Here is a 144,179-nt window from a genome sequence, read left to right on the forward strand (position 1 = left end):
TCATGAAGTAGAGAACTGAGTGCAGGGAAATCCTCAGGTACTACCTAAATCATTCGACCCTTCTTCTCGCAGCTTCTGCTCAGTGCTCAAAAATGAGACTTCTGCAAACTCAGTGGGAAAAAGCATTAACACTGGCTTCACTGAGGTCACTGGGAGCTTTAATTAAGATTTCAGCCCAACCACCAGGTTCTCCAGAAAGACCAGTGACAATCAGTACCTGTGCCTATAACTGATATTACAGCATGGTTAGATGTATCCTCTACAGTCATCACATTTTTATTTATTTATTTATTTATTTAAAATTTATGCTGGATTTCTAAAGCACGTCTGGATTTGTAAAAAAGAAATTCCTATTCAGCCCCTACTTAGGCCAGTGCAATGCTAGGTGGCACTGGCAAACCTTGTAGCACATCCGTGTAACCTAGTTAATCTTACAATGTATATCCCCAGATACATCACACACCCTGCCAAAGCCCTGTCTTATTGTTCTGTCTCAGAACTAGTGCTGTTCCATCACTGGTAGGTTGAATGCTCTAGTAAATTTGGCACCAAAGGGTGGCCTTTTTCCCTGACAGATGCAAAACTTGTTGCACGTGTCCGCTCCCCACAAAGCATGGGCTGTCTTACAGATACAAAAGCAAGTAGATTAATTTTATCCCAGGAATTATTATTATTTTTTTTTAATCTCTACAGTCTTTCCTGTCTTGAGCTGCCAGGCTGTAAGGCACAACAAACAGAAAGTTTTATCCTGCAAGCAGAGGAAATGAGCTGCTGCCCTGGTGCTTGACTGGACCCTGGTGGTTTTCAGCACTTTCCTGGTTGCTCTTTCATGCATGTTTTGAGCTGTAAATTCTGATCTGGTGGTTGTATGGGAAGTTTCAGCCTGTCCCCTGAAGATATCGCACCAAAAATCTTTTCATCTTCCTGATTTTCAGAACTGATGTCATCCTGGTCCCTCTTAATTAGTCTGATTGCTCGTGTCGTGCTACCACTTTTGCAGTTATGCCTATAACTGCTATTAGAAGTGTGATGAATCACTTGTCTCTGCCTGGAAATGTACTTGAATCTTCCTCAGACTTGTCTCAAGTCCATCTTCCCCATTCCAGTCCAAAAATCTTCATATGTCTCTGCCATGCTGCTCAGCTGGAAAGCTTTACTGAGTTCAGGACCGAGCTACTCTAAGAACTGTTGTAACAAGATGTTCTTTTGAAAATAATTATTTCCCCCACTTTCTCCAAAAACACATGCAGTGGTCACGAAAAATGTGAGCTCCTTGCTCTGGATGTTCGTGCTGTGGCAGGATATCAACAGTATGGACCCAGGGCCCGTTGCAATAGGTATTGCATGAACATGGCACAGATGGTGCTAATCCAAAGCGCTTACAATTTAATTGCTGTGTCTACATACTCGTTAGCATGTGGGCACTTTTCCCAGTCCGTGGTGTGAGGCTGTATGTGTGTCTGGCCAGCTGATCCCACTTGCACACCGGCACTTATCTGCTCTGCTTGCTCACTGCAACCCCAGCAATCCTGGCCTCAAGCTGCCAGCTTCCAGGGCTGGGTTCACAGCTCCTACATCACCTCCTGACCTGCTTCGAGCATCACCTCCAACGCTGAGACCTCCAAAGCTTCATCCAGATCCCTGCCTTCTTCTGCGTCCCTTGTCAAGTGGCTCCTCCTGGGACCAGTGAGGCAGAAGGCCATGAGGATGGATCCTGCTGCACTTGTTTGACCCTGTTAATAACAGCAGGAGATGCTTGAGCACTTACCTAACGGCATGCAGACGAGCTGGGGAGATGCTCTCTCCTGTTACTGTCCCTAAAAACACACACGTTACTGTCTTATAATCAAACCTCTGTTTACCTAAAAGCAAGTTCTATGCCCATTTGAGGATGAAAATAGATTCCCAAGACATACTTTCCCTCCTTTTGTGGTTTCTTCCTGCTATAAGGGTTGCCCTGTTTATCTCTTGTTTTTCATACTCCTAATTTACTTTCTCTGAAATTTTCTGTGAGTAGTTAAATAGTGCTAATATACCTCCACCAAGGGATGCTGTAAAGTTTTTAAATGGTGATTGGGTGTTTGGCAGGCAAGAGGCGGATTGCTCTGTCTTTCCATGATCTCACACATCACATAAAGGTGAACAAGGGATTTTTCTAAACTGCGAAGTCCCAGTGCTGCTGTCATTTGGCAATGCTGGAAGCCTACAATGAACAGATCCTATTTTTATTGGAAATATTTCACTACAGTAAGAGGGGGTTGCAAAACAAAATACCATCCAGTTTCCCAGCTCTGGAGGTGGTATTCTCCAGGTCAGGGTTGAGCGGCTCTGGAGGATGCTACGGTTGGGGAAGTTTGCATTGCTGCACTGGGTGTTTGAAATTCACCCCTAAATAGAGGATTTATTTAGGATTAACATCTAGGCCTTTTATTTTCCCTTTTTACTGAGCTGAGTTCCACCCTGAAGGGACATAAAATATCATTCTTCAGTGCCTTCACCTAGGTACTTTAAGAAAAAAGATCACATGAATAATATATAGAAATGAACAACCTCTCTGTGTTTCACGCATACCCAGAAATGTGCCTCCATACAGATGGTCATGTCCTCGCTGTAACCTGTGCTACTGAGTATCACATGCACTTAAGCATCCCCAGGGCCAATAAACAGGAAAACATGATCTTTCAGTTGCTTTCTGGTTTTAGCTGTTTCCATGCAGAGTGACTCCTCTTCCTTTTTAACCTATCCTAAAATACGCTAGCGAGGAGCTGGGGTAGAGTGGCTGCATTTCAGTGGTTGTGTCTGGAACAGCTTTATGTTGATGCTGGGCGTATGTTTATGTTAATAATAATGACACATAAGACTCATTCCCACAAAGAAACACATCCAAATTAGCCCGTGCACATAAAGCCAAGGGAATTACTCATTGTGCAGAAGGTTATACGCTCCTGTATCCATGCTGAAAGAGGACCTGCACTTGCAGGCTGCATGGTGAATTGCTGAACCAGTGCATCCCCCACCACCAAGGCCAAAGGAGAGCTTTCTGCTGCTTCCAAAAAGCCCTGCTTGGGGCTTTGGTGCAGCTTGGAACAGCCCTGTTATCCGCAGGAGTTACACCTGCTGCGCACAGCTTCCTGAACGGGAGATGTAGGACTGGCAGCATGGGCTGGGAAGCTGGGAGAGAAACCTTTGCTTGCTGCTGTGGGGAAAGGCTGATCAGATGTTAATGCCCAAGGCTTGCATAAATGTGGTTTCTCAGGAGGGTGGGAAAAAAGGAACTTGTTTTGTCTCTCTTTTTTTTTTTTTTTTTTTTTTTGATGAAATATAATCTCGTACAAAGTGTTCCAAATTATCAGCGTCTCACATTGTGTGTTGCTTCATCCAGTCTAAATATCATCTCTTTCTGCAGTCTGGCTTGACTTATTCCTCTCAGATTATCTCATTTGCCTGTGTACAGATGCATCTGTGGCCTTACCCAAAATTATTAAGGACATACTCATGAAAGCGCACTGTTCAAACCAGAGCAATAAAGTTTCTCCTTGGTGCCTAAAAGCAAATTTCCCCATAAGAATCTTGGTACTAGAGAACCAATCTATTCAAGTTAAATATTAAATGTGGGTCACAATTCATCAAAGCACATTCTCAACTTCAGTGCCTGGCTGTTCCTGTAGATGTCTAGCAGAGTACATCAGGACGTGCTGAAACGCCACTGAAGGCAATTCAAAAGTGCCTTTTGTGCCTTTGCTACTCAGGTCTCTAATAAAGGGAATGTAATTCACAGCTTTTAGCTCTGGAAGTCGGTCGCTGTGCAGGTGCCTTTAGCAGGCAGGGCAGAGGATTTGCTGCACAGTTGCCGTGGGCAGCGGCGGCGGTCGTCCCACACCTTCGATGTGTAGTACCGCTGCCACGTGCTGCCAAGCCCCACGCTGCCGTGTTTCCACGGAGATGTTACATCACGCCCGTGTCTCGTGGGAGTCTGAAACCTGCTCCATCTGACATGTTATTTAATATTTCCATTAATAGAGCTTTGCGAAACAACCAAATCCTGGTCAAACTGCTCTCAAGTCAGAGAGCAATAAGTATCCTTGCACAGAGCTGGGAGCTTTGGTGTTTGTATGTTAAGTGATGTCAAAAATAAAAGAGAAAGTGCAGAAGCATGCTTCAAAGTGGTTTGAGGTTAGAGAAGAAAGATGCAGTGAGAGATTTCAGCTGAATCTGGTTTGTGAGGGACAGGACTGAGATTGGAGATGGTCAGAAAAATCAGTGGCACAAATTTGCTCTCCAAGAACTTGTGTCTGTGAAATGTTCTGTATGAAACTCACGGTTTTTCTTTCTCAATGGTGACATCACATGGAGTAGTGACAAGCACAGAATATACAAGGGACGTTCCCAGGACAGATAGGAGAAGCAAACTCCTCTCTTGAGTCCATGGGAGAGAGACCAGTGGAGAAGACATATTCACCTTCACGCTGAAGGTGCTCATCTGTTTTCCTGCCTGTACTCGTCCTCTACAAAGCATGACAATGTTGACAGCAGTTTCACTAGCAAGACGGTAAGAAGTCTTCATTTTGGCCTGGATTTTGACCTGAAACCGCTAGAAGTTACCCATGAGCACTCAGAAGCCCTCCTACCTGTTGTCCTTTACCTCCTTTGGGAGCAGCCTGGCACAGAAGAGGCGATCAGCTAAATTTGTAGCCAGAGAGATTTCCTTTTAAAACTTCCTAATTATAAGGATAATGAGAAAAGACAAGGTCAAAGAAACATCCATCCAGGATGGTGCGGATGTTGTACAGCCTGTCTTGGCGCAGTTTGGACGGCGTTATCGCCCCAGGTGCTTCCCAGCCCCATGCTTTTAAGCCGTCTGGTTCAGCATGGCTGCTGCTGGCGGCTCAGCTCCGGACACAGCACATGAATCACCAGCAGTGCTCTGTGAGCCTTTGTCTGAAGAGGGAGACAGGAGGCTCTCCAGGTGGTAGAACTTTAAAAGCAAATATAACCTTGCGTCGTAAATGACAGAGCTGAACATCTTCCCATCCGTGCCAGAATCACTCATGTGTCACCCCACTGACTTTAATTTCACTCTCGCTTCATGCTGGAGGAAACAAGGAGCGGGGCTGGGTCATGGACCATGACTTCAGAATTTGGCAGCCTTTAGGAAGGTGCTTGGGCTACATGCTTGTGTCTTCCAGCCCCAGGAGAGGTTATCGTGTGAATTACAGTCGCTCTCCAAGCAGCGATGTAGGTCATACCTGATAAATTTGCTTACCGGATTAGTGGACGGAGGGGAAACGGTAGGCACGGTTCATCCAACTGCCAGGGGTGCATTTAATACCACACTGCACTACAGATTCAACTGCAAGGTCAGAAAGCACGGCATAGAATAAGCAGAAAAATGCTGGAAGGGATTAAAAATGGCTTAAGGGCAGAAAAAAGGCAATGTTATTAACAGGGAAAATTTTAAGCGAGGTATCATTATCGCTGGAGCCCTTGTTCTGCTGCTAACACATTTTGGAAAACAAGAGGGAGGATGGCAAAGGGTGCAAGCCGAGAGCTGAGGTGCCTCCACACAGCTCCCCTCTGTCCTGAGCAACTGGGCACCGGTCTGCATCAGCTGCTGGCTTGGCCCAGAAAGCAGAAGAGGTTTGTGAGCAGAGCAGTTGGTCTGTTTCTGGGGGAACCCGGGCTTCCTGCTTGCGTGCCAGGGGAAAGAGGAGAACTGAGGTTTTCCCCTGAGCTCCCATATCTTCTCTCTTGTGTTCCCTTCTGTTGGAAAAAGATACTTAATCCTTTGGTTTCCACTCACCCAACAAATAATTCTTCCTTACAGGAGGTAGCTTCCTTACACGGGTAGCTTCCCTCTGCTACCTGTATGGTTGAGTAATGCCAGAGACACAGTGCAGGACAGCTTGGGAAGACCCTATGCAATGAACATCAGCGCTCCAACTCCTCTTCTTCATACGAGTCTTTGCAGAAAGGGGTATCACGTACCACTTCAAACATACCCAGGCTGTTGCCCTCTTCAAGAACTTCTGAGACTTTCTTGACTTAAGAAAAAAAAAAAAAAAAAGACAAAAATGTGCAAATGTAGGTTCCCCAGCCCTGCCATCTTGCCTTACAGATACCTTTCCTGACATCACTTTCAGAGAAAGTTGTGCAAGCAGTGATCAGTAGGCTTAATGTGGCTATGGCAATATTGCTTTTGGAAACTTAGGGCTTTTTTTTTTCCTGGTTTTCTTCCTGTTTTTTAGATTTAACACATTTTCATTTTTCAGCTATATGGTAAGTAAAATCAAGCTGCAGTGAGAGAGAGTAATTCAAAAAATAACTTAAAACAGCCAAGGGTTATAAAAATAACAGATCCTGTGGGTAGCATCCAAAAGACTTTCTATCATGATGACTGATTAGAAGACTCGTTTAATTGTCTGTATGCAAATTGTGTGTCACCGATTCCTGGCACTCAGAAATCTTCAGATTTTAAAATTAACTGGTTCACATCACTTAATTTGCCTTTTGGCTGATTTTTGGACCTCCACTCTGCAAGCTCCATTGTTTCTAGGTAAAGATTTTTTTTTTTCTCAAAGCTTGAAGAAAATAAACAGTTTTATTTTTTAAAAGCAAGCTACAAATATCTCATGTTCACTGGATTTCAAGTACTGTGGTCTTAAAATATTGCAAGTACTGGGCATGCCATAAAAGCTAGAAGGAACTTCAGGAGTTCTTTTTTTCTTTTCTTTTCTTTTCTTTTCTTTTCTTTTCTTTTCTTTTCTTTTCTTTTCTTTTCTTTTCTTTTCTTTTCTTCTCTTCTCTTCTCTTCTCTTCTCTTCTCTTCTCTTCTCTTCTCTTCTCTTCTCTTCTCTTCTCTTCTCTTCCCTTCCCTTCCCTTCCCTTCCCTTCCCTTCCCTTCCCTTCCCTTCCCTTCCCTTCCCTTCCCTTCCCTTCCCTTCCCTTCCCTTCCCTTCCCTTCCCTTCCCTTCCCTTCCCTTCCCTTCCCTTCCCTTCCCTTCCCTTCCCTTCCCTTCTCTTCTCTTCTCTTCTCTTCTCTTCTCTTCTCTTCTCTTCTCTTCTCTTCTCTTCTCTTCTCTTCTCTTCTCTTCTCTTCTTCTTTTTTTTCTTTTCTTTTTTTTACAAAGAGAATGCAGACTTTAGTTTCAAAACCTCCCTTTTTCAGTACTAACACATTTCCAGAAGAAATTGGACTCACTGGCTGCTGTTAGGCTTTCACTTGACCAGCAGCGTGAAGCAGACAGAAACTAGTAGGGAAAATAGGCTATGCAATATCATTATTTCCAGGACTGGAAGATTGAAAACCCTTCAGCTGAAGTCTCCTGAAATCATTGGAGAGGCTCTCATTGCTCTTCCCTGGTTTAGTTACGTCCATCACTTCTTGTCTATGGAGGTTCCCTGTTTCCTTACAGCAGACCTTTAGATGCTTAAAAGCACTGCCACCTCCATCGCTGTCCATTTCTGTGCAGAGGGAAGCCAGCTGGGGCTGGACCCAGGAGACGGACCCCATGGAGAGCGTGGCTCTGTGGGACAGCTGGCCTGAGACACACGGCACTGGCAGAGCTGAAAAGTGGGAGCTGGATCCCATTGCAGCCTTGCCCTGGTTGCAGGGGTGGGACGGGATATGCAAGGCCTGCAGGCACCCGCTGATTGTCGCTCCTCACAGCCTGCTCTTCGGTGAAGGTGAGCTGACGTTCCTCTCCATCCCTTGGCTGACTTCTCTTTCACATGCTGCTGCATCCAGGATGTCTGCCAGTGCCTGGCCACACAGAGGTGTGTGAGCCCACAAACATCTCCAAGAAGAGGAAACACCGCTCGCAATTCCACCTCCCAGGGTGATGTGCTGCCTGCTTACAGAGATCTTAATAGCATTTCAAGTTGCGGCCAGGTGGCTTCAGAAAGCCACTGTGGGCTGCTGGGCAGCTGTGTGCTGTCCTTGCCCCAGTGAGCCCCTGGTCCCCAGCCTCAGAAACATGGTGGATGGGAAAGGGAAGCTTTGTGCCCTGTGAAGCCTCATGTTGACACCAGAAGTGGGCTGGATGCGGCCAGGAGCAGGATCTGGGGTGATGCTCTGCCTGGCCTTTGGGAAAAGGGATTGCATGGGTCCTGATGGCACAGAGGGGGCAGAGTACATTTCTGGAGGCCATGCCTGCCCAGGGTAGTGTTAAATGCAACCGATACCTTGGTTGTTCTGTAGAGCTGGGAGCCAAGCACTTTACCTCCCAATTTTTTCCCCATAGCTGAAGACACGTGTGTTAGCCTGTGGTGAAGAGCAATTTACAGAAGCAGTCTTTGGTAGCAGTTAAATTGTCCATGGCCAAACTTTCTTTAAAAGTTTATCACCCTCACTGCAGAAGACTTAAGGCAGGGCCCCATTTGACCAGATAGGCCAACGTCTCAAAGCCTCAGAGCTGTGTAAACGTGATGTAACAGGGATATAGCTGTGCTATCAGTTCTGGTACCAAACACAAATGTGGCTACGAGTTAGTTTTGTGTATACCGTCATTGTTTAAAAACTGTGCTCAGGCCAGGCTCTCCTTGATTAGGAGCAGCCAGATGGACACTATAAATCAGTGTGAAAACCCTGTGCCAAACTCCATGCTTGCACTGATTCATACGGCTCCATTTAATGTCACAAATGGGATTTGTGCAAATGGAACCCAGATCAGAATTTGGCCTTTTATGTTTGTTTAGATTAAGAAATTTGGACAGCAAAAGGCCGCTTATATTCTGGCTATCAGGCTGGGTATTACAGCACTCGAATAGTGGGAAGCCCAGACAGATGGTTACATGAATCACAGCTAGGCAGGTCTGATTATCTTGATATTTTCCATGTGATAAAGCAGAGGGACGGTGTGCCATATGGTGGAATATTGTTGAGGGACCCCAGCAGCTGTGCGGGATGCAAGCACTTCCATGGACATGGGGTGTGCTGCAGCACTTGCTCCTGGGATGAGGGGGGAAGGCGAGCAAGGGGTGGCTTCCTGGCACCACCAGAGGTTTTAATCCACTGTGTGCCCTGAAGGGAGATTAAAACAATGCAGGGATCACCTGCCTTAGCTGTTTGCTAAAGGGTGAAGTACTTAGGGGCTGAAGGAGGGCTAAAAGCCCAGGTAAAAGTCCAGGTGCTGATCAGTAGTGCAAAGTCTAGTTGGAGGACAGTCATTAGCTATGTACCCCAGCATCTAGTCCTTTTTAACATCTTCGTTAATGACCTGGATGATGGGGCAGAGTGTACCCTCAGCAAGTTTGCTGGTGACACAAAGCTGGGGGAAGTGGCTGATACAGCAGGGAGGACCATGCTGCCATCCAGAGGGACGTCAACAGGCTGGGGAAATGGGCTGACAGGAACTCATGAAATTCAGCAAGAAGTGCAATGTCCTAAACCTTGGGAAAACCAAGCCCAGGCACAGGACATGCTGGAAGTCACACAGGTGGAAAACAGTTTTTCAGAAAAGGACATGGGTCCTGCTGACAATACTTTGCCAAATGCAACCCAGGATACCATTAGCCTTCTTTGCAGCAAGAAAACATTGCTGGTTCACATTCAGCTTGGTGTCCACCAGGACCCCCATTTCTCCAGCTCTTGGAGGTCCCTCTGGATGGCAGCATGGTGTATCTGCCACTTTTTCCAGTTTTATGTCATCTGCTCACTTGCTGAGGGTACACTCTGCCCCATCATCCAGGTCACTAATGAATGAACATCGGGATGTGGGGATACATGGAAAGTGAAGGTAAGTGGGTGAGGGTGAAGGAAGGAGGACGAAAGAGCTTTTGTGTGGAGTAGAAGGGAAGCTGGTGGCTTCTGTGGGGCTGAGTGTCTACAGAAAGTGCAAAGGAAGCAGAAGAGCTACATTGCTAATGGAGCAAAGAGAGGTCTGGCCTCTGTTTCCAAAAAGTTGCTGTTGTTTTGCTGGACTTCACAGTTATTCCTTACAGGCTACCCTGAAACAGAAGCAGCCTATGCTTCTCCGTGCTATCCTGAGAGCTGCAGAAAAAGGGAAATTGCATAAAAGAAGCGGATTTCCACAGACATCAAGGAGCTGTTTTTCAAAGTGAACTTGTGCACAGAGATCATTTACAGCCACTTTGCTTTCATAATGTGTTGGCTGGGGTTGCTGGTCTGAGGCTTTCATTCTGTGCATAGCAGATCTATTTGCAGAATATCATGTTTTTAAAAAATATACTACCTAAAAGCATGGAAATTTACCCTCCTAAGGCAATCAAAGGATGCGGTGGTTTTATTCTTTTGAACGCAAGTGATGATAACTGATACAAGAGCTCTCCAGCACCAGTACAAGGGGCTGTGGGTGCTGCTGTGCAAGACCCACCAAGAATTGCTCTGCCCTCCCATTGGCATTGAATCCAGAGCACAGCGCTAAAAAACACATCCAGCAGTTAGAAAAGATTTTAGCAGCAGCTCTTAGGTTAAATGAGGGAGCGAGGGGCCAGCCTCTGGGGCGATGGCAGAGAAATGTGCAGTGCTGCATCGCAGCTTGGCCGGCATTTGCCAGAGAGGATGTTGGTTTTCTTTTGCAGGCACTAGCAGGAAAATCACACGTTTAAATTGGGGAAGTGTTCTAGATGTTTGTGTCTGGTGGCGGGTGAAACAGGGAAATGAGGAATGAGTTTTCTTTTGTTTGGGTTCTGTGGTTTGATTGCTGAAGCCTATGGCTGGCTGTATATTTAGCAGACCTCAAAAATAAGGTTAGATGCATCAGCAGGCAAGCGGAAAAGTACCGGGGAGAAAGTGTGAGAGAGCTGTCTGGATGATCCCACGTGTGCCTGCTGGGCCATGATGCACTGAAGCTGGTGCCCTGCGGTGCTGGATCTGGCTGGTGATGCTGTGTTGGTGGTCCTCCACCACGGGGACCAAAGCTCTGGGGCCACCAGGAGCCAGCCCAGCCTGTCACGACAAACTGGAATGACGACACTGGAAACCACTCTAAAGGGGAAACCATCAGTAACTGGTTCTGTTAGGAAATAGCAAAGTGGGTAACTGTAGCTAGAAGAAACCGAGATGAATATTTTTAAACCAGCTAACTTCACACGGGCATGTAAAGCACTGATAGATGCTCCCATTGACTGATGCCCAGCAGCACAATTCCAGAACAAAGCCATAATTTCCATCCTTTTTGTAATGTAGGCCTCTCTGTAAAAGCAGCTTGGGGTACGGGTGCAGTCACAGCTTTTATATCTTCACAGTGGAGTTACACGTTGCTATTTCCTTAAAAGAACAGGAAAGAACTGCACCCAACTGCAGTAAAGTCAATACCCCATAAAATATCCGACTGTCTTCTGTGTGCTGAGGAAATGGCAAACGTCTTTTTTTGTGACATTAGAAGAGGACAGATTGCACAACAGAGGAACCGGACCCTTTGCATGGAGAAGTCACTGCATGCCATGAGTGACGGCCTTTTGAGCTAGCAGACAGCTTTGTCAAGAAACATGGGATATATTTGCAGAGATGTGGAAGTGCCAGTGCTCAGCTAACCTTTTTTTTGAGGTGGTTAATGGGAGAGGGGTCCAAGGGATGGAAGTGGTGTGGAGCGATCCCATTACGCTCCTGAGCTGTGGCTGCACATCACGGTACGTGGTGTGAAAGGTAAGAATGACAAACCAGTCGAAAAAGCAGGATTTAGAGCGGGAAAACTAAACTGATATAAGATTTATTGTCTGAGGTATCCCACGGAACGGCATTGGAAATTTGTTAGCCAGATTAATAAAAGATTTCTTATGTAGAGAGGAAATGTTCATCCCTGTTCAACTCACCAAGGCATGGATGGGTATTAGCAGTACCAAGGAAAAGGGACAGTTTGCCTCACCTGGCCTCCTTTCGGAAATGTCCTCACCGCTGGTAGTTCGTGGCTTCCATCTTCTCCACATAACCACACCGCTTGGTTGAGACGCATCTCCAGGCAAGCTCGGACCTCAGGGGCCAAACTAGGAGCTCCCGAGCAAGCAGGGACCCGGCACGGGGCAGCGCCGGTGGGGAGGCCCACGCATTCCACCATCTCCAGCAAGGGCGCAGCCAAACTCCTGCAGCCATTTTCTGGTGGCCCTGCCCTGCTGCTCGCACCAGCTGGTGCTGGGCTCCTCTCAGGCCTGGAGGGAGGAAACTACGTGGGCTTGTTCAGCCCCCACCACTTGGACATCTCCTGTCTCCAAGGGCTGGATGTGTGTTCCCCTCACAACTGGCAGGGGACACCAGTTTGGTTCCTGTTATGGCCTCCCATGGTTGCGAGCAGGAGGGGCTGAGGAAGCTTGTAGAGGCAGCTAACCCTCCAGGACACACAGAAGAGATGATAATGCCTCTGATTTATCCTGAAGGAGACCTTCTCTTTACTCCATGGGGAAAAGCAACATGTTTTACGGTGTCTGTCGATCTGCTACCGTAATGAACCAAAAAGCCTGGATTACTATAAAGTGATACTGAGTTTTGTGAGACTGAGGTGAGGAAGACATAAACACAACAAGGTAAGAACCAACCACCCCTGGAAAGGACAAGGGAAGCAACCTCTTCTCCACCTCTTCTTCTTACCTATTCTCGCAGTGGGAAGTTCACTTACAGACAAGTGCCCACAGAGGTGTCATTTGTTATTGCTTTGCCTGTGGATGACAACAACCATAAGCAACTGGAAAATATGTTTTTCTCTTTAGTTCTTTATGTAGCTGAGTTTTTTGAATTAAACTCTATTTTACTAAGTGTCTTAACTGAACTGATCCTCACAATCCAGAAAATCTCAAACCTTGGCTTGCTTGGACTATTTATTTTGTTTTTAATAATGGACTTAGTGAGTTAGATTTCCCTCAGACTCAAATCTGATTCACCTTAATTACATCCCCAACTGCATGCCCCTGGCCATCACCCCTCATTTTCTCTGGGTACCACCGCTTCGCATTCTGCTGCCTCGGACTGCACCACAGTGAGCTGAACTCAGTTATCTGAGCATTTCAATTTCAGAACAGAGAATAGTTCTGAGATAATTTGGTGACTCAGGAGTTTTCCTCAGGATAATTTAATTTAGAGATGTGACCAGAATTCCCAAACCCCACGATACTGGAGCGTTGCAGCCCCTCACAGCTGACTCACTTCACATCTCAGCAAGTCCAAGGTCTGGGCACACAGGGAACAGTGCCTACTGAGGAACTCAGCCCCTGTGCAAGTGGAGCAAGTTCACTTGAATGTTTTTCTGGACAAAACATACAAAGCTGCTGAATTGCACACAGCTGTTGTCCTTGCCTGCAGGAAGACTGATAAAAAAAAATATTGCTTTATCACAGACTTGGTCATAGTGAAAATCCCATGATAAGGAAAGGAGATGAACCATTTCGATCCTGTGTCTGGTGTGACACCTGTGGTGGTGCCATACCACACAGCTCTTGCCTCCTCTTGTCAAGTGGATGCTACAAAATCTAAACCAAGTAATATTATCTCTGACTTCATGGCTATTATGGTACCAGATCAAAAGATTTATATCTTGATCAATGTAAGGTAGTCACAGCCGGTCTCTGCTGAGGAAAAAGTCACAACTGGAATTTGATGTCAGTTTTAAAATTTGTTTTTCCTTAAATCCAAACCTGCTCATTACGGTGATTTAATTCAGCCTATCTCCTTTCCTTACCACCAGCTGCTCAGAGATGCCTACTCAGCTTTCAGTCAGTGAAATAAATCTTTCTAGCAAGTCCCAACAGTGTTTTCATGCTATCAAGGCAAAAATAGAGACCCTATTTGAAGAAATTCAACTTCAGACGTATCAAAAATACGAGCCACCCCCTTCCAAACAACGGGTTCATTTTTATGTTCCGTACTGAATGTACATCCTTCATCTCCTCAATCAAATGTATTTGTAAGATTTCCAAGGACAAAATGTATATGCATGCATACAACCCCCATGCTCACAGATACATGAAAAATGTAATTTATTTACTTGTCCCTGTCAGTTCTCTATTATGTATATATGATTTTATTTCCAAATCCACTCTCCTTGCAGTTAGTAGTAAATTGTGCAGTCACAGAAGTACAGTCATAGAGATAAAAATTCTACCGAGGGAAGAAAAAATAGTGTAGGTAACATATTTAAACCTCAAAAACTTCCATGAATATGCAGACTGCATTTGAAGAAATGTACATATAACTAAAATAGGATTAGACAGGTATAAAACAAACATGTCTGCCCACCTTCACTCCACATTATTGTGACAGTTACCATTGAGAATACATTTGAAAATCTTTTCCTTCAGAATTTTCCAATTTGCCAATGCCCAAACATTTTGTAATGTGAGATCAAACTGACCAACTACATGGGCTATCTTGCTCCTCTGGGGAATCTGAAAGCTGAACAGAAATAACTGTTCCCTAATTGTCACCCGTTTCCTCAATGGTATGCATCTGGAAGAAGAATCTTAAAAATGGAAGTACGTAGAAAAGCTGAAAGAAATCAGTGCAGCAAATCTCTCCCAAATCTTTCCCACCCCCCAATCGCTGTGTTTTCAAATTGGCCGAGGCTTGGCTTACTGATTAAAAACTACAGCTCTATGCTAAATTGTGGTAAGCTGTGGCATGGTGGTAAACCACAGCCCTGCATAAAGAAAGTTCTTGAAACCATTACAGCATTGGCATGGCGAATGCATTTTACAAGTACTAGATCTGCGATGCAAGTTATGAGAGCAATTTTTTTTCTGGTCTGTGAAAGTAAAAAACATCTGGGGGGAAAGGATGACCTTCTTGCTGAGAATTAATGATAGAATACACAAACAGCCTAAACCACATGGAAAAATAGCACGGCTCTCTTGCATGTGTGCTCTGCATTATAGGAAATGTGTACATGCATAAGAAAAGATTGGTCGAGTAAGAAACTAATGCACCCCCCTTCCATCCACACTAATGTAACACTGAGATTGAACATGTAATTAGGAAACATCAAGAGGGCAGCAGAATTATGTGCAATAAGCCCCATGTGTTTCTAAATAAAAAATCTTGCCAGACAGCCTTGATTACATCTATGATGGAGTTTTACCATTACTGGACAAAGGTGATGATGTAAAGGAAATATTCTGGGATTTTAGTAAAGCAAATGATAGGGTATCTAACACCAAAGAATAATAATCAGAATTGGCCTGGAAATGAACATTGTCACATGGACTGAAAACTGGCTGGAAAACTACAAACACAGCGCTATGAAGGATAACAAAACTGCTAGCAGAGAAGCCTCATAGGGGACCAGAGAGACCGGCCTTTGATTCATTCTTACACAACAATAGGGTCTAAAAGACAAGGATGGGGGTAAGGCAATACAAATTGGAGCAATATTGTGCCCAGAATGAAGCCTACAGTCTGCTTTTTGCTGCCAGCTGTCCTCAAAGTCCCCACAGGCACAGGTGGGAAGCAAGCACCACTGAGAGCAGATGACTAATGCCAGCAGATATTCAGATGAACAATTAATAAAATGGGATGAAACAAGGGAAAATACATCTTTTTGCACCTGAGAAAATATTCCTTGCTGTAGGTAGCTGTAGAAGATAAAGAGGAAGACATGACAATGCTGAAAGAAAACCTGAACTTTGAAATCAATCATAATCAAAGTTCTCAGAGGTTTTTGGATATCACTGCTCCCGCTGTCCCTCATACAGGGCAACTAAGATACTTGTGACTTTATATCAGCCACAATTACTCCATTGAGCTACACTTCTATTTTCTTTCTATTTTCATTACCATCCTGTGAAATTTTCTACAATATTGTGAGGATATGACCTTTTACTCCAGTAACTCCTTGGTACCACTCAGAAGCAAACATCGCTACTTTATTGGTCAATATGAGAGCATGCACCACAGCTGATTTAATGCTACGATCTGGCCCTACAGGTCTGTGGTGCCCTACAAAGGGTGCTGAGCGACATCTGAGCCAAGAGAGCTCCTGGGTCGACAGCTCTCACTTGACAACAAAATGATACCTGCTCCGCATCGGTCAATATATAGACCAGGAGTAAAATCAGTTTTATAATGGAAATCCATAGGTATTAATTCAGCACAAGGACACAGTTATTGCCTAACAAAATAGCATTTATTTTACAGCCATGCTTTATAGTATTCAAAGCACAGAGTAAAAGAAGCAGCTTTCTGTAATCAGCCCGCTGCGATTGCTAGCTTTTCAGTGCAACTCTCCGGCAGAGTAAATCATTGTTATCCCCATTGTTATGCACATTATTCATTTGCTAATGCTCACATGCCAATTAGCTATCAATCCCCATGCACCAATTAAGCAATAAAACAATCAAAACCACAGGCTGGCAAGACAGGCTCACCTTGGTTCCCTCAGTCTCCAAGACACAGAGCTAACAGAAGTTCCCTGCTTGGTGTTGGATGAAGGCATGTCCAGGAGCATGCATCCCCCTTGCCAAGGGCAGCTCACTCCGTAGAGCACAGTGACCATGCCATGCAGCCATGCATCCACAGCCTGGTGACCCCGAAACGCAGTGTGGCCACCCCAGAGTAGAAGGGAGGAATGCAGAGGGCTCGAATGGGGGAGAGGCAGGGGGCTGCAATATCCTGGCTTATCTTGGTTAGTTAGCAGGTTAGTGAGTCTGCAAGTAACCTTGATCTGCTGGGGTGTAAAAGCCAGGATTTTAAGTTACAATCAAGAGAAGTGACATTATTCTCCACATCAGGGCTTACGAGGCACAGGATCCTCTCCTGTGCCCTGAGAGCCACCATGCCACCTAGAGAAGTACCCACCAAATTTTCCTGCAAGGCCCCAGCACATCTTTGCATTTGCATTCGGACCCCCTTCCACCTCCCCAGCACCAAAGGGGGCCTTCAATGAAAAGGATCTTTCATTTAATGCAAGGAGCCTTTTACGTTGCTGGAATGGGCCAAGAGAGCCTCGCAGCAAATGGGAAGCAGGCTTTGAACTGGGCAGCAGCAACACCGCTGTGCTTTGGGACCCGCACGCCGCAGCAGTCAGGACTCAGGAATTTGCAATGTAAACTATTCACAAGATGTGATGGGGGATTTTTATTATTCTGCCAATAGAAACTTTTGAACAGAGAAGACTGGGAAAGCTCTGGCACTGATCTAACTCCGAGGGCTTCCACTGATAACACCGGAGGCCTGTGGACATGCACCGGCCCAGCTCCTGGCCCTGTTCCCTTCCCAGAGTCTTCGTTAATGTCAGATCGCAACCCCCCGTTAAAGAAATATGATTTATGAGCATCTTGCATGCTAATGCAGAGGCAGAGGTTTCCTGGAACATTTTTAATGAGTTTGCGTGCAGGTGGAGAAGGAAAGGTAAGCTGGGAGAAGCCTGGGCTGCTGATGACTTAGTACATGAAACAACCTTCGTCTGGCAGCTTTTTACTTTTCCTCATCGATCCAGTGAGGTAACTGTAAAATTATGGCATCCAAATAACATTGCAAAGTATTAAATAAAGCACAAGGCCAGCATATATTTTAGAGTAAGTGGATAATGTGACATCAGTGTCAGTTCAACCTTTTGAAACCAGCAGAAATATTCTGGGGACATAAAAATATGTGTCATTATGTCATACTGTGAGGCATAAAAAAATCCTGCGAAATCCAGACTGTACTTTTATATGCATTTTAATTTCATTTCATTGAAATGGATTTTTTTGCTGCCTTGGTTACCAAAATTGGCCTAGCAACCACATGACTTGGCCAAAACCCATAATTCACGTGTTTTCTTGACAGGCCTCTCAGGATCAACAGTTTCCACTGACCTGTAAGTCCTCAAGCCAGCCGCAAACCTCTTTTGTGCAGCATTAAGCAGCGAAGCCCGAATGGCAGCAGAAGCAACAGGGTAGGCCTATGATTACTAGTTCAGGTTTCTATTTAACAAATGCACAATGATATTTTTGACACTAATTTTAACCTTTTATTTATTTATTTATTTATTTGTGGTCTAGTACACATTCTTACAGCCAGCTATGTTTCAAAGACTGCAAATATGTGAGATTTGAAGCTGGTGGACCTGTGTGCCAACCTGGGAGGATGCCACATGGGGCATCTAATAGTGACCACCCATAAAAGCCATTTGCTTTATTTCTGCTCAGACCTGCCTTTAGCTTACATCTCTAGTGCTCTCTTCAGTCTTTCTAATTACATGGATAGATCCTGATCCTGCTGTATTAATGACTATCCATGCTGCCTCCTGTTTCATTAAAATAATTGGAAGGTGATCTTGTATTCAAGTTGTGCTGCCGTGTATGGTAGCATGCAGTAATGCTGTATTGCTAATGCCATGGACACCCGGCTTTATGGTGCCCAGCTGGCATATCCATATCCCCTGGGCAGATCAGCTTCCCCAGGCACCCCTGCTGGTGTCCTGGCACCAAACAACCAAACCAAGGCCAGTGGTGGTCAGACATGGCTATTCCCTGCCATCCTCTCTTCCCTCCCATAGCACGAGCTGTTTCATGGACCAGCAGCATCGCACTGCCAGCCCTGTGCCTCCTCTCCCCTGCATCTCCCTTCCCACCCCATCCCTTGGCTTCAGTGTTGGGTCGGAGGTTGGACTGGATGATCTTGGAGGTCTCCTCCAACCTAGGTGATTCTATGATTCTATGATTCTGATCAAAAACCTCAGCATTTGCAGCAAATGAACATTTTCACTCTTCCAGAGAAGGGATTTTGTTTTCAAAATAGGTTAATGAAGGTGGTTTTGTTTTGTTTTGTTTTGTTTTTGGATATTTTCTCCCAATGTTGTGATCTATAGGAGTTTAATTTTTAACCAGGTTTATGAAACAGTTTCTGTTTTGAAGCATCTGGGAGTCACTACCATTACAAACCCTTTTTTTCTGAAGCCTGAACACTAAAATACTTCAAGCCCACCATTATCCTACAGTTTAGGTTTCCATCCAAGCTCTTCAGGACTGACCACCTCTCTGCTAATTTAAAAGCAATAACCTCTTAGCCTGAGACAGTGCATTGCTTGATAATCAGGGCCAACATGCTGCTGATACAGTAGGAGAGCTGGGTCACAGCTTTCATGTTAAGAACTAGTGCAGTATGGTTGTCTGCTGGAATCTTATCTAAATTTATACTATCCAAATATTTTAATAGATTTACATATAATTTTTATGGCTTCAACAGTTACAATGACACTTAGGAAACATGAAACTAATACATTTTTCCTTGCTAGGTGGCTTTCTGCATTGTGGGGAACAACTGATATGTGGTAAAATATTAACACTGTGCTGCCAGGCTCCCTGTACACCCTTCTGTGGCTAATAAAAAAGCAGTGAAACAGTTGTTTTGGAGGTGGGGTGTGAAAGGAAGAGAAACACGTGCACGTGGTCCTTGCAAACAATACGTACCGTGCTTTGGAAATTGTGATTTAGAAAGGCTCTGCACCAGATGGAAAGAACTGAGAGAACCAGATTGATCGGAGGTCCAGAAATCATGAACTGCAAGGGGAAGCTGAAGGATTAGGTATTGTTTAGTATAGAAAAGAGGATTGTGGGCAGATACTGTCCAAATACCTAAAAGGTAGCTCTAAGGAGGAAAGAATAAACTCTTTTCATATCCCCTGGGCTTAGGACAAGTTGTAATAGGCTTAGCTGAGGAGAAGGCGATTTCAGCCAGACTTCAGGAAAAATAGCTTCTAATTGCAGGGACAATGCAAAGACAGGCTCAGGAGGGAGCCTGCAAATCCCCACCACTGCAAATTTCGAGGAAGTTATCCAGGCGTCCTTCAGGAAAGACGCAGGTAAAGCTGCTTGACAATGCGGTTACGATATCTTCTGCAGCCCTCCCTAAATCGGCGTCTTACAATTACAGTGTAGGTGTCAGGAAAAGCTTGGATTCACTTTGAAACTGTTGCTTTTTCTTTTAAAACACTGAAATATTGACAGTAGCAAACGGGAAGCAGAGAGGCTGTGGTGGGAGCTGCAGCGCAGCAGCAGTGATGGCTGCCCTAAACGTGTTTCCTGCTGGTGGTGGAGGGAATTAAACCTCTCGGCACTGTGGCAAAAGCCAGACTCCATTTTGGAGTCTTGACAGTCCTCATTGTCCCCATCAGCTAGAAGATCCAGGAGTTTCCATCCTCGTATAATGGGCCGTTTAATTTGTAAACCACAGGCTGTGTGGTTAGAGGCCGAGAGAGGCAGGAGAGCCAAGTCCTTGCTCGATGTAGTGCAGGGAAGTTTGGGCTCCCACCTGGGCTTATAGAAGCTGAAGATATGTCCATCAGGTTATATTGAGTAATTCAACACGTTGTGCAAGAAAAATATAGCTATTTCCTCTTGGAGTCCCAGTCCGCGGGAGGATGTCTAGCTCATTTTTTATTCATCTGAGTCAGTTTTGAAAGCATCCCACTCTTGCAGTGAACGGATTTGAGTGTGTCATGAAAGGACAACTAAAAATCTTGCCCATAATTTTTTAATGTCTGTCATTCACAGCTCGACAGTCCCACAGGTTGTTAGGAAAAGTTGGTGACTGGAAAATAGTAAATCCAGGGAGGGACCAGAAGTGCCAAACAATCCATCAGTGTGTTAAAAACACAAACTGACAAAAAATATGGCCCTCTGGGTTCTTAAACACACTGACAGTAAAATCTGTCTAGGTTGTGAAATAGAGAAACCGATGCCTGCAATGACTCCAGAGCGAGGATGATAATGTGATAACTTTTATGGATGATTGCATGTTATACTCTAAGGGTCCCCCATTCATGGGAGATTCCTTGGCATCTCCTAAAAAGCCAGCGTCAACAGTCTGCTCTCTGTTTCCCATAAACTCAAATCCCATCAGCCATAAAATGAAGATGCTCTATTCTTGACGTGACCCCAATAATTTCCCGTTCTAGTTACTGTAAATGTTCCTGTTATGGATGTATAACCCTCACTGGGCACATATATGCCAACCTTAGTTATGCTATGCAATTTATTACTCCATGCCTCAACCCACTGAGATGGGAATCTGGCTGTCTACATGGCCAGTGCTTTGTGGAGCTCCAGGGAGTCCGTCAGCAACACCTAGCTATAACAGCAGCAACAAAGTACGGGTTATTTATGAGCTGTGCGTAGACAGTCGTGCTTCTCAACAGGAACTTTGGGACTAGCATCTGCTAACACAGTCTCGTCAGATTTCAGGTGATAGGTTGTCTTCCCTCAAGAATATGTCGACGAATAGAAACCAGCCCCGTTGCTGAGCATCACCGCCCGTGCTTCTCAAGGAGCCACGTAGTGTGGTGGGTACACAGTGAGGTCTATGAAAGCTCAAGCTCATTCTGAAGAGATGTGTCCTGCACATATCTGACTATTTCGTAGGCAGCCAACCTCCCTTCTTCTAATGGCACCTGCGTGTTGTGCTCAGGATCACCTTGCAGGTTCAGCTCTGGGTATTTCCATCGCTGCCCACCTAGCTGAGAGCAGAAGCTAAACAGCTCCAAGAGCAAGTGTTCAGATTCAGTTCGGAAATGTTGCCCACAAAGGGAAGAGATTAGGCCTTATCTTAAATGAAATGCTGTCCTTTCATGTCTAATACTTTGCTCCTGAGCGAGGCCTCTCCAGTCAGTGACTTTTAATTTTGCCTCGCAATTTGCAATTGAAAGGCTGAGCTCTGGAAAATGACCAAAAGGAAACCTTCAATGCGGAGAAACAAAATATAAACAATCTATGAGACTATAAATGCAAATGAAGGAAATAAAGCATAAAAATCAGAAGTAAGATACGGGAAAAATAGGGACAGGATGAATGGTAGGAAAATCCAGTGTCACTCACTGATGGGTGGTGTTGACATGAGGCCGTACGCACGCCGAGGAGCTTGTGCCAGCCGTATTTGCTCACAAGAATTGCACCAGTTCAACTACGCCGATTACAAAATCAAGCTTAATTAAATCAGAGCTGCATTTGCATGCAGGAAACATGCAGCCCTTCAAAGGCAGACTTCTCTTTGATGCGCTGGGCTGAGTTTCACACGGCATGTGTAATAAGGCTGAAGTGGATATTAAAAGCCAGCAGGATGGGCGGTGGGTTCCTGCGCGAGGCCAGGCTGTGACAGCCCTTCCTCGTGTCTGGGCAGCAGCTGCGGCCATGGGAGGATGGCTCGAGCTGGCCACTGGTCCTGAAATCAAAGCCCGAAACTGGAAAGTCTCTGCAACCTCGGGAAGGGACAGAACGGGGTATTTTCTGTTAATGTCAACCGACGTGCACAAAGCGTTAATAACTGCCATGGCTTGAATCCCAGGACATTTGTGAATAGCACTTTGCAATTACTCACATAGTATTTAATGATTTTATTAGCAAGCTACTATCAAAAGGGAAGGACAGGGCTTGGTTCCTGGGCTTTCTTCTGTCCAGACCCTCAGGGACCATGGAGCGTGGAGGATGCTCTTCGCTTACCACAACCTCTTTGGCGTGGAGCAGCAGCAAATCCCGTGAAGATGAGCAGTGAAGGCTTCCCACCTGCCCCCAAAGCTGCTGTGCTGAATTCCAGAAAAAGAAGGCAATGCCTTCTAGCCAGTGTTCCCAAGGGATGTTCTAATTTACACCAGGAACCAGCTGGACTGCTCCGAGTTGAGGATGATGTGAAGCTGTTAAGCCACCCATCCTGTTCTCCTCCAGCTTTTTCTTTCTGCTCAGGTTTTCTCCCTCAGCGTGGCTCCTGCCTGTCCAGGATACAGCCCTATTTTTAGCTGCTCATAATACACGAGCAGCATTGGGTTCGAGGTATTAGGTTATCAGAACAGAAAGTTGTTGCATCTGATCTCACTGTACATGTAATTGCCTCTGGAGTTTCCAGTTCTGCTCTGCTGCGTGGCTTTAATTGCACGAGGCGCTTGTGGGTTTCATAAAATTAGTATTCACGAAAATATATCCTTCTGGGGCAGATTTGGGGGAATTGTATTTATCCAGTGCAAGTTAAGTACAGCTCGCTTGCTCCTCGCCTACCGCGGCTCCTCGGATGCCGTGATTTTCTTGGAAGGGAACCTCTGCTGGTGCTAACGTGCGTGGAAAGCTCATAAAACCTGGAGGCAGCAGCAGTCCCCGCACCCAGCGTTTGCTAACAGCTCGCTGCGGTTTTCCCTAACGTGGCAGATTTACAGGGCTTGCATTTCCATCTGGATGGGCTTGCCCTCGAGTAATTCTCCCGTGTCTCGTGCACAAACGCGATTTCCCTACTACACCCATATATTTCTCCGTCCCAATCCCCCCTTTATCCCCACAGTGTTTTGCTTCTAATACTGTGGCCAAGGCAACAGAAAGAAAATCTCTCTACGGGCATGCATGTTATTTTCTGAGCCTTGCACATCTTGGGGCAGGGCTCCCGCAGACTTTTGGCTGGTGCTGATGGCAGTCGGTGCAGTTTAAGGATGGTTTGGTGCAATTACACATCCGAGCGCTGCTGCAGGCGAGCAGGGACGAAGAGTTTCGGCTCTGCACCCGCAGGTGTTGCTGCATCCCCACGGCATCATCCACAGCCCCGACAAGCAGCAAGGGGGAGCCAGGGCTTTTCCCACCCGTCCTCTGCACAGAGAGATGGATGAAGGTTCCCGGGCACTTCCCTGGCACAGCAAATTAACTGAAGGTGTGCAAAAGTTAGCACGTGGCAAATGCTACGTTACGGCTGTATGTCTGCATTCACGGTGCACAGAGAAGCTTCTTCTCTGATCTTGCTTAACCAAACGGCAGGATTTTAATCTATTTATCTCGGTGAGCAGGTGAAAGAGTCGGCGTTCAACAAACATCGTAGGAAATGCGCTTGCGGGATTAGATAAAAGAACACCTCAAAAGCACGTGCGAGCGTTTAGGAAAGCTTATGTAACATTTCCTTTGCAAAATAAATATATACTCACAGCCTAATTTCCAAACCATCACCGAGAATATCATCACTTGCAAACGTTTCTGGGGAGCAGGGTGCCAAATCGCTAAATGCATCCTGGGCTTGGAATAGACGTAGCACACAGCTTCCTCCCTCCCCTGACAAATCTTTCCTCAGCCCTCTCGCAGCCACGCCGGGACCTGCCCCGGCATCGGATGTGTCAGGCTGGGTGCCGCCAAGGTTTTGTCACGTCGGATGAAAGAGCATACAAATTCAACGAGCGGGAAATGGCTCAACTACATACATGGTGCACACACACCTCTGCCCTAGCTGTCTACTTCTCCTCCATCAGGACATTCGGGGCAGCCCCGGGGGCTTTCTGAGCCCCGACACACCACCATGGTGTCACCCAAGAGCTATCACCGAGCAGCCAAGTGCTCATAAACATCTACGGCTCTATTTTTTTTTTTTTTTTTTTTAAAAGGGTGGTGAGGAACAGCAAAGAGCTGGATGTGGGAAAGCCCAGTGCTTCTGCAGAGGAGGCAGCAGCACTCAGGCTGCATCCCAGGCGTTAATATTTCATCTTCCCTTCGCTTTCCATTACACGATTCCCCTGACTTGCAGAGAGCAGGGTGCAAGCAGAGGGCAGGTGCCCACATCGATCTCAGTGATGGGAGCACTGAAGCGCTGTCCCGTGGAGCTGCTGGGCCTACACAACCTGCCAAGGTGGCCACGCGAGGTGACACCAAACATCGCCATTCCCCGCTGTTTCAGGCGTACATGGCAAGAGTGGCCGCTGCCATGAGCATTTGTGCATCCAGGAGAACCTGGCGGGAGCTGATCCAGAGGAGAAGTGACCTTACAGAGCTGGACCAAGTCCCGGTACAGAAGGAAGGCGGGAGATGGGAACAGCTGCACATGAGATGGCAGGGCGTCTCTTTTTCTGCCTTTTTTTGGTGTTCAGCACAGGCGGAAACGCTCGCAGAGCCTGTACCCACCACAAAGGCAGGAGATAAAATTCCACCTCCCAACGTGGAGAAAGGCAGGATGCGAAAGAGCTCCTCCACGGCCTCACCGCCCCTACCACCAGCATGCCTCCTCCCAGTTTCCAGACGGGGTTTACTCAGAGCCTACTCCCACATGGCTGCCCTTGGGCCAGTGCCATCCACTTGCTTCCAACAGGTTGCTGGTGGCCTTCTGGAGCATGACAGCACCTCTCAGCAACCCCCAGGATCACCTCAGCACCCCCTAGCACCCCTCAGCACTACCTAGGCATCCCCTCAGCACCCACTAGCACCCCTCAGAATCCCCTAGCACCCCCCAGCACCCACTCAGCCCCTCTTAGCACCCCTCAGCACTACCTAGGCATCCCCTCAGCACCTCTTAGCACCCCTCAGTACCCCTTAGCACCTCCTCAACACCCTCTAGCACCCCTCAGCACTCCCCAGGACCCCTCAGCACCCCTTAGCAGCCCCCCCCACCCTCTAAGCACCCCCTCGAACCCCTCAGCACCCACCCAGCACCCCTCAGCACCCCCTCAGCACCTCCTAGGCATCCCCTCAGCACCCCCTAGCACCCCTCAGGACACCTCAGCACCCCCTAGCACCCCTCAGCACCCCCTAAATACCCCCAGCACCCCTCAGCACCCCCCAGGACACCTCAGCACCCCCCAGTACCCCCTCAGCACCCCTCAGCCCCCCAGGGCAGTACCCCAGCCCCCCCCCGCCTCCTGCCCCTCCAGCGGGGACACCCCCACGCCATGTCTCTGGAGGGTCCCTGCCTTGTGCAGGGCGCCTGGAGCCGGGAGGGGTTGATCCGGGGTCCCCACAGCCCCCCCCCAAATCCCCCCTCCCCAATTCGCCTCAGCCCCACACCGCGCACGCGCATGACGAGTACACTCCCCCCCTCCCCTTCCCCGCTTCCCAGCGGGGCGCATGCGCCTCAAACCCCCCCCTCAGTGGGGGGGGGGGAGCGACGGAGGGCGTGGCTTTGTGTGGGCGTGGTCAGAGGGGGCGTGGCCTGCCGGGGGGGCGTGTCCCGTGGTGGCGCGCCCTGTCCATGGTGCGGGCGGTGGCGGCGGCGGGGCGGGGGCGGCGGCGGGGGGCCGCATGGCCGCGATGTCCCCCCAGCAGGAGCACCTCGGGCCGGCCCGCTCGGCCTCGGTGAGCGGCGAGGGCAGGGGCTTCGCCGCCGCCGACAGCAAGAAGGTGAGGCCGGTGGTGGTGCCTGCCTCGCCCCCGCGGTGCCGGTGCCCCACCGGGGACCCTCGGCGGGCAGCTGGGGGGGGGGGGCGTCGGGGGAGGTGGGGATGGGGATGGGGATGGGGTGTCCCCAGGAGAGCTCGCTGCAGGAGGATCCCGGCGGTGCTGGGAGCTCCTGGGGAGCTGGGGGGCTCCTCCGGGTGGGCAGCCCCAGGGGGGGCTTGGGGGGGCTGGGGAAGGGGTTGTGGGGTGACCGGGGTGCAGCCCGAGGCGAGCCGGGGGGGGTTTGGTGCAGGGCTGGGCTGGGGAAGGGGGCTCTGCGGGGTGCAGGTGTTGCGGTGGGGATGCGTGGCAGGAATGGGGTTTGTGTGGTGGTCTTCCAGGGGAGCCCCGGGGGGTGATGATGGAATGTCCCGGGGGGCTGGGGAAGGGTTTGGCTGGAGCTGGGGGGTTGCTGGGTGCTCCCACACGTGCTTTTGGGGAGAGAAATGGACGAGTGGCTTCCCTGAGAAGCGCCCGATCGAAAACGAGCGCTGTCCCAAATCCGAAGCTGGTTGTAAAATCTGCGTGATGGGTGGCGTGGCGGCATCCGACACGGCCAAGTGCAAAACGCTCGCTCCTGCACGCAGCCGGGTGCTTGCTTGTGCCGCGCACGCTGTGGGAAGGAGCGAGCTGTAACAAGCACATTCTTCCCACTGTGTCGAACAGGAACTCTTTTTTCCCCTTGGTTTATAGCGAGTGCTGTAGTGTTTTTCTACCCGAGGTGGAGCCGGGTGCCTTCCCACACCAATTGTGCCGTTTAATTCCAGGCACTGTCTGTCTTTAGGGGAGTACGGTGCCGCTGGCTGCCGAATATGCTGGCAGGATTAGAACGAGTGGCCAGGTGACAGTGTCCTTTCTTAAATCCCTCCACCTGATGGCATGAAGTTAGGATGTGTGGCAGCAGAGGCTGAGCTTGTGTCCAGCCCTGCTGCCGAGCGGTGCCCGGGGCTTGGCTGGCTGGGGTGCTGCGGTGCCCGGAGGGGTCCCGGTCCCTCTCCTCCTCCTCCAGAGCATCAGTTTGGGCTGGGAAGCGACGCTGTGAATTTCCTTGGGATGTGTCTGTGCGTGCCGTGTCCCACCAAGGCACGCGGCGTCCAACCTGCCCAGGGCAGAGATCGCTGTGAAGTGTTTTCCTGGACAGCGAAGGCTCGTGCCACGCGGTGCCGCGGTTCGTACCCGATAGGTTTCTGAAGAGGGAGCACAGTGCACCTGCACAAAGTGGTGGAGTGTCTTCTGCTGCCTGGCTGGATGAAATGATGGAGAGGATGCTCACCCTCTCTGATCCTGCAGTCTAATTTGAGACAGCTACACGCGTGGCTTTGATTTTCCTTCTTCCACTTCTTTGATTTTTGCTGAAGACCGAGTGCCATGTACCTTGCTGCCCCGATGCCAGACACCACCTGGAACGAGAAGGGATGCTCGAGTGCTGTGAAGAAGAAATTGCTTTCCTACGAGGTCTGCTTTGGGATCCGGCGTTGAGGACAAGTACTGATGGCAGCACTCGAGCTTCCTGTTCCTGCTCCCGCCGAAGGAACGCAGACCTTGTTTTCGCCAGCGCTGACAGGGGAGCGGGGATGTTACTTTTTACGGATCTTGGCAGCCCTCTTGGAATTCCTCAGCGTGCAGGCAGAGGCGGCGGGGGGACGTTTGGAAACCTTCCTGCCCAGCAGCGTGCAGCCAGCCCAGCCCAGCGCCCCGATGCTCCCCCACGGTCCTGGTGCTCCCGTGAGCATCCCAGCAAACCACCTTTCTGTGCCTCACTGGGGTGGAAGCTTCCTGCCTTTTTGCTTGTTCAACGTTGGGCGTGAAGCTGGATCTCAATGGCAGTTTGAGTATTTTTTTCTTTACTGAGGCCCCCAAGTCTCTCTGAATACCTCTGTTTTGACTCCCGCACAGTGCCAAGGCACCACACTTTTTGACAATCCTGCAAGTCTTTGTTATGGCAGGAGAGATTGCACTGCTGGTGTGGGTCCGTGCAGTTGTACGGAGGAACGTGTTGGCAAGAGATCAGCTTTGATCCTGGTGACACAGCGTGGCAAGGTGAAAGATACTGTTGAAAATATGTGTTTAACGCTGTTTTGCGTTCTGACACAAACGCCCCCAAATACAGCACGGTGAGCGACCACCAAACCTTTCTCCCTTTTTATTATTGCGGCTATACCTTTGCCAAATTAAATTTCTTTCGCTGAGGTTTGCTGCGTTGTTCTGTGGTCGTCTGAATTCCTATTTTATCTTCCACTTGGCTGTCAAAACAAAGCTGAAGGATCACATGCTTGATCACATCATAAGACCAAGAGATAGGAATTGTCTAGGACTCACTTCATGTATTTTGTGTGCCTGGTTAGACTATTTTTTGGGGGAACACTTCCTCTCCTTTCTGTGCAGAGCAGTCTGCACTGCTAGCATGCCTCACGCACGCTGGGAGGTTCTCCCTATTAAACGCTTGTAAGGCATTCGAGACACCCTGCTGAAACGTGACATTGAAGTCCAATGTCTTAGTGAATGCTTTTGGAAAATTCTCAGCCAGATTCCCCCCTTTACTGGACTTACTGGGGTTGCTGGACAGTGCTCGGTTGGCCCACAGAGAAGTTTTGTACTGGCTGTTTGGTTTAGTAACCAGTACCAGTAAATTGATGCAACTGTGAAGTGGGCTGAAGTAACGTGAGTAAGAGTGATTTTACTGATAGAGCTTATTTCTACAGATTTATCAAAACAAACTATTCAGCATGTCTTTTATGCCAGTATATCTGTGTCAGCAGTAACAGCTGTGGTCATTTAACTGTATTTATAAGTTTCTGGTGTTTCACTTCTCCCTTCGCAGAGGGGTTAGATTCCATCCAATGCCGCATATTTTACACAAGACAATATTTGTTAACATAAGCAATCGCTCTTAGGATTTTTTGCTGCCTCCTTGAAAATTTCAAGTGACTACTTATAATTTTTGTGAGGCTCGGCAGTTCTTTGTATTTACTTATACAATGTGTACAAAAAGTTAACCATTTTGTGCAACAGTATTTGTTGTTTGAGACTTAAAATGTGGTTCTATTACCATAAAAGTATTTTTCTTTGTGATCCTGGTCACACATAGGGCAGCAGTTTGCTGTCAGGAAAAGGAAACTTGTTTTCCTGATGGTGTACTAAATGGATAAAATTCAAGCAAATTGAATTGGAAGAGAAAAGGCAATCATACATAATCTTCATCCTCTTCTTTGTCTTAGCCTGTGAAGATGAATCAAGTATGTATTTGCCATTATGCTTGATGACACCTGGCTGTCATGCCCTTATATATATATGTTTTTGATGTAAAGCTCCTTAAGGCTGAGATTGCTCCTTCCTGTGAGCATCTGTCCTCTCTGCTCTGCTCCTGGCCAAGGATTTGGGGGGCTGTTGTCAAAATCACACCATGCAGTGCCAGAATTCTCAGCTCTCCAGGATCAATTCTGTGATGTGTTGGACATTGGATGATTCCTGTCATCCTGCGGACATACCTTGTAGCATCTCTGATGAGGACAGAAAACCCCCATTTTAATGAATTCATCCATGTAAGGTCCTTAGGATGGAATGACCTCGGCAGGCTGTGCTGTCTTGTGATAGCTTTCTGTGATGTGCCTGGTGCTGCTGATTCAGTTTTCAGTTCAGAACTTGAAATAGCCATCCCTCCTCTGTCTGTCCACGAGAGAAATTGAAGGTAATGCACAAAACAATGTGTTCTAGCTTTTATGTTTCTTGGTCTTGGTTTTCTGTTTTTTGTTTTAGTCCCACTTGATGGCAGTAGGAAGGAGAGGGACTCAGCATGCCTTGTAGAAGCCAGCACCCAAGAACTGCCTGTAGCACATTGTTGTCTCTTTACTTCTTTACTTAACGCTGCTTGAAGTATCCATGTGTAGTGGGGGGAATCTGCTCCCTCTGTCACCTGTCGCTGCTCCAAAGAAAGCCTTGCTGCACAGAAACCGGGGCCGAATCGTGTCTCTGTGTTAACGCTCCTGCTTTGTGGGGCTCGGAAGGAAAACCTGGGCTCCATCACAGCCACCACAGGCAAAGTCTCAGGTCTGAGCAGCGGGCGCAGTGCAGCTGCCAGCAGGACCCCCAGGCTAAATGCTCAGCACTGCCTTCATCCACGTTCGTAGTTACCTTCCACATCTCCAGCCCTTAATGTAAATGGCTGAGATCCTTCCAACACATCTACATCCAGGCTTCCAAGGTTTAGCATCCTTTGTGAGATGTTTTTTTTCTTTTACTCGCAGGTTCTTTCATCAGGTTTTTCTTTCCACCTTTGGTCTCCATCTGCCCCATGCTTTCCAGCAGCTGCTGGTCCGTGATCAGCGGCGTTTTCTTCCCCTCTCTTGGTAGCTATTTCCTCCCTGCCATCATTTTCTCCATCCAGAATGGCTTTCTTTTTAGGAAACTCCTTGTAAGTAGAAGTATCCTGCCAGCATAAACACAAGCACATAGTTTTGTCACCTGCTCTGTGGTGATGGTAAATGGGCTCCCCGCGGGACCTGGCCGTCTCTCGGGCACACAGGCACACGTTCGGCCGCCCGAGCCAGCAGTGCACACACAGCCATCTTCTCACCCTGTTTATAAGGGCTCAGGAATGTTACAGGTCACTGTAGGGCCATTTCTTGCTCTGCCCAAGAATAAGAGATTCTTGTTATTTCTGGTATTTTTAGGCAGCCGTACACCATGAGTCTAACAACCACTGGATTATGGCGTGGAGGAAGAAGGGATTTATTGCCTCTTGTAAGAAGCCCAGCGATACAGGGGAGAGAGTGATGCCCACTTGTCTTGGAAAATTACCTCCCGGCTGATGAGGATTGTGTTGATTTTTTCAATGTTTGTCAAGCAGTGAGCTGAACTTTGTTGTGCGGGTTTCTGTAAAGGTTTGTGTTCTGCGCTTTGGTTCCTGTCTAGCTGAACCAGAAACGTGTCTCACGGATATGTTTTGTTGCTCAGACAACAAGAACAGAGTTTGCATGGGTGAAATCCCTCATGGTTATTAACTTAGATAGTTTTATAGAGCAGGCTTTGTTAAAATCGGACTTCTTTTTATTAGAAAAATAAAGCAGCGGGAGGGAGAGCTTAGCCACTTGAGCGCAATCCTGAGTACATCTGGGTGCTGTCCCTGTCACCCAGTGAAATGACCCAGGCACATGGCCCAGCCTTGACCCACTTCTGGAGCAAGCCTGTAAATCAGGAGCCTGAAATCCTTTCATCTCTGGGGAGGCTTTTAGCAAGGGTGTCTGCAAACTGCTGAGGAGGCATTTCTGCTGCGTCCACCTGTCAGTTAGGAGACGAATGCCTTCTTCAACTATTTCATGTATGAATCTCTTACATATCATACAGGTAAAACCATTTCTTCATCCTTAACTCAAGCCCTTCACTAAGAGGACAATTGTTCTGTATGGTGTTAAGCTCACAAATTCTTCTGCTCCCTGTCCTTTACTCAGATAGCAAAGAGAGGATTGAGCTGATTAATTCAGCCCCGTTGGTCGCCTTAGTTTTCTTTTGCAGTGGGTGGAGGAAATCGGCACTTCTAGGTCAAGACTCGTTTCATCTTAACGAACAAAGCAGGACAGGTGAACTGCACGCTGAATGTGTCCTTTTCTCTCTGGGGACAAGAAAAGGAGCACGGAGCAGGTGGCTCAGGTGTGCAAGGCTGAAGTTGGGTGGGGGGAATCCTCCTGCGTGTTGGCCATGTGCAGCAACCCGGCAGGATGGGTGCTGTGCTGCTGGGGAAGCCCAGCACAGCACAGCACAGCAGCACCGTGTTCTCCTGCTCATGCCTACCTCCTACCTCCTACACCTCTGCAGTAGGTGCAGCAGGGTGGCTGCACAGAGTTTTGCTGCTCTGGATACTTGCAAAATGTTATAAATGCTCCGTATCTGGTTCCTAAGTTGTTTTTCACCACAAAAGAAATAGTAAGTGCCACGCAGTTTTTTCATGCGTTCTTTATTTTATTTATGTTCTGCCATTCTCTTTCTAAGCTTAACGTGGTTAAGTGATGTACACAAATCACAAGAGAGTGCTTTATCTTCGGTTTGATGCTTTTTTAAAGGCAGCACGCAGATGCTGCTGCTTCCTTTTTTTGTGGAGTGGGGATTAATATCCCACCTCAGATATATTCATTTACATAAATTCCATACAATATCAGTATCCACTTCAGCTGCTAGCCAAATTAGCTGGATATAGGCAGTCAGAAGTAGATTATTCCTGCAGCCACCGACTTGTGAGATACTTGTGGAAGTTCTGCTTTAACCCTGCTCCCCAGAAGGGCTCTGATTCATGAGCAGAGACAGCATGGTTTCCAGTCATGGTTTGCGAGGTTACTGTCCTCAGCACGGTGGGCCGATCTGCTCATAAACCACCTACCACCAGAGTTTACAAAATAGTGGTTCAGAGCATAGGTCTGATCGTTATCTGGTGTAAGCTCATTCTTTTGAAATCTATAGCCTTACATCTGTTTACACCAGACGAGAAACTAGCCAAACGGTGAAGCGTACCCCCAGTCCTACAACCACAAAAGCAAACCCTTTTGTTTCAGTTAAAAAAGGAATCGAGGCAACCACCAGCAGAAATGCAGAAAGTATGAAGTTAAACCTGAACTTGAGGGGAGAGGGGAGAGAACTGAAGCTTTTGAAAGTGAGGAAGGCAAAGATAACTCTGGTTTGCCCCGGCTGATACAAGATTATCATCTTTGCATCTGGCACACTGTAAACATTCATTATGGATCCTGATTTTATGATACATTTCACATGGCTGTGACTCAGCCAGCAAGTATGAGGATTTCTCCCCGTGTTGGCCTTTCTAATATTTACATGAAAAAATGGGAGGTTATGATGTGGGACACGTTGTGAAATGCTTTTCCATGTCCCATGCTTCGATACTTGGTCATTGCATCTCCTTTTGCTCCCAAACATCTGCTCTCACTGCAGCTGTCCAGGATGTGTCTGCTCCTCTCCACATTGCCAGGGGGACATCCTTGCACATGTAGCAGCAGGGAAACGAAGGGGAGCAGACATGTGGGTCCAACCTAGCCAAAAATGAATTTGTCCTATTCCTTCTCAAAATAAAATCAAGTCAAGTCATCAAGATGGACTCTTATTTTCACCCCGCAGACTCTGTACATGGCAAAACAAGAACAAAACAACCCCTAATTAAAGAGGTTATAAACAATCTCTGTAGTTAATGTCTCTGGGTAACGTTTTTATTTGCATACAGCTGACCTGACTCACTTCATTTTTGCTGTGAAAATTTTCCTTTTCCAGATCTCATCAGTGATCTTTTTCATGTTTTCAGGCTCTTTTTTTTTTTTTTTTTTTTTTTAAAGTTTTGCTTAACAGCTTCGGTCTGTACTAAGAGGCTGCCCAGAAAGGCTGTGGAATCTCCTGCTTGGAGGTAACACAGACCTTGCTGGACCACAGACCTCTTGGGATCCCCTCCTGCCTTGGGTCTGTCTGTGGCTGTGCCGGTCATATCAGCTGTTGTCAAACTTGTGGTAGTCCTAAGCTTTACCTTAGTCCTCAGATATTTAAGTCAAGGCTGGAATTTCACAGGTGCTATGCGGCACTGCTAGCCCAGCCATGAAAAAGATTGCCATAATTGAGAGAGATTTATGAAACATCCCAGGGATGTGAGGATACGGCCTCAAGTTGTGTTAGGGGAGGTTTAGAATTGATATCAGGAAAGATTTCTTCATGGAAAGAGTGTTTAGGAGCTGGAATGGTCTGCCCAGGGAAATGGTGGAGTCGCCATCCCTGGAAGTATTTAGGAGATGTGTGGATGAGGCGCTTAGGGACAGGGTTTAAGTGGTGGACTTGGTGTTAGCTGATGGTTGGACTTGATGATCTGAAGGGACTTTTCCAGCCTAAGTGATTCTATGATTTCAAAATGCTGCATTTTTTTTGAGTGGCTTTCTTTTCAGACCTGAGCAGTCAAAGTAGGTAAGATCTCTGGAAATAATCGCCAAGCCCCACTGTGTTTACAGGAGCTGAGATGCTCCAGTTTGAACCACCCCCTGAAAGCCACCTGCCCGAAAATGAGACTTGCAGTGAATTTCTGATTGGGAGTTGATGCTTTGTATGAACTCCTACAAAAACTGATGGTTAGGTGAAATCTTTCATTTGGATGGAAGACATCTAACGGGTCCCAGACCAGACCTAATTTATCGGTCTTGAGAAGGTTATTTCTTGATGACAGAAATGGGTAGGAGGGGATCATTTTTAAGGGTGAACTAAAATTACAGTTGAGTTTATGCAACTGAATATCTAAAAAAATAAACAAGTGTGCTCTACATAAATAAAGGGGAACAAAAAAACCCAAACAACACTAACAAATGCATTACAATGAGTAAAAGAAATACACTTGTCCAAAGCAAAACACGAATTGCTGTAGAATTTCTTTCCTCAGAGTGAAGCTTACTGTGCACCTGCCCAAATAAAATGCGTGCCACGTCCAGAGCATAAATGGGCAGAAATCAGTTGTTCCCTAATGTATTGCATTGGGCATCTTGGCATTCAGTGGTTAAATTTATTGTAAAGGGAGAAAATCTTGCTTTGCGATTAGCCGCGAGCAGTGAGTTTGTGACTGTCAGAGGCGTGTTTGTTTGTGTGCTCCCGGCGGTGCCCAGCCTGGTGCGGAGGACAGCACAGGACACCGGTCTGTCTGGGTCTCGGAAGGTGCTCAGCCTCATTCCTCTTGTTCACCGGTTTACTATGAAAAATATTTGAGCTAAATAAGGTAACAAGCATCCTCCTGGTGGAGAGGCTGTGAGGGAAGAGGTCACGCACCTCAGCAGCAGGAGGCTGCACCACCGCTTCCTAGAGCAGCTCCAGGGTTTGGGCCAGGACTCCTCAGTCCTATTTCTGGCTGCAGAAGGGGAAAAAATACGGTGGTGAATATATTTGTGCTCAGGGCAATGTGTGTTTCTGTCTTCAGCACATGCTTTTGAAAATTTCTGCCTCTGGGGAAAACAGCATTGTTTATTTGCTCGGTATTTTTATTGCGGTATTCAACTTCACTCAATGGGAATCCATACTCCCTTGATAGCTACTGATATTTTCATCTCTTACCTGTGCTTTGTTTTTTTTTTATTTTTTTTTTTTTTCCTGCTGCATTCCGTCTTTGAGTGCTTCCTTTTGCCTATTCCCTCCTATTTTTCTGTGCCTTCTGAGAACTGCCCAGCCTCTCACTTCCCTATTTTGTCCCATACGTGATCAGGAATGAAAAAAATGTCATTAATGACTACCGAGAGACGAGAGGTAGTGCTCCAGTTAGATTAATAGGGAATAAAACTGTTCATACCTCTTTAGAGTTCTAAAGATTTGGAAGAAACTTTTAGCCCTGTGTAGCAGGTAGTCTTAGGGGGGTAGAATTCAGACCTTAATTTACGGTATATGTCAGGCCAGGCACAGAAATGTATCAAGCATTTGAAATTTGAATCACCATCTGGATTCCTGATACACTTGAAGTACAATAGATTCTTAAGGGTCAAACGGTGTTTTAGGAAATGCTCTAGATGTTTATTTCATGCATGCAATACCTCAAGCATCTCTGTATGGACACTAATGATCAACTTTTCTGTATCATGGGCTTCCTGGCCATGCTCCTATTTTTCTCAATACGTGATATTTTGCAAGCATTTTCCTCTCCCAAATTTTCTGATGGCAGTAACTTATCCTTTTTTCCCATGGCCTGAAATTGGAGTCTGTTTGCGACAAGTCCATATGCATACACTAATGGTTCCCAATCTCACCTATGATTTCATTTTGTCTCTCTTTCCAAACAGAAAATGAAGAGCTTGGCCCAAAGACGCCAGTCTGCACCATCTTTGATCTTTGTCAAAGCTCTTAACAGATCTAGATCCGTCTCAAGGTGAGTCAGTGAGTTTTGCTGGCTGTACATGCAGTACTAGGCATATCTCGGGCATGGTTATTGTGGGATCGTACCATTTAATTGGAGCTTAGTTCCTGCCATGGATCTGCTGCATGATACAGTCTCTCCAGAGCTCTGGAAGCCCAGGCTGGTTTAGGACAATGCTGTGGGCCAGGGTCTGGTGGTCACCACCTACTCCCATCCTCCCATAGGAGCTTCTAGGACTGAGTGTGTGGGTGTGTGCAAGTGTGAAGCATTCAGCACATCATGTCTTCTGCCAGGATCAGCCATTTCTTCTCCCTTCCTATCCCAATGTAAAGCTACCACAGAAATGGGAGCTTCTGTGGAGCTCTTCCACTGTCTGCCTGTGGCCCCTGACCTGCCATTTGGACCACTCTGCATACATAATTTTATCTTCCTGCACCTACAGTTCATTAGACTTTAAACTCACAAAACATAAGTGTTTATCGAGAAGTGAACCATCTGGTAGGCTGTTAATGCTTCCAGCTGTGTAGAGCTCTTTACTAAGAAACATTATTGAGGGAAATTAAAGTATGGCTTTGTAAGGAATATTTTTTCCTACACTGTGGTGTGTTAAGTAATCAGTATGTGAGCTTTGGAAAGTTTTCTGTGTTTGATCTAACTAATACCTGGTTTCATATTTGTCATCACACAGAATTCCACAGTATTTCAGAAACCTGTGAAAGTATTCTGTGAAAACATCGGAGTTGCAAAATAGGGAAGGAAAATGAGTTGAAACTACTTGCAGGTCTTTTTACTGGCTATGACATGAAAGAGAAAACTTAGAAATGAATTCCTAAAGGCGTTTGCACCTTTTTGTGTAGTCTAGTGGCCTGAGCATAGGACCGAGAGCCAGCAACGTGTGTTCTGGTTCTGGCTGTAAAATTTCTTCCGTGGCCTCTCTCCGACTTTGTTTCCAAGTCTTTAAAATAAGTTGAATAGGTATTTTGTAACCCCTTCATGGGAATATTGAAATGTTTTGTTTGTCTGTACTACCATACTTATTTTCCATTTACTACAATTTCTTCACTGTATTTGTAATGTGCATAGTTGTGATACCACCTTTTGGGCATAGATCACACATTCATAACTGAGGTTCTGAAATTAGAGATGGACTCTTACTGTAGGGAGCAGCAATACCTGAAGGGTACAGAGGACAAGAGATTGGATCCCTCAGCCCTTGGACTTCAGGGTTTCCTGCCATTTATACGCCTGTGTCTGCACAGAGAGTCACAGAATCACAGAATGGTTTGGGGTGGAAGGGACGTTAAAGACCGCCTCGTTCCAACCCCCTGCCATGGGCAGGGACACCTCCCAACAGATCACATTGCTCAAAGCCCCATCCAGCCTGGCCTTGAACACTTCCAGGGATGGGGCAAATGTCTTCCCTTCAGGCTGTTAATACATTCTTGAAGGGAGGACATTCCCTTCAAGACAGTCGCCAATACTAAAAAAAAAAATTAACTATATTCAGAATTCATATTTCAGAACTTCGTCATTTGCCTGCTGGGGTTCAGACATAAACATTTCTCTTCAGTTTTGCTTTTTTTGTCGTTGTTTTATTGCTTGGTCCACAAGTATCAGAAATTGGCCATAGCTGGAGAGCCTCTAAGTGAGATAATACTCTGCATGTAAATTTGCACCTAAGAATTTTACACTGTTTCTTAAGTGTAAGTATGTCTTGCTTATATAGTCCAGGTCAAAATTCTTTCCAGATCTGGTGTGCAGAAGGATTTTTTTTTCTTTTTTATGTAAGACCAGTTGGCAGAAACTTTGTGGTGTAGAGGATTGGAGAATGGGAAATGTTGCCTTGTTCTGCAGGAAGGGCAATGCTTTGCCTGACAGACCCTGCCACTTCCAGAGCTGTTGGATTCTGCCTCAGCCCTGCCTGTCCTCTGCCTGTGGCGTGCCACAGTTTAGCTGCTCCTGTTGTTTTGAACTGAAGTCTGTGACCTTAGTGAGAGGTGTCTGGTGAAGTCTGAGGACCCTGGAGGCCAGAGCAGGTGATTTTGTGGCTTTGAAGTCTATCAGTGAGAGACTAACATGTTGGATGATGTAGTGTTTATTATTGTTCGCAGGAGCAATAATTCTCACCTATGCCTGACTTCCTTGTTTGGCTGTGCAAAACACATTCCTCTTCATCACTAAACTGATGGATGAGCTTGAACTTTCTCCTCAGTTTGTTGTGTAAATGCTTAACTCCTGTGAAGTCCTTTCTCTTAAGGCAAGCTAGAGAGCAACAAAATGACTTCCCGTGTTTTCTAATCTCCTCCAAATGTTTTATCTCAGAACTGTCTCAGCTCATAGTTCCCTTTCTTGTAGACACAGCCAGCCTGCAAAATCCATTATTCTCCTCTGGCAATGAACCTTAATAGCGGGACTCCATAACACTTACTTGTTAATGGTTGATTAATGACTTGTAGATAATAAAGTTCCTATCTGAAGTTAGCAAACATCTTTGAGGGATTTATATGAATCCTCTCACCTCAGCAGCTGGCTCACCTCAACATTTGTTGAAATTAATGAACAAGTGCAAAGTTTAAAAGGGCAGGAAATACTTAGAAGCACAAGTCAGCTTGTATTTTTATGCCATTTTATATGTCAGGTGCCCTTGGATTATATACAGGGCATTTTCATAAAACGTGGTGGCAGCCATTCGAGACCTACCTTTGGGCAGTTTAAAGTTTATTAATGGTGTTTGTTCAAAGAAACCATTGTGACATCTGGAGATGGCTATTTCAGCATTCGGAGGACTGAGGTTTTTTAATGGTAGTATTGCTGTAGCTGTGACAGCAGGAGGATGCAGGTGAGACAAGATCTAGCTGGAAAAAGCAGACAGTGTTTTGTTCCGCTGCGCTCTTCAGTCCTGAAAGAGAAGCTAATTGGAAAGTCTTGTGTGCTTAAAAGCTTGTCTTCTTTTTCCCCTGCTATACCATTTGGTTTAATGAAAGTTAGACCTTCTTTACAGATCTTGCCTTGCCACATCAGCCATATAGAAGGAGCTACACGATAACTTGGCCTGTGGAGGAATTCTGAGATGACTTTGAATGTTATGGTCTTGTACAGATGTGCAACCATGCAATCCCCATCTCACTCGATTGTAACTGTAGGCAGCAGGGGAACATAGTAAATAGTATAGGTATTATACTGGAATTCAGGCCCTTACTACCAACAGATAAAAATATGCAGACTATTCATTGCCTCCTGGTTTTGCTCCTTTTTTTTTTGTACAGTTTATCTTTCCTCGCAAAGTAGTGATGAATAGGCATGCAAAGACTGTTTCACATCATCCCATGTCTTCTTTGGAAGCACTTTGAACAAAGTTATTCTAGAAATATACCAAAAAAGTAAGCTTTTGATATTTTTCTGGGCTGATACTCAGATGCAGAAAAAAAGTCTGATTTTTAACGCCATTAATATGTATGAAATCAGTAAAGGATTTGGGTTAGTTATATTTGGCCCTAGACCTGTTGCACAGTTGTAATTTTCCTCTTAATTTTCCTTTTTTCTTGGTGTTCTTTAATGAAAACTGCACAACTTAATGATATACTTCAGTGCAACACAAATTATGGGTTTGAAACAGAAATGTCTGAGGCCTTGATTTTTAAGCGTTAGGTCTTGTCTTCTCAAAATAATTGACATTAATAATAAAGACTTATTTCAAACCAAATTTTCAGCCTTTATTCTGCTGTCCCTCAAAACAATTTTCACGTGTGACAGCCCAAGCTACTAAGTTTCTGTTCTGTGTTGGCGGACCTCTGTTCATGTGGAGGATACTTGACAGGGACAGCCAAATTCTGTGTTGCTGTTGCTAGCAGCTTCCTTTTTGCTAATGCATGCCTCACAAGATCTTCCAAAGTGATATTTTTACGTGCTTAATAATATAATTATTTATATGCCTTAGTAATGTAATTTTACATATCTGAGTCTTCATAACCATTTATAGATATGTTCCTCTGCATGCTAAAGACATTAAAAAATCAATAATGAAACTACTCTTTATTACAGAGTTAAGCATCTTTATGATATTATTTTGGTGTAAGCTGGAAGCAAGACTGGTTTTAAAATAAAATTAGGTATCATTTTTAAAAGGTTTTATGAACAAACCTTTGCAGAACCTGAAAAGGAAATACCTAAAAAGCCAGCCCTCCCCAATTTTATTATTCGTGTTTTACAGTCAAAGAAGTTAAAGGTATAGACTGGGGATTTCAGAAATCTCTGAGGTGTTTTTTTCTGTTCTGTAGGTAGAAGCAGGGTCGTGCTGCTCATGGAGAGGCTACTCTTTCTTCTCCCAGTGCACAGTAGATGACTCTGGCATGTTATCTTCCAGGGGCCAGTGCCAAATGCTAAATATCCCAGATAACGAAGATCATATGTGTAATCTAGTAATGCGTTCCACTTGGCTCTAGTCAAATACAAAGTGTTCCCGAAGTCTTGGACATTGTGTTTTCAGGGTTTTAGTCAGAAGATATGTGGATGATCCAAGCTATGTGACTAGATGAAGACAAAAATAGAGACTTCTAATAAATATAAATTGCCAGAAGGCCTTAACTGTCTCTTTTTCACAGGAAAGATGAGTATTCGGTGTTTCAGACAAATCTGATTTTGGAGAGGAATGGAATAAAAGTTCAGTGTGAATAACTAACTTGTTAAATAGGTATTCCAGTTGTAATCATTTTGCTCATTCTTCACTCGTTTCCATGGTAGCAATTAATTTTGCCTCTGCAACATAATCTTTGCAAGACACCATGGGTTGGTGAGGCTCAGCACCTCTCCGCTTCATTCACGGGCTGTCACAAGAAAAGACTGCAAGCAGACGCCATGCCTTTGGCCATCGTGGCTGTCACTCCCATGTCACCCCCAGCCACCATGACAGCGCTGTAGGTGAGGAGTGGGGACAATATGGCACCCGCTGGGCTGAGTGCTGCCCTGCTGCAGGGTACAGCCCAGCAGTGGCATGAGACAAATGGTGCCTGGTGGCTATACCTGAGCGGCTTTGCAGAACAAAGGCTGCCATATTGTGTGTGTGCCTGCTTCTGTGTGTGCCTGTGAGTGTTACACCTGTAATCAGTGTGGGTTTTTACCACTGAACCCGTTATACAGCACTAGTAGTGGTGTGGGGAGAGGGGCTCAAAACCAGGACAGGAGGAATAATATACTGTCAGATACTGTCCCAGCCTTTTCCCATTTTAAATGAAGGCATTGCATTTGGGGCATGTCTTTGAAGGCTGCAAAATGGCGGTGAGGGGAGAGGATGGCAGGGTGACAAATCACTTCAAACCCAGCACTTTGAGAGGTGGTGGAAGATTTATGGCTGCTCAGGCAGCAGTGGCTGTAGGGTGAGTCAAGGCCATGGTTTGTAACTTGGGTAATGCGGGGTCCGGGGATGGCGGTGGGTTGAAATCAGACATCACTGAAGCAGCTGGTGTGGTAAAGCACTGGGCGTACAAGATCTGTACTGGCTCAAATAAGAGATCAAATATGTGGCAGTGCTCTTGTCCATGGGGGATTGCTTCACCTCGCTGCCCAGGACCACTGCTGCTGCTGCAGGCTGTTGTTGGGTTAATGAGCAGTAGGCACGCACACAAACAACTGAAATAAAACCTCTCCTTTGCCCTTGGGCACCCAAATGGCCTGGTCATAAGTGACAAGGGCTCTTCAATGCCTCAGTTCACCTGCAGGAAGATGCGTGCTGTGGAGGAGAGCCCTTGCAGGCCCTCTCTGAAACCTCAGGGCTTGTTTTTTTTTGTTTTTGTTTTTGTTTTTTTTTTTTTGTGAGAAGCTGCCATTATGGCAAAAGTTTCATTAGAAATTAAGTTTCTAGTCATCAAGATGGAGCAAAAATCCTGTTCCTAAAGATGCAGCCAAGAATGCAAATGAAGGGTCCTTCACTTCTGGATTTAATTTGTAGATTTAATTCGACCTTGACATTTCGGACCAGGATTTTTTCAGAAATTTTCTGTTTCGTGAAGAGTTTTGATGCTTTAACATTTTATCCTTAACCTGAATGGGCATAAATCTCTGAAAGAGAATTTCCCCAGAGTTCTCCCCTCAGTATATCATGTTTCTATAAGCAAGGCGAGGAAACATGAATTTGTATAAAAATAGTGAAAAGTTTAAGAAAGACAAATCTATTTTGCATCAAATTGTTCTTCCTTTTTAAATGAATTGCACATAATTAAAATAACATGATGATATTGTTCTAGTTGTCATTTTTATAGAATTTCTAATTCGCTCTTGATTTAAGCTAATTATGACACTGGAGTATTGTTTCCTTACACCATGTGCTTGAATGCAAAAGTTATTTTTATGTAGTAATAGCTGGGGATAAAATTTTATTAACTGTTAACAAGGAACAAAGTGAACTTTCTGAGGCCTCAAATGGCCTTTTAACTGCAAGACTGGCATTCCTGTCCCCCTGCTGGTTTCTTTCTGTTTTGTTTTGTGTGTGAGCATGTGTGTATATGTGTGCATATCTTTGTTTTTGATAAAACACATTGGTTCTTCATTTATTATATACAAAGTGGTTTATAGCAATGTTTGTACATCTGGAGATTGAAATGAGCTGAGGCTCTCAGAGATATGCTGCCCTTTTATTAAAAGAAAAGAACCGAAGGTAAAAAGAACGCGGGCTTGGAAGCAGGGTTTTGGAGGGATTGGAGTTTAAATGGGGGATTAATTTTACAATAAATAACTAATAGTTTAACACTAGTGCTTTAAGCCAATTCCCCTTTGGATAGAGTTGTGACAGTTGGAAGCAAAGGCCGTAAGGGGCACTACTCATCAGGATGAGTGCCGGGTTCAGCTCATCCAGATGTCTCGCTGCCCACATGTGCTTTTGGATTCAGCCATTTGGGGTATTTTTGGATTAAGCCTTGAGTCCTGGCAAAATACAGCCCTTGTCCAGCCATTGTGTATCCCTGGTTTTAGACAATAAAATCTCTGCCAAATGACAGTCTGGCCAAGCAGTTTGGGCAGCAGCATACCTGAGGAAATCATAGGACTGACTCGCTCAGACTTCTTTGTGGTCATTTATCTTGTGTAAACAAGCAGAAAGCCTCTAATGATGTGCAGGCTGATGTGCAGCTTCTGCTGCTCCCACCTCCGACAAGGGCCAGCATTAAATACACATTGAGCTCTCCCGGCTGATACAGCATCACTTCTCCTCTTCCAGTTGCTTTCTCATGGTCTACAAAACTGCTGGTGGGAAGTTTGTAATCACACTACGGAAATAACAGTCTGCCTTTGGATTTCTTCTGTGGCCCTCACAGAAGCAGCTGCAAACATTGCTGTCTTTTAAACCTCTGGCTGAGTCCACTTTTCCTGGAGCACTGTTTTTTTCAGTGATTGTTTAGGGCAGCAGTCTGAACATGCAGTATCAGGGCTGAGGTGTGAAGGAGTCTGGCTCATCAGGTATTTTGGTGGGCGGAGACCACGGTCAGCGTTGCAACAAGGGTTTGTGCCATCTAGCAAGCTTGGTGTAAGCTATGCTAGGCATCTCTAGCTTGTTCCCCAGGCAGGTCCCCACAGACCAGCATTGTTTTTGGTGAAGCTGCTGGCCACAATGGTGTTCTTTCAGTGGAAATGAGTCACCCAGGTTCAGTTCTCTACATCCTCAAGTGACTTATCTTCCACTTCCAAAAGACTGATGCAACTACTATGTCTGTTCCCAGCATATTTTTTTTTTGCATGTTACCCACTGACACATCCAGGTTCAACCTTTCACATCCCATAGCTCCAAGTGGTTGTAAGCACTACAGTGAGCACTACACTTTCTGGCTCAGAAAATGTAGAAACGTCTTTTTCTATCCCTCATGGTAAAGATCCTCACCTGAAGGAATAAACAGAGCTGAGGTGTTTTCATCCACCTTCCTTCCCTCTCTTCCTTCTGCATGTTGTTCTGGTAGTAAACCTGTCTCCCAGACTGCTCAGACCATCTCATTTCTTGGAGCTCATCTTGGAGACATGGTTGGTTGCCAAACCCCTCAACTATGAGCGACCTCACGCTCAGTGTGGCTGTCCAGGAGTGGGACAGGTTTGCTGATTTACATTGCATTTTTACTACTAGGTTACTCATCAGACACAAGCAAGCTCTTCTGGTAAACCAAAGGCTCAAAGAAATGTGGGGGAAAACGTCATCATGTAAAAGGCTCTTGTGTTTCCCCCTGCTCTGTGCTGCTGCTGTTTGCCACTAGCTTGCCTGTGCCCGCTTCTCACTTGTATAATTACCAGTTACCATCAGGTGCAGGGATGTGGGGAACCCTCTAACAGCTTTTTTTCCCCCAGCTCAGGCCACTGCTGGAGTAAAAGCCTCTGACTAACCTGCCTGAGTCACTCTGAAAAACTCCTCGAATGTGTAGGCATTAGTTATAAGGGAGTAAACAGGTGCCTGTAGCTGCCACTAATTTGTCTGCTGGCTGTTCATAAGGAATCTGGGTCATTACACATGTGAGAGCTGGCAGCGGCAGTCATATCAAGTAATCTCTTCAGTGTAATAGGATAATTCCCGCGCTGTAGTACGAGTATCAAAATATGGTTTAAAGCCCTTGAAGCAAACCAAAGCCAGATTTGTTCCTGTTACAGCGGGGACAGGTGCAGTGAAGTGACAATCCCGCTTGACACAGGCACCCGTATTGGTTGTCCCTCTTAGGGAATCGGTCCCAAAAAGCTTGTGCCAAGACAGGGGCTGGGCAGATCCTCGCTTCAGGTCTTTGCTGGAGTCCTGTGGAGCTCACCCCACGGCTGTGGGGACAGAGGCAAGGCCGGGTGGCAGCGGGTCCAAAGAGTGCTGCAGCTTGCGGGAGGATAAAGTGTGGTGCCGGGGCTTATCTTTTAAAGGCGGCACTTGCAGCTATTTATAGGTTGCTTTGGATGTGATTACTTTGTTTAGAATCAGCAGGTTTTCCCCTGAAAAAGGGCAGCCGGGGAACAGCCGCTGGCGGATTCTACCTTTGCTTTACCTGGCCGCATTTTTTGAAGTCTTGTAATGTTTTGAACGCATTTGCTTTTCCTCAAACTCGTTGCCGCCCAACTGCAGACTACCCATGTGGCAGAAGCCGAGGAGAAGAGCCTAGGTAAACCAATTCTTGAAGAATGGGAAAATCAGAGACTAAAGGGGAATGAGCGCTGAGCCCCAGGACTTTGAAAAACCCTGAGCAGACGCCCTGGTATTACCTGGTAATTGCATGAGGTGACTGGAAGGCAATAAACCTTTGAGCAGTCACCTAGAAACTGCTGTGCTTCCCTGTTAAAAGGACACAGTCCCACAAGTGCCTTATTCTGGCTCATTTACAGCCTGTGTACCAGGTAGCTGCTGACAGTGGGGTGTGCAGATGCTTACAGGCTCACTGACAGCCATAAATGATGGGCCAGAAGGGATTCCTAGAGATGCTCACACCAGGCTTTTCACACGTGCACCTTAGCTTGACAAGACCTGTTTCTGCTGAGCTCTGCAGCATGCCCTGGCTATTCCTGGTAGCCCAGAGTGCCTGGCTATTGCATGACCTGCACTGAACTCTTGTGATATATTTTGCAAGAAGACACTTGAAACTCCCACTTGGAGGAAGGGTTAATTTCATCCCTGAGGTAACTCACAAACAGCTGAGTTGAGCTACGCCTTCAAATGTCCCTGTCGTGATTAAGTGGGATTTAAATGTCCCAATTATGATTGCTGCTTCACAAAAAAATGTTAAGGTAGGACAGAAACCATATCCCTTCAGGCTACTAAAATAATACTGGACCCTTCTAGGGGGACACAGATGAAGCTGGCATCCCGGAGCACTCCCCTGTATCCCACCTTGGAAGGGGTAGGATGGAGCCAGGCTGGAAGAGGCAAAGGCGGCCTGTGCTTCCTGGCCTCTTGTAGGCCACGAGAAGCTCCAAATTAAATGGGAACTGCACTGAGGAACAGAGGATGCATTCTTCCCGAGGACAAAACAGGTTTTATTGACTTCTGCAGGGGAATATATCCTCCCCTCAACTTCTCCCCCTGCCAGGGAGAGTCAGACCAAAATCCCTTGGACTTGGTGGTCACCAGTTGAGCTGTATGGCAGGACTGGAGGACTCCCACACCATACGAGCTTTTCAATAGGGCTTAAATAACTTGCACTAAATTCTTTTCTGGTGGAAACAGGCAAAATATGACCGAAACGTGCGGTGCTAATTTATACTGATAGAGAATCAGATACTAAATTTTCAGTGTAAACACCTTGCAGCTGTTTGTTAAAATAAAATATATATATTAAAAAAAGCTTGGAAGTAAACCAAACCACAAGCATGTTTCCTGTCTCCAGCCACCACGCTGTAGTACATATTTGCTCTGCAGAAAATATTGTCCTTTTGGCTATGTAAAAATTACTTAAGTGCAGTTTGTTTGCTGTTAAGCTGCCAAGCTTCCATTCTGAAATATGTGAGGATTTTTCTTAAAGATACTTTTTACCCTAAAGCTATATGTTGTTTTACTGCAGTCTTAATCATTTTTAATCATTTACTCATTTGTGGAAGACTGCAGAAAAAAATACACACTTTGGCACCTTGAACGTATAGTGTAAACCATGTTCATTCACTGTAATCATTTTTTTTTTCATTTTTAACAAGATTTTGACATCATGAGAGTATGATTTCAAATGCAAAACAACTTTCATAATTCTAAAATAATATAATTTGGAATAATTTCTCAATGTGTTTTGAATTAAAATGTATACGCAGAGTTTTAGAAGCAGTACCTGATGACCTAAATGGAAGTGGTAGCCTTGATTTCAGCCCTAAAACGTAAAATTATCTATTTATCTGGGCAAAACTTGCTCCCAAGCTCTATTAATATTAATCTTTCATTAGGTTCTTGCCCTGCCTGTGCTGGAGGTGGGGTTGAAGGCTCTGTGATCCCGTTGGGGCTCCCTGCTTTATCTGGGGTGCAGCATTTGCTGCTGCGGCTGGCTTGGGGCCCGGGCTGGGATAGGTAGAGTGAGGACAGGCCTGTGCCAGGGGCTGCCAGCTGGGGCCCATCTTTCGGTGAGATTCACAGACATAGCCCCTAAAGGAGAACACGGCAGTGCGAGGAGTGCCTCTGGTTTGTTCAAATTTGATATTTGTAAAAAAAAAAGAAAGACATTGCAGCCACTAAGGCACCCTTACTCAAGTAAGAGTGTATATTTTAGTACTTAGAAAATAAATAATGCTGTTTAAAAAACTGAGCAGATCTCATGTGTTTCGTTTCACAAAAGCTACTGTACATGATAGTGATGGCCTAGGAGACTTGAACAGAGTGCTGCAGAAAATAGACTTGCTATTTCTGGAATGCTGTGCTGTTTTCACAGAGTGCTGCTTTAACTGTGTAAGATTTACCATAGATAACAAAAAGCAAACGTGCCCAGCATCCTCAGAAAGAAGCTCCCTTAGCAGAACAGGAATCAAGTTGACAGCAGATTTTCAGAAACAGGTTGGTAGTCCATGTGATTAAGAGTTTTATGCTTGTCTATCCAAGTCCCTTCTATAAATAGTCAGTTTGAGATTACAACAGCATACCAACTTTCTGTCAGCTCATACCTTACCTACCACCTTCCTGGAAAGCACTCCTACCCTCCAGGCTGATCCTTTTTGTGCTTACTTTCACCCTCCAGGTATAATTATTATTTATTATAATAAAGTGCTGCATAAGCTTAGATGAAATGCATATTCCAAATCATGAGAAGCTGAAGTGGGAGGACACATGAAAGATCCTGAGCACGTGGGTGGCTTCCCAGTGCATCAGTCGTGGCTGCAAGGCAGTGGCAGTAGCGAGTGGTTAGCACCTTTGCAAATGCAAAGGATTATTATTACTTTTATTTATTTACTTATTTTAAATCTGCCTGTCTAAATAGGTCTCTGAACCTGCAGATCGCTCTGTGTGGGTGAGCCGTGTCTGCGTGGAGCCTCTTTCATGGCAAGAGGAGCTGCGAGTTGCTCAGCCCTGAAGCCAGCAGGTCTTGGCATGGCTGTGCCAAAGAGCTGGTGGGGACAAGGCAGGCAGGCAGAGCTGTGGGCATCCTCATCATCAACATCTTACTCCATCCATAAAATGGTTTGTGAGTTTGTGCCAAGCCAGAAGCTGTGTTGCAAGGACATCTCCAGCTAGCTAGTGTTAACACACAGCCATTTGCCAGTTTCTGACTTTTTCCATCTATAGCTGGATTTGAGCATATGAAAAAAAAAAAAAAAAACCTACGTAGGACTTTGATTGTCCCACAACTGTTCTTCAAAGACAAAGTCCCTTGCTGATGAATTTCAGAAGACCTGCTGTGTGTAAAGTGGTTGCAACCCCTTTTTCCTCCCCCAGCCTTTCTAGTATGGGCAGGGATTCTTTTCAAGCCATGCACCTTAATGAGCTACCAGTATGACAGAGGCTAAATTCATCAAGAGCATATGCAGGACCATTTCTGTTGCCTTGCCTTCAGTCCCAAGCATAGCCCTTTGGTTTCAGTGTACTAGAGAAGCTCTTCTTTCACTGTGTTTTTTTTTGCTTTTTTCTTTTCACACACAGAACGTGATGATCCGTTATCATGATGCTGCCAGGTTGGCCAGGATGTGGTATGAGACACATCCAAAACATCATTTATGGTGAAATTAGATAGGTGTTGAAGTCCTGAAATGTTAGCGCTGCACTTGAGTGCACTCTGAGCAGCCCTGGGATGCGGATCAGTGCTCACTGCTGTGTAACAGGTTTGGTTTTTCTTCTGCCTTATCTCAGGGGAGACAGGGTGGCACACTACATCGGAGCTGTTTTCTTTTGGTTGCTTAAAGAACAGTTCTCAGTACCTTAATGAGTTAGTTATCTCGGATGCAAAATACTGTCTAACCACACAATGGGGGTAATATGCCTTACGTGTTAAATGATTTCCAACAGCAAACAACCTTGGCTTCAGAGCTCCGGCTAAGAAAGCCTGCCTCATCAGCAAAAATATGAAGCGAGCATCTACCAAGCTGACATTGAAGTTTCTTCTGACAGGAAGTTTTAGGAGCCTAAGTGCCTGAGAAGGAGACACAGAAAGAAAGCGCAAACGTTGTTACCTGATTTCCAGTATAAGCTCTTTTAGGAAAATGACAGGAATTTGACAGAACTCCTTTTGGGAATATCTCTGCTAGTCCCAAATCACATGTCATCCCTGACTGATCTATCCATTTTGGCAAAAGTCCGTAATGTGGGCTGGACTGCAGACGTTTCTTACTGTGCAGATAGCTGCTGTTTTCACTAGCCTCCAGCGGGTGTGAATAGCTCCTGCTTCTCTCAGTGGGTTGCTCTAGCCCAATGCTGTGACTCAGTGATGAGAAAGTAAAGGCAGAAGTTGAAAATTCCTGCGCTGTATTTTTCCTAAAGATAAATTGTGGGTTCTTTAGGTGCATCCAGAACTGGATTTTGAGGTATACAGAATAATCCTGTGGTCTCCGAGCACCACGAGGAGGTTTGGCATGAGGTTAACTTCAGAGGTTAAAGAGCAGAGTGTTGTTTTATTTCTATAGGTATCAGCCATGGAGAGAGCATCAGGGCTGTATTCTTAGCTGCAGAAGTTATCATCACAGGACGGAAGTTCTGGCATAGGACAGTAGCCAAAACAACGGAGTGAGACTGAGGATGGAGCATGAGCAGTGTGCAAGAGGGATGTCATACAGCTGAGATACCTGCAATAGCTCATTCCAGCTTAAGTACCTTGGAGAACAGATTGTTCCCGTGAGGCATTTTACAGCTTAATCTAAATCATAGATAGAGTGAGGTCATCATCCACTGAAATCAAGGGGGGAAGCTTCCCGTTGGCATAAATGACATTTGGATCGTGGATTTCATAACAGCTTAACATAGGCTGTTAAACTCTCCTTGGAAAAATGTAACTTCTTCCGTTGTTTTCACTACAAATAGATGGTAAAGCTGACATCTCCATTGCACTAAGAATTAAAATAAATACCTTGGGGATCATACTGTTCAGATATGTTTTACTGAGGAAACCCCAAGGAAGCTCCATAGGGGGAAGAACAAGTATTCCTTGTGCTTTTGTGGCTTCTGGTAAATACAGCATTGGTGAAGTGAGCACTGTATGTGTTTGCTTTCATGCTGAATGCCGTGGGGATGTATTTTCAGTGTTTGGCTGACTACTGATAGCTTTCGGCTTCATACGTTACACCCACAAAATTGAAGTGTTCTTTTAAATCGCTGCGTATTTTAAAAAGGCACAAAATGCCTATTTTGGTTAATATGAAAAATAATAGGTGTAAAATCTAGGCCCTGGAAATGCCAGGAGAAAAGTCTTCAATTATCTTTCCACTAATTTCAGGCAGTACAACGATTTTAATCTATTCCTGAATAACACTGTAGATATCCTCAAATTCTTGGTTAAACCCATGCATGGAAATCTCAGACCCCAAAATAGTATGTTTATGCAGAAATACCCACTTGAGACTAGACAAATACAATGGCAATGCCATCTAAATTTCAGTATTGGCCTGGCTCCTACACAAAGTGGAACGTGACTGATTGCTGACTTTGCAGGATAACCCCATCTTTCAGAAATTAGTTCACAGCTCATTCTTAACAAATTCAGAATTCAGAAAAGGCCCCACATCACTGACTTTTACTTTATTAATGACATCAGAAGTCACATTGGCTTAAGGACTGATTTTTGCATAATTGTGTTAGAAGGAATTTTCAAGAGTGCTTAGCACTTTTTAAAAATTAGATTGATTTAATGGCCTGAAAAATCAGCGAGCTATTACAAACTGAACTCCAAAATCACTTCTCTTATATAAATCCCCACGCCTGAGGGTATAGCTGATCTGCATTTTCCTCATTGTAACAAAACTTGTGTTTCGTCCATGACATGTAACAAAGGAACATCAATTGAGAGGATCAAAAGCATGCTTTCTGAAATCCATTTTTGTCACTGCTGGTGAATTTCCCCCCGTGTTCCTTAGTCAATGGGCTTTAGAAGGCCTGGTTGAATTAATAATGGCTTTGATTTTTTTCCACTTTGTTTCAAAGAAAAAAATATTTTCACTTTTTTGTTAAAAGGCTTGTCGGGTAAACTCTATTAAACTCTTATTAGAGTTCACATGCAAGAGATATATGGAATGAATTGGGTCCAAAAGCCAGATTTCACTAAGATGACCGATTTATGACATTGCATTTCCCTTTTACAAAAACTGAGTTCAATTTGCTCGACCCCTGGTGGCATCAGTAAACCCACTGCACGTTCCTTTGCTCATCTGCATGACAGATATTTTGCTTAGTTTAACGTGGGAAGTTCCTGGGATTACAAATCAGGATGATGAAAATAGGCAAAGAGGAACGATCAAATTCAGTAGTCTGTATGAAGATGTATGAGAGTGAGCCTATGGGAGCGTTGGGAGGGGCAGGCACTTCAGCATGATTTTATGAACGTTTCTGCTGATTTGGTTACAGCAGTGAAACATGAAAGGTTTTGTTCTGACTATTGTTGTTACTGGATTGAAATATAAGTGAGTATTTTGCTGCTTAACCTTTGAGGTAAAGGCCACGCATGGCGTTTACACAGGTGGGCTGGTCATCGTTCCTGATTTCTGCCGGAGTTTCTGGGCCAGGTGCTGCTAGGAAGTTTATGAAAGTGAGTCCCAGTAACCAGTCATGGATGAACTGGTGAATTGGTGAAATCCCGGTCACACAAAAGTGGCCGGGTAGGAAAGGTGCTTGCTGTTCCTCCCGCTCATGTCGCTGGCCACACATACCAATAAACACCCAACGTGTCCGACCAAAGCTCCTCTCTCTGCCTTAATCTCCACACTCCTGAACATCCCTTCTGTGTAGGAACAATCAAATAACTTTAAGTTTGCATTATTCATTCTGCAAGCTATTCCCCTCCTTTCTTTTTTTTCCCCTGAAGGAGTAGGTAATTAAAGACAAGAGAAAAACTGTCAATTAAGTTGAGGAATTCTTTCAAAAAAAAATCAGGCTCCCAACCAGAAGGTGGAAACCAAGGAAACCAAGATCCTCACCAGCTCCTTACAGATCAGTGAAAGCATGTCCTTCTAATGTAGGCCAATCTCAGAGCTTATCCTTTCTCTCCCTGCTGTCAGGATTTCCTAAATAATTTCCTGAGTAATCCAGCCACAGGCATCAAGGAGAGAAGGGTGGGAAATCAGCCAGGCTCTAAGAGAGGTGCTAGGAGGTTTGTAATCTTCAAAGAAGATTACAGTTTTCTCTGCTCACTCTTGTTTTCTTTCATATCCCTCCCATGTGTTTTGAGACTTTCACTTTGTAATGTCCATTTCTTATAAAGCCCCAGCAAAATCAGTAAGTGTTTGTCTTTCTTTCCAGTGGGGACAGGAATAAGCTGTAGTCTCAAAGCTGCTCACTTCAGCCTTTCCTTGCCAAGATGATCCAACCACGTTTTAGCTTATTTTTTCTTTCTTTTATTTTCTTTCTAACAAGAAAAAATAAGTAAATACATTTGAAAAAAACCAGAACTGTTGCATTCAACCAAAAGGAAGTGTTTCATTTGGAGGCACCTCTAGGGAAATCAAATGATTGAAAAGGTGCATTTACAAAATCTGGGGAAAAGATGCCGATGGGTCCTGATTTTAAGCTGGAGGTTCCTTTGGCAAGGCACAGGTACAGAAGACCCAGGTTCAGTTCTCTCATCTGCCTGGGAGAACTGGGAGCCACATCACTGGCTTTCCAGGGCAGAGCCTGAGCTGCAATCAGATCCTGAAGAGCCCTAGAGGAGGAGAGTGTTCCCCTCAGCCCCTCACATTGATGCAGTTCAGCTTTGAATAAACAGACATCTGCTAGAGCAAGGTTCAAAAAGTAAGGATATGCTGTCTGGGTGAGTGAGCTGACCGTCATGATAGAGAAACTGCTATTTCTGCTTCAATAACTAATGAGCTACTTTATATCAGGCTGAACAGTTAGATCAGGACCGAGGGAACCCTGTCACTACTATCAGTGAAGTCTGACTGCAACCTACTCGATACCTCCTTGGAAAAGATCAGCATCTTCCACCAGGGAGCCTGAACGGTACCACTGCCTCCCCTAGACCCGGGTTTGGGTTATCCAGCACAGCGCAGCCACCGACCAGCACAGCCCTGCTCCAGGCACACAACCAAACCCTGCAACAGGAGCTTGCTTCAGTGCCTGTGGGTCGTGTGCTGAGGGAGGGAGGCTGAGCAGCCCCTTCTCGTGTTGCGTCTAGCAGGTGGCCCATCTCCAGCAAGGTTCAGTTGCACCTCATGTTTGCCCTCGGTTCTGAATAATTTCTATAAATTGCTCTTAAACCTGAATACGGGTCCCCTTCTGACTAAGGAGGGGTTGAGGATATCCCTTCATCATGCTAATGCCTCCTCTCTCTTTGGGGAGCCTGCAGAAGCTGCAGTATTTCCTCTAAGGATGCAAACAAAGGGAGACAAATAGAAATAGGCAAAATGGAGAAGGCTGCATTTTAATTATTGTCATTGCTACCCATGTGCTTGTGCTGTAAGAGATTCACTAAGGACACTTCCTAGCATGTTTTGCATAAGAATCAGATGGATGAGGTGTCATTAGTGTCTTTCTAACCCTTCACTGAAATGTGCTCAAATAAATTGCCTTTTGGCGGCAGGTGTAGGATGTCACTGCCTGGTCCTCACTCGTGTTCCTTTATCCTCTCTGCTTCCTTTCTCAGGGAAGGCTGCTTCTCCCCCATCAGCCCCGAGGCATGTCCCCTTGTGCAGTCGTTCATGTGCCACAACAGGACGTTCCTCCTCGACGGCCACGTGCAGCTGAAGACGGGCCTGCAGACCCAGGAGCGACACCTTTTCCTCTTCACAGACCTTCTGGTTGTTGCCAAGTCCAAGTGAGTATGGCACTTCGGGCAGTGCCCCTACAGAGCAGCCCTTTTTTCTCAGCAAAGCATAACATGGATTTCCTTAATGCTTTTTTTTTTGGTAGTAAATCTTCCCTAAATCATACAGCAGCTTTTTATTTGGTCAGTAGGAGTTAGGTGTCTGACCTCTCTAGGCCCTTCTGAAAACCCCATAACCCAGAGAGGAAGTCCAGGCCACAGCATTTTAGAGGAGTAGCAGATGTCTGAATACACTGCTTGTGTTGTATGATGTTCCCTGCTTTGGGGACACAGTGCGACAGAAAAGTCTCACCAGAGCTCAGCTGTGTCCATGGGGCTGCCTTGAACTGACAGCTGTGCTTTAGACAGGCCATCTTCAGCCCTGTGGGGAGGCTGTGTCACAGAGAGGTTACAGGCCTTAACACTTAACCAGGGAGCTGCTCCGACACACTCCAGTGATGGGCAGCTGTATAAAACCAGGGACTGCAGGCGGTACCGCAGTGTTGGTCTTGTGCTGTGCCAGGAGGAGCATGGGGACAGGGAACAGGACGGGAAGCAGTGCAGAGCAGTCTGGGTTGTGTGCATGTGCAGTCAGGCTTGCTGCTGAGCTCTGATTATTCACTCTACCATTCACAATTAAATCGGATTTACAAGCTGCATCTAGCATGCCAGCTTCATGCAGCATTTGTGGTTTAAGGCAATTTTAGAGGGTGCTTTCACTTGTTGTTACGGGGAAAGAACCATAAAGGATTCTGATGCAGCTTCGTTCTCTGTTAGGCACTGTTTGTGGTTTCACAGGGTGGGTAATCTGGATGTGAATCCTCGGCTTTTGCAATCTGTCTTGACGCTTAAGCAGTTGTTTCAGTGACTGCTGGGAAAAGCCAGAATAAATCTGCATTTGCTGTAGAAATCTGAACTGTGTCAATTTGAATCACATGTAGTAAACGTAACCCCCCTCGCTGAACTCCTTAACCTTATGTGGTGTGACAACATGGAGAATATAGTACCCAAAACATGCTTTGCAATGGGTGAGTGGTGAATGTAAAGATATTTATGGGAAATCTTGCTATTCTACCAGCAGTAGCAGTAATATTGTTACTGCATTTATTTGTGTTTGTGTCGTGTTTAGGATGGGGTTCACCCCACCTAATTTAGGCTTTCAAATGTTACGAACTTGTAACTCACTTAGGCTTCTAGGCTCCTTTTGTGTCACGGGGAGAAAACCAGCACCTCCCTGTGGCAAACTCACACTTTTAGGAAAGTGTTGACGGTGTTGAAGGCAGTCACACTGCTGGGGGGCTCTCCCTGGCTGTTCAGTGGGCATAGTCCCACTTCCTGAGGTGTAAGCTCCTAAACTGCAGAGGACTGAAGCCAGGTGAGATGAATCCCTCCCAGCCTGGTCAACGTGCTGAGCAGAAGTGATGTTACAGCCCCAGGCTGGGCTGTGCAGCACTGCGGGTTTGACTGGGTCCCAGTGGGACTGTTTGCATAGGAAAGCCCTACTCCGTGTAACCACTCTGAAATACGGCTCCTGGGGAGTAATAATGGCTCTTACAGTACTTGATTTGATGTGGTGAGGAGTCTGCAATATTTGAAGAAGGTGAAAGAGAACAAATTGTGCTTTTGTGTGTGAAAAAATGGGGAGAAAAAAAAAAGCACGTCTTTGCTAGAAATGGTAAAAATAGTATTCTGAGTGATATTACTTCATGTATTTTAAAGAACTCATCGGGATGTTCTCTCTGTGGCTGCCCTGTCAGCAATTAAAGCATCAGAGCTGTCACTAATGAATACTGTTTTAAAAACAGCATTTTTAAAGATACAGCATACTAAAATACCATTACTGATAGAAGGAAAACTTGGCTGGTATGTATGGCTATGCAGCCGTAGCAATGATTGCTAATGACTTTACTAGGGGATGCAAAGTCAGGACACCATGTCACCAGGATAATATCTAGACAGAGTTAATGACACAGTTGAATATGATTTAATTTCAGAATTATTCCATGTGCAGGTGCTAAGGATTTGTAATATTCTTTTGTGTTGGGTAGTTTTTCAGCTTGGGGCATATACACACCTAAGAGAGAGCCTAGGTACGGCTCAGTGCTCTAGCAGTGTTGTCTCAGCTGGAGGCAGCCACTCACTGCACAAAGGGAGCTCACGTGTAATGAGACTTTGTGATTTGCTGTATGATCAGCAAATGTGTACAAGAATTTTTCTGAAGAGAGCACCAAGTATCTTGTGGCTCATGAGCTGGCTGAGTAAACTCCTGTACAGCACTGAGCTCCTGCTTAAAGGCAAGGAATCGGCATTGCTCCCATGGAAATTTGTGGAGGGTGAGCCCTCTCCACAGCTGGTCTGCATGTGACTTTGGACAAGGTGCCTGTAGGTTTGTTTTCTGATACTTTCTAATCATTTTTGAAATGTAGAAATCTTTTCAGTTCATCCATTAACTAGCTTATGAACAATTAAGACTAATACTTGCTCTGTGCTTGTCTCTCTGCTGCCCCTTCCTTTACTTAACTTCATGTGAAGGCTGTCATAAATTATTTGAGTGAAAGAGTTTTTCTCACTAAACCAATATTAGGAATGTAAAATTTTATACTGTTCTCTATTTACTGATTAAATTTCTTGCAGAGAGTATGTGTTTTAATTTGGCAGAGTAGGTATTTCAAGGGCCTTTCAGTTCATTGATCAAGGTTCTCATGTAAGGTTTTGTATGGGAAGCACAGAGAAAGGGTTTCCTCTTTCTCCTTCATAACACATGCATGTATATATACTCATACATTTTAATGTTATTTTCTCAGCGTGGCTGGATATACACATTAGTGGTTGAGTAAATACATGGAATTATGGTAACAATCTCCCAGTAGCTCCATTAATGCTTTTGTCAGATGATTCTATGAAGGAGATTAGCAAATCTAGTGAGAAGTTAATCTTCCATCTGTTAACAGCCGCAAGGTATCCAGTTGCCACTTAGAGAAAGCAAAAGGAACTGAATTTGCTCTGTGGAGGTAAAACAACTTGGGGTGTATCGATACCTACACCACCGATGTTCATGAATTTTCTCTTGATTTCACTGCGGTCTGGATCTATCTGATATTTACAGGACTTTCTTAAAAAATCCTCTTAGGTAAAAATTGTCTTTAAAAAATAGATTGTTATTCTTTCAGTTTTTCAAATGTTCAGTCGTGCTGCTGCCTTAGTCAGTGAAGATTTATTCATTTCTAGAGGTAATGCTTTGGCACTTAAATGGAAGGCCCGCATTTCCCAAATGCTGAGAACCCATGGACTGCATAAAGGACGTGGCAGATAGAGATAAAATTATACTTCAGGCTCTTTAGATGTTAATGGAGGCTACTGTTTCAGCGCCTCTGGAAACCAGGCCACTTGAATACTGATAATAGCTGAGAGCTGTGACTAGGCATGGCAAATAGGGTAAGAATATACATCAGGCGTGATTGGGAGACCATCTTTGTGCTTCTGCCAACACCCTGCCAACACCCGCTACTGGCACTATAGGGGTCTGGCTTTATGAACTGTAAATGCTGAAAAAGTGAAACAGCATGTAGAGAGCTCACTGTACTGGGTATTTGAAAAAAGAAATTGGGGGGAAAGGGAAGCTCAACAAAGTGATTCCCGGTGTAACACAGTCTTGTTGGTAGAGTTGGACCAGGCATCCATATATTAACGTTTGTGTCAGAATTCATGTCTGTATTCTTTTGTAAATATACATTTTTACAGTTCATTCTGTGGTCAGTCTGTTACAGCCATTTCTATATTCATCTTACCTGTTAGATCACAAATTGATTTGCTGGTGTGCGTATTGAAATATTCCCCTATATTTTAAGCTTCTTTTGAGTGGGGTAACAAAGTGTAATAGATTAAAGAGAAGTGAAATGTACAGCTGACAGGAAACACAAGTGTAGTTTAAAAAATACATGAACTTGGGATGGTGTTTTACAGTATTCTGTAGTGCACCTTTTTGCCAGTTGTGATATGCACTCATGGTCCTTTCTTACCGACCACTGTAAATGTTGCTGGGTTTTTGTCCATGCTCCCTCCAGAGACACCTGTTAGCACAACATCGCTGGAAACCTCAGACCAGTCAGGGTGGTGCAAGTTCATCTAAGCCACAAGCTTCAAGTACTTTCGTGTTGCAGACTGTATTAGTTCAGTCTGTCCTAAATCAAATACCTTGTAAATGAGACTAATCTCCGAGAAGGTAGTCCATGTGTACCAGAGCTGTAAGAAACTGCTTACCTGGCATATTTATTTATAGAGCACTAATCACCGTGGTGCCTGGCACCGTCCCCATCCACATTTGCAACACTGTGATGAGCTGACATGCTCTTGTTAGCGGTCCTTAAGTTAGAAGGGCAGAGCATTTTCAGGGAAGGGCCATTTTCTCTCCAGCTTTTCCCTGCTGGCCCAGCAGGCTCATAGCTTTACTGTACTTGAACGTTCAGTAGGATAAAATACAAGGAAGGACAAATTTAAAAAGTTTGGGGAAATCATGTAAAGTATCTTTTTTTTTTTTGCAAATGAGTAGATACTTTGAGAACACACGAAGCGTTCTCACAGGAGCACAGCTTTGCAGAAAAGGACGAGGAGGTCCTGGGAGTCAACAAGTTTAACAAGAGCCAGCAATGTGCCCTTGCCACAAAGAAGGCGAGCGGTATTCCTGGCTGCATTACGCAGAGTATTGCCAGCAGGTCAAGGGAGGTGATCCTTCCCCTCTACTCAGCACTGGTGAGGCCACACGTGGAGTGCTGGGTCCAGTTCTGGGCTCCTCAGTATCAGAAAGACCTGCACATACTGGAGAGAGTCAATGTAGGGCAACCAAAATGGCGCAGGCTGCCCAGAGAGGCTGTGGGGTCTCCTCCTTGGGGATCTCCAAAAGCCGCCTGGACGTGGTCCTGGGCAGCCTGCTCTGGGTGTCCCTGCTTGAGCAGGGGTGGCACCAGATCACTTCCAGAGGTCTCTTCCAACCTCAACAGTTCTGTGATTCAGAGAAGTCCTGGCTCATTCTCTGAGTGATGTAGGCCAAAAGCTACCATGCAGCTAGTTCATGGAGGCCAGACGTGACCTGTGCTGCGGTGAGCACAAGTGGCAGTTTTGTGTTTGTTCTTCAGGACTGCTACATTCAGTCTGGCCTTGTTGTTGCTACTCAAAGTCTCCATAGTTGTTGACCTCGGAGCTAAGCAATCATACTATACTATAAACACCTCAATGACATTGAAGTCACTTAAAGATGAGTCCGTTGCAAGTGGAGATGATTTGGAGGGGAGCTCCAGTCATGGGCAGAAGTTTCCCCACAGGAAAGGATATGTCTAGGGATGGCACAAGTAACCCGTTTATTCCCCATATAAAATATCTGTTGATCCCATTTAGATCAGAAATTGCTATATTTTTACACGCAACCCAAATAAGACATTGTTTTCATTGACTAAAGCCAAAGTGCTTCTTCCATCAACTCCTTTCAGATGTTCCCAAAGGAAAAAGAACAACTGGGTTGTTTAACCTGTCTTGCTGTGTTTTCATGTGTGTGACATACCTGTGAATTTCTGCCGGCAGGTCACACTCTCATTTCAAACTAAAGTGCCAAGCACGTCTCTGTGAGATGTGGACAGCATTTTGTACAGAAGAAGTCTGCGAAGGCAGCACAGACCCAGAAAGGTCCTTTGTTTTGGGCTGGCCCACCACTAACTGTGTGGCAAATTTCAGGTAAGAAATATGTTTTATTTACCAAGTTACTGAAACATTTTTAGGCTGACAGGTAGAGACTCTCACAGATTCATTTCAGCACCATTGAATAGGAAACAAGAATGTATTGATTCCTAAACTAGTTCCTTCTACTGCTTGAGCAAGTCACCCTTTATGTCTCATTTTCTTTCTCTCTCTGCAAATGTGGCAGTGTTACTCCCTTATCACTTAAACATTTGTGAGAAATATGATTTGGCAGAGCATACTCTGTGCTGCAAGCTTGCTCAGTTGGAATTTTCTTTTTTTGGATATAATTTGACAAACGCTTTGGTTAATTAATAAAATGAACAAGCTGTAGTAAACAGTCAGGCTAATGAAAGGATCAAAGAGACCCTCACATGACAATTTTAAGCAGAAAAGCTTGTATTGGAAGTAGCAGGAAACATAGAGTGAAATACTGACCTTGTCCTATTTCTCTTTTTAATTAAATTGTGCCGGAGAAAATGTCAAAATTCCTCCTAAAGCAGAATATCAAAGATTTTTGGTCCATCTTTGCAGCATTGGCTGTAGGACACATAAAGACTATAGAGGTAATTTCAATGATTAGGCTAATTTTACTCTCAGCAGGAGGGCTCTGTCGTCACTGTGGGTAAGGGAGGGCACCGTCCCACTTAAATCCCAGCTGGTTAGCCAAAGTGATTTGGCTGGGTCTTGGAAAATGCATTTTCCTCTTTACCAACAGAGAGCAAAAGCTGACGCATGCAGCTTAATTTGTATGTCACATTGTCCATATCCAAAGAAAATGCTGTGCGCAAACTGCTCATTGTTAAGCTGTCTGTGCTATTTATGATTTTTTTCGCTTAATAATCCTGAAACAAAGCTGAAATTTCCTATTGATTTTCAGTTGAACTCCTGCCAATAAACACGAGCTTTGATCTAGAGACAGTACGTGATCCTTTATAGCTATTAGAAAGTAGGTGAGTATGAAAGCAATAGCGTCAATCAGAACAGAGTCAGAGATTTTATAGAAGTGAAATTATTGTATGTCTGGAAGTACACAGAAAGTCTGAAACACCGTGCATGAGTATGTAGGTAGCATATCCTGCAGAACTGAAGCATCCAAAGTATCACAGTTTTAGTGTTTATGAAGTGCACGCCCCTGAAGCAGCATCATTCAGTAGGTTTGTAGTTCCCTAAATTCTTGCTCTGAAAATGTGAAGAACTTGATTTGCATAAGCAGCAGTGGGAATAGCAATTACTCCATCTGGGGCAGGATTTAGATCAAGAAAGTTGACACAAAATTAGGTTAAATTCCTTGCACTGTCCTATTATTAGCTACATTTCACTGGATAGGTTTGTATCCTTGAAAGTGTGTAAATGAGATAAGCCTTAAAAAGTCCGAAGTTAAACATTTCTAAGTAAAATGGGACCTTTTTATTGTGGTTTATATGTACTTTTTAATGTGGTGGTAAACCAAGTATTAAATAAGAAGAGAAATAAAATAGTGGAAGAAGTCTATACACCTGAGGAAATACCTCTAAACTTTTGAATTAAGCTTTTATTTTAAAGTGGTCTGCTTCTCTATTTGCACATCAGTTTCTTACTGAATTTACTGGTAAAGCTTTGATTTTTGTGATAAAGATGATATCTGGGGCTTTTGATCTCCATGGGAGGCTTCTCGGTTCATTTTGCAGGGAAACAGTTTTTTCATTCAAATCTTCCCCCAGAATTATTCTTTGTATGTATTTATGGAAATTGCAACCAAGAAGCAGTCCTTTTCACTGTGGGCTGTACAAGGGCTGTTTTGGTATTGGAATGACGTCTGATTTGTCCCTTTTTCTGTAACTCTTGCAGGTCGGCAGAACAAAAGGAAACATGGCTCTCTTTTTTGCAAAGGTACTCTATTATTGAGTCTTTGAAGACATTGCAAAGAGTCCCAGTCATCTAGACCAGTGATCCCCGAGCTGTCATACTATGCCATACTGATAGATAAAAGCTCTTTCAAAGAGATGTTGAGAAAAAAGTCATCCCACACCTTCTCTCTGGAGAAGACTGTATGCACCCTTCATGCAACGATCACTGCCCGAGGAGGAGAACTTTTCCCCATGACTGAAAGTGGCTCAACACAAAACCAGAGGAATTAGTGATGTATTTTCTGCCCTACACTTTTGTAGGAGGCACTGCCACCATCGCTCTATTTGAGCCTGGGGCTTTTTCAACACTGATGGCGTCTAATCAAGCTGAGCTCAGGAACCTCTGCTCTAAGCTATCTGCTGCTCATGACTGGCTGTATCCTATCTGAATGGAGAGCAGTGGGGCTAACTTTGGTCTTATAAAACGTACGCCAAGCTAGAGGGTATTACAAGAGTTTTTGATTAAATAGGACTGTCTCAGACAGCATTTTGGACAGAATATTACTATAGGTGGTTTTGTTTTCTCTACACCTAGATCTTCTGGTTGAGATTTGTATCTTTATCTGCTTCTTTACAGTTCACAGGGTTGTTTAAATCATTTTTACTGGGGATGATTTCTAATTCACTGTTCTCCTGTTCAGTCATTTTCTATGTTCTGGACAATGGGCTGTAACTGATTTCAGTAGAAGCTGATAGTGCAGCCTAAGGCATCACAGTGATCAGTAGGTTTTGATCTTTTTTGGGGGGTTAAAAGTGTCCTGTTTCTGCTGCAGCCCATTCTTCATAGTTAGGCCTTGTTGTAGAGTCCCTCCTGTGCAACTCCTCTCCTCTGGATTTTACGTCCTTCATAAGTAATTGTCATGGTCTCAAATAGTCACTGAATTACCCGATAATTACGGTATAAATCCAAATCTAGGATGTGGATTGTCTGTTTTGGTGAGTCTTCTCAGGGCTGGTGTAAAAGTGAAGCATAAGATTCCTGGGCACAACTTTGGCTCATAAGCTCTCAGGTCTTCAGAGAGCACCCAGTATGATCTGAGCTGTGAGAACCAGGGCAGCAGGAGCCAGGCTTGTGTGGGCTTCCCAGGACACAGATTCTAGGGAACAAGTCCTCTTATTAAAGGAGAGTGATGCCGTGTTGATGGACTCTTTAAAATTAAAATTGCAGGGAAGTCCACATGTAGATTTTAAGATTGGTTTCTTTGCAGCTTACTCTGATTCCTGTAATGTATCAATTTTGATACAACAGGGTGTTAGTGGGGGGCATGGTCATCATCCCTTCCAGATAATGCTGGAGGCTCTCCTTTCGTCAGAGATCTTTCTACTGTACTACATCTGGAAATGATTTGCTTCTTGTCCAGTTACTGCTTGATCACTCTTAAAATCTCAGTCTGATGTTTTCAGTATTAACAAATTACTTTTTTTGTACTTGTTTTTTCAGTCGAATAAGAGAAGAGAAGGAAAAAGACTATCCTAAAAGCATTCCTCTGAAGATAATTGCAAAGGACGTTGGAACCTGTGCATATGTAAGTGCTCTCGAGCTAATCTGGGGATCTAAATTCACATCACCTATGAATGCTATTCATCTGTAAATCCTATGGATATTGGGATGAGGGGTGGACACCTTCTTTTGGGTTGCTATCTCTTTTGAGAATCTAGCCCCCTCTAGAAGACTCAGCATATGCAGCCCTGAAATGTGTTTCCTGTCTCTAATATATGAGTTCCTTTTTAAAGACAGCATTCCTGGTGAGAAATACTGGATCCAGCACACAAGCCAGACTGCATGAATTAAAGCCCCAAGAAACACATCTAGAGGAACTTATGCACAAGCATTTTAAGAAATACCAGTACAATGTTCCTTTTTTTTTTTCCTTTTAAAACTGATTTAAACCCACAGCTGCCTTCATTCAATTCTGCAAAGTTGCAATGTGTTGTTTTATTGTTTAGAATGATTGTAAATCAGTAAAGCTATGTATGTGAGCACTCTGAAATTGCCTTAAACGTGGTTTTCATCAGCTCAGTGGTGTTGGTACGTTGTAGGCGCAAAGTAAATTGGTAAAGAAAGATTGTCCACAGGGTGATTTGCACGTTTTTTACTAAGCCATTTTTGACCAATTTAAAGGAAATTCTTGAAGGTAGGCAGTTCCCTAGGGATACCCTAACATTTAGTGATAATCCATCCATTCTTCTCTGCTTCTTAGACATTTGTCCTTTCTTTCAAACTGAGTTTTTAAGATCTACATTTCATGTTCAGAAGCCTAAAGAGCATTTGCAAGAACATGAGAAGTTTTCACAGAAGTTAGACTTTGTTGGAGATCTTTGTCCAACAGTGAATCTCTGCTTAGAATCCTGTACTTGCACAGAAAGAAGCGTAAAAAAAGCTGCCTTTTTTCAGAAAAGCATTATTAAGGTGAATTATAATAGAATTGCTGGGTTGCTAAGAGAAATGTTAATGAGCAATAATAATCGTTGTGATAGTTCAAAGGAAGGACTGTAGATCAAGGTGTGCATGTACTCAAAGTTCATGTTGAACTTTCTTGTTTTTTGTGTGATTTTTTTTTTGTAGGCCTTTTCTCCTTAGCTATAATTAGCTTATGTGCCAAATATGTTTTTTTCTGATCCTGATAGTCCTAGAAACGACATGCTGTAGTCTAGCTATTATCGGTAATAAAGCAGTGGAGGAGCAGATGGAAACTTTGTAATGCAAATAGTTCTTATGGCGCTGTGTTCCCTGTGCTACAGCAGCTGGAGATGCCCAAGAATTATTTCAGTTTTGGAGGACAGGGAATGGTGAATGCAAGGCACAAACCATTTTATCATATTCTAGCCCAGAGCAAAACTTATGCAAATATGCTGACCTACTCCTGAGAGCCAGATGTCATTGCTTTGGGCAAATGTTAAATTTTTTATGGTATGAGCGTTCAGATATGTCCTCAAGCAAGATATACAGTACTCTCACTACTTTCCTTTGATTGCCATGGCAGCTTGCTACCATCAGGGACTTACACACAAGTACAGCTCAGATTTTTCTTAAACGCAGAATGTCAGGGGGTCGATTCACCTGAACATCCTGTGGCCAGTATAAAACTGATACAAATACGCAGAGCAGCAGGGTATAGCAAACCGTCCTGGGACTGGCAATGAATATTTACATCCTGGCTCTACCACCCTCCTTCCTTTAGGCCGTTTAGGTGGCTTATTGCAAGCGGGCACGCATTTGTTCTGCCAGGGCTTTACGCTGGCCACGACCCAGCTCCCATCCAGCAGCTGTGTAGTCTCGTTAGCAGAGCCAAACTTGCCTGTGTATCAGGAGGGCTTCGTAACTTATGCCTGAGGCCAGGGTAGCTGTGATGATGCCAGCAGAAGGCACGCCGAACGTGCCCTCCCCGCTTACTTTTGCCTCTGCAAGGTGATGGCGGGTGGTACTGCCACATCCTGGCGGGGCTGGGGATGGAGGCATTAATCCTGGTGTGCTTGAGATGCCCAGCCCTGCGGAGGAGCACGACGCAGCGTGAAGGTAGGGAGCGGTGTCCCGCTGCACGGGAATAAGCCTGGTGCCAGGCAGCAGGTGCTGCAGTCTCACTCTGGGAAAGCTGCCTTGCAGAAAGCCCTGCTTCCTCCAACACAAAGCCCAGCCCTTCGTGCTGGGCGCCGTAGCTGCTTAGAAAGAGGGGCTTTATGCCGACCCATGCTTTTCTGATCTGCCGGTCAGCAGAGTCAGGAGGATGCTAGTGAGGCAGTGTTTTTAACAGGAGGACAGATTACCAAGAGGAAGTGTTCCTGGTATTAAGCCAAAATCTAGCTTTGAGAATTCTATATAGAAAGTGGCAAAGGATATAGAGATGAACAGCCTATGTACAGTGTTTTCTTACCAGGGAGATCTTCAATAGAAAAGGAAGGAAGTGATTAACATTTGATATGAGAACCTCTTTTTTCACTAAAAAAAAATCACTGAAATGTTTCTTTTTTTTTTTTTTTTTCCAAAGGCAACTTGCATACATCTTGTCCCGACTAATCATGGCACTCTGCCTGTTTGATGGAGCTCTTGGGGAAGCAGGGAGCAAATACAGAAAGTGTACGATGAGGCAGAGGAATCAAAGCTCTGTCTCAGGCAGCTGGGTCTTTCTCTGTGGTGTAACTTACTTATGAAGCAAAATTTTAACTCTCTGTTTTTTTTCAGCAATGAATTATGCAGAGTTATTGGACTTCAGATATTCTTTGCAAATCCAAATCTTTAATACCACTTTCTCCTTTTTTCTGTTCACAGTCAAAAACCCTAACTGTAACCAATGTTGATACAGCAAATGATGTAATTCTCATGGCCCTGCAGCAGCTGGGAATTTCTGTAAGTACTTGCACCGGTTTTAATGAGTCTTTTTGTAGTCACTTTTAATAATCAAATCTCCTCTTGCACCTTTTCCAAGTTTTAGGATATTAATATTATTTAAAACCTTTATCATAGCAATTCAGTGTTGTTGAAATGAAGCAAAAGGGCCTTGTTAATATATAGACCTCCAGAGATAATCAAATGCCTTAAAAGTGTTGAATAAGACTCCCATCCCTGTATGGAATCAGTCATACTTGAAGTTGCTTTTAAATCTATTTTGCTGATGCATGAGAGGAGGTATTGAGACACAAAAACTGAGAATGTGATGCAGCTCCTTTTGCATACTTCAGTGTGAACAGAAAAGCTACTGACCTGCTTGTTTGTTAGTTTCCAAATACGCAAACACGCGTGGTCAGCTGTGTCCTCAGATTACAAATACAAGCGCTGCTCTCAAGTGTCCAGATCAGACACTGTAAATATCCGTGGATCTTCAGTGTCATGTGAGATACGAATGTAACCGAGTGATCGCACAGAATCTGAATGCACCCAATTTAAGCAATGGCCTGAAACTATGTGGAAAGAGGTCTTCCCAGGATACCTAAGATACCTCAGAATAGTGCTCTGAGTAGATGCAGCTATTCCCAGTAGATCCAGTAGTGTCTAAACTAGCTCCCTTTTCTCTAAACCAGAAAAGGAAGTGCCTCAGGTGTTAGCAGGAATCAGTGCCAGAGACAAGAACTCTGACTCCCTTAGTCCTTTTCTCCCATCGTTTCACAATGTGACTCTAACCAATGCTGATGGACATAGAAGCTCCTGGATGACAGGTTTTTAACTGGCCTGTCAGTCTGCTCTTTGGGTAACAAGGTATTTTTAAATGTGTCAGTCTGGATGCATATGTTCATCTAGATACAAGGATTCTGACAAGTCTGACCCAGTGCCACACTTGTGCTTCCCTGAGGCTTCCAAGGACCCCTAGCCAAAGTTAGAGTAGTCTCAGAATTTACCTTCCCTAGCATTCATTATCCCTAATTTATACAGGTTTTAGTGCATCCAGGGGCTTATTGTTCTAGCTTGGTGTTTCCTGGGCACAGCAATTTCTATCCCATCTTTTTATGGCTCCAACATCCGATTTACACTAGGGCTGTGGCCCCAGCTCAAGATCCTGTAGTCTGTCTGGTTAAGGTAGCTCTGGAGGTGATAGAGGCGAAGAGAACATGATGTGAGTTAAAATCAAGCCCATTGTCTCCCCCAGTGTGCAACCAAAATCAAGAGACTGTGCTATGTTAAAACTGCAAGTCTTTATTAGGATGTTTCATTTTTACCTGTTTTACAGGTATCGTTTGCACTTCCTCATTTCATGTCCAGAAAAATCAGGAAAATGGTAATATCAAAAAGGAATATTTTGTTTGAGGTGAGCTGGAGGAGGAGCTGGTTCGGTTTCAGCTTTGTGTTCTCTTGTATGCAGCACAGTCAAGCCTTTCCTCCTTTTTACATTTTTTATTTAGAGCAGGAAAAAAATGAAAGCCATCTGAAAGATGTAAAATCTTGCCCACTGAATTATGTGCCCAAGTAACATACTACATTTTTTCACTGCATCTTCACAGCATAAAGCCTTTTTCATTAGAGACAGATCACAAGATTAGCAGTAGAGTCAGACAAGCTAAATAAATTAAGCTGTAGCCTGTATATCAATCAAACACCCAGCCCCCTCCAAGGATTGCTTTAACTGTGAGGGAGCTTTTCCTTAGGCACCGTCTCAAGGGTTTTTTTTATGTCCAGAGAGAACCACTTGAAAGGAGCTCTATGACTCTTCGATGGCAATTATAAAAACTACATTTCACATGTTGGGTGATTAATGGGGCTGTTACTTTTGCTGAGTTCACTCTGTTTTAATGCGTCAGGGTTTTTCCCTCTGTGGTTTCTCTGGTAAAATGACAACTAGTTCTTGCAAAATGGCATGGAGCCTCTCTTCCAAATGATCAAGAGGAGCAGAAAGAAGGGCCTTCGGTTTCCCAGCTCCGTACTTGCATATTCTCCATACAATCCACTTGCTGATTTTTCTGGGACCGCCACGTTTATACTGACAATTGGCCTCACAAAGCCCATAAAGGACAACATTTGCAGCTGGGAGTTGAGCAGTCTGCCTCCTGAAACTGCACTGCCTAGCTCTTCACCTTCCCCTGCCTCCCCTTCACAGCCACTAACCCTTCCATATATACATTTAAAGGGAAAAGTAAATACCTTTTCTTGTGCTCCTCAGCTGTATTTATTTGCTCCTGGCGGCTTGCCCTGAGGCTCCAGAGATGTCTCTAAAGCCTATTTATTTTCCTTTTGCCTCCTGCCAGCTAACTTAACAGCAGTGCTAATATGGCCCAGAAAGCTCTGTCAGTCAGTGAGCGAACTGCAAAGGCTTTATTTTAGAGGGCGTATCGGCATTACACCAGGTGCGTGCACCAAGCAGAGCCTCAAGAGCTTTGGGGACACTGGGTAAAGGGCCAGACAATGCAAGATCGTAGGCAAATCTGTTTAAAAGGAGGTAGGGTTTAATTTTAGAGCTAAATAAATGCCAGCGCTAGGTATTTATCACCTTTTGTAGCCAGAAAAATTTAGACTTTAATTACCCTGATTTAGCAGTGTTACTGAAAAGGGATTTAAGGTGTAAGAGATCACTTTTCATGTGTGTATTTATCCACATGCTGTTACTCTTTGTCCTGAGAGGGGTTTATATTAAATGTCATTCTTTCTAGCTCTGTTGCCTCATTGTCATATCTGAAATAATGCGCCATTCTCCTCCTTCAGTTAAACTGTAACATTGTCTTGTCTGTTTGTGCTAAAGGCAGTATTTAGAATTTGCTTTCAAATCAGCAGTTTTTCAGGGCTTTTCCCAAAGTTGTTCACATTCTCCGATCCTCTGGAAATTGTCTCCTTTGATGTAGGATTGATTTATCCTCTCCACAGTGAATTTTAAAAGAGGGTTCAGCAGCCTTAAAGCACCACCCAACACTCTCAAGTCCTTGAACACAAAACATATGCATCAAAGGGCCAGCAAGGCTGTTTTGGGACAGCGTTGAGTTACAGGAATCCCTTGGATGCCATCCTTGCCTTGGCCCCTGTGGTAGGTGCTTGATTGCAGGTGAAAGGGCTCCTGCCCTGTCCCATTCTCCCACGTGCAGCATGGGATGCTCTTCACTGGTGAGGCTGAACTTGTCCTGCTTGCAGGGGACGTAGAGAAGCTGGGACAGTGGTGGAGCTGAGGTCTCAGGTGAGAGGCTGGTGGCACCTGTGTGCCAGGACACATCCCAAAGGATGTGATTGCCCTGATCCGTAGGATAGAGGTGAAGGGTCATCTTAGCTCACACGAGTGGCCCACTGTACTCCACACAGAATCACAGAATCATTAAGGCTGGAAAAGCCCTCCAAGATCACCTGGTCCAACCGTCCCCCTACCACCAATGTCACCCACTAAACCATGTCCCTAAGCACCACGTCCAACCTCTCCTTGAACACCCCCAGGGACGGTGACTCCACCACCTCCGTGGGCAACCCGTCCCAATGCCTGACTGCTCTTTCTGAGAAGAAAAGTCTCCTCATTTCCAACCTAAATGCTGTGCTCTGCAACAGGCCTCCGCCTTGTCCTGCTTATCCGTAACCCCGTGGGGCCGTCAGAGCTGTCTCTCCTCCGGGATGGAGGTTGCCTCATCTCCAGCCTCCTGGGAGCAGGGAGGCACGTGGGACAGGGACTGACTCACCAACAGCATGGCTTACACCTTGGTGAGACCTCAAAAGCAATCCTGAGTCCTGGCAGGCTGCGACCTCAACCCCTCTGCATCCAGGAGCAGTGCCAAGAACTGGGGCAGATCACCCCCTTTTCCTACCAAGAGATAACCCCCTTAGAAAGCTGCGCAGTGTTTACAGAAAGGATGGGTTCTGGCCACTCTCACAGCTCAGAGATGGACCAGGGCTGCTCAAACTGCATTGCAAGTGACAGAATTCAGAAACTTGGATGGTGGCAAATTTGGGCACCGTGAAAGTAAGCAGGGCTCTGTTGATGCCAGTGGCAGGGTGCAGGGTAGGTGTTGTGTTGTGAGAAACCTCACACAAAGCTATTCGTAATGGCTGAGAAACTTATTCTTAATTTTGGTTTCATAGGGCTCTGAAAAAGACTACAAGCTGTGGGTGATTTCAGGAAGAGAAGATGCTCCATACCCTCTCATTGGTAAGCTGTTGGCATGATTTTATTTTTCAGCATTCACCCATTAGGTTTTAGTGCTGAAGGAAGCAAGAAACGCAGAGAATACTGACGTGAAGCTTCCTCTATTTATTTCCCCCGTTTTTCCTCTTACTTCCCCATCATGCAAGTTTGCCTGTTTGGGGAGCTAGTCAGATGCTGATCTTTTGTTTTGAAGAGCGATTGTGTCTGGTTGTGTCATATCCACTGGAAAAAGTTCATTTATTCCTGCACCGTTTTTGCTGTTTTCAGCTGCGTGAGCCTCAGTCTTTGTACAGATCCAGCCTCTCCGCTCCCCCTCCTCCTTCCTTGGAGCTGGTCCAGCTCTACCGTATTTCTTCCTCCATTTCCATAGCATTGTTTACTCTGCCCCCCTCCTCAGCACAACTCGGCAGAGTTTTGAGAAACATTCCCTACTTCCACAACTCAAGAAGCACTTTCCAGTCCTGTATTTCTCTTCCTGGCTGACAGCTCCCCTCTGACTAGGAGCAAACTGTTGCTTGTTCGCTTTCTCAAATGCTTTTGAAAACATTCCCTCGCCAGGAATCAACTCAAAGCTGAGAAGTGGTGGGATGGGGTGATTTAATTTTGGCCCGTGGTTCACCGAGAATAAATCCCTTCCCATTATTAAGAACCCTTCCCCATAGAAGCCCGCATTACTTGTGCTATGTAAGAGTTCACAGACGATTAGAATGAGAAAAATATGTGGATTTTCTGTTTTCCTCCTGCAAATCTAACTCTGGTAAATCTTAGCATTCCTTCTCAAAGCAGCCTCAACTACAAATGCTTTGCTGGAGTCGGACAACATTAATATTTATAAAATGTCTAACCTGTGTACCTTATAGACACTGCAGGCTGTTTTGTCTTTGAAACGTACCAGGTTTTGACTTTTAGACCGTTATGTGTAGCTTAGTCAGATAAAATCACAGCTGTGATTATAAATGTAGAACCAGAGGTCAGAGATGGGGAAGACCTTTTTAACTGACTGACCCTCTTTCCCTGCAAATTCAATGTACAGTCTGTGGAAAAGAAGAACCTGACAGTAAACTGATGCCGCTCGTGATATTTACACAAAGGTTTATCAAACGAGGCCGGCTTTTTTTCTGCACATCAGAAGCAGAATTCAACTGTGCTTCAGTTTCACTCCATCTGTAATGTCAAACATTGTTTCTTCTGCTAGCAGCATTCAAGTCCAAGTGCAAGCTAACAAAAACTTCCTAGCTTCAGATCTAATACATTTCAATTGCCACGTCTTTGGACAAGTCCAAAAAACTATCTTTCTGGTGGCATTTTTTGAAAGCTCCCCCCGAAATGAATCGCCTCTGTGTAGTCCCTGAAGATGCTGGGTAGTGCAGCCCGCGGCTCATCTGCATCAGCCCCGTAATTAACGCTTCCTTCCTGTCCCAGCCTCAGACAGGAACCGCGATTGTGTCTCTTTTGGCTGCGCCGAAGGTGGTTGCACTTACCACAGAGAGGCAGGGAGATCACTTTCACACTGGATTTCTTTGGTTTTGCGTGCTCAGCAAAAATCTGACAGGCGACTGCTCCCAAAATCGCATTTCTTGCCAGAAGCGTGTGAGAAGCGAGTACCTAAACTTGGAGCAGCGCGAGTAAAGCGGTAGAATGAATGAACGCTGGTTGCAGAAATATTCACTTGTATTTTTCTGACAGGCTTTTATGTGATACAACTGTAATAGATCTGATTCTCCTTTTACATCTGTGTAGCTACACTGAACACAGTAACTCCGTATCAGTCAGCATATGATTTGTGCCAGTGTAAATATGCAGAAAAGTGTCAGTTCTGAGGTTACCAAGAAATTGCTGCTGGCCAGCTTGCAAAATCTGCTTTCCCTCTGAGATAGATGGGAGTTTTGCAAGTCTCCGGCCAATCCAACCCAGACGATGACAATTTCTCTTTGCACAGGCCACGAATATCCCTTTGGAATTAAGATCAGCCACATCCGCGACGCGATGCCCCACGGGTCGAAGCACTGTGCCTGCCCCCGGCAGCTTCAGGGATCCTTCCTGACGGAGCAGCTGCCCCAGGAGCTGCAGTGCCAGTTTGTGCTGAAGCCCAGCCGCCTGGCCGAGTGCCCGCCGCTGCACGGTACGTCGCCCTGCTTGCCAGCCTCCTTCCTCCAGAGCCTGCCCACGTCCTGGCTCTGCTGCGGGAAGCCAATGCGCTGGGACAGGGGGTGGGAAGCGAAGAGGAGCGGACAGATGTTCGCTCCAGCTGCACGGGGATTTTGCTGTGTAGTTCTCCTTGATTTGAGCGTGCTGTTGCATGTGTGCCGTTTTTTGTTAAGGTACATTTTGACAAGCTGCCTGTCAAGGGGTTGCTCTAAAACCAGCAAAAGAAAGACAAGATCTCTCCCCTGTTTTTTCTGAGTCTGTTAGCAGAGCTTCTCCCTGCAGCCCTCGCTGTGCTCTACAGCAAGGCAGGGTGGTTTTGTGGTTCACAGTCAAGGCTTCACTTTGGCACAGAATTCCCATACAATACTTGGCAACATCTTTTATCTGACCAAGGTGCTAAACAAGTACCCATCTCCCTCAGCAGGATCCCTCACATGGCACAGCCTGGGCATGAATTTGGGCATGAATCTGGGTTTGAGAACCTAGATGAAGTGAGTGAATACAACTTCTTTATTTCATTTCTCTCATCGAAATGAAGATAGTAATATTTTCTCCTTCCTTTGGCCTTGATCCTGCAAAAATATGAGCACCTGCTCTCTGTTTTGCACTCTGTTGTCAATGACACAGTGACTGCTCACTGCTTGTGAGTAAAACATGAGCTCTCCATCTTATAAAAAAAGATGGAGAGCAACTTTTTGCTCGGGCAGTCAATGACAAGACAAGGGGGAATGGTTTTAAACTAAAAGAGGGGAGATTTAGTTTAGGTATAAGGAGGAAATTCTTCCCTCAGAGGGTGATGAGGCCCTGGCACAGGCTGTCCAGAGAAGCTGTGGATGCCCCATCCCTGGAGGTGTTCAAGGCCAGGCTGGATGGGGCTTTGGGCAACCTGGTCTGGTGGGAGGTGTCCCTGCCCATGGCCGGGCTTTGGAACTGGATGGGCTTTAAGGTCTCTTCCAACCCAAATCATTCTGTGATTCTATGAAAACAAATGAGTAGATCTTGACAGGACTGGGGCATTAGACTACAAATGCTGTATGATAAGGATGCATCCCACAATGTGTTTTTATTGTGCTTAACACACTATCACACTAAGCTTAATTAGGAGCTCTGCCCTAGCTCACCATTAATGACTGTATACTAATAAAAAGCACACTTCATTATCCTGTGCAAGCCCCAATAGCCAAGATCTCCCACAACGTATGAGTAGAATCCATTTGTAATGTTTTTAGAAATTAAATATAGCAAGGTTATATCAGTGCCTATTACAAATTATTCTGGAAATTGATTGCATTTTATATAAATTAATTTCCTTTCCACGCTCCTTCATCCCCCCACCCCCGGTAATTTGTATCATATATTACTTCACGGCATATTTCAAGAGTGAGGCAATCTAGCAAAGGGGTGTAATTAGGTTTACAGGCCCCGCTTGGCAGCTGACATTGACTGGCAAGAGAAAATAGGAATGCAAATCAGCCCCGTAAAGCCCCAGCGCAGATGTGTTGTCAGCAGCACGGTGCGAGCCACGGGAGGGGAGGCCAGGCTGGCGCTGGGGCAGCAGACGCCCGGGGCAGGCTGCGAGTCGTGCTCAGGGATGGGATACACAGGAGGAGGAGAGGCTTTTTCTGCTTTCATCCTTGGCTAGCAGAACCTTTCCAAGTGATGCATAGGTCTGGCTGCTTGCAAACCAGATTATCGTGCTGCTCGGTGTGCTCTTCCCGCCTCCTCCTCACCTGTTTTGGTTTTGGAAAATGGAAAATGGTACCTGTGTGCAAGCCAAGGCTGTGATCTGGTTTGGGGCTTGTCTTCTGATCAGAGAGCCAGGAGCTGTGGTGTTGTGGGGGACCGCCAGGCACAACACCACGTGCAGGGCAATTCACAGGGAGAAGGGTCTGGGAGCCCACGCTTCGCTGCCCACGTGCCGTGTAACCCTCCCTCCACCCCTTCCTCCGTCCTTCCCTCAAGAGAAATCCATCCCAGACTGGGACAAGAGGCCTTACCTCCTCCTCAAGAAGTGATTGCTATTCTGGGATTTACCTGAGCGCTGAGATTATTCTGTTTATTTTTCCTTTAAATGCAATAAAATCAGCAACTTGGAAACCGAGTTTGAGCAGCACCTCCAGCAAGGCTCTCAGCTGACACCTGCAGCCATCTCACTGTAACCCTCATGCAGACACGGCACGTGCCCTTGGAAAGCTCAGAGGCATAAGATTTTTAACCAAATGTCACCTGGCCAAGGGTGACATTTACCCTGTGGTGGTGGTACTGCTGGGCTGGACGCCCGGCCCTCGGGGCAGCAGGGGGAAGCCGCCCGGTTGTACCAACATACCCCACGTTAGCCAGCCGTATCTTATGAACATATGTCTAAAAATATTGTAAATATTGATTTGCCTGAAGTTTAACTTGAAAGAACTGACTGCTGTCAGTGGCTCATCTGTCGTCCAGATTATTATTTAATCATCTGTGAAAGAGAAAGCAAAATGTAAGCAAGTTGGTCTCAATACGGGAAGGAGATCTTCGAAAACTGTTTGAAAGGGATTTGGTCAGAACGGCTGCTAGGTTTTTAACTAGGTCTGAGGCTTTACTGGGAAGTTTCTGGTTAGTCTATGGGAAGAGGAAATGGCACTTGGGTGGCTGAGCCACTACCAATGAATGGACTAAATTCCCTGCATATAAAGTATGCGTAGAATTGATCCCTAGGCAGATGGCTGCTGTTGTGAGCTCTGAGCAAGATCTGCAACCAAAATAGTGTTGCTTTATTCTGATTCTGGGCTTAGAATTATCCCCCATAACAAGGCCTGGGGTGCAGTGCTGGTGTTTCCCTGTGCAAGTTGTGCATCTGTCTTGGCTGAGAGGAGGCTGGGCACCCAATGCAACTTTGCACAGATTCAAGAGAAGAAAGTTCTCGTCCTCCCTTTCTCATCTGCTCTTTACCCTGACGCTTCTGAGTCCCCTTCGAAACAGGGATAGGAAACACATGAGTTCTGTTACTGGTGAGTGTTGATTTTGTAAGCGAGGTGGCATTTCACTGCTGTGCATTAGTTGTTGGTTTCCGTCCTGGTATGTTGAAGAACACCACTTAAGATTTTCCTCCTGCCCCAGGAGAGCTGCATTTAAGTAGAATTTCCATTCGGTCACCTTGTCCATTTGGGCTTTGGCTTTCAGGAGTGGAGCAAACAGTGAGAGACTTAAGAAAAGTTCTTTCTTTTAAGGTCTTCATTTTAAGACCCTTTTTTTTTTCTTTTTTCATTTCTGCTATTCCTGTGTCTCCAAAACAGGACCTCTCCTTAATTTTTACTCCTGCCAGATCTACAGGGCTACCAGAAAAAAACCAAAACAAACAAAAAAAACCACCAAAATGTATTAGTGACTGGGTGACTAGAACTGCAAGAGAGGCAAACCACAGTCACATGCTCATGTCCTGCTCATCCGAAAGAAAAAACGTTGTTTTGAAAGTTTTTCTTAGTTATCTTCTCCCAAAACATGATGTGTCAAGTAAAGCCTTAGACATTGCCAAGCTCATATTTCATGAAGCTTTGGACTGCTTAAAATGTATATCCTCGTTATTTTTTATGAAAAGAATTTTTCATCGGGCTTTAGCATTCATATGCTCACATTTTGAGTAAAACTGTAACTTTTCATCCTGTAAGCCTCTAATGAAAAGACTTCCACCCATTCCCGAAGGGAGCATGATCTTCCAGAATGGAATGATGTATAACAGAAAATCACTATTGGGGCTAAAAAATGGATGTAATGAAGTACAGGAGAAAAAAAATGTGGTATTATACTGCGATCCATGCTTCTGCAAGCCTTGCTTCTACCCTCTGCCCTCCACAACAGCAGAAAGCTGAATGTTTGACCAGGTGAAAGAACCAGCTAATAGAAAGGTGCATAAGGTAGGTGAGCTACTAAATCAAAGCTGAGTGGCTTTGAAGACTTCAGAAAAGGAAAAATATGTTGGAATGAGTTTTTCCCAGTTAGCACTTCCATCGTAAATGGTGTCAACTCACCTTTAACAGTAGCCCATGCTTTTAAGAAGCATTCAACTCACTGATGTTGAGAGAGGTTATGTTAGAAAACTCCTTGTGTCTTAACATCAGTATTTCCTTCTTCATGCACTGCAAACAAGGGCTTCAATTAGCGGTGCTCTTTAGCTGTCTAATGAAATACATTAAAATAAATGAAGACAAATGGAGCCCATCAGTGTGCTGGCAGCGTGCTGAAATGCCATCTGGAAAGCGTTGATCAAAGGGCAGGCACCATCCCTGCGTCGTGGTCAGTAAGGACACGCTAGTTCTGCGGAGAGGAGAGCAAAGGTGGCGGCTTCTCCTAGCCTGACAACGTCTCACCCAGTCGATGAGGGGGAATGGGCTAAAGTTGTGCCAGGGGAGGTTTAGGTTGGATATTAGGAAGAACTTCTTTACTGAAAGGGTTGTTAGGCATTGGGAAATGGTTGAGTCACCATCCCTGGAGGTCTTTAAAAGACGTTTAGATGTAGAGCTTAGTGATATGGTTTAGTGGAGGACTTGTTAGTGTTAGGTCAGAGGTTGGACTCGGTGATCTTGGAGGTCTCTTCCAACCTAGAGGATTCTGTGATTCTGCGATTTTCTGGTGTTACTTGTGGAGAGAGTGGAGCTAGGATGCCTCCGGACGGTCAGCCAAGGTGAGGGCAGTGGTGTTTATTTACCTATTTTTTCCGGAGAAGGTCTGTGGTTCGCACCTGTGGGTAGGAAACGAGTCACTGGGCACAGGCCAGCTCCATGGGAAGCCGCTGGGCTGAGGTTCACCATCCTGCACTGAGGGGTAGGCGCTGGTGCTGTGCTCTAGCCGTGCAGTGCAGGTCTTGGTGAGCCTCTCAAGATTGTGGGTAGGGCAGCGCAGTCTCCACACACACACACAGGTATGCACGTGGTGGATTAGGCTGAGCTGGGTGCCAAGGAGTTGGTTTGGTTCGTGTCATTTTTTCCTTTGAAACCATAGTAGCCACCACAAAACAAATACTGGAATTAGAATTGAAATGCATTTCTTCTAATAAACACCTCTCTCTTTTCCCAGACTTAAGCCAGAAGTCGTTTAAAAGGAAAAGATCTATCATAAACTGGGCTTTTTGGCGTGGCACAGGCACTCACTTGGACAATGTGCCCCTCTCCTCAACATCTGCTGCTCCTGGGAAGCTCTTTGGCCTCTTGCTAACAGCCATCTGTGAGGATGACAACCTGCCCAAACCTCTCTTGGTGAGTCCCAGGCTCGGGGCTGGCTCTTACAGTGGTGGAATTTCTTTGAGAACATGGGGATGCGGTGTAAATGGGATGCTGAAACTACTCGAGCAGAGCAAACAGAAGGAAGCCTCATTTATGCTTCCCAGCAAGAACTCTGGTTTTTAACATATGCTGTGATCAGGCCTGGTCAGTACCAGACAGCCTGAGAAGTGTGTGGTGGGTCGACTGCTCCGGGCTGTTGCTTCCTTACAGCCCATGCTGTACGGCTGGCTCCCTAATCCTCACTCACACGGTGTAAATACACACCATGTTCACGCACACTTCTTAAACCACTCCCAAGGTCTCAGTAAAACCCCCGACTCCAGTCAGGTTGTGCCTGCTGTCCAATGCAGGCAGCCCATGCTTGCATAGAAATGCCTCCTGTCCTTAAGCAGACAATTTCAGAGCCTTTCTTGAAGGCATCCCAGCACTCTGGGTCCTCACTTTTGATCTGGCATTGCCACTGCAAAAATGGTTGGGATGGCTGGAGGCTTCAGGAACACCTCAGCATCTTTTCACCTTGTGTCAAGCAAGTGCTTGTGCTGTGGGTGCTCAAAACTCCCTCCCCACCCAGTCCAGGGACATCAGAAACATCCTGGAGCCCATCCTAGGCACAATTAAGATAGATGTGTAGCATTTTTTGGTCGGGAGGGTGTCCTGAGGACTGCCCTGTTATTAATGCAGCAATTGAAACGTTTGTGGAGGGGGAGGGAAGAGCGCCCACCATGATCCCTGCAGGATTGGGCCCTTCCTCTTAGCAGACTGCCTTCCATCTGGCACAACTCACCAGAACCCCACTGAAATCAGTGGGGTTATATCAGTTTATAGTAACAGATGGTTTGTCTCCAAAGCTTGTGCTTGATGTGCTGCTTTAGCATTGCCTGAATAGTGAATCATACCAGGACTTTTTGAGTCTTGTAATAGTGTTGGTTTTTAGTTCCTTTTGAGGGGGAATTGTACATTTTTATCAGTTAGGTTATTTAAGTAAGCCTGCCAGAGATGGACTCCGTAAGAATATGGTCTCTCTTTTTCCCCATCTAAGAGAGGAGCCAGTGCTGCATTTTGGAAATTTTTCCAAAACATAAATATTCAGAAATTCATATCTAAGTTACATCTAGCATATCTAAGTTACTAAGTATAGCATCGGAGCTTGGTAGACTTTGTGGTTTGAATCTTAAAACACCGTGTTTATGCCCAAAATATAACTCGCTTTTGATTTCTCATGCGTCTCTGGAGAATGGAAAACTGCTTCTGAGGTACTCTGTGGGATACACCTGCAAGAGAAGGGAAACATCAGGCATGAATGGTGCAGGCATGTTTGATAGCCCTGCTGCAAAGCTCTACGCTTGCTTTTCACAGCTGAAGGGCTCTCTTTTAGGCACTGTTACACCGAATTGTCGTACACCAGTAGCTTCATTCATGTGATTCTTTTGGATTTACTACTGTAAGGGGGCCTTCCCCGTTTTATTTTGTGGGTATTTTATTCAAAATATATTTTAAAAGTGTTTGTTCAGGCACTGGAGCTCAGTCTGTTTTGACAGCAGTAAGTCCCAGCAAGGAAAATGGAAATGCTGCCACGAGTCCTGCTGCCACGAAAGGTGCTGCTCTGACGTGTCTGCGCAGCCGCGAGTGGCTTTCCACTTCTGCAGAGTGAGAGGAAGCATTAAGAAAGTAAAGATTAGGAAAATAGTTTTCCTGACGGATATCTGCATTGCTGTGTGTCAGGAAGACTGACCTTACAGCCCAGACTCTGAAAGAAGCCACAAGCTGCTGCTTAGCCATTAGAGTAACTTGGTTTAATGATGACAGGTTCTCCCCCACCATCCCTTCTGATAAGTTGGTCCTCAGACCACCGTCTGCCTGCACGTAATTCAGAGACTGTCTACATGCATTTCCCCTCAAAAGAGACAGACATGACAAATCCCACATTGCTCAGAACACGGCTGCGGAGAAGTGTCTGAGAGGCACCCCAAACGAGACTGCAGAGAATTAAACAGCTGGGGAAAACTGTGTCATCTTATCTTGGGAGAAGTCTTTGATTTGAGCATTTCTGCTCATTTTCCTCTTTTATTTAGCAGAAGAAATCAGGCCCTCATGTTATTTTAGAAGCTGGGCAGAAATCTACTTGTTTCCTTTGAGCTGCTTGCAGGGTGCAATGCCACTCACAAGACGCAGAAGGGAGTAAAATCCAGCTCTGATGTGGAAGTGCAGATGGATATTAACAAAGGAAGCACTTTCCAGCTTGGATAACATCTCCTTTTTTCAGACCTCAGTCTGATAAGTTGCAGCAGAAGTCTTCCTCTCTGGTCGGTGCTAATATCAAACACACTGATGAGTGGGGAGGATTTTATGTCTTCCTGCAAAGGGCGCTGCACTAGGCACACGGTAGCCTTTTCCCATACCACAGTGTTTATTTATTTCAATGACTTGGCTAAAACTTGTACAGATCCTGGAAGAGATCACGCACGAGGTTCGTGCTCTGCAGTGGTGGCACCGTGTTTTTGAAGGGACGTTTTCCAAAATCAGTTCCCTGGACCATAGCTTTGCTGTGCAGTTTGGCATGGCCTGGAGGGAGCCTTGACTTGCGTTTAACTTGTGAGCTTTTTGGGGACTCAGAGGTTCTTGCCTGTGACAGAAGTGGTAAAACCACACTTCAGTGGTAGTGGACAATAAAATATGTCTCTGAGAAAGCCTCTCTGCCTTTTGATTTTGTTTAGGACATGCTTTCCCTCCTTTACCAAGAAGGTCCTTCTACTGAGGGTATTTTCAGACGCTCTGGAAGTGCAAAAACCTGCAAAGAGCTCAAGGAGAAGCTTGATTCAGGCGCCGAAGTGGACTTAGCCTGTGAATCCATATTTGTGACAGCATCTTTGTTTAAGGTATGTGAAGAATGTTCCTTTCTCCCTTTTTGTGTGAGAGCAGCACAGATCTTGGGCACAAACAAGTCGGGCTTTTCACCAGGGACAAGCCCAGAGGGGAGTTGCTAGGCTGAATTAAGAATGGGCTGGCACATTAACGTGAGGGTCACCAAAGGAAGCTACCACTGGATTAGGATGGGGAAGAGGACTGGTCAGCTTGTTTTGCTGCCAGCTTTCCTGAGGTCTCAGTTACATCCTGGTCCTGCAACTCTCTTAATCTCTCCTTAAAGTCAATGAAATACTAGAAAGGCGAATTTGCAGACCTGTTTCTTTATTCATCAGTAATATCTTACACCACAGACCCTTGCAAACATATAGTGTTGCCTGAAATATTGGGGTTAATTTTCCGATGGATTATCTTTCCTTACAAACTCGTATGTTAAAAGCAACGTTGCTTGTGCAAAAAGCATCGCACACCTTCAGCAGAACACCAGTCACAAGGAGCGTATCTCTCTTCATATTTTATTACAGTACATCTGTTTATGTATAGCTTTTAGCTTAAAAGAAATTGTAATACCCATTCTCCAGCAAGCATTGCTTTGGGGGAATAGTTTTACCACAGAAAACCATTCTTGCTGCCACATCAGAGGTTTTCATGGGTGAGACTTACACTGTTACGTGTCTGCTGGTGGTTTTAGGGCACACCTATAAGAGCATGGGGGCAGTCACCACATAAGAGCAAATGTGTTATTCATGTGCACCATAGCTTCTCTTACCCTAACGTGTTTGGGAAGCTGGGATTTGGGCTTCTTCCCAAGCTTCAACAGTTCGCCTGCCAGTAGTTGAGGTATTTGGAGACAGGAGCAGGAAGACTATCCCGGACTGGTACAAATACTCCATATCAAAAAGGACAAGGCAGGCAGAGATGCCTTGGAGTTCTTGTGGTCTGGTGGGGTTGAAGGTTGTCATCTGAGGAGGATAAACAGGGGCTACAGATGGACTCAGGTGATAAGTAAAGGCAGACAAACAGTATCAAAATAACTGGCCCCAATGCAGGTGGGTTTTTTTTTTAGTTCAACAATAGCAGATGAAGCATCCAAATACCTCTATTTTGATAGGAAAGGGTGAGGACAAGTCAGGAAAATTTTCACTTCTAGCATAATCCAAAGAACGTCTTTATCTCAGATGATTTTCTGATTTTTTTTTGTGGATCAAGACACTTGTCAGCTAGTGCTGTCCTACTGATCCATCTTCTTGTATCTGCGTAGATTATTCCTGTTTCCTCCCACGCTCCAGAATAGCTGTTCACATTTTCTTCTTCTTTTCTCTGGATAAGGATTTTCTTCGCAACATCCCAGGCAGCATTTTGTCATCCCAGCTCTGTGATAAGTGGGTCTCTGTGATGGATCAAGGAAATAATGAAGAGAAGATAAAAAGCATCCAAAGGTAGAGTTACTTAAATTCTCTGTATTCTCTTCCTTTAAAATTATATCCCAGAATGCAGAATCCCAAACATTCAATTTACAACCTGCAATTAAAAAACCACAACTTTAAATAGATGCTAAAAATATCTTTGCATATAATGGAGCATTTAAACATACATTTATATTTAAGGGAGAGCCTGTATGGGGCAAATTTATGACTCTTTTGTCACACTTTTCTGCCTTTTGTGGATGCCAGTAAATAAATGAAATATCTTTTTATGAAAAAAAATATTTATAATATTTATAAATATGCTATCCAAGATCTGGATTTCTGCCTGGTACCAAAGCCAGAGTCATCCACAGGGAACCTGTGCATGCTGGGTGACAGAGCAGCTGAAATCAGTTCCTCATATTTCCCCCTCATTCATCTCAAATTTTAGTGACCGTTTTGAAGCCAAGATGGAATTGTAAATAAAACACTGGAGCATAGTGAGAAGGGAATCCTACACACTGGAAGGTGATATAAAACAGAAAGTGGGCAAAGTTTCTGTCATGGGAAGCAGAGCTTTGTACACTAGCTGACCTCGTGCATACTTCTGTACGTGTATACATGCCTATGGCAACTTGATGGCAGGTAGTGACAACGGATAGTTCACATTGAATAGTGAACTATCAGGCAACTTCGGTGAAACACAGTTTTGTGTCATACTTTGCATGTGGTTCGTTAGTCTGACAGACTGTAATTTTAATTATCTGTTAGGGTATTTCGTGGCATCCCAGGAAACTGTTTAGAGATGTGCTATAATGAGGGCAAGCAGCTGAGCAAGAACGCCCCATCAACACACTGCCTGCTTCAATTAGTGGACCATCTTACCCTGTTCTTGTATTTTCATTGTCTTGACTTCTGTATATCTATGGAAAATGGTATCTTCAAAGCTTTGGTATTTTCCAGTCACTAATTTGAAGACTTACATTTGTATATGCTTTCAGGTTAATAGAGCAACTCCCCAGAGCTAACGTTGTTCTCTTACGTTACATCTTTGGCGTACTACATGGTATAGAAATGCGATCTGAAGAGAACCAGATGAACGCATTTAATCTAGCTATCTGCATTGCACCTAGCCTGCTCTGGCCTCCTGTTTCCTCCACTCCTGATATGGAAAGTGAATTCACAAAAAAGGTGGGAGACTGCAGTGTACTAAACAAAAATAACCACAAATGTGAAAATAGTTAGTACCTCTTCAGATCCCTGTCCTTTTATCAGGGCTACAGAAACATTCATAGATTCATTCTCATAATCTGCCTGGGAGAAGTGCATTAGCAGAGGAATTCTGTCACCAAAAAGATCTCCAGTTGTTGTAGCCTTGAACAGGACAGAGCAAAAATGGCAAATCTGTATGCAAGAAGGACAGGCGTATTTGGACCCTATTCCAGGGTAGAAAGGGACATGGTTGGGGGAGAGGATTGCAAAAGGTAGCAGGGAAGGAGACAGTGGGGAATGAATGTCATCTGCCTTTACTGAAGAAGATGGAGTTTGATGTTATGTGGCAAACATTTGGTAAAAACAACTCTAGAGACAGGGAATAACAGGAAAGATGGGATGATGCCTCAGAAGATGCTGCCTTGCTCTCCCTGGCTCCCACTGTTCGCCCCGTGGAGCCACATCCCTTCGTGCCCTGGCTCAGTGTGCTGGGAGAGCTCACGGGGATCGCTCATGGCAAGAGCCCCAGGCTGGCCCACCATGGGGAGGCCTGCTGCAGGTCGTCTGGGGTAAGCCTCTGCACTGAGACTGTTTTACAGAGAGCACTTCATGGATGGCAGTTGCTCGTGTTCTTCCTCTGCACGGTGTGTTTGCCCTGAATGTGATAATGCAAGATGTGACAGGACATCTCTCTGCCATTGCTTTGTTGCAGATTTCTAGTCTGGTGCAGTTCCTCACTGAGAATTGCTGCAGGATTTTTGGAGAGGAGATTAACTCCCTCTTTGGAGAAATACTGATGACATGCAAGAGAGAAAATGGCTCAGGTAATGCAGATGATGTTTTGATCCTATCAGCTAAACACAGCCAGACAGAAGATTGACTCACATGTCTTTCCCAGATACTGCTGTTGTCTCTGTCACCTTACCCAAAGTATTGGTGATAGTCAGTGATTCAGTTTACCACAGAGCTAGAGCACCTCTAAGTGCTGTCCCAAATAATCCCTTGTTCCTATTCCAGTCATCTGAGCTACTATGTTTAAAAAATGGGGGGTGTTAGGGAGAAAGGAAGAAAAGATGTAAAGAAAGAAGAAAGGAAGAAAGGAGGGAAGGAAGAAAGGAAGGAAAGAAGAAAGAAATCTGGAGAGGGTTTCATCTCAAATATATAATTTGTGTCCCAGCATATGTCTTCTCAGAATATCAGAAAGCCAATGATCAACAATGGTTATAATACAGTTGTCACATCATTATATGAGTGCTGAAAGCATTATTTATTATCAAAAGAGAGAGATTCTCCAGATTTTTAATGGGACAGGCAGATTTTGCTCCTAGCACAGAAAAGTCATGGAACTGGGGACTGAAAATGTCCAACAGAGTAGTTGACTGGTATGCAGCATGTTCCAGAATATCATTAATATTCTTTTCTCTAGCACTGTGATAGCATTGATTTTGACTGGAAGTTCAGGTCTCCCCTTAATATATTTCTAAAGCTGCATTTCTACTTCTACTCTTAATGCGTTTCTACTCCCTAAGAGTAGAAGAACGTGGAATCGGGCTGAACAGCCAGGTTGCATTCCAGTTATCAATGGAGCACCCCAGGAGTCAATACTGGGTCCAGCCTTGTATAACATCTTCATTAGTGATCTGGACAATAGGGTAGAGTGCACCCTCAGTAAATTTGTGGATGACATGAAACTGAGGGGAGTGGCTGACTCACCAGAGGGCCTTGCTGCCATCCAGAGGGACCTTGACAGGCTGGAGAGGTGGGCTTACAAGAACCTTGTGAAGTTCAACAAGGAGAAGCGTGGAGTCCTGCACCTGGAGAGGAACAACCCCAGGCACCAGTATGTGCTGGGGGCCACCGAGCTGGAAAGCAGCTCTGCAGAAAAGGCCTTGGGGGTCCTGATGGACACCAAGCTGAACATGAGCCAGCAGTGTGCCCTTGCTGCTAAGAAGGCTAATGGTATTCTTGGCTGTGTCGGGCAAAATATCACCAGCAGGTGAAGGGAGGTGATCTTTCCCTTCTCAGCACTGGTGAGGCCACGCCTGCAGTGCTGGGTCCAGTTCCTGGCTTCCCAGTACCTGAGGGAGCTGGGCATACTGGAGAGAGCCCAACGCAGGGTCACCAGGATGATGAAGGCACTGGAGCATCTCTGCTGTGAGGAGAGGCTGGGAGAGCTGGGGCTGCTCAGCCTGGAGAAGAGGAGGCTCAGGGGGGTCTCATCCGTGTCCCTAAATCCCTGAAGGGAGGGTGCAGAGAGGCCGGAGCCAGGCTCTGCTCAGCGGTGCCCAGTGCCAGGACAGGAGGCCATGGGCACAGCCGGGCACCCAGGAGGCTCCCTCTGAGCACCAGGCAGCACTTCTGTGCTGGGCGGGTGACGGAGCCCTGGCACAGGCTGCCCAGAGAGGCTGTGGGGTCTCCTCCTTGGGGTTCTCCAAACGCCTCCTGGACGTGGTCCTGGGCAGCCTGCTCTGGGTGTCCCTGCTTGAGCAGGGGTTGAAGCAGATTGCCAGCTGACCTCTGACAGTCCCTCCAACCTCAGTCATTCTGTAATTCTCTGATCTTGCTGTGCTGGGACTGAGAGCTCAGACCCATGGTGGGTTATGGCAGCTGAGCAAGTTTTCAGGCAGGCACTGAGGCACGGGAACTGCCCATGCGTGAGCTCTGCTGCAGTGTGAGATAAGTCCGCTTAGCATAGCCCTGAGCAAAAGAGATTTAATGCGACGCCAATTACCGCATATATGGAGCAGGGTGCAGGTGTGCACAGCTCAGTTGAAATGTGGTGACTGTTTAAACAGAGACTGGAACTTTCTTCATAGTGTTGTTCTTAAAAATGTAATTTCTGGAAGACCGTAGAAGCATGAAGTATGCCCTGTTTTCTTCATCTTCCTAGAAGAGGGAAAGAAAGGTTAAATGATGTTTTCACTAACAAAAAGAAACATTCAATAAATTGCTGATTTAATACTCTGTATATAAATTAATGTTCGCAGCTGGATTATTTACTGCTGAAGTACTCAAAAAAAAAAAAAGGAGACTTCACCCCTATTTGTCCTATTATCCTGTGTTTCTTGACTGAACTGCTACTTAGCACTCATTCAGTTTTTCCTTTCCAAATTTAGACAGTATTTATTTCTGAAATTACTGACGTTTCTCTTTGAAGAGACTTTAAATGACAAATGCTCCTAAAAGTAAAAGCAAAAAAAAAAAAAATGCAGCTGCCTGTCAGCAGGGTGGTTTGGTCACTGCCATGCTGATGCTTGGTTTATCCTTGCAGATGTGGCTTCCCTCCATCTGAACGACTCTTCCTACGACAGCCTGGAAAATGAGGCGAACGATGAGGCCGACTCCTCTTCCAGCGACTGGATTAAGAACCGAGATCAGGATAACAGGAGCAGGGAGTCTGTCTTCACCCTGAGCGACGGCGATTCGGAGCAGACAGAGGTGGATGAAATCCAAAGTAAAACCAAATCGAAACAGTTGACGATTTCTGTTGATGTACACCGTAAGTTTTCCTCGCAAGAAAACTCAGAGAAGGAGTCTCTCTGCTCCAGTGCATTGGGCTTCTCTTCAGCAGCTACCTCAGGTGTCCTCAAAGCCTTGAGGAGACACAGGCGCTCCTCAGAGCCTGCAATCGGCCTCCTTGCCCCCAGCTTCACCCACAGTGGCAACAGTCATGAGAAGGCAGCGCGCAAAGCCAGCTGTGACGTTGTCCTGTCTCACGAAGATGAAGACTATCTCCGTCAGCTTCGGTCATTGCAGATGGAAGGGCAAAAGCTTATCAATCAGAGCCTGATTATAGGGATTAACATTGGTAAAAGTGACAACACAAACCAAAATGTTGAAAAGAAAGACTTGTCCCATTGCCTCCTGCCTCCAACGCCTGAGGGATTAAATATTTGCTCAGGATTTAGCTCTTCTAGCCTGTCTTCTCCTGGGACATCTCCGTCTGTGTCGTCAATGAGCTCCCTGGACAGTGCTTTCTCTCAGTTTTCAGACCAATCTGTGTTTACCCCAACCGAAACCTCCTCCCCTTTTGATATCAGCACTTTTCAGTCAGTAAAGAAACACGAAGAGACTGCCGCTGACGTGGCTGATGACTATTTGGTCACACCCACCAGGGTGCCACCATCTCCACAACCTACCGAGGCGCTGGCTGAGGGGGGCTTGGTGGAGCCCAACAGCAGGCCAGCACCCCTGAAACCTACTGAAGGAGTCGACGGCTATTTGATTAAGCCTGACATTCAGCCATTACCTCTGAAAGTCGCAGGAAAAGAGAGACTTCATGATCCAAGATCAAAGAGGAGGTCTAGGAGAGCATTACAGCAATCCAAAGTTTGAAGAGACTGACCAAAGCTTTTTTGCGGAGGAATCTTAATGCTTAAAATAAACACCATAAAGAAAATGCCTTTGGTGTTAGTGTGTGTTCATTTTAAGTTTAATATCCAGGCTGTTCAAATTTAATTGAGCAGTCCCTGAATTCGTGAGTTTTCTTTCTCTAGGAAACTGTTAATGTTCCCACATAAAGCTTTGCAAGAATATTGTAAGAATAATAAAAATTGCTAAAAGCAAGCAAACAGAAACCTCCTGAAAAATCTGATGAGGTCCCAGGAACTAAGAGGAGGGACCTGTTCTGTGAGCCTCTCGAGGCAGCAGGGTTCCTGCTGGGACTCTCCCCTTGACCACTTGTGTGTTGAGCCTTGCGGATGTGGGTCCCGGTCCTTTGTGGTTTTGATGTAGCGTGCAAAGTCAGTGTAGAATCCATAACTGTGGTATTATACTACTGTTCTGAAACTGATAGGTATTACCTTCACTGTCCTCCAAGGAATAAGTGTATTGTTTTCTGTACGTTTCTGAGGTATGTTCAATAGGTGTAGTTATTTCTTTCACACTGCGAAAGAAAGAAAAAAAAATAAGCTCAAAAATATGTAAAGATAAATGCCGAAGCTTGTAACTAACACCTCCCAACTCTGTGTTTCATTTATTGTGCTTCGTTGGCTGTTCTGTTCATGTTTAAGTTGTGAATAGTTTAACATTGCTGTAAATGGCATTATATATTATTGCAAGCAGAACACATGTAATTTTATTATGCAGCATCTAAAACATCATATAATATATTAAAAGTAATGCATTATCTAAATGCTTTGAGTTTGTATAATATATCCTGATAAATTTTGCTATTATATATGTTCTGAAAAAATGTGTATTTTTGTACTTGCAAAAACTGCTGCTAATTTTATGAGTTCTGTTTTGTTGTTACAGCACTGGTACTGATGTGTATGCATTCAATGCTATATATTAAATATTATTTGTTAAGTCATAAATTCAGTTTATATTCTTTGTAATGTTTTTTAGGTGTTTTTTATAGTTCTACAAGCTATCGCTGAAGCAGAAGTCCCAGTGATGCCACTGTAAATCTTGCCTGGGGAAGGACTGCAGGATTTTTCCTCCCCTTTGGGTGGCATCATTCATACCATGTGTATCATCAATGCTGTTAACTTTTGTAAATTTTGGTAATTTTCAAGCAAGAATTCCTACCCTTTTGATTTTCACCTGGAGGCTGGGTAGTGTTTTCAGCTGAGGGGATGATGTGAACAATATTGAGGTGCAGAGAGAGATTTTCAGGTAACAGCTATTAGGGTGGGGAGCAAGTAAGAGAGGGGAGCAAGATTTATTCTTTAACATCAGCAGGATTATCGAGAAGGCAAGAGGGAATAGCAGTGCTAAACTAAGCATCTGTGCATGTGTGCATGCATACAGTGCATCTGAAATTGCATAAATTCATTAATTAGCTTTCCGTTTTCATCCCCCACTCCAGTTAATTCTGGCCAATGGTGGAGTTTCAGATCCTGGTCTATTCAACTGCACTCTGGTAAAGGTGCTTCTGCTCCTAAATCGTTCAGTATTTCTGAAAAAAATACAAACATTGTCCAGTGCTCTAAGCTATTTCCAGGTATTATCAGTGTAAAAAGATTTCTAGCTCTGTATCAGACAGAATGGATTATCTCCAACAGATTCAGGGTGGGAGTTAACTTGAAAATACAGAATCAGAGACTTACTATTTTGGGCTCTAATCCTGCAAATGGTTATATCAGTGAACAGAAGGGCATTTGTAGAGACCTACATAATGCAATAAAATATCATGCGCTTGGTAGTATACCAGCATGTATAATTGTTTACAAGCTCAATTTTTTTTTACTGGAAATTCTCCTTTTTGCATTTTTCATATTTAGCTATTTTAATAAAAATGGTAATATGCAAAATCTGATCTGTAATAGTCACCTTCCAAAGGTGAAAACCCTTTGTGTGTATCCTGAGACCTGTCATGTAATAGGTCTACATGTGCACCTCCTTTAAAAGAAAAAAAATGATGGTATTTTGAAATAAAACAGCTACTCTGCACTTCTTTTCGAAATGGCAAAAAGCATGTTGCCATGCTGCCAAGATTACATCAAGTAGCAAATGCTGATTCATTGCAGCAATAATAAAGCCTTAGAAAAATCTCTAGTCTCTACAATATAAATGTTCTGTCCTACAAATGATATCTTCCAGCAAGTCGTTTATCTCTGCTAGTCTGAAGTAAAAGCATATCCAAGAGTGCCTCGATGTGAAACAAATTATGTGTCTGCTTTTGAGCTGTAGCTAAAGCTAGAGTGCTTTCAAATTTAAACATATGGTGAACAAGCTGGATGTGGACCCAGTACGATTTAAAATGCACTCCCGTCTTGAAAGACATACACCCTGCTGCTGTGTGAGGCTTGTTCTGTGACAGGCACAGAAACGAGTGCTAATGGAGAAGATCACTGTCTGCGGTGCTTTCTAAAGGAATTAAATGCTGTTAAGATCCGAAATGGATTGTACTGAACCTTTGCAGAGTGTCAGATGCACCCTTGAGGACTCCAATATGCAGTGGCTCCAGGTGTGCTCTTGCTGGGGAGACATCAATGTATCAGGGATGTCCCTGCTGCTCCTTCCCCTGAGCACCCCAGAGGGCTGGGTTTGGGGGAATATTAAAAATAAAATGTTGAAAAACTGAAAACTTTTTAAATGACACTGCTTACATGTGACCATGAAAGACTGGCTAAGGTTTGCCCCTCAGCCCTGAGGAGTGACAATAGTCCATGCCCAGGACCCTGCCCCGTCTCTGCAGGAGGCTTCAAGGAGTCTTCCCAAGCCACCAGCCTCCAGCTGGCAGTATAGGGGGGCTGCTTTGGGGGAGATGCCTGAGTTTTAGTGCCAAGTGGTCAGAGAGACGTTTCCACAATGTTTTCCTTCCTGGAGCAGCAATGCCTCATGGAAAAATAAATAAACAAATGAAAAGTAATTGACTTAGGGAAGAAACAGCGGCAATGACTCCCCACTCACGGCAGTCAAGAACAAAATGAAGCAAACTGACAAATGGCCTCTCTCGCCTGGACTTTCTGTCCCACAGGGGTTCTTGAGCTTGTAAAGGATGAGCATCCTAGCTGTTTCACAAGCACTATCCACCTTGCCTTTTGGGTCATTTCAGAGACTAATGTAGTATAAATTTAGGGCAATTTGTTCTTGACCTGCATTAAAAAAATTTGACTTTGTTTTTAGCCCTAGTAAAGGATCCACGTGCCTGAATTTTCATGGTATTTTTTGGTAAGGGCTCTTTCAAATCTGTTTGTCAGTCTCATAAATGATATTGCTTCTTCCCTGCAAGCTTTATCTCTCAAGTACAGCCCAGTTCAGGAAGAGGGAAGATGTAACATCCATTCTCTGCTTAAACCAGTTTATAGAGTTCAACTAGAATAGACTACAGATCTCGGGGCTGAAGCGTGGCCTTTAAACTGAAGGTGTCCCTTTATCCCTGCCTCCAATCACCAGGTTTCTGTTAATACCTGCTGGTCCAACTCCTTCCTTGTTGAAGAGATGTAATGTTGCTTCAGGGTCTGGTGGTCTACAATTCATTTCCAGCTTTGCTCCCATTCCACTCTGTGACATTTGGCAGACTTATTTGCCTCCTCTATTCCCTGTTTCTATTTGCATGATTAGTCTTAGAATCAGAGAATCATCTAGGTTGGAAAAGACCTTCAAGAACATCAAGTACAACCATCAGCCTGACCTGCGAAGTCCCATCACTAATCTGTGGCCCTGTGTCTATGTGGAGCTATGTCCACACATCTCTTTAACAACTCCAGGGATGGGAACTCCAACACTGCCCTGGGCAGCCCATTCCAATGCTTAACCACCCTCTCCATCAAGAAGTTCTTCCTGATGTCCAGTCCAGACCGCCCCTCACCCTAAGCAGGACACAGCAGTTTGTGCACAATGATGGCTGTTCCCATTGCTGTTCCCCAGACCCAGAGTCTGATAGAGCCAGACACACTCATATTAATCCATAAAAACGTAGGGGCACTGATAATTCAGGCTGGAAGGGAACTCAGGAGGTCTCTGACCCAAACTCCTGACAAGGGCTTGCAACTCCACCTAGCTCATGTCTGTAGCAAAGATAGCAATACCTCAGCAGGTCACTGCTAGTCATCAGGATGGGAAATTGAGGAGAAGGTAGCTGGCTCAGACACCTAAATAAAACCTTTTGTAACAGACAATGCTGATGTTTTTTAAATAACTTCAAAAATTTATAAAAAATGAGGAAAAGCTGTAGTCTTATGTACAATATTCAGGTTGTCTTTATACGATGACTGGATGTCTATGATACATGCTTTCCCTCAATATTTAACATCTCCCTTTATCCCAGACTCAAAATACCAGAATAAAATAGGGAGATAACCTCAGTGACACCTCAGGGCAACCTGATGTGCTCACAGCGTTTGAGGAATCACCTAGAGGAGGACCCAACCTCCCTCAGCAAGGGCTGATGTGGGAAGAGGGGGGAGCGAGCGCCCACGCTAGGCCTCGTCTTTGGTATTTGTGCAAGGCCACATCCCCATGGAGGAGGCCTCCGCTCCTGCCAACTGCAGAAGGTGGTGGAGCAGGACGTCTGCTGGCCAAACCGAGCCCTAAGTAACACCTAAGGGCACCCAGGCAGCTTTCTGTCATTCATGGAATGATTTCCCTTACTCTCAATAGCTAACAACATCTCTGTATGGAGGCGGCTGTGGAGACAAACTAATTGATCCACCAGGGTCCAAAGGGGAATGCTTTTTGGTTAAAGGTGCTGAGCATTCCTGTTAAGGCATGGCTGCCGCACTGAGGGCCTAAAGGTTTTGGTCATCACTTGTGTTTTATAAATATGTACAATGCACTCTGTAGTGTTTTCTTTTTTCTTAATAGTAAGTTTGCTCCAGGCCTTATTTTGTCGAGGTTTCTTAATGGCTTCACTGCAAATGTCAGCAGTTCCTCGAGGACAAGTAGTGTGGTAACTACTGCCAACTGTATTAAGTTAAATATTTCAGAATTTAGCCATTCAGTGACCCTGTGTAAGAGAGGTGTTTTCAATGCAGAAATTATTTCTCTGCACTTGATTCTCTTGTCACAAACTGTTCCTGTCAAACTGCTACAAAACCACTCTCAAAGGCAGCTGTAATTCTGATATTACCCGTGAAAGAAGAGGGAAGGCTCCCCACCACCGCCTCCTCCTCCTCCTCCTCCTCCTCCTCCTCCTCCTCCTCCTCCTCCTCCTCTTCCTCCTCAGACTGAGCAGCTAATGCCAGCCACTGGAGAGACCCATTTTCCATGTGTGAGCACAAACTTCACCAGCAGAGAGGAGCAGTACCAGCTGCTGGTGATGTTCACTGTGTGTGTCTACCCTAGTCGTAGTCAGCAAATGGGCTGAACAAGAAGGAATTGTTTTAATTGTCAAGTGTCCCATGGACAATTTTCACAGAAGATGGGGTATAAATTGTTCCCAAAGAGCTTAAGGTGGGGCAGAGAAGATCTCCTCCAGATCCAGCTGGATCCACCAAGAGATCACTCGTTATTTGCTACTGGGAGCCCTTCATGCGAACCCCTGGCCTCAGAATAAGCAATAGCAGCTTTGTAAATGCAAGTTACCTACTGCAAGTGTTTTACCTGAACAAACCAGCTTTGTCTGAAACACCCCTGAAAGCACCGAGACGGGCTGTCCCCTCGCAGAGCTGGGGGAGCCAGCTTGGTGGGGTGGCAGGAAGGAGGCAGGGATGTGGTCGCGTGCTTTATTGGCACAGCTGCTTATGAAACGCATGTCCGACACCACCGTCCCTTTTCCAGAAACACCTTTGACTCAAGGAACCTAAGATGAGCAAGCAGCCAAAGAATTCCATGCCCCAAAGCCTCCTTTTCAAGCAGAACTTGGTCTCCATGGATCAGAGCAGTTGAGGCCAGAGGGAACTGAAGGATTTTGGTAAGTTTTCATTGCCCACTGGAAAACGGTCTGTGTACGAGCATCCAAATGATGTTGTACTTCTCCATGTAGCGATAAAATAAGGAGCCTGCAAGGTGAACCTCAGCAACATGCCTGGGCTTGGGCTTGGCTTAAATGTGTAAATAGTCCCAGAGAAGTCCAATAAGGTTGTTTATGTGATTATATTTCTTGCTAGACTGGACGTGGTCACATGCCTATTTTCTAAATAAATCAGAAACCATACCAGCTACTCTTGTGTTGCTGGAAAAAATTACTCCCTATCAAGTTTCCATTTCCAATTTTAATTTCTGTTACAGAGATCTATCTATTATTTTGAAAAGTAGAGCCTTTGAAAATATTTTTTCAGTGTGGTAAGGTCTAAAAAAAAGTATTCAGTACTTCTGCGTCCTGTCTAGATTTAAAAAATGAAGAATTTGTCCAATAAACTGTTTAGCAAAGCCAAAGTCTGAATTTTTTGCATTTTTTACCTTGGGATATGACTTTACAGTATAGTTGTCTGAGGTGTGTAAATTCAACAGCACAGTAATGAGTTTATTACGCAGAAACTGTAGGCTCTGACTTTGCCAGGAATTTTTACTGTGCGAATTCTTCACTTTTCTCACCTTCAAAAAGGCTGTAAAAGCCACAAGTCTGCAAACAGGTCCCTGGGAACAAACTCCCACCCCGCCACGTGGTCAGGAGACCCACACGACGTGGGTGCACAACAGTTCCCCTTGTAAAATGAGCTGTTAGCCCGGGCCCATCACTCCAAAATATTTATAGCTTTAATACACTCCGCATATGAATTTACTTAGCTTTCTGTTAGGAATTCATAGCCTCTCATAAAGTGATGAATGCTCTCAAATCTGATTTTCTTCCACGGCTGGCACAGAATCAGGCCCTGAAATATAGCAGAGCCGGCCAAAGCATGGGGTTTAATGCAACAACTCTGTGCAAGGAACTGAACAAATAACTTCTGCCTCCGGCACAGCAGTGCCAGAGATGGGCGGTGTGCGTGCGGGGCTGGAAGGTGCCCTGGGCAGGGCAGGTCCTTGCCCATGCTCCCTGTGTCCATGCGGGGAGAAGAGGCTGAGGCCATACCGTGGTGGGAGAGAGGAGGTCAGGCAGGAGGTGGCGTAAACCCACCTGTAGCCCAAGGTTAGCCTGGGAGGCTGCTATGGGTAATAGTACCCCCAAAATTATGTTTGGGAGATGGTGACCTCCAGTGACATGGTGGTGGTCAACACTTAACTTCACAAGCCTGCTTCACGTGCAGTTATTAAAAAAAATAAACCTCCTTAACTTATAAAGAAAACGTGATTTGTCTTGATTTCTAAGTATGAGGTGCATTCTCCCTTCTTTACTTAGTGTTTTAATGAACTTTTTTGTAGCTGTCTGGTACTTGGGTGTCCATGCCATTTTGCTGCCACTGGAAATCTGGGCTGACATTGTCCCTGCTGTGGACACCAATTATGTGAAACCACCATTTCACATGATGACTGAGTTTTCATTTGCTGGTGTTTCACCCAGCTCAGCTTGTCTCATCCCAGCCCACAGGTACTGCCCTGTCCTTCCTGACCCAGGATTGTTTTACAGGCTCTGTTGCATTTTGTGTTTCATCCACACACCCTAGCAGATCCACAGCCTACAAATCATCCACCAGGATAATGAGGGCACTGGAGCATCTCTGCTGTGAGGAGAGGCTGGGAAAGCTGGGGCTGCTCAGCCTGGAGAAGAGGAGGCTCAGGGGGGTCTCATCCGTGTCCCTCAATCCCTGAAGGGAGGGTGCAGAGAGGCCGGAGCCAGGCTCTGCTCAGCGGTGCCCAGTGCCAGGACAGGAGGCCATGGGCACAGCCGGGCACCCAGGAGGCTCCCTCTGAGCACCAGGCAGCACTTCTGTGCTGGGCGGGTGACGGAGCCCTGGCACAGGCTGCCCAGAGAGGCTGTGGGGTCTCCTCCTTGGGGATCTCCAAACGCCTCCTGGACGTGGTCCTGGGCAGCCTGCTCTGGGTGTCCCTGCTTGAGCAGGGGTGGCACCAGATGACTTCAAGAGCTTTCTTCCTACCTGAACCATTCTGTAATGTAATTCTGTGACCCCCACAGGCCTGGCCCTATGACTGCTGGCAGTTCCAGCTGAGGTTGCAAAGAAAAGGAGACATGGAACTGGCTCCAGAGTTCCCATACATGGGGCTGGCGCCTCTCTGCTCCTCAGGTCTGGGCTGTGAAACACTGCCCACAGATGACAGGGAGAGGACATGCTTCCTGAGCAGGTCAGAGATGTAAGGGGAACATTTTATACCCTGGGCAGTCACTGCTCATGTACATTTCCAGTATTAATGCAGCATTCCCCTCGGGAAAGTGCCTGCAATTCCAGTGTAGTCAGCAGGAAGAAGCAGATGCCCTACAGGGAGTCCATAGGGAGATCCTCTCTGCCTATATTTAGACACCTAAATTCAGTAGACACGCTCTCCCTGAATAGCTCCACAGACACTTTCTTCTCTCCATGCGTGTATCGGCAATGCAGGCGCTGGCTACAGGAGGAATGATTCATTACTGTCCTAAAATCATGAATAAAGAATATACCCAATCTGTGGGAGAAAATTGATCCCACCTTTTGTTTTTTAGGGAGAAACTGTCTCATGGAGTGTGGATCATTTGTCTCCTAGGGGACAGTGTCTATCGTACCTGGAGTTATCAGTGACAGTGGTGTAAACCACCACAGCAGTAAGCCTTCAGCCCCCAACACTTCTTGCTTTTCCAGAGACAAAGTAGTTCAGACACCACACGTGTCATCTTCTCTGAAAGAATTCACAGTCCTTTGTTATTAAAAGCCCCCTGCTATTTTATTTCTGTCCGTGTCCACTTCTTCCATCTTCTACCCAGGTGACACCAGAAGAGCTCAGCTCCACGACGTGGCTGCGTGTGCCATACACAGTGGTTCAGGGTTCGGTTTCAGCAGGCAGATCCACTGGGAGAAGCACACCCATTTTACCATGAATCTCCATACATTTGCAAGTCAAACCAAAATTAAAACATCTCACATCCTACACAGGTCCATTGAAGGAACCTCAGGAAGGAGCAGGTTTAGGAGACTTATTCCCAGGATAGAGAAACTCAGTTCTCAGCATCTCCTGAGCATCACGTCCCCGTGCATCATGTCCCCAGCTCTTACATCTCCTGAAAATCATGTCCCCACTGACAGCAGGACCCTAGCCAAGGCATCTGAGTGCTGTCCTCACACGGTGCTTGGAGGGCATTGGTATGAACACCCAACCAACCCAAGGTAATGCATCAGGTTCGGGTCGGGAGACTGGATTGCTTTGATTCATTTTCCCCTTAGCAAATGTGACTACTAAATAGGTCAGCACAAATGTGACAGATTCAGCCTGTTCCCTTGCTGATGCTTAATTTCAGCTCTTTTTAAGTGGGTGTTATTGATTACAAGGAACAGCTGAAAACATGCATCTAAGGTTTCTTTTTCTGTCAACTTAGCTATTTCCAAAGGAAAAAAAAATAGACTGATATTTTTAAACAGAAAAATGCTTCCTTTTTATAAAGGTGCCCTTATTCTTTAAAATAAATAGACAAAACGACAAAAATCAGCAAGCAGAACTTTTGTGTGGAAAGCTTGGAAAACTCATGATTTTCTGTCGTGCATTCATTTTCCATAAGACTCAAACTTGAGATTTAATAACATATTGCCACATGCCCAGTGCTGCTAGCGGGGGAATTTCCATGTTCAGTGCAGCTCCGATGGGCCCCATGTGGAGCCACTCTAGAGAGGCTGCCCCGTGCCACCAGACTTGGGGGCTCCATTGCCAGAAACATCAAGTGCTGATGAAATTAAAGCTTTTTGGCAAAATTCCCAGGAGTAGCAACTCTTTCTAGAGGTGGGAACCAGGAACATGACAACAGGGCTGCCCACTTGGTGGGAGCATCCATGGGACATCCATGGGAGCCTTGGGGCTGGAGATGACACCAGCTCTGCCTCCCTCCTTGGGGACAGCCTGGGGACATCCCTCTGCTTTTCAGCACGGAGTTTTTACTGGCCGTGGCTGTGTACAAGAAGATTTTATTTGTCTGAATATGGAGTAGATGGGTTTTATAGGTAACATTGAGCACCTAAATCAGCCCCAAAGGGTGTCATCTGCATCCCTTCTGTGTAGACTCACCGTGGGATTTACTGGGAACCTGTGCCCTCTGAACAGCAGTGCGTATGAAAAGCTAGACACGCATGTGCACACGTGTGTACTCTGTATATTCATAGGTGAAGAACATGCTCAGCATTACTTATTGCCATCTCTCCCGCTCACAGCTTTGCTCATCCCGTTAGCAAGACAAAGAGGCCGTCACCCTCCTCCTGCCCCCCCGGCACATGCAGGCACGCACTCACAATTAACAAAAGCCGTGCGCTGAGTGTCGGCTGCCCAAATTGCTGAAGAGACACTGCTGGCTGCGGAAAAGGGCATCAAAGGAAGCAGGCTGGGCTGGCAAATGGCAAAAAAGGGCTGTATTCTTCAGATAATTTACTTGCAATGAATTATTCAGTGCGCTTCTGCTGCGAAGCTGAGTTAAATACAAAGCGTTATCACACAGCGATGTCCAAATAGAGGGCACTATTCACTCCTAGCACAAAGAAATATTATTTACTATCATTCATTAACTTCCACAGAAAAGCCACAGCTAGCTCCGTAAGTTCTGAGGAAGAGTCAGCTGCGAGTGTGAGCACAGAGCTGCTCCTGCTCCCCTCAGGTTTCCTCTCGGTCTCTGCAGACACGGGCTGAGCCTGGCTCACTGCATCGGTTTTGCCAGCACGGAGTCTGCATGGGCAGGCACTGGTGTGGTTATGGGGATGTGCCACCACCCCATAACGCAGCGTCTGGGCCCCCCAGCACACAGGCAAAATCTGGTCGATGGTATGAACTGCGTTCCCAAGTGGATTCAAGTATTCAGATCGCTCTGGGTAAAGCTTAAAGAGGCAGAGATGCATTTGCCTTTGGGAAATGGGTTAACAGCCTGGATGCTCCGTCTACCTAGAGCGTTTTTTTTAGCATTTAATCAGCCCGTGTGCTAATTAGCTCCGTGAAGTCTCTCATTTGAAATGCCAAGCTTTAAGATAACCAGAAATGCAAATTCTTGGTGGTATTGGCAATTATTACTGCCGCAGGAGTGACTAGAGAGCAGATTTTTGCACAAAAAAGGGAGGCACGAGGCTTGCGTCCGGCGGTTGCACAGCTTGCCTTCACACTGTGCTCTTTGCAGGTGATGCTGTGGGTCACAAACAAAACTGGGTGGAGATCTGTGGCCAAAATGGGTTTCTCTAGGAAGATGAGTGTTAAATCAAAACATTTCATAAGTGCACATCAATTTTGCTCAGTTGATCTCTTGTTATTACTCCAGTATTGTCGGTATACGTCTGCATACACCCCTAAACCTTGGTGGCATCCAAATGCCTGCATCCAGCCCAGATCCCAGCCTGCCATCCCTTTCACCTTGGCGTTGTCTGCAAAAGCATCTTCTCAGCTCCATCCTCCAAATGGTCTGGAGGTGAACGGGGAAGGAGAGAGCCCCACAGAGCTGCTTCCAGAGCAGACAGCCACGGGGGTCTCATCTGTTGGTGACCACCCTTTGAGTGCAACTTTTTTTCCATGGCATATTTTGTGTCTCCTGTAAGCCTGCTGTGTTATTTGGCATCAGAAGTCCAGACACAGAGCATCCTCTGCCTCCTCAACCTCCTACTATCCAGGTGACTCCGAAAGTAAGGAATTAAGGGAAGGAAACTACTCATAGGACAGGCAGAAGCAACAGACAAGAAACATTTTTAATAATAGATTATTCTCAATTAAATACTTTTTTTCTCCCCGAATTTCTGTCTATATTTGAAGTGGACAGGTTCTGAGCAGGAGAGAGGAAGGCTCCCACCAGAATGTGTGCAGGAGAGCTCAGGTGGGCTGGGCTGGGGACACCCGCTCTGCTCCCCAAACCATCATTGCTCTCCTCTTCACAGATGTTCTGGGCAACTTTTCACCAGAGCAGAGGCTCAGGCTTTATTAATTATTTGTCTAATCAAGTGAGCTCTTCATTTTTAATTAGGCCATCGAGGAAATTCTTCAGCAATGAACATCAGTCTCTGCCCTCGGCAGCTGGTGATGCACCAAAGAGAACCTAATAGGGGGAAAAGTTGGAGTATCTCCACGGCAGAGAAATTAGCTCAGACGAGGAGCAGAGCAAGCTGATCTTGCAATGCATGTAAACGTGAAGGCCAGAGCTCTCCATTCAGCAGCATGCATTAGGGGCAGTACTTGGAGGAGTCCTTCTCATTAACTGCGAGGGACAGACGACCCAAGCCCAGCTCAGGACTGTGCTCAGACATCGGTAGAGGGGCACTGATGCTCTCATGCAGCAGAAGTAGGGACCTTGTCTCTTAATACTCCTTTCTGAGTTGAAGCTCTCTTTCTCTTTTCTATTCCAGAATTCCTTTGCTTAGATGTCGTCAAAGGGCAGGGTGTCAGGAAAGACTCTTCCATTGCAGGCTTTACTGCTCAGCAGATCCCCACCCAGGATTGTGTGCCCCTAGGGAAGGGGAAGGGGAAAGGGAAGGGGAAGAGGAAGAAGGGAAAGGGGAAGGGGAAGTGGAAGGGGAAAGGTAAGGAGAAGGAGAAGGGGAAGGAAAGCAGCTGATGTGGTGTCATTGTGCCAGAGTGAGCAGCCAGCAGTGGAGATGCAGCCACTTACTCTTTGTCTGTCAGTCTTGTAATTGCCCAAAGTCTTTTTCTTCTAAAAGATAACTCCAGGGAAAGCATCAAATGATTCCGTAACATGCCCTTGACTAACCGCATCAATCCAATTTATTTGTATTTCTCAGATCCTTTCCTTCTCTTCAGAAACCCTGCAATGACTCTGGCTGCAGAATTAACCAAGCGAATCTCTGGCTTTATCTCTCCCCATCGCAGGCTAATGAGCGAGCCACAGTGCGATGCTTCCAGCCCATCTCCTCATTAAGCCCAGAGCAGGTTTCACTCTCTCAGGGTGGCTCTGGGGCTGTCTGCGGCCAGAACTGCTCCTGTGCTCATTAATGTCCAGGAATGCCATTCAGCAGCACAGGAGCAGAGAGCAAGGTGAGCCAGTGCCCCTTCCCCAGCTCCGACAACAGCCCACCGATTTTATTTTCATCCCCTTTAGTTTGAACCTGGACTGAAGCCAGTCAGGCACCACGTGCACGACAGAGGTGATGTTCACCTGCCTAGCGGGAAGGTCTTTCCTAACATGATTCATGAATGGCGGAGACTAGACATCTACAAAAGGGAAGAGACCTCACTGACAGTGCTTGTATGTAGGACAAGGAAATGAGGCAGAATGGAGCAGAGAGCAGCGAGAGAGATTCCAGGTTTCGGTACAGGGTGTGTGTGATAATTGAGAGGGCACAAACTGCAACACAAATGAGCCAAGGTTGCTGAAGGCACCATGCACTAGAGCTAATGAGGACTGGGGAATAACATGTCCATCTGTAATTTCCACATTTTTCAGGCCATTTGGTCATGGCCACCTCAGATTTTCTTCTGAGTCACCCTGCACCCTTTTTAATGAAAATGCTGCCTAAGGAAGAGCTGCAAACCAAGGTCCTGCCATGCACAACAGCCTCAGGTACCAGGGTATGGAGACAGGACATTCATGACTGCCTGGGAACTGCCCTGAATGGTACAGGAGGCTCCCTGTCCCAAGTGATCACTCACAAGTCCATAATGATTACTAATTTAGTATAGGACAATCACACAGGCAGTCTCAAACAAGAGCTAGTTAAAGACTTAGTGCTTAACCATTAAGCATGCAAAAATGTGTTTTCTTTATTTGTGCCCCCATAAGAGAAAAAAGAGGCTCATTGCAGGGAGTTTCCAAATGCAGCTGCTGCTTTCTTCTCCCTGCAGAGCCAGGTGGTTTACACCCCGACTGGGCGTCTGCCTTAAGCCTGCTTGTGTCTGAGTTTTAGGCTGCTAACAGAAGGAAAAGGGGATGGCCCGCTCCCCTAAAGCCTGGGTGAGGTTTCAGCCATCGGAGAAGCAGTGTGAGATCAGTGCTGGGTTTCTTTATATCTGAAGAACTGTTCAGAAGTGCTTCCTGCCCCCCAGGTTATTCTTCATGGTGAAACGGGTGCTTCCTCCTCCACCCCTAAAAAGGAGCCTTGACCACAGATTTAGTCCCACCGTCAGGTGGATGGAGGTACGTCAGAAGGTAGCTCCAAGTACAGCCAAGTGGTACCAGGACACCAAGGCTCCCACACAGTCAGTGGGGACCCAGTTTCCAGAGTCTAATCCAGGCCACAAGGAGTTAATCCTCTGCTGCCCTCTGTTCACCATTCACTGAGCTCAGGTGCCTCCAGAGGGCAATTTAGACCAGCCACATTAGGTGCTGCCCCTTCTCTTTCACTGTGCAGGGAACCAATGGAAGAAACACTTGTTGGAATTCACTCCTTACCCCTCCAGGGAAATCGCTGACTTCTGTTAAAAAGGTGATAGCAACTCCTATCCATTCCCATGCCATATTCTGGTTCCTGCTTTTCTCTCACCTATTTAGCCCCATGACCCTTGCGTTTATGACTTCCCAGGACCACACTAGGAATGGTGAAGCACACTTTTCCCTTGACCGGCGGTTGGGGCTGAGAGCTGTCAGATTTCTTCATGTTAAAGAGTCCTGGAGCAGAGGTCTCCCACCTTGCAACCAGGATCTAACCCATAGGGCATGATGTTCGGGGGAGATGGTGGTGTCAGCTCCATATGAAGAGACATTACACTTAGGTGGCAGTTTTTTAGGCTTTTCAGCATTAGAGGCATCCCCCTGAACCTCTCTAAAGCTTGAGTTAGAGAGGAACAGCTGGAGCAGGATGCTCCAAGCATTCTCCCACTCCTGACTTTAGGCACAAGGAAAGTGAAGTTCTAGCAAGGAGACATCATCTGAACTAGGTGCCATCATGACGAATGGAAGTAGGCAGAAAGCTAACTGGATTTAAGTGGAATTCAAGTGACCTTAGGTGAAATTTAGGTAAAATACCATTTTAAGTTGGATTTAGAAGGACTGGCTCCAGCCATCGTTACTTCTGTTTCAGCTGTATGAAGTGCACTGAAGGGCACTCACAAACACTTTAGAAGTGACCTGTGCTTAGTGGGGTGAAGTAGGAGGGGTTTTGTGCCTTGCACACCCCAGAGGCTCTTTGCCAGCAGCAGGCTGCAGCCCACCCCTTGGCAGCAGCAGCTACAAACGACCACGTAAACCCTGTTTTGAACTACTGAGGTGGCTCCTGCATGTGTGTAGGTGTCCTGGGAACCCCGCAAGCTGCCTAGGGGTGACCTTCTCTTGGTCTAACAGAGGAAAGAGCAAAGAGTGAGTGGGCTGGTGGAATTTATCAGGGAGAAAGCTGGCATGGGAGCAAGCGTCAGGTCTTCTCATGTTCAGCCTTTCTGGCCCCATACAAAGGCTCCATCATCCCACTGAGCTCCCAAGACAGGGAACAAGCTGTGATTTTTAAGAGTAATTGCCTTCAGGAGCCATTAATTTTATTTTCATCTTTCCCTGTAACAAAAGGTTCCCAATAATGTCATCACTACCCAGCAGCAACACCCACTAAATACATTTAAATAACTCAATTAATGTGCCACCCTTCTTACTCCCTGTTTGCCATTTGATGTTTGGCCCAAGAAGGGAAGGTCACATTTCTATGTCCAACTCTACCTTATTTATATGCTCTCAGGACATCTTCCAAAGATCATTTCCCAAGACAGAAAGAGTCTCTGCTGTTAGGGGGGTTGTCATAATCTGGAAAACATGAAAACATCACACACACACTGACCTCACAAGCCAATTATAAATGTATACTCTACAAAACAAGAGACCATGGGTCAGTTTGGGTGGATTTTCACATATCATTCAAAGGACAAAGAATGAGCAGAGAAGACATATTAATACACCTGGTTGTATTAGTCCCTGATAGAGATGGCATTAGTAAATATTTTCACCTCAGAGATACATCAAAAGTAAGATGTAAAACCACCCTAAACCACAGCCAGGCACAGCAAACCCCAAAGGAGCAGAAAAATATGTTGTGAAGCTGTACCTAAAACAAAGTAAGAAAAAACAAGGCTGACACTAGAGATGACAGGGAAAGAAATGAACCATAAAGACTCCCCAGATCAGTTCTCACCCTGCATTGCCATTATGGACATAGCCAGATGAAGGTGCTGGAGGGACATATGCAGCACACTATACCCTACATAAGGGCCTTAATTATAACAAGGCTGTCAGCGTGCCCACGGACTGTCCCTGAGCTGCAGCATCCCCCTAGGGGCAGGCAGGCAGGGGTTGCACAGCCCAGAGCAGAGTTGCACAGTACCAACCTCTCTACATGCAGACAACTAAAACAACCCAAGATCCTAAACTGAAGAGATTAAGAGTCAACCCCTCAACTGCAGCAAGCAGATCTGGCCACAGCCATGGGGTTTGCACCGTTTGAAGCTCAGCGGAGAAGTTCCTTGTGATCTTGGAGCTTCTCTATGGAGGTGGTGGTGAAAAGCATATTTGTCTTCATCATGGAAAAAATCCTTGGATGCAGAGCCAGAGGTAATTAAAAATTTCTCTAATCCTCCCACTCTAATTTCCTTAATTTGATATGATGAAACGATAGTATCTGAGTATTTATGTACTTCGTGCAGACTGACAGGAAAAAAAAAAAAAGCTTCCCACCCAAGATCATAAGATTTCTCCTCCTTCTGAAAATATCTTGGAAAATGCTGGATAATTACAACCTAGTTGAAAGATCAGACCTTGAAATAACTTTTCTTAGAACTACCTTTTTTTACCCACAACCTCTCTAGCCCTCCACCCACCTCCCACCCATACCAATCCCAATACCAGAAGCAAGATACCTCTTGTCTGACAAACACCACATGGAGATGGATCTTGCCAGAGCAAGACAATACAGCTCCAGGATTCAGCCTTACAATAGAAACACCAAAAACACCATGGGTGACTGTCATGCTCAACCAAAACGATTTCATGGAAAGGGATAAAACCAGCCTCACCAGTGATAAGCTACGGAACAGCACACCAAAATTTGAGGGACTGAATGCTATTGAGATCCTTCAGCCTGCTCCATGAGGTGCTGGGTACAATGAGGTACATTTGATGACACCAACAAATTGTTCTTTAAGGAACTAAGAGATACCTCTAGATCAACTTGCCAGATGTTAACTGGGAATATCACACAGCTGATACAAACAGGTCCAGGAGACTCCAGAAGCACCTTGATGATAACTGCTTGGTACAGATACTAAGGGAAAGGTGCCCTCCTAGATCTGTTGCTTGTAAATAGAGAGGGTCTCATGGGTGACGTGATGATTGGTGGCTGTCTTCACCATAGTGACCAAGAAGAGTTGAGTTTTACATTTTTGGTGATAGGAGGAAAACTGCCACCAAAACTTCAAGCCTGGATAAGAGGAGAGGAGACTTCAGGCTGCTGAGGGAACTAGTTAGTAAGGTCCCCTGGAAAACTGCTTTTAAAGACATGGGGGTCCATCAGTGCTGGTCACTTTATAAGAACCACCTTTTAGGAGCCCAGGAACAGGCAATTGCAAAATGTTGGAAGCCAAGCAGGTGGGGCAGAAGGTCAGAGTGGCTAAGCAGGGATCTTCTAGTGCTTAGGCAGAAAAAAATGTATATGGCCACAGGAAGTGAGTTCGAGCAACGCAGGAGGACTACCAGGGATGCTGTTTGCCACTGGAGGGAGAAAATTTATGTGGCCAAACTCAATTAGAGTTGAAGCTGGCCAGTACTGTGGGGGACAACAAAAAGGGTTTTTTTAAAATATGTTAACAGCAACAGGAGGGCCAGAGAAAACATTGGTCCACAGGTTGATGACTATGGTGAGCTCACAAATAGGGGCATAGACAAAGCAAAGACATTTAATGCCTTCTTTGTCTCTGTCTTCAACACCGATGATGGTGTTGGAGGACCAAGATTGCTGTAATAATAAACTCCCAGCTGAACACAACCTTTTTGTATTTCATGAAAGCTTTCAGCACTGTTTCTCACAGTATCCTTCTGGATAAAATATCCAGCATTCAGATAGACATAATGAGATGGGTTAACAGTTGGCTGATGGGCTGGGATCAAAGGGTTATAGTAAATGGGATTACATCAGGCTGGTGGCAAGTCACTAGTGGGGTTCCCGAGGGCTTCATTTTAGGGCCAGTTCTCTTCAATGTTTTCATAAATGACTTGTAGGTAGAACTTGAAAGTGTTTTGAGTAAGTTTGTAGATGATAGTAAACTGGGAGGAGCTGATGTCTCCATTGAGTGTAGAGAGGCCTTGCAGAGGGATCTTGACAAATTAGAAGGCTGAGCAATCACCAACAGTATGAAATTTATGAATACCAAGTGCCAGATTCTGCACCTGGGAATGCATAACCTGGATATACTTACAGACTGGGGGACAAGAGGCTGGAGAGCACAGAAAGGGATCTGGGGATTCTGGTCAACGACAAGTTGAATGTGAGTCAACAGTGTGCCCTGGCAGCCAAAAGGGCCAACCATATCTTGGGGTGCATCAGGCACAGCAAAGCTAGCCAGTCAAGGGAAGGGATTGTCCCGCTCTGCTCTGTACTGGTGCGGCCTCACCCTGAAGTACTGCGTGCTGTTTTGGGCACTACAATATAAGAAGGACATAAAACTATTAGAGAGCATACAAAGGAAGACTACAAAGATGGTGAAGGGTCCAGAGACGTATGAGGAGTGGCTGAGGTCCCTTGGTTTGTTCAGCCCAGAGCAGAGCAGGCTGAGGGGAGGCCTCATGGCGGCCTGCAGCTCCCTCACGAGGGGAGCGGAGGGGCAGGCGCTGAGCTCTGCTCTCTGGGGACAGCGACAGGACCCGAGGGAACGGCATGGAGCTGGGACAGGGGAGGGTCAGGCTGGGTGTTAGGGAAAGGTTCTGCACCCAGAGAGTGGTCGGGCACTGGGACAGGCTCCCCAGGGCAGTGGTCACTGCACCAAGCCTGCTGGAGTTCAAGAAGCTTTTGGACAACACTCTCAGACATGGGGTCCAATTTTTGGGTGGTGCTGTGTGGAGCCAGGATTTGGACTTGATGACCTTTGTGGATCCCTTCCAACTGAAGGTGCTCTATGATACTGTGAAATCATTCAAACACAAATACAGGTTGGGTTGAGAGTGGATTGAGAGCAGCCCTGAGGAGAAGGACCTGGGGGTGTTGGTTGATGAGAGGCTCGACAGGAACTGGCAAATGTGCACTTGCAGCCCAGAAAGCCACCCGTATCTTAGGCTGCATCAGAAGCAGTGAGGCCAGTAGGGCGAGGGAGGGGGTTGTCCCCCTCTGCTCTGCTCTCGTGAGACCCCACTTGAAGCCCTGCGTTCAGCTCTGGGGCCTCCAGCACAAGCACAGGGACCTGTTGGAGTGAGTCCAGAGCAGGGCCATGAGGATGATCAAAGGGCTGGAGCAGCTCTCCTACGAAGACAGACTGAGGGAGTTGGGGTTGTTCAGCCTGGAGAAGAGAAGGCTCCGGGGAGACCTTACAGCAGCCTTCCAGTACCTAAAGGGGCCTACAGGAAAGCTGGGGAAGGATTCTTTGTCAGGGAGTGGAGTGATAGGACAAGGGGTAATGGCTTTAAACTAAAAGAGGGTAGGTTTAGGTTAGTTATTAGGAAGAATTTATTTATTCAGAGGGTGGTGAGGCACTGGACCAGTTTGCCCAGGGAAGCTGTGGATGCCCCATCCCTGGAAGGCCAGGCTGGATGGGGCTTTGGGCAGCCTGGTGTGATGGGAGGTGTCCCTGCCCGTGGCAGGGGGGGTGGAATGAGATGATCAGTCCCTTCCAACCCAAACCATGCTATGATTCTGTGATTTGGGTGAAAACTAAATGATCATTAGTCACCAGAAGTGACTAAGCTGGAGACCTCACTGAAGACCCAGAAGCACCCAGTTACCAGCCAGAGAGATATGTTCACAGCACTTATTTTCTGACTCTTTTCTGATTCTCAAGGGTGGCTTACAAACACCTTCAAAAGGTGAAACTTGGAAGCGAAATTCATAGTTACTTCAGACACTAAATATCATGTTTTTATTAGAAACACAGGCTGCATGGCACATTAAGATTGTCTCCTATCAACTGCCTTCTGCGTTTTGGTGCACAGATGTTAATTACCTGCTCCTCAGCTGGCCAGCATCTGATCAACTCTGTGCATCTGGATCTTCTTCAAGGTCCAACAGATTTCAACTAGTCTTGCTGTTTCAAGCTGCCCAACTGAGTAACACCCTTAGTTTGGAGCAAAGCCATTGCTCTGATCAAGCTTTAGTGTGCAACTTTCTGCTTTGATCCAAGGGAAGAACTGGGTCTCTATAAACATGGTGATTTTCCAACTAGGTGGTCTGCTAACAAGTATTATTTCTCCTTCTCAGCCTTGATCTCTGAAGAGATTTTTTAGATTTTTTTTTCTTTCTTTCCTTGGGACACAAGTTTTGCTCCTTAAGTAACATGTTCCTGTAGCAGCCACACAGCTCATATCAGGCTAGGACATGTTGGATCACACCCATCACACCAGAAGCGCTATACTGAAAGCAAACCTTGAACCAACTCTTCAAGTAAATCCCTGCTTGTGGAAACTCCATTTAAAACAACAACAACAACGTTTTCACAGCCCCAAATCTTCCAAATTTACCAACCACCTGGGGACAAAATTACCGACTATAGCTTAGGATAAATTTTAGATTTCTTAACATGCAATTTCCTTATGAACAAATGCTGTTGAGAAGCAGCAATCTGATACATGCTTCTGTGAACTTTTTCTATACAAATTGCCTCAATGTCCACTGACTTACTTACACTGTGAGATTTCAGACCTACAGCTCCCTCCTTTAAACTAATTGTTCCTGTTTTCATTTCACCCAGACAGCCTCCATGTGTTTCTTAGCTTGCTTGGAGATCTCCAAGGAGGGAGACTCCTCTGTATTGAAAAATTCCAAAAATAAGGAGTATATTATGTATGATGCCTGTGAAAGCACACCAAATTTCAATAAATTCAACTTTATCAAAAAATTTTACACAATAAGCTTATCAGATACACAGAGTTTATGCAGTTGCCTAACCAAGTATGCTGTTCTCTGGCCAAAAATCTTGTTTTTATTGGCTTGTGTTGGTCATTTTGGAAAAAAATTATAGTGTTAAAAAAGATCTTTCAGAGCCAGTAGTATAGAGACATTGCAAGACAATTTCAGTGACTATCAGATTTTGAAAATATTATGAACAAGCTTACCAGAATTAAGAAGTATCATGAACAAATTAACAGAATCAGCCTCAGCATTTTTTTAAGTGTTCTGTTAAATGATCGGCTTTCATGGTATGAGGAGCAATACAAAAAGAAAAATACATTTTATGCTTTTCAAGAAAAAAATACACAGAGGTTTATTGCACATTTTCCATGGGGAAAAAAAAAAAAAGTGATAATTTTGAAAATACCTTAGTCTGTAATTTCCTATACAGTTTGGAAGTCAAATAGTTCCCAGCCAGTGTGCTGAGAAATTATCTGCAATTTGTTGTTGTTGTTGTTTTCTGTTAAAAAAAAAAAGGCACTAATATCAAGGCTATGAAATTAGAAAAAGCGCACACTGACATAACAGATAGCATAAGAGCAGCAGATAACCAAGCAGAAAATGGAGGAATCGGGCTCGAGATGTCTGCTGCTTCATTTCTTCAGAAGTAATTATAATATTTTTTTTTTAAAGGAAGCTATCAAAGGTAATAGCAACTGAAGAGCAAGCGGTGTCTGACAGAGACAACATACGAAGGTTACAGCGCTGTGTGAAGCTGTTCAGACATTAGGTTTCCAAGTAGTCACTAATTAAATTGTCTCTTGCTCTAAGTTCAGGCATCCAACACATTTCCAGCACTTTGCGGAATGAGCTTGGTGAAGGTCACTGAGCAGAAACACAAGGCTTTCTGGCACTGCAGAGCTCTGAAAATGCGTGGTGTGCTCCGTGCATGCAGGCAGGGGCAGCACCTGGTTTCTAGTAGACCCTGCAATGCGGGTAAAGCCCTGGGAAGTGGAAAATGTGGCTATGACTTGGTGTGCTGGCCCTGGCAGTGGTGCTTCTCTTTTCGGGTGCACAACTGACTTGGGAGCCCGCGCCCTTTTCACAAAGGTGGCAAATGGTACTTTGGGCAAAGAGTTTGTGTTAGGCAAGGTGTTGCCAGGAGGTCAAGGGAGGTGATCCTTCCTTCTCCTCATCATTGGTGGGGCCACATCTGGAGTGCTGGGTCCAGTTCTGGGCTCCCCAGTACCAGAGGGACCTGGGCATACTGGAGAGAGCCCAACGCGGGGCCACCAGGATGATGAAGGCACTGGAGCATCTCTGCTGTGAGCAGAGGCTGGGAGAGCTGGGGCTGCTCAGCCTGGAGAAGAGGAGGCTCAGGGGGATCTCATCCGTGTCCCTCAATCCCTGAAGGGAGGGTGCAGAGAGGCCGGAGCCAGGCTCTGCTCAGCGGTGCCCAGTGCCAGGACAGGAGGCCATGGGCACAGCCGGGCACCCAGGAGGCTCCCTCTGAACTACTTCCTTTAAAGCTTGTACAGCCTCAAACAGACATAAGAGGGGCCAAAGCCAGAAAAATGAGCATGACAACGTAGCACTGAAGTCTTGAGCTGTTCCTACTCCCTTTTCCCATTGTCTGTCAACCTGGTTTCATGGGAAGTCCTTTCGGGGGGAGCCATTGGATGCCCACAGCAACCCTCCTCCCCAAAAGCTGCAGTGACCTGTCCCCTCTCTGTCCTGACTGCCTGGTGCTCTGTTTGTTTTATTTCTGTCACCAGCTGAGCCGCTGGGATGCCAGGCATCACGGCTACTCGCAACACAGGAGAAAACTGAAGAATTTAGCAATTAACCAAAAGTAGCAGAGTTTGCATTTAATACAAATATTGACTTGTTTAATAAAAAGGAAAATTTTGCAGGATATCCAGTGTCTCTCTGATGAAGAAATACAGCAAGTACATAAACCAAGCAGGAAAAAAGAGCAAAGTGGATGTATTCACTGGGCACGTGTAAGTTGTGGGATCTGAGTAAGGAGGTGGAGAAGATGAGGCAGGAGCTGCATAGGATTTATGAGAGGAGAGGTCTGGGAGCTCAGTGCGTGGACCAGCAGGACCTGGCTGGGCGGTTTGTTTTTATATGTAAAGAATCAGCGTGCTTTGGAAGGAATATTGCAGCTTTCACTTCTGAAATAGCACTGTGACTTATATCAAATGTAATTTGTTTCAACATTTTTGCTAAGCCAAAACATAGTGGTCTGTTTGTTTTGGAGAGGTGGGAAGCAAGCCGCGAGGACAGTCTGAAGGCTCTTTTTCTTCCCTTGTTGGATTTGGGTCAAGTGTTTACAGATTCAGGTCAACTCTCAGAGGAGCAGCCACCGAAATTTGCTCCCAGGAATGAACTCCTTAAATAACACGGGTCTCCTTCCAGGCTTGGAGGTGATCACAATTTTTCAGCTCTTTCCTGTGTGTTTCTGAATGCACTCTGTATTTGAAGGAGAAGAAAAAGCTGCAGGATTCTGGTAAATAATGCCTCATTTGGGGAGCTGTTAGCCAGCGGCTGCAGGATGCAGTGTGACAGCACAGGGCAGGTACACGAGCAACAAGAGCACCACAGGGCTTGGAGCTGGCGTTCGTCTTTCACTTGCTAGCGAAACACTGGGGGAATTATTTTGCCAGAGAGTAGGAATTTCTGGCACCTGACTCTTGGAGGAAGGCTAACGTTACAAAATTCTGGGATCTAGCGCCTGGAGCTTCAGCTGGAAGGAAGCAGAAATGTATTAAATCCGTTATTTATGGTGAACGCAGTGCTTTATGGTAAGCCAGAAGCGGTCCAGAGCTGGTCAGTTGACAGCACTGAGTAACCACTTACATAAGCTGTGAAATGCCGCAGCAAATACCCTGCGGTCGCTCCGTACTTTTATTCTAAGAATTAATTTCCCTTGCCGGGTAATTTGTTTTCCCTCTTTGTTTCTGTGTGCCTCTGCAAAGGTCTCCGGTGTCTTGTGCCTCCTTTCAGTACCTCTGAAAATAAGTACTCTAGCAGGCAGAACGGGATGGAAACTCTCCACATCCTGCTTACCGGGGGTAAATACTTAACTAGACGCAATGTGGTGGAGCACAAAGACCGGCGGTGGGGCTGCAGATCAGCTCACGCTGCCCAGGAGCCCGCAGTCTGTTTCCCGAAGGACTTTGAGCACCAGTGCTCTGGCAGGCTGACCTGAAATCCAGCTGGGATGGGAAGGGCACGCAGCCCTCTTACCCCCCGTGGCACCAGCTGAGGCTGCCAGCCCAGAAGCCTCGTCTGTCTGTCCTGCCACAGCCATGCCTGCACGTCCCCCACCAGGGACATGGGCAGGTAGGAATCTGTTGCATTCTCCAGGAACTCCTTGATCCTTTGAATTTCAGCAGGATTACTTGGATTTTTAAAATTAAAAAACATTTTGTTTTTGTATTTTTTCCTCCATGAGAGCCTCCCAAGCAATGCCCAAATGGGGGCTGCTTGGATTGGAATTATACTCGTGCACAGCACTCATACGTTTTGCCTAATTTTCTGACAAAAATCCAGTGACTGAGATGATCATAACAACTCAATTAGGCCAGAAGAAGACAAAAAAAGTGCTGAAATCTGAAGCAGAAATGCTCCTGCTCCAGCCCTCCCCGCTGAGCTCCGCTCCTGACAGACATCAGGCCCCTGGCACCAAACCACAACCTGAGTGAGCCTTCCCCCTCGCTCCCAGCTCCCATATGCCTGGTCTCTATGACACCATTTGTTTTCTTTTACAGCTCTTTTCCTCTGTTGTTCAACATTCCTCCGAGATGAGACCTTCTACCTTCATCCCTGGCCAAGCCCCACCGCCAGCTCCCTGGGTGGTGCGTGGCTGCTCGCCCCTAGATCCAAGAGGCCGCAGCTGCAGCGCGTGGTGAGCCCGCGTCGGCGCTCCTGCCCTTCCTCCCCGCCTGTCAGAGCTTTCTAGGAAGGCAACGTCCTTCTCCCAGGTGGTCACCAGCAAACCCCACGAGCACTCACCCGACCAAGAGCAAGCCCTAGCCTGCTGTGAAGCTCTGCGGAGCTCGGGGGTTGGTCTCCTCTCGCAGATAACTAGTGATAGGACTAGAGGGAATGGCCTCAAGTTGCACCAGGGGAGGGTCAGGCTGGAAACGAGGAGACATTTCTTCTCAGAAAGAGCAGTCAGGCATTGGGACGGGTTGCCCAGGGAGGTGGTGGAGTCACCGTCCCTGGGGGTGTTCAAGGAAAGGTTGGACGTGGTGCTTAGGGACATGGTTTAGTGGGTGACATCGGTGTTAGGGGGATGGTTGGACCAGATGATCTTGGAGGTCTTTTCCAGCCTTAATGATCCTATGAAGGCTCCTCCTTATGACCACACAGGAGCAGAGGCACAGTAGCCTCACCAGAAACACCACAGACACATCTATGGTGGCTACAGGCATCCGAGCTGGCACCACCACAACCAGCACGCACCCGAAAGCTGCAGCTGTGCTGGGCTCACAGGCACGCCTGCCCCGACACCTGACTGGTAGCTCGGTGCTGCTCCCATTCACCACCTGGGGTCAGCACCAGCTGTGGGAATTTCAGACCTGTTTTCAGGACAGACACGCTCCAAGAGCACCAGAAACAAAAAGGTAAATGTCAGGAAGGTTGTACCAAGCGTGTGTTCAAAACCCTTGATCCTTCTCATCTCTAGCAGATGCGAGATGCATCCCACTGCCTGCCTGGGCTTTGTGCTTTGGGAGGCTTGAGGAACACGAGGGATCACAGCACTGGCAGTACTGAAGCATGTGGGCAGCGTTAGGTAACACTCAAAATCACTTCGCTGCTGCTGGGCTGAGGTCAAGGGAGCTTCCAGAGCTGTGGAAGGGCCCCCCTGCGATGCTTCTCCACGCACAACGAGGCCACTGCTTTAGATAAAGTTTGCCCCAGTTGCAAATGCTACATCAGCGGTGGTCAGAAATTACTTCTAACAAGACCTTTATAATTGGGACTGGTCCACATCAAAAAACACACATTTAACTTCATTTAAAAAGGTGGTGGTATCCAGTAGGCTAGAAAATAAATCTCAAAAGTTCCTTTTACTGCCTGTTACTTACACACAGCGTGCACTTCTTGCTGCTCTGCTGGCAGCACGGGGGAGAGAGGAGAGCCGAGGCATTCCCGGCTGGATACGAGGCCACCCACAGAGACAACAGCCCCGCTCCGTGTCTTTGCACGATGCAGGAAATCCCCGTTCCCCCTTCGTATCTTTTCGGATCATTTGAGGAGAAACTGTTATGAGTCATCTGCAGCAGCTGCAGCTTCTTCCTAATGTTTTCTGCTGTTTGATGCCTTCACGACTCAGCTCAAGTTTCTCTTCTTCCCCCTCCTCAAGATTTACTTCTCCTTTTTCCTCCCAAGGGATGAGGATTTCTTGGTCTATTTTCATACCCCGCACTGTCCTTTCCATGGGCAAAACCAACTCAGGCTGTAGGGTCTCCTCCTCACCCTAGCTTAGACAAGCACGTGGGGGAAGCACTGCCCCTTTCACTGCTGCCTTTTTGGACCTGGTCTTTTCAACTTGCCCCCAACGTGAAGTGAGTATGGATGTAGCTGCCTTAAATTTTTTGAAGCCCTGTAGCCAAATTGGTGAACTTACGGTTTAGGAGTTTTTCTTACTGAAAAGAGTAACAAACTTACCCGTAGGATTTGCTTTTTCCTTTGGTGGTGACAGCCTGCAGTCCACACAACGACAACTTCCCCTGGCAGGACTGAGCAGTGGTGTAAAACTGCAAGAAACCTCCTTCCCCTGAGGCACGGTGCTGAGCACTACCACGAACAGAACCCCACAAGCACACAAAGTGTCTCAGAAATGGGGAGAGGGGACTGCCGCAGCCAGCTTCTCTGTCCACAACAGAAGCCGGTAGGACTCCCAGCCTGGCCGGGCTGTGAGGGGCTGGAGGGGAAGGGACACTATCTCCAGAATCACAGAATTGTAGGGGTTGGAAGGGACATCCAGAGATCATCCGGTCCCCTGCCAAAAGCAGGTTCCCTAGAGCAGGCTGCCCAGGTAGGCGTCCAGACGGGCCTTGAATATCTCCAGAGGAGACTCGGCCCCAGACAAGCTCCCCAGTCTAGCTCAGGAGGGCAGCAGGGATTACTGGACCATTCCTTTTGGCTGAGGATGGATTTGGCCCGGCTTCCTCTCAGAAGCAAGCAAACACAAAGGGCCTTCTATTTCGAGACACCAAACAGAAGCTGCAGGAATCAGAAGGCAGTTTCCCCACTGCCACGATATGTTTCTACCCCAGACCGTAGGCACATGCTGAAGCACATAAGGAAGCTTAGAAACAGAGGGAGCAAAGTCAGTTCTGATTTTCTCCTCATTTTTGAGGGGACTAGAGACAGGAGAGACCCATTGAGTCAATGTTTTAACACAAAGTGTGTGTGTTTAGCAAGCCAGTTACCTGTCATCCTTATTTGGACAAGGAAGTAAACAATAAACGTAGTTAACTAGCTTTGATGCTTTAATTGCCTGTCATTGAGCAGTAATTCATATTTATCTGTGAATGTGCACCATTAACTGTGAAGTTCCATTTTACACCCAGAAATGCATTCAAAGGGATGAAAAAAATCAATACAAACAAGGTGTGTCAAAGTAGTATAAAATAAGATTTATTTGCAAATCATTTTGACAATAAGGAAACAAGTATATCCTGGATGTGCATCTTGGGGATTACGTGACGGCTCTTTTGCCTTCTGAGATTTCCATTTATGTGCACTACGGGACACCTCTAGAATTCAAAATGAGCTTTGAAGTGTCCTTTTTTTTTTTTTTTTTGCCTTGCTGTACTAAATAATTCCTTCCACAAGCACACTATGGGAGACTCACGAAGTCTTTTAACCAGAAGCCATCACACGAAACACACAATGAAACCACCGTGGTTTACAAGGAAAACTTGCATGACAGCTGTTCCACATTTGTTTAACACCGTGTTAAGCACTTCAAGATTCCCACAAGGAAAAGTGCCGTGTGCTGTAAGTTTAAAAACAAACCAAAACAACAACAAAAAAGCCACACAACCAAACACACCCCACCCCAAATGCCAGAGCTATACTGAAACCTCAGATTTATTTTCTTTCCTATGTAAGGACGTACAGTACATCTGGTTATGACCTGAGTTCTCTCTTGGAAGCTAAGGATCTGTGTCTCATGTAAAAAAAATAAATCAAAAATTCATTATTTAGTAAGAACTGCTGTATGTAAATGAACTCAGAATAAAGGCAACACAAACTGAGAGCTGATTTACCTTATGTGATGGCGGGAGGGGTAACTTCTAAACTAAGGTTACTCACAGCAGTTACAAAGGAAGCAGCAGTATCTTCAGAACACTTCTTCCATTTATTTCCACCTTTTACCCAACCTTGTTCTCTTCATCTTTTGAAAAGTCAAGATATTTAAACTCTTAAGTCATATTTTTAATTAGATGAGATACCAAGTTGAGTTTTGAAACCCCTAACGATTAAGTTCTCTGAGCAGACCGCATTAAGCATGCCTTGCTTTAGGGGGAGGTCCCAAGTGATCACCACAAAACAAAGAAATACCTGCTCAGAGAGGAAATCAAGGATTCCAAACTACATCTATTATTTTCAATATAGTTCTAGAAAATATTTCTTTTTGTAAGAGGGACTTTTTTTGCTTTATGAAGCTCAAAATAATTCCAATATTCAACACTGGATAGTATTTTTCCCCCTCTCCCATAAATATAATAATGCAAGAAAAGATGTCTAGGTGTCATTGTCATCAGTTCAAATAAAGCATTAATGAATACAATAGATCATTCAAATGTGAATAAACATGATCTAGACATAAGAATATGCCCAAAATCATAACAGTAACAACTACAATCTTCTATGATCTTCTATTGTATCAGTGACAGCCATTTCATTTAATTATTTTGGCCAAAGGGGGAAAAAAAAAAAAAAAAGAGAGAAACTAATAGAGTCTTAGAGACGTCGTTTCATTTTGCCCTACTTTAGAATGACAAAACCCAGACCCAACTGAAGGCTCTCGATCATCACTCCATGTGATATCCCACCACAGGGATCTCCTTACCCCTTCTGGGAAACCTGGTGCGTCCTTATGGAAAAAATGTACCTAGTCATTTCACATCAATCACTGAAATGATTCTGGGAGCAAGGCACAGAATCCAGGACTCTCTTCACGCTGAATGCCTTAGCTAACATCAGACTGCCTCCTGAACAAGCTCAAAACAGGAAAAGCAAGAGACAATGATTCAGAACAAACATCATGTTGACAAACCCTGCTTTCTTCAACCCCAGCTCGGCCATCCAAGCTTCAGAGAACGGCAAGAATTTGCATTCACCTCCTCTGGTTGTGCTCTCCCGTTAGACAGCTCCAAGCCTTTACTCTAAGCCATGTGGACCTCCACATCTGTGGCGTACCGCAGGGGTTAATCTGCAGGTGCCCTCATTCTTTACTGGCCCCTAGATTTTATGATTTTAACAGTATTTCTGAGAGACAGAATTTGTCACATCTCTAAGGAGTTCCTAAAGTTTGTAAAATCCCTACCCTGAAAATCCACTATTTGCTAAGGAAGTATCATAATTACTGAAAAAGTGAGTTAGTTCTGAGCACACCATCTTTAATGGCATCACTTAAAAAGACCCCGTGCAGTCTTACAGGTTGTGCTCTCTAACAGATCTAGGCCTGAAACCCAGCAATGCCCAGGGGTTTTAGAGGTCTTGTAAAAGTGATTCAGTTTTCAAACATCATTAAAGGATTTGACAGATTAGTATTATACGAAATCTGTAATACACTTGCTAACATTTATAGTCCAATGATCAGTTAGAAGTATTATTGCATCTTAAGCGTAAAAATATAGGAGGTTCTATACAGAAAATTAAAATAGCATTAATCTAGTATTGATAGTCATATAAAATAACTCACAATTATGTAAGTTTCCATATTTAATTATACATTTAAAAATAAGTTATAAAAATAATTAAGCTCCTTTAAAACTCCTACGGTATCTTCTTTTAGGAGTTTTTACTCATATCTACTGATTGTCTAGCATCAGCAACAGCTTCTGGTACTCGAACAGTCATATCCTCCATTGATTTCTTCAAGCAGATCTGGCAGCCTAGACGTGATCTGTAAGGAAATAACATTGCCTTGAGCTCCAGCCAGTCATACATCTCACAGTACTTACAGCCAGCCCTGCTTCCCGGACATTCAGCCATCCCAAACACTTTGTGATCCAGAAACAGTCCCCTCGTGCACGGTCTTAATCAAGACCAGTAGTAAACTGCTTGCATCAATGCAAAGATATGTGGCATTAGTCACGGTCACTGATTGACATTCTTAGGTTACAGGCTTCAGCACGTTGGAAGTGGAACACCAAGTGCTTCACACTTGCTGATGCGACACAGTGATGGTGACCCTTCCTTTTTCAGTGGTTCACAGTCAAGGGTAGGGACAGACACTTGATCTCCCAAGGGAATTCAGCATCTCTGAAGAGACAAAGGCAATTAATCTGAAGGATAACCTCAGTAAAAGCACAGCCTAACCCACCCAGGGTCTGAAGACAGCCTGAGAAAACTGAACGTGCACTTGAACAATGCACCTGACAGCTTAGGTTAGCTGCATTTTTACAGCTTGTCAAAAAGCTACATACAACCTGACTGAGAAGAGATTAGGAACTTCTTTCTAAAAGTTCTCGTCCAAGTCAAACCTCCCCCACCAACTTTTACCTGGAGTTCTAGACTTTTTTTCCTAATTATTTACAAGACAAAATTCCCATTTACCTCCTCTTAACATAGCTGCTGCCTAAGCAGGTATGTAAGAAGCAGCATCTTCCTATGACTAACATTGTTAAAAAAAATAAAAAGCTCTGTGATAAGGTAATGGAGAGTACACGTGAACCACATGGGACATATTAACTACCTTATTACATGTACAAACGATAGCTACAGGGTCTTTAAAAAGTCTAAAATTTGATCTCTTCAGAACTCACTCCTTGCAGGCTTAACACAGTGTTTGCCAGAAATTACATGTATTAAAGAAGCCTGCCAACTTTTTACCAGTTCATAAACAAAGAAGCAAACTACAGCTGAGGATAACTGGGTCAGGTTTTTAGCATGACCAAGTGGATGATAACACACTGCGGAAACAGGAATATATCCTGACAAGCATGTTTATGATCCTACAAATTCACCGACCCAATCAAAACATTATGTTCACAGAAAGAAGTGAATTAATGCAGTCTGTGTGTTGGGTAAGACAGATATAAGGAACTTTAACAATATATTTAATCTCAATAATCACTACATTATCACACAATGAATCCTCTCTTCCAGTTTTGCTTCTTTAGTCCAGCAACATGCAGTGTCTTTCTTAGCTGTTTTAACATCGGAGTCTAAGGCTTACTCCCAGCTTTTTAAAGGAACTCAGCTAATTTAACATATACGCGTTCATTTTTAGGAATACCTAAGTGTTAGCAAGGATGTACAATATTCCATGTCACCAGCTGAATAATAATTTAATCAGGAATGTAGTCAGAGAGATCACAAAAAAGATACCACATTAATATGTGCACAGAACTCTTTCAAGCACGTCGAGAGCAACTGTTAAAGATCCTGGCTGAGTGCTACACCTGAAAGCAGTGTAAGTGTCTGTATGCATCAGCTTCAAATCATTGTGATATATGCATAAATATATATTTTAGCAGAAGACTTCAACTTGTGAATATGCAAGCATAAAAATATCTTTAAAAATTAATTCGCTAGAGAGATGCAATTTACGATACTTGTTTGTAAGGCTTAATTTGACTGAAGTTCTGTTCTTCAGTTAGAACCAAAGCTAACTGCATATGTACACTGCAGTGTTGACTACAGAGTTAACTTAATTTGAAATAACACTCTTTTTTTGAGCCTGCTACGGGATAAAACAAAGCACTAGGTAGAGCTAAATAACACTGTGACAAACAAACTACCTTCATCCACAGCATTTGCAATTTGACAGAGCTTTAACCAGATTCCCCCCTTCCCTGACAGCCTAAGAAGTTGATTCCTGCAGGAAAGCCATTCACCCTTAACCACTTCAACAGCCCTTCCCTTCACTTCTTCTATTTTTTTTTCTTTAAAGAGGCAGGAAGTCAGAGTTGTACAAATACAAAGATACACTTAATCCCTATTTTGTCATATAATAGCATTTTCTGGTTTTCTACCTGGTCCTACCTCATATTGCTGATCCACTTACTTTTTTTAAAAAACAAACAAACCAACAAACAAAAAACTTTAAACCAACATTCCTGGAAAGGCTTAGCTAGCTGCCATCCCGTTTCAAGTATGCAGTTACCACTGTTCCACCTGCCTCTCCATATGTATTAATCTGCACCTATTAACACCAAATTTTGTTTCCCATCACTCAACCACGTAAGATCCTTCTAGGTGCTGTCACAGCCAGTCTCTGACTTTACTGAAGAGTAACACAATACTGTACACAAGCTTCGTCATCTTACTCTTCATCTCTTCTCTCGAGTCATTCACAAACATGATCACTACATAAAATCTAGCACAGATGACTGAGATCACACTGGTGATTTAGGTGTTTTAAGCCAACTAACTAAACCTCACAGGCAGTAGCTCAGCAGTGTCTTACTGAGTTCCTTTAGAACTCCTGGGTGAATACCACCTAGCCCTTCCCATTTGTTCCTACATCTTTATTTGCTGTAGTACTTCTTCCATGGACACATCAGCAGTTAGACACAGATCTTCCAGGAAGTCCCCTGAAAAGTAAGCTTCCAGTGCACAGACATCCTGTAACATTTCCAGGAAAAAACCATGGAAAAAAGAACACACCTTTGCTTTTATATATCTATTTATAAGTGCACCTTCTACATCACCTATTAGCTCTTCATGAGGACAAGCTTCCTGCTTCTGGTAAGCTGAAATAGCTTGCTAAAAAGTAGAAAAATATTCTTTTTTCTCATCTTTTTTTTTCTTCAGTATTCTTTTTAAACATTTAGTTTGCCAAGGTTTACTTTCCCCCCCTCCCCTCTCATCTTACTACTTTCAGGAACCTCCATTATATTGCAGTTATTCCAAACAATTTTGTTTTAGCCTTTCTAATCATTCCCTCATTTTATGAGGCATTAACTTTCACAGCAGCTGCTAGTTGAAACCTTTCCAGTTCCACAGAGTCACTGACAAGAAAAAAACTTTCATCCTCAGACTTATGACAGAGCATGGCAGCACATCTCCATTGCAAAGCTTTGTATCAGCACGAGACCAGGCAAGCTATGGCAAACAGGAGAATCACTTAAAGCACTCTCTTCCAGAAAAGTCTTCCTCTCACACACATGAAAGATCCCTCGCCACAAGGAAGAACACATGATGTTAGGAAAACATGACACAAGTAGCATGTGCCTTCAGAGGGTCTAAAACTTAACTTAGTCTGAAGAAATTTGAGAGAAAATAAGTGTTTAAACAGAGAGCTCTGGCTTTCCAGTGTTTTTCAGTTCTTCAATAAGACACCCTTACTTTAAACCTTTAACTAAAAGATAGACACAGACACAGATTTCTAGGTTGGAAGAGACCTCAAGATCATCGAGTCCAACCTCCGACCTAACACTAAGTACTCCACTAAACCATATCGCTAAGCTCTACATCTAAACGTCTTTTAAAGACCTCCAGGGATGGTGACTTCACCACCTCCCTGGGCAGCCCGTTCCAATGCTTAATAACCCTTTCGGTAAAGACGTTCTTCCTAACATCCAACCTAAAACTCCCCTGTCGCAACTTTCGCCCATTCCCCCTCGTCCTGTCACCAGGCACGTGGGAGAACAGACCAACCCCCACCTCTCTACAGCCTCCTTTAAGGTAACTGTAGAGAGCGATAAGGTCGCCCCTGAGCCTCCTCTTCTCCAGGCTGAACAAGCCCAGCTCCCTCAGCCGCTCCTCGTAAGACTTGTTCTCCAGACCCCTCACCAGCTTGGTCGCCCTTCTCTGGACTCGCTCGAGCACGTCCATGTCCTTCCTGTAGCGAGGGGCCCAAAACTGAACACAGTACTCAAGGTGCGGCCTCACCAGAGCCGAGTACAGCGGGACAATCACCTCCCTAGACCTGCTGGCCACACTGCTTCTTATACAGGCCAGGATGCTGTTGGCCTTCTTGGCCACCTGAGCACACTGCTGGCTCATATTCAGCCGACTATCAACCACTACTCCCAGGTCCTTCTCGGCCAGGCAGCTTTCCAGCCACTCATCTCCCAGCCTGTAGCTCTGCTTGGGGTTGTTGCGCCCCAGGTGCAGGACCCGGCACTTGGCCTTGTTGAACTTCATACAGTTGACCTCAGCCCATCGCTCCAGCCTATCCAGATCCTCCTGCAGAGCCTTCCTGCCCTCGAGCAGATCGACACACGCACTTAGCTTGGTGTCATCTGCAAACTTACTGAGGGTGCACTGGACGCCCTCATCCAGATCATCGATAAAGATATTAAAGAGGACCGGCCCCAGTACCGAGCCCTGGGGGACACCACTTGTGACCAGCCTCCAACCAGATTTGACTCCATTCACCACAACTCTCTGGGCCCGGCTATCCAGCCAGTTTCTAACCCAGCGAAGCGTACGCCAGTCCAAGCCCTGAGCAGCCAGTTTCTTGAGGAGAATGTTGTGGGGAACGGTGTCAAAAGCCTTACTGAGGTCAAGGTAAACCACATCCACAGCCCTTCCCTCATCCACCAAGCGCGTCACTGTCATAGAAGGAGATCAGGTTCGTCAAGCAGGACCTGCCTTTCATAAACCCATGCTGACTGGGCCTGATCGCCTGCTCGCCCTGCAAGTGCCGCGTGATGACCCTCAAGATAATCTGCTCCATGAGCTTTCCTGGCACTGAGGTCAAACCGACAGGCCTATAGTTCCCCGGGTCTGCCCTCCGGCCCTTCTTATAGATGGGCGTCACATTGGCTAGCCGCCAGTCAACTGGGACCTCCCCCGATAGCCAGGACTGCCGATAAATGATGGAAAGCGGCTCGGCCAGCTCCTCCGCCAGTTCTTTCAGTACCCTCGGGTGCATCCCATCCGGCCCCATCGACTTGCGCACATCCAAGCTCCTTAGCAGGTCGCCAACCATTTCCTCATGAATAGCGAAGGCCACATCCTGCTCCCCATCCCCTTCCACCAGCTCAGGGCACTGGGTATCCAGAGAACAACCGGTATTGCCGCTAAAGACTGAGGCAAAGGCGGCATTAAGCACCTCAGCCTTTTCCTCATCCTTAGTAACTAGGTTTCCCCTCGCATCCAGTAAAGGATGGAGATTCTCCTTAGTCCTCCGTTTCGCATTGATATATTTGTAAAAGGATTTTTTGTTGTCTTTAACGGCAGTAGCCAGGTTGAGCTCCAGATGAGCTTTGGCCTTTCTAATTTTCTCCCTGCACAGCCTCGCTACATCCTTGTAGTCCTCCTCAGCGGCCCGCCCTTTTTTCCAAAGATTATAAACCCTCTTTTTTCTGCTAAGCACAAGCCGCAACTCTCTGTTGAGCCAGGCCGGTCTTCTTCCACGCCGGCTCGTCTTTGGGCACATGGGGACGGACCGCTCCTGTGCCGTTAAGATTTCATTCTTGAGGAGCGCCCAGCCTTCCTGGACTCCTCTGCCCTTCAGAACCGCCTCCCAAGGGACTCGGCCAACCAGCGTCCTGAGCAGCTCAAAGTCAGCCCTCCGGAAGTCCAAGACAGCAGTTTTACTGGTCCCCTTCCTGGCCTCGCCAAGAATAGAGAACTCTACCATTTCGTGGTCACTCTGTCCAAGACAGTTTCCGACCACCACATCTCCCACCAGTCCTTCTCTGTTTGTGAAGAGAAGGTCTAGCGGGGCACCACCCCTGGTAGGTTCACTGACCAGCTGCGTCAGGAAGCTATCTCCCACGCTCTCCAGAAACCTCCTAGACTGCTTTCTCCGTGCCGTGTTGTGTTTCCAGGATATATCCGGGAAGTTGAAGTCCCCCACGAGGACAAGCGCCGACGATTTTGCAACTTCTGTCAGTTGCCTATAAAACTCCTCATCCGTCTCCTCATCCTGGTTCGGCGGTCTATAACAGACCCCGACCAGGACGCTAGCCTTGCCGGCCTTCCCGCGGATCCTAACCCACAGGGATTCAACCTTATCATTCCCAGCCTGGAGTTCCACAACATCAAAAGATTCTCTAATGTAGGGAGCCACGCCACCACCCCCTCTGTGCTGCCTGTCCCTCCTGAAGAGCCGATAGCCAGGCATTGCAGCACTCCAGTCGTGGGAGCGGTCCCACCACGTCTCCGTGATGGCAACCAAGTCGTAGCCTTCCTGCTGCACGATGGCTTCCAGCTCCTCCTGTTTGTTACCCATGCTGCGTGCATTAGTGTAGATGCACTTCAGCTGGGCCATCGCCTTCTTCCCCAGCCTAGCCATTGTTTCCCCCGGCACGGCTCCAACAAGCCTTGTTTGAGCCCCGTCCCCCTTCTTGCCTAGTTTAAAGCTCTCTCTATGAGCCCCGCCAGCTCCTGGCCTAGGATCCGTTTTCCCCTTGGAGATAGGGACCCATCTGAGGCCATCAGGCCGGGTGCCGAGTAAAGCTCCCCATGGTGAAAAAAACCAAAATTTCTGTGCTGGCACCAGCCTCTGAGCCACCTATTAACCACGTGAGCTTTCCATGTCCTCTCCGTGCCTCTCCCTTCCCCCGTAGGGATAGATGAAAACACCACCTGCACTCCCGCTCCCTCCACCAATCGTCCCAGCCCCCTATAGTCCTGTTTGATAGCCTTGAGGCTTCTCTTTTCAAGATCATCACTGCCAGCCTGGACTATCAAAAGCGGGTAATAGTCAGAGGGGCGAACCAGGTTTGGAAGCTTCCTGGTAACGTCTCTGACCCTGGCCCCAGGGAGGCAGCAGACTTCCCTATGCGTGGGGTCAGGCTGACAAATAGGGCCCTCCGTTCCCCTGAGTAGGGAGTCGCCCACAACAATCACCCTTCTTTCTTTCTTGGTGGAGGCAGTCCTGAGGCGTGGAGTCAACTTCCTCACCTCAGGCATCCTCCTGGGCAGGCTTCCTACCTCGTCCTCACCCACCGGTCTCTCAAGCTCCAGGGCCTCAAACCTATTGTTGATGGTTGAAGAATGGTTGAAGATGGTTGAAGAAAAAAAATGAAGCTGAAACAGGTTTCTCAGCTTTACTTATTTGCCTTCACAACCTCCTAAAAAGTTAAGATCTGGCTGAAATTCAAGAAAGTGTACCCTTACAGAGAAAACATTTGTCCAGGATTCCCATTGTTGGTATAAGGAGATAAATGAGTTAATTCAGAATACTTCTTTGCAGAGACATTAAAAAATAAATGCTGTACAGGCCAGGTATAAAGCCCTCTGAAACCAATGGATTCTCAAAGACTTCCAACAAGCAGTTGTTTTGAAACCTGAAGGAAATGGCTTAAGAAACCTCTCGGTGTAGCTGCCTATAGCTCACGTGGCTATATTCCACGATACAGGCTATGTGCACACCAGCAAGCAGTGCGGCCCCCTAGGAACAGGTGTGCGGAGTGACGAGGTCTGTGACGAGGCTGTGACTCCCATGTCAGAAGGCATGTGACAGCGGGAAGCTGCAGAACGGAAGGTTACTTCACTAGCACATAAAAAAAATAGCATAAAAAAAACAAAGAGGTTGTGGAATCTCCCTCTTTGGAGATCTCCAAAAGCCACCTGGACGTGGTCCTGGGCAGCCTGCTCTGGGTGTCCCTGCTTGGGCAGGGGTGGCACCAGATGGCCTCCACAGGTCCCTTCCAACCTCAACCATTTTGTGGTTCTGTGAAAAGAAGATCTGACCCAAACTAAAACGCTAATGTAAAAATATCCATAAAATACATTAACTGGATACACACTGATGGAGACAGAAAACAGAAGGGAAACAAGAACAAGGAAATTCACATACACGAATGCAGTGGCAAAGTTTCTGGTGAAGGAACTGGGGTTTTGGTCACACTGCCATATCTGATGCTTCTGCATCAGAGAAAAGAGCAAGTGCTAGAAACTGCTACTCTTCAGTTTACAAAAACTGACAGTATTGTCATTAATATTTCATCAACTGTACTGACATCAGTACGAATTCAGAAAAACAACAGCTAAACTTGCCGGTCCTATCTGTGTAACAGAACCCAGTTATTCCTTAAAAGCTGATTAAGGTATTCCAAGAATACTAGACTGCCCCATCCGCAAACCCTCCTTTCTGTTCTTTGATGTAGGGAAGCATTAGGGTGCCTTACGTTTCTGTGAGGCCATATGCCAGGTCTAACATGTCCATCTCTTCATCAGTAATTGCATCTAGCTTCTCAAATATGTGGTCTTCAAAGATTAAATGGCAAGTCGAACAGGCTAACGTTCCTTCACACGCACCTAAAGAAAACAGCAAGGTAACAGAAAACTCAAATTCCAAATTACTGTATTTCAGAAGAATTGCTTCATATATATATATATATATATATATATATATAATGTTTTAGCTACTTAAGTAAAGAGGGGGATTCATCATCAGATCATAAGAACCACACAGAAAGCACTGTGCTGTTACACTTCACAACAGTATCAGTAGCACATATTCAAAGCAAGCATGACGCTGTACTAGAAGATCCAGTATCATGTCTTCAAGTACATAAAAACAAACGTGGAAAAATAATTTAATAAAATGTAAAAGGCTGAATAATGTAGAAGTTGTCACATCAACAATTTAAGTGTCTTAATGTTGGGGAAAATAGTAATAAGTAAAAAATAAGTTAAAAAAAATCACACCAACCATTGTGTTTAAATAGTGGAAGGTATTTTTGCAGTTGTAAAGCCAGCAGTAGCAACTGAATCGAGTGCAGCTGAATCATACAACAGTTTTATAAGTCTTAATGCACAGATACTTCTCTTTATTACTGCACGTGGGATGCCCCCTAGTGCTAGAAGTAAATAGGTAAGATTTACATTTTACATTTCTCCCTCATTATTTTTTCCCCTCTAAACACAGAACATAGTTTTGCATTATTCCATTGCATTATTCCCCTGCCCTAGTGTGATGCTTCATTATCAAATCATTATTGAAAGAGGTGCAGCCTATGTTATAATTAAAGGTTGCTAAAGTATGTCAAACATTTACCTTGGACATTATTTAGAGTTTACTGACAGCATTAGTTTTCCTCTTTACCACACTGCTTTAGAATGGCTGGTACTTACAGAAACTGAGAGAATATTAACTGTAGAATCCAGGCAGACTAGTCAAAAGCCTGTATGATACATTTAATAAAATGATACATAAAGCTAGTTATCCCATGTTACAGGTTTTTATAACTCTTCTTCCCCAAATGTATACAACTCATAACAAGATTCTGTAGAATTGTCGTAGAGATTATTACTAGCAGTGAAATGTATTCATACTTCACTAAAACATACCTCAGATTGCAAGCTGCAGTGCACTAACATACTTATTTTTTCCTGTAACTGCTCCATGCTATGTAATTAACTTTTGCAAACTGTAATTCCATTTCCTGCTTTACTTTGCACTATTATTTCTTAAACTCATGTTCATTTGAATACCTGTTCTGAAAGCCGGCTTTGCACAGTCTGAATCCTGTAACTTTCATGGAACTAACCATGGGAAGTCCAAAGTTTGAAGGAATATAAACGTTTTACAACTTCCTCCTGTTTTGATTTTGAACAGACCTTGTACTGAGATAGAATTCCACCAGCACATTGGCCTCCTTTACCCCTGTCCTTTTTATAAGCAGCAACCTTTCTGCTCTCCCCTGCGACGTGACACGTATCTGGTTGTTTCTTTCACCCAGCTCTCAGATACCACAGAAATTTCTGCTATAAAAAGGCAAACAACAAACTAAGATCACACGACAATACAGAAGTAACCTGACACTATTAGAAATACACCGTTTGTGTGTTGCCTCCAGAACCTTTCAGCTCAGAAGAGCTGCAGGTGGCATCTTTCATCTTTATAAAGAAATTTGTCCAAACAGCCAGGGATCAAGTTAGGAAAGCTAAAGCCCTGATGGAATTAAATCTGGCTGGAGATGTCAAGGGCAACAAAAAAAGCTTCTACAAGTATGTCAGTGATAAAATGAAGGCTAGGGAAATTGTGGGCCCTCTCCAGAAGGAAACAGGAGACCTGGTTACCCAGGATATGGAGTGTGCTGAGGTAATTGATGACTTTCTTGCCTGTCTTCACCAGCAAGTGCTCCAGCCCCACCGCCCAAGTTGCGGAAGGCAAAGGCAGGGACTGCGAGAGTGAAGAACCTCCCACTACAGGAGAAGATCAGCTTAGACCACCTAAGGAACCTGAAGGTGCCTAAGCCCACAGAACCTCATGAGACGCATCCAAGGATCTGGAGGGAACTGGCAGATGAAGTTGCTAAGCCACTGTCCATCATATCTGAGAAGTTGTGGCAGTCTGGTGAAGTTCCCACTGACTAGAAAAGGGGAAACCTAACCCCCATTTTTAAAAAGGAAAAAAGGGGACAACCATGGAACTAACAGGCCAGTCAGTCTCAGCTCTGTGACCAGCAAAATCACAGTTTCCTCCTGGAAACTGTGCTAAGGCACATGGAAAACAAAGAGGTGACTGATGACAACCTACACAGCTTCACCAAGGGCAAATCCTGCTGTATGAATTTGGTGGCTTCCTATGATGGGGTTACAGCATTGGTGGACGAGGGAAGAGAAACTGATGTCCTCTACCTCGACCTGCACAGTCTTTGACATTGTCCTTTACGACATCCTTGTCTACAGATTGGAGAGACATGGATTTGAGGGATGGACCACTCGGTGGGTAAAGAATTGGTTGGATAGTTGCACTCAGAGTTGTGCTCAACGGCTCAAGGAACAAGCGGAGACCAGTGATGAGTGGAGTTCCTAGGGGGTCTGTATTGGGAACAGCTCTATTTAACATCTTTGTCAGCGACATGGACACTGGGATTGAGAGCACCCTCAGCAAGACTTGGGGTGACACTAGGTTGGGTGGTGCAGTCGACACACTGGAGGGAAGGGCTGCCATCCAGAGGGCCCTGGAGATGTTTGAGAAGTGGGTCTGTGCAAACCTCAGGAAGTTCAACAAGGCCAAGTGCAAGGTCCTGGATCTTGGGCAAACCTAAGCACAAATACAGGCTGGGTGGAGAGTGGATTGAGAGCAGCCCTGAGGGTGTTGGTTGGTCAGAAGCTCAACATCATCTGGCAATGTACATTTGCAGCCCAGAAAGCCACCTGTGTCCTGGGCTGCATCAAAAGCAGTGAGGCCAGCAGGGTGAGGGAGGGGATTCTCCCTCTCTGCTCTGCTCTTGTGAGACCCCACCTGGAGCCCTGCGTTCAGCTCTGAGGCCTCCAGCACAAGTAGGACGGGAAGCTGTTAGAGCATGTCCAGAGGAGGGCCATGAGGATGATCAAACGGCTGGAGCAGCTCTGAGATGAAGGACTGAGGGAGTTGGGGTTGTTCAGTCTGGAGAAGAGAAGGTTCCGGGGAGACCTTACAGTGGCCTGCCAGTACCTAAAAGGGGGCTACAGGAAAGCTGGGAAGGGACTCTTTGTCAGGGAGTGCAGTGATAAGATGAGGGGAATGGCTTTAATCTAAAAGAAGGTAGGTTTAGATTAGATGTTGGGAAGAAATTCTTCACTCAAGAGGGTGGTGAGGCCCTGGCACAGGCTGCCCAGAGAAGCTGTGGATGCCCCATCCCTGGAGGTGTTCAAGGCCAGGCTGGATGGGGCTTTGGGCAACCTGGTCTGGTGGGAGGTGTCCCTGCCCATGGTGGGGGGGGGGGAGTTGGAACTGGGTGGTCTTTAAGGTCCTGTCCAACCCAAACCTTTCTGTGATCTTTCAGATTCCACCCTGATGGCACTCTGTCCATGTTGCCCTCCTTTAACACTCAAGCAAAGCTCACCTCAAATAATTTCTTTAGAACTTGATCCAAAATATTCTATGTACCTGCAGGAAAATAACAGGGAAAAGAATCCAAATAAAGTCCATCTAGGTTTTACAAATAAACTCATAAATATTTTTGAATAAACTGGTAATACACCATAATTTCTTGACACTGAATACGGTATTCAAGGAATCTACTTACCAAAACCATCTATGTCTAGATTATTTTCAATAACAACATCCAGCAGTGAATCTCCAGGTTTTCCTTTGGCCGTTAGTTTTTCACCATCACGATTGATGAAGTGAACGGTTATTTTATCTTCTGAGCTGAAAAAGAAAAGTATGTAATAAAACCAAAGAAACAAGTCAAAAATTGTTTAGACCTTTAAAAATTGATCGAATACTACAACAGAAACCAGCACCAACTGTAAGGGTGCAGAAACCCAAGGAAGTTACTGACTTTTACAAACTGTAATAGGCAGAGGCGTTCACTGCTGTACCTGAGACATGAAAACAACAAGAAAACCTTTCATTTGTGTTTTGTCACTAGAAGCTATGCAGAATCCCGATGCTTCACCTTTCACCACAGAGAGTCAGAGCTACTTTATTTTAGGCACTCTGTTTGCATTTTTGCCAAATAAAACAGTTAATTCAACTGCTTCTCTTCACACCTTTCTGGGGACTCTTGCTTTGCATTTACAAAATGTTGATTGTTCTCACCATTATCTGCTAGGTCAACGTTAAGGTCTTCCTACTTCTGCTTAGAGTTTAAATTTTGGAGTTAATAAGTTAGAATGCCTTAATTCACTTCTCCTCACAATAATGGAAATACTCCAAAAGCATTCTGCTTTTTTGAGCACGGGTTTTCTTAGGATTTCACTTTGTAAATATTTATTCCAGCAAAGGTCATTGAAAGTTCAACATGGGCATCAAAAAAAAAGGTTTCCTGCTTTGCTTTTTAGACAACTGTGTATATTTAAGAAAAATTTTCCCTTGTACTCTGCATAAAAATTTTTTAAGACTAATGTTTTTGATATGGAAAAAACAGGGATTTTTAGTGTTTCATGTTACGTTGTTTCACATGCAAAGCAAAAGGAAAGTTTTTAACATACTAGCAAATAAAATAGAGTTTGTTTGTTTAAACAGACTATTCCCTTTCTCATAGTAAGTAAGCAAAACAAGAAAAACTTGTTGGGCAGACAGGGAAGAAATCTGCTAAGAGATGAGAGAGATATAGGGAAAAAAAAAGGAAGCTAATGCAACATCTTTATTTCAATGTGAAATCCACGTTTAAGAACAGCATGCTTGGTATTACCCTAACTCTTTTTAATAATTGTGGGCTTTGAGTGATCTATGACATGGAAAGCAGACAAGCTTGAAAATCTAGTCACCCCCTTGGAAACTCATAAGGAAACTCGTAAGGCTGAATATTAAAACAAAAATTTAGAAGTGGCCTTACTGAAACATCAGTAGGTTGATTATTTTTGGAACCACCTATAAAAGAAAATGTAATTTTAGCAATTAAAGTTGAAGTCTGTTTTGAAAAACAAACACGTTTGTTGCTCCAGACTTAATGTACATGCCACAACTGGAAGGCAGCTGGCAGCAGGAGGTGCCGTGATGCATTACGGTGTTGTGGTTGCTCAATCCTAGTCGTATCGTCCCGCAGCCCATTCTCTGGGAGACAGCCATGGGCTACTGTTAATTCTGAATTCATTTCAAAATGATAATCGATAATGAAGGGTTGACATTGCAGATCCGCATGGCTCAACTGGAGCACGCGCTACAATAAAATTCAGAAATCTTAGAAGATGTATCTTTACAAAACGTAATTGATGTCACACAGTCACACCTGTGATGTCACCAGAGCGCCTCCAGCAAGCCATCCTGAGGAGGTTTAAGCAGTAACCACTCTGCTCTTCTTCCCACCCCTCTGTTCAGGTCACCACCTCCCACAGCACAACCCAGGAGATGGGCACCCACTTCTCAGACATGCTAGTGCAACATCCACCACCTTCACCAACTGTCAGCTTCACTGCAGGTTTAGGTCTGATGGGTTTAGATTGTATCTGGAAAAGTACAGACTCCTATTCACACAGCCAAATAAACCACTAACTGTATCGTGTTTTTTTTGTTTTTAAAAAAGTTCTTCAAAAAGCTCTTCCAGAGCTCACTGAAACACCACCCTCTGATATACTGAAATATTTCTGTCAATATGACAAACACGATCCTAACAGGAGACGCAGGTGTGCCTGCATTTATGGACATCCTCTGGCCATGGTAAGCACTAAATACTTGCTCAGTATCCAAAACACACCCTTTTCCTCTACTATAGGATAATGCAATCACCAGTAACACGGATTAGATAGTGAGATGTCTGGCCACAATCCTACGAGATGACAAGAACCTTTGTAAAAGGTAAGCCATCTTCCTCCCTAAGCCACTTTTCAAAACATACCTGAAACTATCTTCATCTGTGACTACACTTTAATTTGGGGTAACACCACAGCGTCACGAGAAGAACGGTCCTCCCGCCCCTCCTTGGCTCCTCACATCGCCAGCATTCCCATGGTCACCCAGTTAACCACGGTGGCAACAAGACGGGCTGAAAGCTGGCCTTCAGAGGCCTGCAGCCATACCAACATCACAACAGGGACACGGTCAGACCTACCCATTACAGCTGCTTAAAACAATTGTTACTGCAACTTTATGAGGAAGTTTCATGATCAACTTAGGCTGATCTCTTTCTAACACAAAAAGATGGTTTGGGGCATCCAAGAGCTTAGTGATATGGTTTAGTGGAGGACTTGTTAGTGTTAGGTCAGAGGTTGGACTCGGTGATCTTGGAGGTCTCTTCCAAGCTAGATGATTCTGTGATCCCCACTCTGAATTGCCCTTGGCACCATCCTTAGACCAACATAACTGCAAGTGAACTCATTTTGCTAATCTGGCCGAAAACCAACCGCAAAAACGAAGTACTCTGAGCTAACCCAGCAAACGGAACTGACAGAAGGGCCACTGCCCACCACAAAATGAGAAACGGGAACGGGATCCCCCGTCCTGGAGCCACAACCTTAGACGAGCTCCGGCCAGCTGTGGAACAGCACCGTGGCTGTGCGCGCCCAACCGGTGCTGCATGCGGCAGGGGACAAGGGAAGCACCATCTTTAAGTCCCCAGTTTTTGTTAAAGAACATTACGGGAAGTAATCTCTTCTGCAGGGCCTAATCCACTCGGGTTAATAACTGAAATTGAAATTTGGTTGTGACAACATTAAAGATACCTTAGTCCTCCAGTAGGATCTGTTTTTCTGCTATTGCCACCTTCGCTACTCTTCACACAGCCAAAAAGTTTAATTCAAAAAGTGTAAGTCACCGAGGCTTTACTGTGCATGAGCCTGACTGGTGAAAATACTTTCAGAAATGGATGTACATAATAAATAATCAGGTCAGTCAGACATTCAAAACACACACCGTGCAGATCTTTTTGATGACTGGGAGATACCACTAAAAGAAAAACCACATCTACATGAAACGATATTTAGGGTTTATGAGTTTCAAGCAACATGGCTTTTGGCTACCCAGACATCGTTTGCATGGGGGGGTGGGAACCACACAGACCATCCTGCAAAGTAGTCACAGAAAATTAACATGAAACAAATGCCAGGTCTTGCGCAAGCATAAATAGCCTCAGGATTACCAGAAAGAACCAAACATATTTTGCGTGATTTGCATAAAACATCCCAATTCATGCTTAGTTGAACCTTTTTTTTTCTTTTTTTTTTCTTTTTTTTCTTTTTTTAAGCTGCCTGTAAAACAAAATTCATTTCTTCACATGGTTGCCACAGTCCTATCACCATTGTTACCAATCTACACGAAGATACCCTAAATTAAGCATACTGCAAACAAACTGAAGAGCACCAAAGAGCTGTAAGTGCTGTCCACTGTCCCTCCTGTGCAAACAGAACACGTACTGCAAGAATCCTGACAGCCGCCACTCCTCCCTCAAAAAAGGTGCCCTTCTGCATCTTCAGCCACTACTTCCAAGTACCATCTATATTCCTTCAAACAAACAAACAAAAAAAAGATAACTGCATCCTTCTGCTGCATGTGGAGAAACCTACTCCATTATTTCCAGATTTTTTTTGTTCATTCAACAGCCCTAGTTGCCAGTAGAATTTCATTAAATTATTACACAAGTCTTAGAATATGGAAGTTACAAATCTGAACTAATCCTTAAACATGCAGCAATTACATAGTGACACCAAAAATACTGCATAAATATCTAAACCGCTATAAAAGAATTCTTAGATAACTACTGTTCATCACAAAATGAAAGGTGGGGAAAAGGGGAAAAAACAGACTGAAGATACATAACAAAACTGGAAGGAAAACATAATGCTCGATGCCCCACTGAACCCCTTTGGAAACCTTTGCTCACAAGAATCTCTTCCGCTGACAATTTTACCTGTTTAGGTCTTCATCCTCTAAACATAAATACAGGTAACTTTACATGTAAAAACAATGAGGAATGAATGTTTTTACTGGACTAACATTGACTATACAAATTTCAGGAACCAATTCAACCAATAAAGGTATGATAAGAGAAAAATAACTTTCATGTAAATTGAGGAACTACTAATGTATGAAAGAAACCAAAAGTTTTTTTCCTTCCAAGTCATTTAGCCGGATTATAAAATGTATTATTTAAACAATACATTTGAAATGCTTGCTTGTGCGAACTCTTTTGCAGGTATGCTTGTGCAATGTACGTGAATAGATGGCCGGTCTGTTTACAAGCCTGCATTCAGTCTGTGTGAAAGACCTGAGGGATTCTTGGTCTCATATAACAATTTGGTAAGGAAACGTCTTCCCTTTTCAGTAGACCGTTTCATCTTATTTTACCCTGTTCAATAACTTCAATATTTTTTTAGAGTTCTGACAATGCTTTTCAAAGTGTTTTTTTGTTTGTTTTTTTCAGTGACCTCAAAATTAATGATGGTCTGGGCAGGTTAGTGGAGACCTATTTATTAAGGCATTAGAGTCACTCAGAGAAGCAACCTAAACAGGCACCATACACGCCTTGTACAGGAGTCCTGAACTACAAGGCTTGTTTGTCTCTCTGTATTAAAAGATTAAAAGTATCTGCTGGCACAAAGTGAAGAGCACCTACAGGAGCGTTTGTTTAAAACCAAACTGCTGAAACGACTTTGATGGCGAGGGCACTACCCAACCCTCTGGAAACAGGCTAGGCTTCCCTGATGTTGGGCAGCCCATTGTGGGTTTTGTTCTTAGACAGAGAAACTCCTCTGACAACCAAGTTAATTTGCCTTTTAAAAGTGTATTTTAAATACTGCAAGTTACCTGCGGGCTCAGACCTTTGGATACATAGGCTATAGTCTCGGAGGCCACGCATAAACAAGTCTCTGATCATGTGTAGTGTTGCAAATCTGTAGTCGTGGACTGTGCAATATTGGTGCCTACAGGGCTCGAGCATGCCGCAACACACGCTGAGGGCAGGAGGGGCCCTTCACACCTATGTATGTGCTCCTCGGTAAAGAGAAACTGTACCACAAGCAGGGGAGATCTTCAGATCTGTGCTGCTTTTGACGTGCTGCGCTTCCACCACCGATCTAGTCAACCTTACTAAATTAAAAAAAAAAAAAAAAAGAATACACCGGCCCCAAACCCCCTCACGGCCCCCTGAGCCCGGCCGGGGGTCACCAAGGGGCCGCCCCCTGACAGACGAAGCGCGGCCGGGCCCTGCCCCGAGCTCCTCAGGGCTCGTCACGGACCGGGGCTCGTCACGGACCGGGGGCGGGTGCCCGGGGCCGCCGCCGCCGCCAGCGATCGCTGCCCTCAGCCGTGACCGCTCCGCCGCCCTTACCTGCGCGCCGCCCGGGCGGAGAGGCCGAAGGGCCGGGCCAACAAGGCAGCGGAGCCGCAGCCCGGCCTCGTCCCGGCTGCCGGCGAGGAAGAGAGGAGCCAGCGGCGACAGGAGGAGGAAGAAGCGGCGGCGCGGAGAAGTCTGAAGAGGCGGGCGGGCGGCGGCGGGGCCGCCATGTTGCGGCACGGAAAGGAGGCAGAGTCCCAGTGCTGCCGCCGTCTACGGCGACTCTCGTAAGGGTTTACGCCGCCTGCGTAGCGCGCTGCCCGCCCACTGCTGACGGCGTCGAGAGGGGACAACGCCACGGGAGCGGCGGGGGTTACGCAAAGTGCGCGGCGCCGCGCCGTAATGGCGACGGGCGGCGCTCACTGCACCGGCCGGCCCCTGAGGGTGGTCCTTCAGAGCCCGGCGTGTCCTCCTGTCCTCCCCGGCTGGGGCTGGGAGCGATTTCGAGGGTCTGCTGGCCCAAGGAGTTGTTATTAAATCCGCAATGGTGGTTTAAGAAGCCTGGCGTGTGGTGGATGGGGATCTGTGGTTCTGGGCAGGGAAGAGGTGATGGTGATGTGGTGGTGGTGGTGTGGTGTTGTTGATGGTGATGGTCTGGTGTGGTGTAGTGGTGGTGGTGGTGGTGGCGGAGTGGTGATGGCAGTGGTGGTGGTAGCGGTGGTGGTGGTGGTGGTGATGATAATGATGGTGGGGTGGTGATGATGATAATGATGGTGGGGTGGTGATGGTGGTCGTGGTGGTGATGGTTGGTGGTGATGCTGGTGGTGGTGTTGTTAGTGTGGTGTTGGTGGGGTGTTGGTGGTGATGGGTTGGTGGCAATGATGGTGGTGCTGGTGGTGGTGGTGCTGTGATGGTGGTGGTGGGGTGGTGGTGGTGGCTCAGAGATCTCAGCTGTCCCCTGGGCTGGCCACACAGGATCTCAGAGAAGTTTCTAGGTCGTTGCTGCTGTTTCTTCTGGCAGAATATCAGCGTCTAAATCCCAGGCAGCAGCAGAGGGACAGCAAAGCTATCAGAGGTATTAGCGGGAGGAGAGCTCAAATATCAGTATGGAAATGTTGAGATTTCCTCAGCTGTACAGACCACACACAGACTTAAGTCGTCTCCCTGCAATGTGCATGTCGGCCTACAAGATTTGATTATGTTGTTAAGTAGATCATCCTAACATACTTAAATTGGAGAGTTAAAAAAAAAGAAAAAATACAGCATTTACTTTGAAATAATGTTTTCAAACAGGAGTGGAAATAAATGGGGAAAAGGAAGAATTGTTTACTTCTAGTGCTCTTAGGTACACAAGATTGTTCCTGATGCCTTAGGATTTCAGGAGTATATTTTTGTTGCATCAGAGTTAGATCAGTGAGGGAGATGACATTATACAATCTAATCTATGCTGGTGTATTTTCTTTAAGTAAAGGAGAAGGTTGTGGTGGAAAGGTAAAGAGCCACCAAACTTTCTATTCATAAACCAAGTGACTTAAATGTGCCAGTTTTCTGCAAAATTTATTTATTGTTGTTATCCTTTACAATCTAGTATTCTTTCTAAAAACAAATATTTGTCTCTCCCCATCTAGCTTTAAGATGGGATTTTAGAAGTGTTACAGTTACCTTAGATGCACAGTGTATCTCTAAATTTCAGCTGGCAGGTGGAGGACCTTTTTTTTTTCTAGGCAATTTCTGTAATAACTGTCACAGAGGCGCCAAGTAACTGAAGTCAGGTGGGTTACCACTATGTAATACAAGCAGAATTCCTTTCACTTGTTCTTTGATTACAAGCAAAGTAATTGCATTTGTTCAAACACACTTTTCATAGAGTGACATTCATTAAATATAACTGAAACCAATGCACAGAATATGTTTATTAAATCATACATTTACATAAATACAGTCAGCATACTTGAATATATCATAGAACAGTCACTGAAATAAACAGCAGGAGGCCATATCCTCAATTAGTATGCTGGTATCCTCTCACCCATGCAGAGCTCTGTTTCATTAGGTTTCTCTCTTTTGCAACACCAAAGAATGTGGCTGCAAAGAATATGGTACATTTCAGCATTGTCAGGTCAGCATAGAATCATATGCATATATGTAAGGCAGTATATAGCTAAATATTTCAGCTTTATGTGGATTTCAAATATTGTACGGTCAAAAGAGTGCATCGGATAATCTAGTCTGACTTTAACCAGAAGGCCGCTCATCATAAATTAATGGTTAATGCAGGAAATAAATCTGAAAGGGACCCTCTGGACCTTCTAATCTAAACCTTTGCTGTCACATGCAATTCAAGTGACTAAATGTAACATATTTATCTGTTTCTTAAAGGCTTTTCGCTGATATTAACCTCACTGAAAAAAAGGTCTGGAAATTTCACTCCTTGGAAGGGTAGAGAGCCCAATTATTTATTACTTCTCAAATAGTTCATTTTATTAATTTAATTTTTAGTGTAGGATAATTGATACTTATTTTTCCTTGGCCAGTGCTGCCCGTGAGTTTAATGTTTTCTGACTTTTTCGATGTTCACCCCACTATTTGTTGTATGCTCTCCAGCCCTTTTATTTAGCCTCTGTTTTTATGAGTCCGCTTTCACAAGACAGAAAACTCTTGTGTAATTCTCGTGGTTGTCCCACTGAGTCATTTATGCATATGCTAGTTTGAATTCACCCATGTTAAACATGGGCAACTAGTTAGATACTGCATTCACATGTACAATGGAAACACACAACCATCATACAGTGTGGGATTATATCTGATTTTTTTTCATATACACATCAAAGTAGTAGCTCCCAATCATTTTGTGATCAGTTAATAAACCAGATTGTTGCTTCTCATTAATGAAGCCACAGTTAACAGCAAGAGTTCTTGGTTCCCCAAAACTGACCACAGTATGCTCCGGACTTTGCTTCAATCTCCTTTCATGTGGGATTTTCATTCGTATGCCATTTTCATGAGTAAGGACATTTCCATTAACCTACTTTACCCCTATGTTCAGCATGTTCCACAGCTTGTTTGCAGCCCTCACACTGCCATGGCCTGGAGTGCATTACCCCTTTGGAGAAGTTTAGTCGGCAGAGTCCAAGGTCAGCTCCTCCACTGATAAGAGCTGTTGTGAAAAAAGCTAGAAGCGAGGGGCTGCCCCTCCTTTCCCTTGGGAGCCACTTTTAAGCTGAGGCTTTGTGCTGGCCTTTGCGTGCAGCTGTATTTCCGTCTGATCCTGACCACTGCCTCCCAGCCCAGTCCTGACCCTGGCTTGCTGCTCCACATCCTGGCTCCTTGGTGGTGAGGTGACTGCTCCTGCTGCCTCGGTATCGTGCCCAGATCCCCTGCAGAGCTGCCAGCTCTCACTAGTCCCTGCCAGCCCCCTACTCTCCTACGTAGTTCTTCCTGGTTTCTATATAATGCACACTTTTGGGTGGGCAAGCTTGAACAAAGCGGTGCAGCAAATTATGTCAGGACACCTGGATGAAAAGTAGCAGACTGAAATAAAAGACAATAATTCTTAACGGTGTATACGTGACATCTTTTGGAACCTCATATTTCTTGTGTGCAAGTTTTCCTGGCTTGTCTCCACGACATGTTCATTCTAATGGCAAAGATTTTGCAATAGGAACCTCATCTTTCCATGTATTTTTATAGGTTCGAGCACATTAGGAAACGTATTTTTTTTTACCATTATCATCTCCAGTTCTTTACTATTTTTTAAAATGTATTTGCAGGAGGCCAACAAACCACTAGATGGCAAACAATTTCTGCAAAATAATCCACATGTATTCACACAGTGTTCTGTCCTCAGCTTCATCACTGAGAAGGGGTGTAGTCCCATGGCAGTTCATAGGAATCTGGGGTGAAGATGCTATAGTCCTGCTCCTCCCTGCCTCTCCCTCCATTTTGCTGTTTAGTGTCTGTGCAGACAGGTGTGGAGTGGGTTCGTAGAGGTGATCTATGCTAAAAACAACCTAGAAAAAAAAGAAGCTGTTTCCAACCATTTCAGTTCCATCAACCAGCTTACAGCCCCCTTGTGCAAGGGTTTATTCTGAGAGCAGCAGCCACAGCTCTGTGCTGCTGAGCAATGGTATCACATATTCTTCTATCTGGCATAAAATCCCAAGGTTCAGGTATGTATGTATACAAATGCACAGCAAATATTCTCTATAAGTTACTAAGGATGACCTCTGTGACTCCTGCTTTTCTGTCTACAAGAGACATGGCATGAAGGTGTATCTCCAGAACGTAGCTCCAGCTGTTTTGGGAAGATTTTTAAAACAAATAAAAAGACGTCTAGCAAGTAATCAGACTTCACTGTCTTATTATCTTTTCTGGTCATTATTGAAGTTCTGTGTGAATGTGTGTTTTAAACTGGATTCTATTGGAAGGAAAATGTTATTGGAGTCAAATTATCCCTTTCAGTTGAATAACTTGAGGAGATCCAAGGAAAGGAGGGGATCCATAGTCCATGTGGAACTTTCCTTTTGTGATTGCCTCCTGTTAACTGGCATGGGAGCAGAACCATCTCATCCACAAACTCTGATCTAGGGCAGTGTCCTTGGTGACACACTGGGACTCCCTGCTCTGGTTTCTGGCATCACTCTTCCAGGTCAGTCCTCTGGCTACGGATGCTCTTTGATCACAAGAGGTTTATTCAGTATAACTAAGCCCTCACAAACAAACAAACAAGCAAAAACAAACAAAAAACAAAACAGGAGGGTAAGGCCATGTCATTTCATCTTGGCAACTCACATGTGACTGGGGGCGGGAGTAGTCATGTGAGCTGCTGATACTATATATATTTTCTATTTTTGTTTCTCTGAACTATGCATTTCTTCAACTTGATTTTTCTAGTTCTGAGACTGTGCAAATGACCAAGGTCTTTCTCTCCACCTGTCCCTGGCACTTCAGTGCTAGAGACCTTGATCTAATTTGAGGAAGGCAGGAACATGGAGGAGCTGTCATCAGTTGAGGAGGGATAAATGGAGAGGTAAAACGTACATGAGGTGGTTGTTTTTATTTGAGGAATGAAAGTGGTTTTTAAGCTTTTCTGTGAAAGGCAGGTAATCTGAGCACCATCACATTCTGTGTGTAGCTGCCAAGCAATTCTGCAGTGATTCGGATGTGAGAATTTTGGCACTGTTGGTGAGGATCCGATAACTGCAGCGCAGCAGGGCAAGAGAGTGTTTTGTTTCCAATTGCTTTGTCTTCGATGATTTCACTACAGCACCTGAAACAGTGGGAAACAGATAAAAATGTTTGGAGTTTGTCATCCCGAGAGGTGGAGCTCTGGGAATCCACTCAGAGAGGACAGCTGAGGAGGTGGGTCTGTCCTGTGACAGGAGGGTGAATTACCGCTCTGGAATTCAGTTGAACTGGTAATAACTGGTTGTTCCAAAGCCACAGAATTTGCCTTCATAGTCATAGCCAGCAGGACTGTAACTTTTACTGTTGTGAAGGTTTGTCTCCTTCAATACGGTATCTTAACGTGTGCTCAAAATACAACTGTACAAGTTCACAAAAGCGAAATCCACTGCAGGCTGATAAATATGAGAACACCTTGTCTAGCATGTCTGAAGTCCTTGATGTGCACGTTGGTGGAAGCTGGGGAAACGTTGAGGGAAACTCTGTGCTTGCTTCATTCTCACATGCTTTTCCAGATGCCAACTTTCACAGTTGCTAGAGGCGAAACACTGGGCTTGAGGGACCTTTGGACGTTTCTTTGGTCTGAATCCTTCCTGATTTTCTGGCATATAACACCCTGAAGCTGTGGCTGTGGATTTCTCACTGGAGGACAGGAGCTGAGGAACAAAATCCACTAGACCTTCCCTAATGAACTTGGGCCTGGGCAATGTTTTCATTGCTACCAGCATTCCAACTCCTGACAGTAGTTAGACAGTAATTAGAGGCTCCAATTAATCAAGAAAGCCATTTTCTGATTGTACAAGATTCATGTTGACAATGAATTATAAAGACAGATACTCACTCCTGTTGCCTATTGATGCCCAATTCTCTTCTCTGGATAATGCTGTTATACATTATCAGTAATATATTTTTACTCTCTTCCCAGTCCTTACAGATGTTCCTCAAAAACACATGCAACAAAGAATAAGCAAAATCTCTCCATTAAGCAAGGACGTTGATTGGTGTCGATTCTGCAAACCTTGCTGTACTGCCACTTGCAAATGGAGTGAGTAATATATGAGGTCCTGGTCTTTACTACCTTTGAAAAATACATCCTCGGATAGCCTGCTAGGAAGGAATTAGTTCATTTTTAATGGTAGCCTATTGGGTCGTAAAGAGAATCAGCTCAATTACACAAGAGTTTAGTGTAAGATTCTTGCATGAAGTTTGGTGTACAAGGGCAGTGCATTAAGGCAGGAGGTTTTTGTGGCCACCAGGAGGCATAGCAAGCTAGGGCTCCACCGTGCTCACACCACTGAACACATCAGTAGTGAAGGGAGGCAAAAGTTTTCATCCGATTTTGTATCCAGAGTAGGAAATTGAGAGATTTCTAATGAGCAAAAATGTGGAGAGCTGGCAAGAAACTGAAGTAATAAATGTGCAGGTGTCAAAAATGTTCTCTGATCCAAAGCTATAAATTAAAATAAATGTTGCTGTTGTTCACTTTCATTGGAAGACATAATTAGTGTCTGAAAATAAAAATGTGAATCAGTGTATAAAGCAATACAGGGGCTGTGCTTCTTAAGATATACATAAGCAGTTGTGTAAGAGACCTTTCCAAATCAGATATGGCCACGTACACATGGAAAAGATGCTGCAAACATTTATGCATGTGAATGATTATATCTGTTATATATTAAAAATATTTTAAAAAACAGTGACAGACTTACCAGTGGGTACTCACACATATGGCACTGCACAGAGATCTAGTTTGTAATAAGCTTATCAGTTATGTTTTGCCCCCACCAGTGTGACTGAACAACAGTGATCTGCTCTGACACCCTAGGACATGGTTATCACATAGAGAATGTGAACAGAAGTATTTTCAAAGCTGCTAAATTATATATATATATATATTTTATAATATTTTAACCAACACCTTCTTTCCATCATTTCAAAATCAGGTGGTCAGCAGCTAAGAATGTAAAATCTAACATGTATTCTTTTCCTAGGCTGGAAGAGAAACCTGAATATAAGAACATAGAAAGGAAATAAAGAGAACCCCAAACTATTATTAAAGTCTCATGAGTGGTTTTATTTTTTTTTTTAATGCCAGTCTCATGACTTTCTGAGAGCTGATTTATTGAAAGCCTCGGTTTGGCAATTCTGTGCTTGGCTAGCTTGGGCTTTACCCAAGTCCCCTTTTTTTTCTTGGCAGCACTTAAAACAAGTCGAGATGGAGCCTGTGCTCCTTTGTAATCCAAGATTGCTGTGTGCAGTCAGGAACCCTTCAGCACAGGAAATGAACAAAGCGCCCCAAAGCCCAGCTGGCTGCGTGGGCTGTGGGGGACTGCTCCTGCGTGGGTTTGGTGCATCCGACACGCTCACCGGTGCAGAAATTCGGCTTTACTTTAAATTGCGCTAGCTTAGCTGGCAGCAACCCGACCGCTGCAAACTCAGTTGCTTTGAGGGAACTCATCTGATATTTCCAGACCTTTAGCATTTGCTCGAGCTGCTGCTCTGCAGCGAGCAGACCCAGCGTGCGGCCACCCCCCGCAGCAGCTTGCGTCCCGCTGGAGCAGAGCTGCAGCAGCGCCAGGCGGTTTCGGGAGCGCTCAGCAATCTCAGCAGCGAGGCAGCAATAAAACAGTGCTTCCAATGTACTGCACTGCCTCTGCCAGGCGGCTCTTATTTCAAGGCTGGGGTATATATATTGCATGGGAGGTTTCTCCTGCGCTGCTTTTAGGGCTCCCGGCCAAGGTGCTGGCACAGCGTTGGAGTTAGTAACCCGTGGCGGTACCGAACTGCTGAGGTAGCGCTCTGCCCTATTACTTTTTAACACACTTCTGTTTTCTGTATACAAGCATGGGTAGTGGAATCGGGGAGCACTTGGGGTTTAAAATGGGCCAAATTCTTTGTTTTAAATGGACACAGCTGTGAAGCTGGTGGAGTCCTTGCCGCACCACGCAAAGCCCGGCTAACCATCACGATGCAGAAGCCCTGTGCAAAGACAAGTAAAGGATCACCTAGCTCCAGGGTTTATACCCTATGTGATTAAGCATGATACTTTTAGCAATCCCTGTAAAATCAAATGTCTTTTAAAATTGTGTTGCACCATCCTGCTCTCGCTGACTTGCCAGCAGCCGAGATTTCATCCCTGGTGTTTGCTACACTCGATAGCTTTTATGTGTGGGCTGGTGTCTTCCTAAGATGGAAGAAGCTTGAACTGTTCAGCTCTGTAATGGAGAAACAAATGCTTTTCTAGCAATTGCTAGCTGCGTAGCAGAGGGGAGATACTTCCTGAGCCAGCATTGTTGCAGTCATCACAGGCCAGCCTGCCTGTAGAACCTGCCATTTGTTAGGTGGGACAGCCAACTAACTAGGCTGAATTTGTTCCCTTCTATATCTATCGATGCTGGGTTAATACTTTAAAGGGTGTTTATGAAAGGCTGAAATCTCCAGCACTGCAAACATATCAAGAATTTTGTTCGAAAGATTAATCCCACCACATAGAAAACCACAACGTCATCAGACAACTGAAGCAAAAATGCAGTTTTTACATGTATTATTACAAAACACTCAAATTTTACTGAAGCAAAAATACTCGGGTTCAAAGACAAGGATGCAGAATTCCATGCTTTTATCTGGGTGTTTTATATTTTAGTGTAAGTACAGAGAAGTCAGCAGAGATAAGAGCACCCCCTATACACCAGGGCTCGACCTGTGGCCCATCTCTCGTGTGCCAGCTGCAGAAAGGCTCGCAGGCAGCCCACGGGCAGCCTGTCCCATGCTGCTGCAGCCTGGTACCCATGACTGAGCCGTGCCTCCTGTGAGCTAACCCCGGAGGTGTGTTTGCTTCCTCTCGGATCCCCGTGCTCTACCGGGTTTACGCCTGACAGAGTGAATCTGTTCCAGAGGAAGAGTGCAGAGCAGCCATCAGGAAGCAGCTGAGATACACTCACTCAGCCCACACGAACCCAGAATTACCCACATCCTCATCTGTGTCTCAGGTGCATCTTCTGCTTTGCAAGAAAATATTCTGGAAGAAATCCTATGTTCTGCACTTTTTGCTAGAGCTCTTACATCTTGTGTAAAGAAGCATAATAGTG

General features: G+C 45.3%; 2 protein-coding genes across 2 annotated transcripts; one reads left to right on the plus strand and one right to left on the minus strand.

Moving 5' to 3' along the window:
* The first annotated feature begins 25,884 nt into the window (after positions 1-25,884).
* On the plus strand, positions 25,885-87,104 carry ARHGAP20 (Rho GTPase activating protein 20). The gene is made up of 16 exons (XM_035542775.1): positions 25,885-25,983; positions 31,654-31,656; positions 35,805-35,890; positions 53,569-53,739; positions 59,302-59,451; positions 61,285-61,326; positions 62,785-62,869; positions 65,611-65,688; positions 69,820-69,886; positions 71,823-72,005; positions 77,084-77,262; positions 80,004-80,165; positions 81,481-81,590; positions 82,559-82,748; positions 83,482-83,593; positions 86,041-87,104. The coding sequence occupies exons 1-16, from the start codon at positions 25,885-25,887 to the stop codon at positions 87,102-87,104; spliced, it is 2,781 nt and encodes a 926-aa protein (XP_035398668.1).
* Positions 87,105-114,792: 27,688 nt separating this feature from the next.
* Positions 114,793-135,394, minus strand: FDX1 (ferredoxin 1). Its single transcript, XM_035542777.2, has 4 exons — positions 134,962-135,394; positions 129,280-129,404; positions 125,446-125,575; positions 114,793-117,314 (listed from the first exon to the last, which is right to left on the minus strand). The coding sequence occupies exons 1-4, from the start codon at positions 135,135-135,137 to the stop codon at positions 117,200-117,202; spliced, it is 546 nt and encodes a 181-aa protein (XP_035398670.1). The 5' UTR covers positions 135,138-135,394; the 3' UTR covers positions 114,793-117,199.
* Between the last annotated feature and the right edge of the window lie 8,785 nt (positions 135,395-144,179).

Source organism: Cygnus atratus, chromosome 1 (assembly GCF_013377495.2).
Source record: "Cygnus atratus isolate AKBS03 ecotype Queensland, Australia chromosome 1, CAtr_DNAZoo_HiC_assembly, whole genome shotgun sequence".
In the NCBI taxonomy this organism is placed as follows: Eukaryota; Metazoa; Chordata; class Aves; order Anseriformes; family Anatidae; genus Cygnus; species Cygnus atratus.

Coding starts and splice junctions, on each gene's coding strand:
- ARHGAP20 (XM_035542775.1), top strand. CDS start 25,885: ATGGCCGCGATGTCCCCCCAGCAGGAGCACCTCGGGCCGGCCCGCTCG. Junction 62,870..65,610: donor ACGTTGGAACCTGTGCATAT/GTAAGTGCTCTC, acceptor TTCTGTTCACAG/TCAAAAACCCTAACTGTAAC. Junction 65,689..69,819: donor TGCAGCAGCTGGGAATTTCT/GTAAGTACTTGC, acceptor TTGGTTTCATAG/GGCTCTGAAAAAGACTACAA.
- FDX1 (XM_035542777.2), bottom strand. CDS start 135,137: ATGGCGGCCCCGCCGCCGCCCGCCCGCCTCTTCAGACTTCTCCGCGCC. Junction 129,405..134,961: donor TCCGCCCGGGCGGCGCGCAG/GTAAGGGCGGCG, acceptor TTTCTTTTTCAG/CTCAGAAGATAAAATAACCG. Junction 125,576..129,279: donor TCTAGACATAGATGGTTTTG/GTAAGTAGATTC, acceptor TGTTTTCTTTAG/GTGCGTGTGAAGGAACGTTA.